The 113,405-nt window shown below is 45.1% G+C and overlaps 2 protein-coding genes and 1 long non-coding RNA gene across 3 annotated transcripts; 2 read left to right on the plus strand and 1 right to left on the minus strand.

Annotated features, from left to right (window-relative positions):
* Positions 1-6,577: 6,577 nt before the first annotated feature.
* LOC123465267 (basic proline-rich protein-like) lies at positions 6,578-7,210 on the minus strand. Its single transcript, XM_045164000.1, has one exon. The coding sequence runs from the start codon at positions 7,208-7,210 to the stop codon at positions 6,578-6,580; it is 633 nt and encodes a 210-aa protein (XP_045019935.1).
* On the plus strand, positions 7,095-73,496 carry GPD1L (glycerol-3-phosphate dehydrogenase 1 like). The gene is made up of 8 exons (XM_025273050.3): positions 7,095-7,255; positions 23,519-23,696; positions 43,733-43,873; positions 45,364-45,502; positions 53,382-53,494; positions 62,615-62,848; positions 63,228-63,334; positions 70,557-73,496. Exons 1-8 carry the CDS (start codon positions 7,209-7,211, stop codon positions 70,651-70,653), a joined length of 1,056 nt encoding a protein of 351 aa, XP_025128835.1. The 5' UTR covers positions 7,095-7,208; the 3' UTR covers positions 70,654-73,496.
* Positions 73,497-77,130: 3,634 nt separating this feature from the next.
* On the plus strand, positions 77,131-105,567 carry LOC123330973. The gene is made up of 3 exons (XR_006547341.2): positions 77,131-79,109; positions 83,410-83,534; positions 105,532-105,567. It is a non-coding gene; the product is annotated as an uncharacterized LOC123330973 (long non-coding RNA).
* The last annotated feature ends 7,838 nt before the right edge of the window (positions 105,568-113,405 follow it).

Consider the following 113,405-nt stretch of genomic DNA (forward strand, 5'->3'; position numbering starts at 1 on the left):
AACTATCAAAAAAAGAAAAAGAAAAGGGAGGGAGAGAGAATTTCACTCTACAGCCTTTCCATGGCTTCCCCTATAACTCAACGGTAAAGAATCTGCCTGCAGTGCAGGAGATGAGGGTTGGTTTCCTGAGTGGGGAAGATCCCCTGGAGAAGGAAATGGCGACCCATTCCAGTATTCTTGCCTGGAGAATCCCATGGACAGAGGATCCTGGCAGGCTGCAGTCCACGGGGTTGCAAAGAGTCAGACATGACTGAGCAGCTGAGCACACACGGCAAATGGTTTCTGTCCTTATTTGGAAAAAAAAATTGTTAATTCTACATCAGATTACCAGACAAGAAAAATGTGTTTAATCTATAAAATCCCAAGACCTAGGAACTATTTTGAAATATTTTTCTGACAAGCCTATATAAACTAAATGCCTTCTCACGCCAGTCAAAGAAGGCATGTGTGTCCCATCTCGGGTAATGTCTGTGGTGCCCAACAGATTAAGTTGGTGACAGCCAGTTTTCTCTACTGTGAGGTTACTCTTTTATCTCTTGAAAGAACTTTACGTGGAGATTCTGAGGCCAAGTATCCTGTCCCTCATCAAACTTCCCCCACTATTTTGGCAACCACTGTTGACTGTGGAACTTAATGTTTATTTGCTGGCATGCTATCGTAAGCAAGACTGTCCCTTCTGTTGCTTTGCTTACTTGTTTCTCTAAATCACCATGGACCCATGACTTTTCAGTTCATTTAAAGCCTGTTACTATCGTTATTTACTTTATTTTTTAGCTATTTATTATTTACTTACTTTTTTTTTTAGTTACAGTACACCGATTTACAACATTTTGTTAGTTTCAGTTATACAGCAAATGGATTCAGTTACACGTGTCTGCGTGCTCAGCCATGTTCAACTCTTTGCAACTCAATGGACTGTAGCCTGTCGGTCTCCTCTGCCCATGGGATTCTCCAGGCAAGAATATGGCAGTGGGTTGCCATTTCCTTCTCCAGGGGATCTTCCCGACCCAGGGATCGAACCCTCATCTCTTGTGTCTCCTGCACTGGCAGGCAGGTTCTTTACCAGTGGAGCCAACTGGAAAGCCCAGTTACACACATATATGTATATTCCTCTTCAGATTCTTTTCCCTTTTTAGGATATTATAAGATATTGAATGTAGTTCCCAGTGCTATAGAGTAAAATCCTCATTGTTTATCATTATTTACTTTAATGATTGTGTTGACCCAGATTTGGCTACTGGGAAATCCTTTTTTTTTTTTTTTTTTCCTTTTAAACCATAGAGCACAAGGCCCTACAATTTAGTCTGCCTAAATTCTGCCTCTCTGACCACAATTCTCCCCTCTCTCACATTTGTTCACCATTCTATAGCTCTTTCTGTTCCTTAAACACAGAGGCTATTTATTTTCTGCCGCAGGGCCTTTGCACTGGCTACTTCCTCTTCCTGGAGGGTTGGCTCCTTTGATTCTCTGAGGTGTCTCTCCTCAGAGTACTTCTCTGTCTCATCTAATTTAAGGCTAGCCTCTCTCTCCCTCTCCTCCTCTCCCTCTCATTCTCCTGTGTTTTCTCCCTCTCCCTCTCTACTGGTTCCTTCCTAGGAATAATCCAGCATGTTCTAGCCTTTTCCACATGATTTAAAGGAGGGGAAAAAACCCTTCAAATTCTTCCCTTTCCCCTTGGGTTTTGTCGTCCCTCCCCACATGGCCCCAGCCCTCATCTTCTGCTGACAGCCAAACTTTTGGAAAACAGTTTCTACACTCTCTTAAGTGCCATTTCTTTGTTTTCCATTTAAGCCTCCATCTACTTCAAGCTCTGCCCAGAACCAAAACTGAAATCTTGTGACCAGGCCCACCAACAACCAGGGAGGTGGCTACCTGTACCAGACCTTTCCAGTATGGACTGGAGAAAAGTATCCCTCCATCAGGGTACTTGCTTCCATCTGTCAGAAAAAGGTACTCTCAAACACACATATCTACAATGTACACAATAGGCATGGTGCCCACTGGCCTTGTGCAGTGTGTTACCTGCACAACCATACCTTGCCAGCAGCCTTCTGCTAGCCTGAAAGGCATACTCTGGTCTCATCCTATCTGACCACCCTCAAATTCCCCCGTGACCATCCCTCCTGCTGGAAAGGTGGTCTTCCTTGATGACCACAACACCACACTCTGTATTCCTTCTGCTCCTTCCTCGTTCTCCCGGGCTCTTAAATGTTAAATCCATTTCAGAGTCCTGTCCTGCTTTGTCTTCCTTTGTTACCTGACTCATCTGTGTGAGTGATCCCAATCCCTTTCACTCAACACTTACAGAGTGTCCACTCTATGATTGGCAGTGTTCTAAGCACTGAGCCCTGGAGTTCATACTGATGATCTACAAACATGCCCCCCTAACTGCCTTCCTGAAATCTATACGTGGAAACCAAATGGACTCCTTAGACTTAACTTCTCCAGATCTAAGCTCGTCATCCCTCTCTTTATATTGATTACTCTTCCTGTTTTAGCAAATGATGCTCATTCAATTGCCCAAGCCTGAAAGCTGGAGACATCCTAGACTCTTTCATTTCTCCGCCCCAAAAAGCAGTAAGTCTTATTTTTCTACTTCCTAGGCATGTCTCAGTTTCACCCACATCTCCACATCGCTATCACCACCACACTGACCTCCATCCTATGTATACAGTATCACTTCCCATGTAGAATAAACACGGTATCACAGATGTAGAAGAACTTATGGTTACCAAGGGACACTATGGGGGAAAGATAATTGGAAGATTGGGACTGACATATGCGTATATATGCATGACTATATAAAAAATAGATAACTAGGGTCTTCCCTGGCAGTCCAGAGGTTAGGACTGCCAACTTAAAAAGAAAAACACACAACATGAAAGTTGAGAGTTAAGTTTTATTTGGGGTAAAATGAGGAATACTATGGGAGCTTCCCAGGTGGCATCAGTGGTAAAGAACCTGCCTGTCAATGCAGGAAACACCAGAGATGCAGGTTCAATTCCTGGATCGGGATGATCCCCTGGAGGAGGGCCTGGCAACCCATTCCAGTATTCTTGCCTGGAGAATGCACAGACAGAGGAGCCTGTGGGGTACAGTACACAGGGTTGCAAAGAGTTGGACACGACTGACGCAACTTAGCACAGACGCATAAAGTATACTATAGCCTGGGAGACAGCTCTGAGAACCTGCTTCAAAGAGGTAGGACGCAAGGTCAGTATATATGTGATTTTGGTGAAGAGGGGTAGATGCAGCGAAGCATGTGTTTTTTGCAGGTTTCTACTAGTCACGAGGAGTAATGGTCATCATGAAGGATTTTAGTGCTTTTCTAGATAATGAGGAGATACAAGAATTGGGCTCATAAAATCAGCTCCTGAAAATATTTAACTATCTGAAGCCCTGTTCTGCCAGTTTTTCCCAGAGCACAGACTGCATTTCTGCTTTCCACCCTGAAATCCTTTAAGTGGATGTTGAAAGTCAGCAGCTGCAGCAGCAAGAGATTTAATCCTTGTAAAGGCAGATGGCAAGTGCCAATTGGTACTTCACAAGATTCTGTGCTTTCACAGTTTAGGGCCCAGGTTCAATCCCCAGTTGTGAAACTAAGATCGCCACATGCCACGTGATATGGTAAAAAAATAAAAAATAAAAAATAACTAATAAGAACCTACTGTATAGTACAGAGAACTCTACTCAATACTCTGTAATGATCTAAATGGGAATGGGATCTAAAAAAGAATGAAAATATTATAGTACAGAGAACTCTACTCAGTACTCTGTAATGATCTATATGGGAATGGAATCTAAAAAAGAATGAAAATATGCACATGTACAACTGAATCACTTTGCTATACACCTGAAACTAACACAACAATGTAAATCAACTATACTCCAATAAACATTAATTAAAAACAAACAGGCTCCCACCTGGCCTCTGCCTCCTGGCCCTGAGGATGTCAAGCTCCTTCCTGAAAGTCTACAATGGCTTCTTCTGCCCTTAGGATTTCAGTTCTAATTCTCTGATACGGTTTACAAGGCTAATCATGACCAGACACCTCCTCCACCTCCCAACTTTCATTTCTCTTCATTTCTCCTGCCCTTCATACTCTTCCCCTTATTTGTTCTCCCTTCCACCCTTACAGAGCTCCATTTAGTTCCTGAACATGTCATCTGTTTGTAATCTCTGAATCTTAGCCAATGCTAGTCCCCCTGCCTGGAAGAGCTCCTTTGGGTCCCCTCCCAGCCCATCACCTTGCTGACTGCACCTTTTTTCTTAAAAAAAAAAAAATTATATGGCTACACCTGGTTTTAGCAGCCAATGAAGCATCTTGGAAGTGAAGCCTCCAACTCTCTTTGATCATGTACCCCATATGGAGAGAGCTGTCCCCTCTGATTCTGCTGCTGCTAAGTCACTTCAGTCGTGTCCGACTCTGTGTGACCCCATAGACGGCAGCCCACCAGGCTCCCCCGTCCCTGGGATTCTCCAGGCAAGAACACTGGAGCGGGCTGCCATTTCCTTCTCCAATGCATGAAAGTGAAAAGTGAAAGTGAAGTCGTGTCTGACCCTCAGCCACCCCATGGACTACAGTCTTCCAGGCTCCTCTGTCCATGGGATTTTCCAGGCAAGAGTACTGGAGTGGGGTGCCATTGCCTCTGATTCTAGAGCTAAACGAATGTGGTTGCCTGGAGACCTAACCTAGGGATGCTCTGTTAAGCAACAAGAAATAACCAGGGGGTTGTTGAGCCTTGGAAGTGGAGTGTTGCTGCCTGACATGCACCATTGGCTTTGGGACCCGGCAGCAGGCAGGCGTCCAAAGCCCCAGGGAGCGTGTCAGAGACAGGGTAGAAGGCTGAAGATGGGGGCATAAGAGCGGAATGGAGTCTCCAGTTACAGAAAAGAGTTTGGCAATACTGTTGCCATTGTCTCCTGTACATAGAAAGTCAGAACTGTGCTTCGGGAACTCAGTGACCTGGTGAAGGAGACCACTGGGCTGTTTCTAAAGGGCTTCCTGGCTTCTCCTAGCTGCCTGATGAGTTTTCATCAAGATACATGCATAACCCAGTCATGCTGTCTCCATGCACCATGCACTGAGTCGTAAACACCCTGGGACTTCTCCAGGTCCCTCAAGACTCAGCTTGTCCATTGAGACTGGCTAGCGTGTTGTCGTCTGGGTTGTTCAACCCTCCTGGGGAAGGAGACCCACAGAAGGCCAACTGGCAGCACTGCCATCTTAGCAGACCAGGAGGGGACTGGCAGAGAACCAGAGATCTCAGCGCTAGACCTTCTCCTCTTCCCCATGCTCTTCGTTAGGTCGATATACAAAAGTGTTTCTAACATATACACACTAATATAAAGAATAGCCAACCCTCCTCTCCACTATAACCACAACCCTGCATTTTGTGTTTGTTTCCCTTCTTTTCCTTTACAGTTATGCTATGTATGTATATATCTACAGTGATACACGTACTTTTGCTTGTTTCTGAACTGACAGAACTAGAATTCTACCGTGTGCAATCTCTTGCAGTTTGCTTTATTCTCTCAACGTTCTACCCATGGGTTTCACCTCTGTGGTTTTGGTTTTGATCTTTGCAACCGGTCTATAAAATAAATGGCTACTCACTATGTCCATCCTGGCACAATGTGTATCTTGGGTGGCTGATAAACCCTCTATGATGATGCTCTGCAAGATGAGTTCACACAACAGCCAGATCACTCATTTTCAAGCAGATGCAGTTGCAACATCGGGGAAACCGAGTGTCCACATGAGGCATAAATCTTTTAGGCAAAAGTTAAACATGAACTGATCACTTGGCATAAATCTTGGCAATGTATGCTGCCTCAAGTACGAGTTCATCATTGAATTAGGCAAACCCAAATGCAAGGTGATAAAAATGAATAAAGTTTAGATAGTCCACCTTTGGAGTTATTCCTGCTTTGGTATCTTTTCTGGCAAAGAATTGAGAGCAAGCCACCAGTGAGGACTGGAAAGCATGCTTTGTCTCACCCACTCTCTCTCTAGGGAGTTTCTTCAGTTAGTACCATAAGTAATAGAAGTAAAATTTTCATATAATGTAGACGTAGCAAAAATACCAGTTAATCCTCTGGGCATCAAACTAACAGGCCTAATGTTTTTCTAGGTACTAGAGCATTTGTTTCCTCTGCCAGGCTCTGACATTTTAGTTCTCTGGTTCTCAATCTTGAGTCCTTTTGTAGTCACCCCCCTGAACATTAAAAAATTCGGATGTCTGTACTCCGGGAGATTCTGATGCAATCGGTCTGAGGTGATGCCTTTGCGTGGAGGTTTTGAAAAGTTCCAGAGACTCAAAGCTATAGTGGAGTTGAGAATCTCTGGTTCACACCACTTCATTTCCTCCTCAGGGTCCAGCGCTGCGCCTGGTGGAAAGAGATGCTCAGAATGGATACACAACGTTCAGTTTCTCAGGAAGGAGGGAAGCGAGGCCTCAGAACCTCAAACCCTTCCGGTGCCCTGGAGCGAAGACCACTGAGGAGCCAAGTCCTGCCAAGCCAGTGGGTGAGGGCGATGCCCCTGTACCCAGGTCTCTCCGCCCCGCCCCGACTCTAGAAAGTTCCCACCCTGGAAGGCAGGTACTCTCGGTCAATTCTCAAAGGCCTCAGAAGATACATGGCCACCGCCAAGTTCGGTGGTGCCAGGCGGTTTTTTGTTTCCACAGGTGAGGCAGAGTCTGAAGAAACTAAAGTGGCCTCTTGGGGCTCTGGCCCAAGCCGGGTCGACTTTAGAGTCCAGAGTCCTCTCTTGGCTTCAAATTGCAGCCTGGCAGCACCTCCCGAGACAGGTGGAGCGGGAGGCACCAGAGCATGCCTGCTCCGCGGGTAAGGCAGTGCGTCCCCTGCGCCCGGAGCGCGAGTCTCGGCGCAACCAGCTAGAGCTGCACGTGGCGCGGCGGGAGAGGCGGTCTGGGGAGGTGGACTACAAGTCCCGAGAGGCCTCGCGCTGGGCTGGGCGGGGCCTCGCGGGGCCGGGCGTGCGCAGTGGCTCTCGGGAGTGGCGGGGCGGGCCCTCCGGGCTGTCAGCTGTGGCCCCGGGCGCCCGGGCGGGGGTGGTCGTGGCCATTGGCCGAGAGGCGGCGGGGCGGGGCCGCCGTGCGCCGCAGCGGGTTCATGCCGAGCGGGTGGAGGCGGGCAGCCGAGCCGGGAGGCGCGCGCCGGTCTGCAGCGTTCGGCCTGAACCATGGCAGCGGCGCCCCTGAAAGTGTGCATCGTGGGCTCGGGGAACTGGTGAGCGGCAGCGGGCGGGCGGCGCGGACTCCGCCTCCAGGAAGCCCCTCTCCAGGGCGAGCGAGGGCGCGCGTCCCCGCCGCGGCGAGGACACCCGGCACCGCGCGTGGGGAGGCGGGGCAGGCAGCGTCGCGGCCCGGCTGGGCACCGCGCGCCCGGGGAGGCCGCGCCGAGGCACCAGCTTGGGAGGCCCAGAGCCCGCGTGCTCCTGGAGGCGGCGCGGAGAGAGGGGACGGCGTGCCCGCGGGCACCTGTCTTCGCTCGCGGCACCAGGCAGCGGACGCACGGGGGCCACCTGCTTGCCACGCCCGGGGGGTTTACGCAACATCCTCAGGATGTTCTTTCTCCTGGGCAGATAGCCTGGGTAGAGGAGTTGTAGGAGGCTCGAGCGTTCTTCCTGGGGGTTTCCGTGTCAAGGAAACCGAGGCAGAGAGGGATGAAGGGTGCCTGCCATGCAGGTCGAGGGCGGGGCCGGCTCTGCCCTTCCAACTGCAGGTCCGGCTCCAGGCTTCTGCTAAGTCTGGTATCTTAGTAACATATCGGGAAGAAAATCCAAGTTCCCTACAGCCTGGGCTCCTCCAGTAGCTCAAGGGCTTTGGGAATTCTTACCTGGGGGGGCGGGGCGGAAGGGTGAGTGTGTGCGAAGCTTTGCGTCTCCGCTGTGCTAGGAGTTCTCATAAGCACTTTAAACGTTGGCCCTTTTAGTTCCCTTTCTCAGACTTAATACAGTTGGATTATTTGGTGTGTTTGGGTGACTGTAGAGGAAAGTGGGCTGGGGGCGAGGAGGCAGAATATGGTATAGCATCTGGTATTTTCAATCTTTTTCCATGGCTGCCCGCTATTTTTCCCACATTCGAGGGACTGGTATAAGAATAGTTAAAAGAGTGATGTCCTTTAAGTCCTGTGGCCGCACACTCATAGTTCACGCTTGTAGCAGTCTTACAGAAATTGGTACTAGTTACTCGGTCTTCCTCTTTAAGACTTGGTCCAGAAAGTACTTTTTGGAGGAAACCTTTTCTGATTCGCCACTTTTCCATCCCAGCGAGGCCGGGAGCCCTGTGCCCTGTTGGAAACATCTGTCACAGGTGATGACTTATTTGATTATCTGTTTCCACTCCTCCCCTTCCAGCTCTTGAGAACAGCAAGAGCTAGGCATGTACTTGGTAAATACTAAATGAATAAACACAAACTAAGTTAAAAAAAAAATCTTTTGGCCATAATGAGCTGCATGTGGAATCTTAGTTCCACAGTTAGGGATCCAACCCTCCCCTCTCTCACCGCTGCGACCTGCCCCCCAACCCCTGCCGTCTATTGGCAACATGGAGACTTGACCACTGGACCACTGGGGAAGTCACCCCAAACTCATTTTTTAATGAAGAAATGTAATTATATATGATTTGGCAAAAATTCACATTGTTTGAAAGGTACCCCAGAACCCACCAAAAAAAAAAAAAAAAATTATCTTCCAAGTTCCAAGACAACCCACAGTTGTCTCCTAAGGTACCTCCTGGAGGAAAACCGGTGTTATCAGTTTATTCTGTTCTTTCCGGAAGAATTCCATCAGATGCTAGAGAATGTTTACAAGTAGTATTTTATCTCACATCCCTGCAAATATTAGGATATTTTGCACTTTTCTGTAAACTGTTTTCAACCACAACAAAATGTTCTGTCCTACATTTAATTGAGTCGGTAACTATCCACTGCACAGCTTCATCTGGACTTGCTGCTGGAGTTTACCAGTTCTTATCCCCAGGCACTTGAGTGAAATGTCGGCTGCCTCATGGACTGTGAGCCTGGAAACACGCCCATTCATCGCGTGTTCTTTAACCTAGTTTCCTCTTCCGAAAGAGGCCCCAGAACCACAGATAACAGCACCTTTTCCTTCTTTTGCAAGGTGCAAGAGAAATAGAATGACTGGGCCACGCGGCATTCGGACCTGGAGCTAGAGTCCTGAAATGACCCTCCTGCCCCCATCTCTGACTTGGGCTGCCTTCCCGCAGCTGCACTCTGATGTACTTGACTGTTTTTCTTGGCTTGCTCCGGATCAAGGAAACGGAGTGGAACTTGGCTAGTGACACTGGAGCAGAGCAATTGAGAAATGCGCCGATGTTTTGGCCTGGCTGCCGGGCTCTATTAATGAAGGGATCAGATGGGAACAGTCATAGGTTTCCCAGGCTCTGTCGCGGGTACAGAGCCACGCCACTCCTAGAGAGAGGTTCCACGACCTCAGCAGAGAGATTCAGGAACTTAGGAACAGAAAATGACACAGAGAGGCTCCCCAGGGGCACACTGAGTGTTCAACTCTGGTCATAGACATTTGCCTGTCTGCTCCATGCAGATATAGTAGTCTTTCCAGGGGTAGGAATGCAATGGACACCGTCTCCACCTTCAGGTCACAGATAGATAAGGACTTGGAAGATTACGTTCAAAAGAAATACAAAGTGGAATGAAATATCTGCCACAGATTAGACGTTTTAGGTTTATTTTCCTCCTGTGGCTTGTGGGTTCTTATTTCCCCGACCAGGGATGAAACCCACGCCCCTGCAGTAGAAGCATGGAATCTTAACCCCTGGACTGCCAGGGAAGTCCCAAGATTAGATGTTTTAAATAGTGTTTTTAATGTTATTATTCAGTTGCTAAGTCGTGTCTGACTCTGCAACCCCATGGACTGCAGCACGCCAGGCTTCCCTGTCCTTCACTCCCTCTCAAAATTTGTTCAAATCATATCCATTGAGTCAGTGATGCCATCCAACCATCTCATCCTCTGTCATCCCCTTCTTCTGCCTTCAGTCTTTCCCAGCGTCACAGTCTTTTCCAAAGAGTTGGTTCTTCACATCAGGTAGCCAAAGGATTGGAGCTTCAGCTTCACTATCAGCCCTTCCAATGAATATTCAGGGTTGATTCCCTTTAGGACTGACTGGTTTGATCTCCTTGCTGTCCAAGGGACTCTCAAGAGTCTTCTTCAGCACCACAATTTGAAAACATCAGTTCATTGGTGCTCAGCTTTCTTTTTGGTCCAACTCTCAAATCCATACATGACTATTGGGAAAACCATAGCTTTGACTATACAGACCTTTGACAGCAAAGTGGAATCCAGTGTTTTTAATAGTGTTTGTTAAAACATGGTCCAAAGACCACATGCACCAGAATTGTGTGTGTGTGTTGGTCGCTCAGTCATGTCTGACTCTTTGTGACCTCATGGACTATAGCCCTCCAGGCTCCTCTATCCATAGAATTCTCCAAGCAAGAATACTGGAGTGGGTTGCCATTTCCTTCTCCAGGGGGTCTTCCCAACCCAGGGATTGAAGCCAGATCTGCTGCATTGCAGGCAGATTCTTTACCATTTAAACCAGAATTAGTACCAAGGAATCTGAACTTGCTGAAACACATTCCCTGAGGGCAGGGCAGATTTTTTTCCCTTCAGGGACTTTGAAAGAAAGTGAAGTCGCTCAATCGTGTCTGACTCTTTGCAACCCCATGGACTGTAGCCTACCAGGCTCCTCCGACCAGGCTCCCGACCCAGGGATCGAACCCAGGTCTCCCACATTGTAGGCAGACGCTTTACCGTCTGAGCCACCAGGGAAGACTTTAGCCTTCTGCTAACTTTTTTTTTTTTTTTTTTTTTTGCCTTGCTACAAGGCATGTGGGGTCTTAGTTCCAGTTCCCAGTCCAGGGATCAAACCTATACCCCGTGCATTAGAAGCACAGAGTCTTAAACACTGAGCCACAATCTTTTCCACAAACACTGAACCCAATCTTCCGCTAATTTTAAAACAGATTACCAAAAGACAGACCCTTCCAGATTCTCAGGAATAGGAAGTTGCCTAAGCAGTGTTTACACTTGGGAACTTGAAGTTGCTCAGAATGCTTAGGTAAATGAAGGTGTTACATCTGTAGCTATAAGGTGGCTCGCATTAAGTTCGTCCCACAATGTAAATGATCATCTATAACTATGCAGATACCTGAAGAATGACAGGCCCTGTCCCGCCCTCCTGCACTTACAGCTGGTGAGAGTGGAGGCTGGGCCACCTCACTGAGCCCTACTGGGCTGCCCACTGCAGGGTTGCAGGGAGGTGCTTCCTAACCAGCACCGCATTTCATGGGCCTGGTCCCGATGACTCATAAAAGCAACTGAAAGGAAAAAACAAAAACCTCCTAAATTCCTGCAAAGATGAAACACAGTTCCTTCAGCAAAAAGATCTCCAGGAGATCTCTCCTTGGGACAGCCACCCAGAGACAGGGCTAAGATGCAGTTTGAGAACTAAAACCTCAGGGTTGTGTTAGTGAGAGCTCGGCCTCTCTGTGCACCGATGCGGAACCAAACCCTGCAGACCAGAGCTGTGGGAGAAGCAGAAAAGGACAGCTTTATTACCTGGCCAGGCAAAGGGGGACACACCAGGCTTCTGCCTGGAAAAGCTGTGTGTCTCTTCCAGAGAACTTGATGAGGGTTTTTATAACAGTGGGTCAAAGATGGGGTTGCTGACAAGATCAGGGAGCATGCTGGATCTCAGGTGGTTGGTCTTCTAACCTTGATGAGCTGCTCTAGTCCCTTTAATCTTGCCTTAGGTGGTTTCTTGGTTGATTAGCCAACTGTTCAAATCCACCCTTTGGAACTCAGGAAAGGTATAATGGCTGGAGTCTTGCCTACCAGAAACGGTACACAGAAAGGCCTTTGTGCCTGGGAGCCCCACAGGGCCCCACTTGGTTTCAGTTGTATCTGCAGCCCCACCTCTGTGCCTGGGAGCTAAATCCAGAAACACCCCAAACCTCCTTGGGAGGCCGGGTGAGGCAGGAAGCAGCACCCCGATCTCCTGGTTTCTTACCCTGGCAGTCTAGGTCCTTGAACAAACTGCTTCTCTCCAAGGGTCAGGTTCTGACATTGGTACCTGCTGTTTAGGATCATGGTTAGAATGAAATGAGGTGATCCAGGAGAGACCTAGGTTCAATCCCTGGGTTGGGAAGATCCCCTGGAGAAGGGAAAGGCTCCCCACTCCAGTATTCTGGGCTGGAGAATTCCATGGACTTCTTGTCCATGGGGTTGCAAAGAGTCGGACAGGACTGAGTGACTTTCACTTTTTCAGGAGAGTGCAGAGCGACTAGCACTCAGTAAATGTCAGCTAATGAAAAAATGTTACTCTTGTTAGTTGGGTCATCTTTGACCAGCACTGTTATTAAGTCACACAATGGACCTTTTCAAGGTCAGTGTTTAATAAGGTGGAGTGGGAACGCAGATCCTTCTAACTCCAATGTTCATGTCTCTATAAATTCTTATCATTTTCAGTGAGAAGCTTGCTTCTACCTGAGAGCCAGTGCTGATCACAAAATGCCAAGGAACAGAGGCAGAGGAGGGGAAGAGATCAGAGAGCAGGAGGTGTTCCTAGAAGTTATCTTTTGCCCTTGTTTACACTGTCACCTCACAGCTTGACTGACTCCTGGGACTGAAGGTCAGGGAGGCCTTTGGCCTACTTTGCACTGATGGCCGAAGCTGGACATGTGGGTGACTCTTTGTCCTGCTGGAAGCATCTGAATATAGCCTGGATGGCTCCTCATCCCCCGTGTCATCCTTTTTTGTCTGTGCTACTCAGTGTCACTGATGATTCTTGCTGTATCCTGACATGGAGAGCTTGAACCGATTTGAGCATCGGTGTGTGAGCTCCTCTGAGGTCAAAAATGACCTTTTCCCTGTCCACAGGCAGCGGAACTGACATGCCTCTGCTCTGGAAGTGGGGGTGGGTGGCGATGGGTAGGGGTGACCTGGGAGGAGACCCATTTCCCCGAGCAGCCAGGCTGAAAACACCTTCCAGGCTGATACACCTATTTCTGTTTCTGTGCAGTAAGAACATCACAGCTGTTCTGGGGGGTGAGTCCGGTTTTCCTATCTGAGTCCTCTTTCATCATTCTTCATTTCCTCCTCGTCTTTAAAGGGGATAATCACTATAGCAGTTACCACTTATGGGCATTTTCTGTGTCTGGGATATGTGCTATTTCAGGTATATCTCGGAGAAGGCAATGGCACCCCACTCCAGTACTCTTGTCTGGAGAATCCCATGGACGGAGGAGCCTGGTAGGCTCCAGTTCATGGGGTCGCTAAAAGTCGGACATGACTGAGCGACTTCACTTTCACTTTTCACTTTCATGCATTGGAGAAGGAAATGGCAACCCACTCCAGTATTCTTGCCTGGAGAATCCCAGGGACAGAGGAGCCTGGTGGGCTGCTGTCTATGGGGTTGCACAGAGTCGGACACGACTGAAGCGACTTAGCAGCAGCAGCAGGTATATCTAATAATAAGCCTATGTGGTACTATTATTATCCCTATTTTAGATGATGAGATTGAGATTGGAAAACTTTTCAAGGTCAGTGGTTAATACAATAGAATTGAAACGCAGATCCCTCTAACTTCAGTGTGCGTGTTTCTAGAAATTCTTATCATTTTTATTTAATTTTTTGGCTATGACCGAGCAGAATGTGGGATCTTTGTTCCCAGACTAGGGATCGAACCCACGTGCCCTGCCGTGGAAATGTGGAGTCTTAACCCCTGGACTGCCAGAGAAGTTCCTAATTCTTAACCATTTTTACTGAGACGCATACTTTTATCTGAACAAATCCCATCTGCACAAAAAAATTGAATATCTTACCCTCCCTAAAGAAGTCTAGTATAAACAATATTCCATTTAAGAAAAATCAAATTGAAGTGAGGTCTTAAAAATCGTCCTGAAGGGACTTCCTTGGTGGCAAAAGTCTTGGAAAAAAAAGATCCTGTTCAGCTTCCCTCCACAGCAGGCATCCCTCCTCCTGCGGTTTTGACACGATCACAGTTGACTGTTCATAAGGTACATGCGTGCTCAGTCGCTTCAGTCATGTCTGACGCTGCAACGCCATGGACTGTAGCCCGCCAGGCTCCTCTGTCCATGGGATTCTCCAGGCAAGAATACTGGAGTGGCTTGCCATGCCCTCCTCCAGGGGATCTTCCCCACCCAGGGATCCAGCCCGCATCTCCTGCGTCTCCTGCCTCACAGGTGGATTCTTTACCACTGAGCCACCAAGGAAGCCCCGTTAATAAGGTACCTGATCTTAAAATTAATCTAGAAAATTAGTCATTAGAAAAGTCTTGTATTTGAGAGGGAAATCCATCACCGCCCACTTCCACTCATTCGTCTCAGAGCAGTGGCCAGGTGAGCCCACTCTTTTTGAAGACATGTCCCATTGTTTAGAGAGTCATGTATCCACCAGCTCTTCTCTGTATAGTGTCTCCAGGTTTCTCTGTGGTTGCTGGTGGGAAGCTGTGTCAGGTGCCTCACCTCCAGATCTTTCTTCTTCCCCTCATCCCTGACTCCCAGGGCTTGATGACATCAGGAGCTAAGCCTGACGTTCCCCCAGCTCCTCTGGGGTTCTCCTAGTGGCGCTTGGCCATCCTTCTGCACTTTGGGGCTCAGCGCCTTCCACAGTTGGGTGCCAGGACTTCATCAGTTATCTGCTGCTGCCCAGCTATCTGCCCCTGAGACTTCCTGACTTCAAACAGCCATCACTGATTGGCTTCTGATTCTGGGGCTTGGCAGTTTGGGCTAAGCTGGGTGGGTCTGTGCTGGTCTCTCCTGGGCTCACTGGTAAGGCAGCAGTCGGGTGGGGAGTGGGCTGGGGCTCGTGGTCCTCCATACTCCCTTTCACAGCGGGTGGGCTTTGGCCAGGCTGATGGGGCAGACAAGCCACATGTTTCTGTCTGCAGCAGGCAAGCTTGGGCTCCTCCGTGTGGTGACTGGACTCCAACTTCCAGAAAGAGTTCATATGAATTCCTCACATATGTGGAATTATACAGTGATTTTTTTTTTATAACTGGCTTATTTCATTTAGTATAATGTCCTCATGTTTCCCTTGTAGCATGTACCAAAATTTCCTTCCTTTTTAAGGCTGAATGATTGAATATATACACCACCTTCTCTTTGTCCATCAGTGGACGCTTGGATTGCCTCTATCTTTTGGCTCTCGTATATAATTCTGCTATGAACATTGGTGTACAAATACCTCTCAAGATTCTGTTTTCAAGTCTTTTGGGTGTCTGCCCAGAAGGGGAATTGCTGGATCAGCTGGTAATTCTATTTTTAGTTTTTTGAGGAACCTCTGTATTGTTTTTCATGGCAGTTTTACCATTTTACATTCCCACCAGCAGAGCACAAGGGTTCCAATGTCTGCACATTCTCACTAACACTTGTTTTTTCGTTTTGTTTTAATATAGTAGCCACCCTGACAGGTGTGAGGTAGTATGTATTTTGTTAATTGCATATGATTATGTTAGGTACACTTTTGCATCCTGTTTTCTGTTAAATGTAGCATTCTATCTTAGACTTTTCCTGCAGTTTAGATTTTGATAGACAGGCTTTTTTTTCATCTGCTTCTCCCTCTCCTTTTTCTGTGTGAAGTTGTTCACACCTCTGTGGTTGCTAGCTTTGATTTTAAACTTAGGAAGCTTCCCTATCCAGAGGTCAAATAAGCATTCACCAAATTGAATCTATTTTTAAAATACTTTATTTTTCACATTTGCATCTAAATACTCTGGCATTTGATTGTACTCTAAAAGCCCTTAGCTGCAAAGAATTACGCACAATGTTAACAGTGGTTCTCTCTGGTAGTGAGTTATTTATATTTGTTTTTTTCATCTTTCATGAATAGCTTTTAGGAATAAGAAAGTAGATGTTATTTAAACCAAAATTGTGGAAAAGGAAATGACAACCCACTCCGGTATTCTTGCCTGGAGAATCCCATGGAAAGAGGAGCCTGGCGGATACATAGGCTGGATCAACTCTGGGCATGGGATGGGAAGGGTCTAGCTGAACCCTTGTTTGTTCTCCCTGGAGAGTTTCCTCCTTGGTTAAAGAGGGATGGTCTTGTGGGGTCCTTTCTGGACCAGAAAGCTTCTGCACTGTGCAGTTCTGGGAATTGTCAGCCTGCCTGGATAGGTATCTTGTCCCTTGGCTGATTAAAATATCACTTCTTTTGGAGAGGAAGAGAGGAGCCAGCACCAAGGGGTTGGGGATGTTGCCTAGTGGAGGTTAGGACCTTCAGGAGGTGAGTGTCTGTCCATCTGGGACCCAGGGAGAGAGAGCAGAGTGGTGAAGACATATGAAGTGAAAGTTGCTCAGTTGTGGCCACTCTTTGTGACCCCACGGGGTATATAGTCCATGGAATTCTCCAGGCCAGGATACTGGAGTGGGTAGCCTTCTCCAGGGGATCTTTCCAACCCAGGGATTGAACCCAGGTCTTCTGTATTGCAGACGGATTCTTTACCAGCTGAGCCACCAGGGAAGCCCAAGAATACTGGCGTGGGTGGCCTTTCCCTTCTCCAGGGGATCTTCTCAACCCAGGAATTGAACCCAGGTCTCCCTCATTGCAGGTGGATTCTTTACCAGCTGAGCCACCAGGGAAGCCCAAGAATACTGGCATGGGTGGCCTTTCCCTTCTCCAGGGGATCTTTCCAACCCAGGAATCGAACCCAGGTCTCCCTCATTGCAGGCAGATTCTTTACCAGCTGATCCACCAGGGAAACCCAAGAATACTGGCGTGGGTGGCCTTTCCCTTCTCCAAGGGATCTTCCCAACCCAGGAATCGAACCCAGGTCTCCCTCATTGCAGGCAGATTCTTTACCAGCTGAGCCACTAGGGAAGCCCGGTGAAGACATGGCTAGGTTGCAGATCTCTCCTCCTCCGCTGACCACCTGCCTGTTTGATCCTTGGGGTTCAGTGTCCTCACTGAAAAAACGGGGATCATGATAGTCCCTGCCTCAGAGGGTTGCTGAGGCTTGAAACAGATAACGTGGATGAGGTATTGAAAACAGTGCTCTGGCGGTAAACAGATTGCAGCATATAAATGTATCAGACCAACGTGATGTATGCCTTGAGTTTATGCAATGTTATTTGTCAATTACGTGTCAATCAAAAAACAAAGCAAATAAACAGCAGTGCCTGACACCTGGTAGTCAGCACATCCCTACCTGCCTCTCTCTCCTCTTCCCCTTTCCTCAGCTCCTTTCTCAACCTCCCCTGCCCTCCCCCACTTTACCACCTCCTCCCCCCCATTAACCTCCCCCCACCCTGCAACAGGTGTGCTGCTGCTGCTGCTGCTAAGTCGCTTCCGTCCTGTCTGACTCTGTGCGACCCCATAGACTCCCCTGTCCCTGAGATTCTCCAGGCAAGAACACTGGAGTGGGTTGCCATTTCCTTCTCTAATGCATGAATGTGATAAGGGAAAGTGAAGTCGCTCAGTCGCGTCCAACTCTTAGCGACCCCATGGACTGCAGCCTACCAGGCTCCTCTGCCCATGGGATTTTCCAGGCAAGAGTGCTGGCATGGGTTGCCATTGCCTTCTCTGCAATTCTACTCTATCCCTCAGCAAATTGAAATCAGTAGAAAGTGTGGGCTTTGGAAACCGTTCTGGTTTAGAACTGCTGGCTCCGGATGGACAGCACAACCGGGTAACTTACTCTTTCCGAGCCTCGACTTCCTTATCTGTAAAATGGGGATAATGTGGCTGCTGAAAAGATGTGATGAGCTCTGTGTCACATACTCAGTGTGCACCCAGTTGGCACTGGAGCATCTTTTCCTACCCACGTCCCTTTATTGTTGCTTTTTTTTTTTTGAAAATTTTTAAAGTGTTTATTGAATTTGTTACAGTATTGCTTCTGCTGCTTATGTTCTGTGTTTTGGGCCATGAGACGTGTGCGATCTTAGCTCCCCCACCGGGGGTCAAACCCCTATCATCCCCAGCATTGGAAGGCAAAGCCTTAACCACTGGACCACCAGGGAAGTACCTCCACCCAAGTCCCTTTTCAGTTTCGTTAGCATAACATTGCTGAGATTGGAAATTAGTCTGTATCTTGAAACCCAAGACTTAAGATGATTCATGATTCTGCTGCCACTACCTGGTCCAGGGACCCAAGGTCAGAGTGACTGAGCCTCCTGGGTCATGTCTTAATCTGCCATGTGGAGGTTGAGATGGAATTTAAACCTCTTTTAAACCGCCCAGTCACTTTTGCCCTGCTTATTCACTTGCACTGTCTTTAGAAGTTGACTGAAAAGTAAAATTTTGTAACAGCACTCCAAATGCTGCAAGTAGAAGATAGCAGCCCCATGTAGAATGGAAACAAAACTATCATCTAGGCAGCCTCCTCCTTTGCGGAGGGAAATTCGCAGACCCCGGGAGGTGGAAAACACGGTAGCCCTCACATGAGACAGCTGCAGCTCCTCGGGGGCCAGGAGAGCGGAGAAGGGCACACGTGCGTCGGTGCCACCTGGCACTCTGTGTGTGTGGGCGGCACTCAGCTGATGGGAGTACCGCCGGCCCCATTCCTCACGCTGTGAAGCACCGCCGTCCATCGCAGACCTGGCGCTTAGCAGGCAGGCGAGTGGGTGTGTGGAGTGATGGCTGCCCGTGACCTGACCGGGCGTGGGCAGTGACAGAACAGACCTGAAACACACAGGCTTCACCATCGTGGCTGTGGGACCCCAACTCCCACTGCGGCCAAGCCACGCACCGCCTGCAGTATTTTTCTGTTTTAATTTTAAGCTCAGTTCTAATGGATCCGTGCATGTTTTTGGACTGGTCCTCTGTAAGCTAGACACATTTTTAAGACAAGGTTGTCCCTTATACGTGGGTTCCAGTTCCTTTCAAAACACACAGGTTCCTGCAAAACACTCCCTTTGCTATTTGATCCCGTTCCTTACACAAATGTGACAAACGCATTTTCTTTTTTTAATTTATAAAAAATTTTAAATTAATTTTTAGTACGGTTTAGTGCTTCCCAGGTGGGCTAGTGGTAAAGAACCACCTGCCAATGCAACTCGTGTTCGATCCCTGGGTCAGGAAGATCTCCTGGAGGAGGGCATGGCCACCCACTCCGGTATTCTTGCCTGGAGAATCCCATGGACAGAGGAGCCTGGTGGGCTGTAGTCCATAGGGTTGCAAGGAGTGAGACACAACTGAAGCAACTTAGCATGTATGTATAGTTGCTTTACGACCTTGTGTTAGTTTCTGCTTTACGTCATCATGAATCAGCTACACGCATATATCCCCTCTTTTTTTGGATTTTCTTCCTTTTCAAGTCACCACAGAACACTGAGTAGACTTCCCTGTGCTAACAGTAGGTACTCATTAGTTATCTATTTCATATATAGTAATGTATGTACGTCAATCCCAATTTCCCAATTCATCTCCCCACTCCCAAACATATTTAGTACCGTTTCAGAGCCACAGAAGAGTTTTTGGGTATGGATTATACTTTAAAAGCCCCAGCTTTACTCAGGTATACTTGATAATTCTGGGTGAGACATAAATATTTGATGGGTTTGGAGAAAACTGGGTGAGACATAAATATTTGATGGGTTTGGAGACACACATATACCTGTGAAATGGTCACCACAATCAAGATAATAAACATCCATCACCTCCAAGAGTTTCCTCCAGACCCCTACCCCCCATTTTGGTGGTAAATATATATTCTTGTCATACAGAATTTATCATCTTTATTATGCTGAGGTGAATTATATACTTTTGAGGTTTTATAAACAACACAGAAATGGTGAACAGCAAAGAAAATACTTGGTTCAAATGGAGATTGTACTGAAAGAGATAAAGCGTTTTCATTTCTGATGTCTGCTTACCCCTCCCCCCAACCACCTAAAAAAGTTTGTTATTTAGACAGAACAAGACTAGGCCTTATGTATTACTGTTTTTGTCCATCTCCCTAGATTCTTCAGTGAATTGAATTTCTTGCTTCTTCCCCACCCGCATCCCCCACCCCGTCCAGGAGTGACAGAGCCAACAGCTTGGCCCAGAATCACCTGGAGTTACCTTTAGCTGCGTATCTGATACATCCCTTTGCTCCTGCTGCAAAATAGCCCACTCTCCCCCAACGCAGTGCTGAAAATAACACGCACATGTTGTTGCTTGTGCATCTCTGGATCAGCTGGTTAGTTCTTGGCTTGGCCCCACTCCTCACGTGCCTGCGGTTGGCTCAGTGTTGGCTGGAAGCTCCGCTTTGCCTGTTCTTCCCGTCCCTAGGGTGTGAAGCCCCTTTACTTCTCTGCAGACGTAGGGACTATTCTCATGTCTTCTCCCTGGACCACCCTCCCCGTGGCCCCCACCCCCGCCCCCAACGCCAGATCTGTCCATCGTTTCTCTCAGCTGAATGCTGGGTGTGCGAGACTTTTCGTGCATGAACTGGGTTGCATCTGAGTCCCTTGTGTTGAAAGTCCATCGCAGTTGACCCTTCTAATCATGTGTCCCTCATTCCCCTTCACCTCTTATCACACACAGGACTGTGAATTCCTTTTACTTTGTTCTCTCTTAAGTGGGTGTGATCTCAGGTGGCCTCCGCCTGCAAGGGCTTGGAGCAGGGCCTGGGTTCCCAGCTGGAGACTGAGTCCAGATCGAGGTCAACCAGATCCTAGCCACTAGACCAGTGGTCAGTGACAGGAGCCCTGGCCCTTCAGCTCTGCAGAAAAGAACTTCCACAAAGACAGGAAGTAGTGAAGCAAGTATTTATTAAGAGGAAAAGAGTACAGTGTATGGATACACACACGGGCAGACTCAGAGGGAGAGTCCCTGAGTCACAGTCTCCTGGCAGTTTGAATTACTTTTATGGGGCATTTCTTGATGGTTTTCCTCTGGCCGATCATTTTGGTTTGCATTCACAGCCCATATTTGATATATCTCAGGATCCTCAGATGTGTGCACGTACATCTTTAAGCCTAGATGGATTGTACCAAAAAGGCATATGGGTAGGGAACATCCCTTGGCATCACTCCCCTGTAGCCTCCAAGGAGCCTCTCTGCACATGTGTGGTCAGAGAGAGCTCCTGACTTCAAGAATGAGAAATATGTCATCTGGGCAGGGTCCAACTTCCTCCTTTGATTGTCCTGCTGTTCTCACCTTGGAGTTTTGGTCCAAAGGGAATGAATCTCCAATTGCTTTACTTTGGGAGGCCCTCTACCTCCTGCCTCATGTAGGGAGCTTTTTTTTTTCTTGAAATATTAATTTATATAATTTGGCTATATCAAGTCTTAGTTGTGGTATGTGGAATCTAGTTCCCTGACTAGGGATTGAACCTGGGCTCCCTGTGTTGGGAGTGTGGTGTCTTAGCCACTGGATCCCAGTGAAGTCCCAAAGTGGTTGGCAAGCTTCTGAGAGCACTGCTTTGTAATGCCAGCTTCCAGCCAAATGCGTTATACACAATAGGTATTCAAGACATTTTTTGCAACCGAGATCAGTGCATGAATGAAAGACTGAATGAAGGCGTTGATGAAACTAAGGAGCAGGTAGAACGAGGTCCTGACGAGCTTACAGGAGTGAACAGTATACCTGGAGTTCTCATTGTTTTCTGTCCTAAGCCCCTTTGAGCACCATAGGACAGGGTCTGTCTGGTGGGCTTAGTTTCTAATAGTTCCAATTGTTATTTAAGTTTTCTTAACTAACTTTTCAGCAGATACTACAGCAGGTTTGTCCCTAGTTGCAAATGCTTGACTTCTCCAGGAGGCGACTGTGAAGGGAGAAGCAGGTGTATTCCAGGAAGACTGGACCGTGGGGAGGGCGCTTGTGGTTCTAGTTTATTTTCTCACTGGCTCTACTAAACTTGGGTTCCTAGTGTCTTAGAGATCCCTACCCCTCTCGGTTTGCTGAGTTCATCAGAATCACACTTGGTCTCTTTGACCTTGTGTGAATTGTCAGGATAAACATTAGGATAAAGGTGGTAGTGATGGTGGGGAGATTCTTGGCCTTTTCTTCTATGAAGTGTCAGAGGAGAATTGGATTAACGGATATTTAGCTAATAAACTGTCCTGCTGGCATAGAATAAGGATTTCACAGAGAGCTACAGTTGCACATCGTCTATTGTGCAGCCAAAGATAAACACAAGGATAACCCTCTCCATCTCTTTATCCGTTTGGTCCTGCCCCCTTTCTGTCATTACCCCTTACTCATTTTCCAAACTGTCTTAAGAATAATCGTTAGAAAAAATAACGAATGCACTGACATATGAATTCTCCAGGTGCTCCGGGCCTTTCTTTCCTTTGCTCCTCTCACCAGGAAGGTTGTCTAAGAAACAAACTGTTTTTCCATTCAAAATCCTGAAAAGGAAACTGATTGGCTTAGCCGGGATTAGGTACCACCCCTGGCCCAAATTGCTGCACCCAGCACATCCCTGAAATAGGCACAGGTGCCGAGCTGACCAGCAACATCTCTGCCGTGGGAACCAGCTGCACACCCACAGTTCTTGTGCAGAGGACTGGCATCAACTAGCATGAACTGGCATCTTCTCTTCCCTCAGGGGAAAGCCTGTGGGTGACTGACTCATTCCCGGAATATGTTTGGTGAATAGAGATGCAGAAAAAAGGGAGCTTTTAGAGGCTGCTTGGGTGGCTTCTGGGGAGACCAGACCTGGAGCCCTTGCTCTGCTGTTTTTCTTGAATCCACTTGGATCTTGTCTTTCCTTTATGACTCCACTTGGGCCCTGGTGGAGTTCACCAGAACACAGCTTATTCTACAGTAATTGCATATGAATCTTCTTTTGATGTATTTGAAATATGGCCTAATGGCCTTGGAGACTCTGGGAACCCTTGAACTTTTTTTTTTTTCAAGATTTCTTTATTTTATTTTTGGCTACACTGGGTCTCTGTTGCTTTCCCTAGCTGAGGTGAGCAGGGGGCTACTCTCTAGTTGCGGTGTTCAGGCTTCTTATTGCAGAGGCTTCTCTTATTGCAAAGCCCAGCCTGTAAGACACATGGGCTTCAGTAGTTGCTCTAGAGCCTGTGAGTTGCACAAGCCTTGTTGCCTCACTACATGTGGGATCTTCCTGGAGCAGGGATTGAACCTGGGTCCCCTGCATTGCCAGCCGGATTCTTAACACTGAGCCACCAGGGAAGCCCCGAAGTGTTATTTTTATGCTATCTTTCAGGTGGATTTCTCTTCCACCTGTGATAGTCTCTTCCAAGAAAGGTTGATGCCTTCTGGTCTCAAAGGGAGGTACTTTTTGACCTTGTGCCAAATTCTGAGGCTTTCCTGACCACAGGGTGATATTTCCAAGTGAAAACAACCAAGTTTCAGCTGAGGCAATATCATATCTTGAGTTCTAAGCTCAGTGCTTGAATAAGAACTCAAGTCTTCTGAATTATAATCTGGTGCTTTTTCTCTTCTGCTTAAGGGAATTTATCATTCTCTTTCTTTTTAAAAAAATTTTTATTATTTTTTAATCATTTTCTTTTCCATCGTTTCTTTTGCAGGGGTTCAGCTGTTGCAAAAATAATTGGTAATAATGTCAAGAAACTTCAGAAGTTTGCCTCCACGGTCAAGATGTGGGTCTTTGAAGAAACAGTTAATGGGAGAAAACTGACAGACATCATAAATAACGACCATGAAAATGTGAAATATCTCCCTGGACACAAGCTGCCAGAAAATGTGGTAAGATTTGGGGGTAAAAAGTATTGGGTAAAAAGTTGACCAAAAAAATTCACTCAGATTTTCCAACTACATCTTATGGAAAAACCAGAATGAACCTTTTGGCCAACCCAATTCATTTGGTTCATTCTGAAAGTTAGGCTTGACTGAGTTAGCACCTAGGACTTGGTGGGGGTGGGGGTGGGAAAACTGCTTCCCCAGTCTCATGTTCCTTTCTACCACCAAGTTCATTGCTTGCTCTGTTTTGGTTTTCCTCCTTGGTGGCTAAGATGGTAAAGTGTCTGCCTATAATGTGGGAGACCTGGGTTTGATCCCTGGGTCGGGAAGATCCTCTGGAGAAGGAAACAGCAACCCATTCCAGTACTCTTGTTGCAGGAAGAGGGACCCCTTCCAAGGTCCAAAACTGGGCTCTTGTCTAACACTCAGAAATGAATTGTCTGAGGAGACACATGTGCTGACAAAGCAAGAGATTTTATTGGGAAAGGGCACCCGGGTGGAGAGCAGTAGGGTAAGGGAACCCAGGAGAACTGCTCTCCCACATGGCTTGCAGTCTCAGGTTTTATGGTGATGGGATTAGTTTCCGGGTGGTCTTTGGCCAATCATTCTAATTCATAGTCTTTCCTGGTGGAGCACGCATCGCTCAGCTGAGATGGATGCTAGCGAGAGGGATTCTGGGAAGTGGACGGACACGCGGTGTCTCCTTTTGACCTTTCCCGAACTCTTCCGGTTGGTGGTGGCGTATTAGTTTCCTATTCCTTATCAGGATCTCCTGTCATAAAACAACTTGTGCAAATGGTTACTATGGTGCCTGGCCAGGGTGGGCGGTCTCAATCAGTGTGCTTCCCCTAACACTCTTGCCTGGAAAATCCCATGGACGAAGGAGCCTGGTGAGCTAGTCTATGGGGTCGCAAAGAGTCAGACACAGCTGAGCAATTTCACTTTCTTTATTGTGAATATGGGCCTTGCTTTGGTCCTTGCTAGGGCTGCCATGGCAAAGTAAAATAGACTGGGTGTCTTAAACAACAGGAATGAATTTTCTCATAATTCAAGAGACTTCAGGTTTTCTGGAGGAAGTAATTTTTCTCTCCCCTTCTAGGTTCTACTGTCTGGCCTAAGCAATTAAGTTGACACAAGTCTGAATAACATGTAGTAAAGAATCTACCTCCAGTGCAGGAGAAATGGGTTTGATCCCACGGTCAGGAAGATTCCCCTGGAGAAGGGAATGGCAGTCCACTCCTGGATTCTTGCCTGGAGAATTCCTTGGACACAGGAGCCTGGTGGGCTCCACTCCATGGGGTCGCAAAGAGTTGGATACCTCTGAGCAATTAAAAAAAAAAAATGCATAGGGGAAACCCAGGAAAACTTTGTAACCCAAAAGATAGAAGTCCTTACCTTAGATAATCATCAGCTAAAGAAAAAAAGGGGATGGGGGGAACTTGCCCAGTGGTCCAGTGGTTAAGACTCTGAGGTTCCAATGGAGGGACGTGGCTTTGATCCCTCATCAGGGAACTAAGATCACCCCACATGCCTCAGGCCATGGCCAAAAAGCAAGAAAAAGGATGTTGAGGGTGGGGAGAGTCAATTATGGGAGGTGAGCAGGAAAGCACAAGAAACAAAGGAGAGGTTGTTATGCAAATTTAATCTTTACCTTCCCAGTTTTGAGAGTTCTAGAGATCTGGCCTTCCTCTTCTTCCCTTGGAGGGAGACCTCCCCTCCCCTTACAAATGGAGATTTCCCTTATAAATGTAAATGTTTTTACATAAGGGCAACTCCTATTTGGTTTTCATTGAGTCAGTGATGCCATTCAGTCATCTCATCCTCTGTCACCCTCTTCCCTAAATCTTTCCCAGCTCCTTAAAATAATTAATATGGTGAACTTCCTTGTTGGTCCAGTGGTAAAACTCCACACTTCCAATGCAGGGTCCTTGGTTGGGAAACTTAAGATCCCACAAGCTGTGGGCTGCAGCCAATAAATACATAAATAAAATAAACTTATAAATAATAATATGCCCACTGCAGGAAGGGGGACAACTTCCAGGGCCTGAAAGGGGGCTCTTGTCTAACACTCAGAAATGAATTGTCCCAGGAGACGCACAAACTGGCAAAGCAAGAGACTTTGCTGGGAAAGGATGCCTGGTCAGAGAACAGTAGGATAAAGGAACCCAGGAGAATTGCTCTGCCACGTGGCTCTGCAGTCTCAGGTTTTTGTTTGTTTGTTTGTTTTTGTTCTTCAATTTTATTTTATTTTTAAACTTTACATAATTGTATTAGTTTTGCCAAATATCAAAATGAATCCGCCACAGGTATACATGTGTTCCCCATCCTGAACCCTCCTCCCTCCTCCCTCCCCATTCCATCCCTCTGGGTTGTCCCAGTGCACCAGCCCCAAGCATCCAGTATCGTGCATCAAACCTGGACTGGCAACTCGTTTCATACATGATATTTTACATGTTTCAATGCCATTTTCCCAAATCATCCCACCCTCTCCCTCTCCCACAGAGTCCAAAAGACTGTTCTATACATCAGTGTCTCTTTTGCTGTCTCGTACACAGGGTTATTGTTACCATCTTTCTAAATTCCATATATATGCATTAGTATACTGTATTGGTGTTTTTCTTTCTGGCTTACTTCACTCTGTATAATAGGCTCCAGTTTCATCCACCTCATTAGAACTGATTCAAATGTATTCTTTTTAATGGCCGAGTAATACTCCATTGTGTATATGTACCACTGCTTTCTTATCCATTCATCTGCCGATGGACATCTAGGTTGCTTCCATGTCCTGGCTATTATAAACAGTGCTGCGATGAACATTGGGGTACACGTGTCTCTTTCCCTTCTGGTTTCCTCAGTGTGTATGCCCAGCAGTGGGATTGCTGGATCATAAGGCAGTTCTATTTCCAGTTTTTTAAGGAATCTCCACTGTTCTCCATAGTGGCTGTACTACTTTGCATTCCTACCAACAGTGTAAGAGGGTTCCCTTTTCTCCACACCCTCTCCAGCATTTATTACTTGTAGACTTTGGGATCGCAGCCATTCTGACTGGTGTGAAATGGTACCTCATAGTGGTTTTGATTTGCATTTCTCTGATAATGAGTGATGTTGAGCATCTTTTCATGTGTTTGTTAACCATCTGTATGTCTTCTTTGGAGAAATGTCTATTTAGTTCTTTGGCCCATTTTTTGATTGGGTCATTTATTTTTCTGGAGTTGAGCTGTAGGAGTTGCTTGTATATTCTCGAGATTAGTTGTTTGTCAGTTGCTTCATTTGCTATTATCTTCTCCCATTCTGAAGGCTGTCTTTTCACCTTGCTAATAGTTTCCTTTGATGTGCAGAAGCTTTTAAGGTTAATTAGGTCCCATTTGTTTATTTTTGCTTTTATTTCCAATATTCTGGGAGGTGGGTCATAGAGGATCCTGCTGTGATGTATGTCAGAGAGTGTTTTGCCTATGTTCTCCTCTAGGAGTTTTATAGTTTCTGGTCTTACATTTAGATCTTTAATCCATTTTGAGTTTATTTTTGTGTATGGTATTAGAAAGTGTTCTAGTTTCATTCTTTTACAAGTGGTTGACCAGATTTCCCAGCACCACTTGTTAAAGAGATTGTCTTTAATCCATTGTATATTCTTGCCTCCTTTGTCAAAGATAAGGTGTCCATATGTACGTGGATTTATCTCTGGGCTTTCTATTTTGTTCCATTGATCTATATTTCTGTCTTTGTGCCAGTACCATACTGTCTTGATAACTGTGGCTTTGTAGTAGAGCCTGAAGTCAGGTAGGTTGATTCCTCCAGTTCCATTCTTCTTTCTCAAGATCGCTTTGGCTATTCGAGGTTTTTTGTATTTCCATACAAATTGTGAAATTATTTGTTCTAGCTCTGTGAAGAATGCTGTTGGTAGCTTGATAGGGATTGCATTGAATCTATAGATTGCTTTGGGTAGTATACTCATTTTCACTACATTGATTCTTCCAATCCATGAACATGGTATATTTCTCCATCTGTTAGTGTCCTCTTTGATTTCTTTCACCAGTGTTTTATAGTTTTCTATATATAGGTCTTTAGTTTCTTTAGGTAGATATATTCCTAAGTATTTTATTCTTTCCGTTGCAATGGTGAATGGAATTGTTTCCTTAATTTCTCTTTCTGTTTTCTCATTATTAGTGTATAGGAATGCAAGGGATTTCTGTGTGTTGATTTTATATCCTGCAACTTTACTATAGTCATTGATTAGTTCTAGTAATTTTCTGGTGGAGTCTTTAGGGTTTTCTATGTAGAGGATCATGTCAGCTGCAAACAGTGAGAGCTTTACTTCTTCTTTTCCAATTTGGATTCCTTTTATTTCTTTTTCTGCTCTGATTGCTGTGGCCAAAACTTCCAAAACTATGTTGAATAGTAATGGTGAAAGTGGGCACCCTTGTCTTGTTCCTGACTTTAGAGGAAATGCTTTCAATTTTTCACCACTGAGGATAATGTTTGCTGTGGGTTTGTCATATATAGCTTTTATTATGTTGAGGTATGTTCCTTCTATTCCTGCTTTCTGGAGAGTTTTTATCATAAATGGATGTTGGATTTTGTCAAAGGCTTTCTCTGCATCTATTGAGATAATCGTATGGTTTTTATTTTTCAATTTGTTAATGTGGTGTATTACATTGATTGATTTGCGGATATTGAAGAATCCTTGCATCCCTGGGATAAAGCCCACTTGGTCATGGTGTATGATCTTTTTAATGTATTGTTGGATTCTGATTGCTAGAATTTTGTTAAGGATTTTTGCATCTATGTTCATCAGTGATATTGGCCTGTAGTTTTCTTTTTTTGTGGCATCTTTGTCAGGTTTTGGTATTAGGGTGATGGTGGCCTCATAGAATGAGTTTGGAAGTTTACCATCCTCTGCAATTTTCTGGAAGAGTTTGAGCAGGATAGGTGTTAGCTCTTCTCTAAATTTTTGGTAGAATTCAGCTGTGAAACCGTCTGGACCTGGGCTTTTGTTTGCTGGAAGATTTTTGATTACAGTTTCAATTTCCGTGCTTGTGATGGGTCTGTTAAGATTTTCTATTTCTTCCTGGTCGAGTTTTGGAAAGTTGTACTTTTCTAAGAATTTGTCCATTTCTTCCACGTTGTCCATTTTATTGGCATATAATTGTTGATAGTACTCTCTTATGATCCTTTGTATTTCTGTGTTGTCTGTTGTGATCTCTCCATTTTCATTTCTAATTTTATTGATTTGATTTTTCTCCCTTTGTTTCTTGATGAGTCTGGCTAATGGTTTGTCAATTTTATTTATCCTTTCAAAAAACCAGCTTTTGGTTTTGTTGATTTTTAATATGATCTCTTTTGTTTCTTTTGCATTTATTTCTGCTCTAAGTTTTAAGATTTCTTTCCTTCTACTAACCCTGGGGTTCTTCATTTCTTCCTTTTCTAGTTGCTTTAGGTGTAGAGTTAGGTTATTTATTTGACTTTTTTCTTGTTTCTTGAGGTGTGCCTGTATTGCTATGAACTTTCCCCTTAGGACTGCTTTTACCGTGTCCCACAGGTTTTGGGTTGTTGTGTTTTCATTTTCATTCGTTTCTATGCAAATTTTGATTTCTTTTTTGATTTCTTCTGTGATTTGTTGGTTATTCAGCAGCGTGTTGTTCAGCCTCCATTGCAGTCTCAGGTTTTATGGTGATGGGATTAGTTTCTGGGATGTCTTTGGCCAGTCAGTCTGACTCAAGAGTCCTTCCTGGTGGCACACGCATTAATCAGCCAAGATAGATGCCAACGAGAAGAATTCTGGGAGGTGGTTGGACACGTGGTGTCTCCTTTTGACCTTTCCTGAACTCTTCCAGTTGGTGGTGGCTTATTAGTCCCTGTTCCTTCCCAGGACCTCCTGTCAGAAACAACTCGTACAAATTATGGCCTGTGCCTGGCCAGGGTATGTCGTTTCACTCAGTTTGTTTCCCCTAGCATGCCAAAGAGGCATGTTTTAAGGTGGCAAAATCTGCTCTGCTAAAAAGTCCATGAGCAAGGTGTTGGCAGGTTTGGCTTCTTCTGAAGCCTCCCCTCCCCTCTCCTTCCTGTGTCTCCATGTGGTCCTTCTTCCTATTCTCCTCTGTATAGACACCAGTCACATTGGGTTCGGGCTCACCCCATGACCTCATTTTAACGTAATTCCCTTTATAAAGACCCTGCCCCCAAATACAATCACATTCTGGGGAACTAGAGTTAGAACTTCCACATGTGAATCTGGGGCGGGGGTGGACACATTGCAGCCCATCACAGTCTACCTTCTTGGCATTCAGGGTGCTGATCACATCAAAGCTGGAACTAAGAATTTTGCTTTTCATTTTGGTACCTGACACTTGGTCCTTGGAGGAAAGACCATGACAAACTTGGACAGCATTTTAAAAAGTAGAGACATCACTTTGCCAACAAAGGTCCATATAGTCAAAGCTGTGGTTTTTCTAGTAGTCATGTATGGATGTGAGAGCTGGACCATAAAGACGACTAGGTGCTGAAGAATTGATGCTTCCGAATTGTGGTGCTGGAGAAGACTCTTGAGAGTCCTTTGGATTGCAAGGAGATCAAACCAGTCCATCCTAAAGGAAATCAACTCTGAGTATTCACTGGAAGGACTGATGCTGAAGCTGAAGCTCCATTCCTGTGGCCACCTGATGGGAAGAGCTGACTCATTGGAAAAGACCCTGATGCTGGGAAAGATTGAAGGCAGGAGGAGAAGGGGATGACTGAGGGCGAGATGGTTGGATGGCATCACCGACTCAGTGGACACGGAGTTTGTGCAAACTCCAGGAGATAGTGAAGGACAGGGAAGCCTGACATGCTGCAGTCTATGTGGTCACAAAAGAGTCGGACAGAACTGAGCAACTGAACAACAACAAAAAGGAAGAAATGGAAATTTTATTTGGGCTAAGTGAAGGATTTTAAGCCGGGAACAGCATCTTAGCACCAGGAACTCCTCTGTTGGAAGTCAAGGCAGAGTTATATAAGGTTCGAGGGAGCTGTGTATTAAATGGTGTGATGATGACTGTTGTGCCAATCTGAACCTGTGGACACAAAGCAGAGGCGCTGGAAGCTTGGCTTCTCTGCATAGCGGTGAATCAAATCTCAGAGACAGAGTTTTGGGTGAAGTAGAAAAGAATAGCTTTACTGCTTTCTCAGGCAAAGAGGGACACAGTGGGTTCCTGTCCTGGAAAACTGTGATTCCCAATCTGGGTGAACTTGCTGAGGAGTTTCATAACAGTACTGCCAGAGTGGGGTTGCTGACCAGATGAGGGTGTGTGCCGGGTCTCAGGTCAGTACAATTGGTCAGTCTTGTCCACTGCAGCACACCAGGCTTCCCTGTCCATCACCAGCTCCTGGAGCTTGCTCAGAGTCGTGTCCATCAATTCGGTGATGCCATCCAACCATCTCATCCTCTGTCATCCCTTTCTCCTCCTGCCCTCAATCTTTCCCAGCATCAGGGTCTTTTTCAATGAGTCAGTTCTTCGCATCAGGTGGCCAAAGTATTGGAGTTTCAGCTTCAACATCAGTCCTTCCAATGAACACCCAGGACTGATCTCCTTTAGGATGGACTGGTTGGATCTCCTTGCAGTCCAAGGGACTCAAGAGTCTTCTCCAACACCACAGTTCAAAAGCGTCAGTTCTTCAGTGCTCAGCCTTCTTTATGGTCTAACTCTCACATCCATACATGACTACTGGAAAAGTCATAGCTTTGATTAGATGGACCTTTGTTAGTAAAGTAATGTTTCTGCTTTTTAATATGCTGTCTAGGTTGGTAGCTTTTCTCAGGTGGTCATCTCCTAATCTTGCTGAGCTGCTTTAGTCCCTTTCATCTTGCCTCAGGTGTTTTCTTGGCTGCTCCTCCCTTGATGAGCAATCTGCCCTTTGGAACTCAGAGAAGGTCATGGAGGCCGGAGACTTCCCTACAAGAAAGAGGGGACAAAAAAGAGATTTTGGTGCCCAGAAGCCCCACAGGGTCCTCTTTGGTTTCAGTGGTGGGTCACCATGATCCCCTCTAAGATCTAGAAGGAATGTTATCTTTAAGGAATTGCTTCCTTGATGCTGGGAGAGTGTTACTCTATAGTTGAGCAGGTATTCCCACCTTCGGGGAAGGTATGGTCTGTGTATAATGCAGATACTCAATGCCCAATAGAGGGGAGTTGTTTAGTCACTCAGTCGAATCTGACTCTTGGCAGCCGCATGACTGTAGCCCGCCAGGCTCCTCTGTCCATGGGATTTCCCAGGCAAGGGTGCTGGAGTGGGTTGCCATTTCCTTCGCCAGATCTTTCCAACCCAGGGATCAAACCCATGTCTCTGGCTTGGCAGACAGATTGTTTACCACTGAGCCACCTGGGAAGTCCCCAGTAGAGGGGGGAGAAAGACCAAAGGGCAGAGAAAAAAATATTTTTTTTTGTTTAAATTTTTCTTATCTTGCCATAAAACATGGGTTTTATTTCACATACCCTTTCTAAGTTGATGGACTTTGGTCCATCCCTAGGCCAGCTAATGGACTGGTCTTTAATTAAAATCAAGGTTAAGACCTAAATCACTGAAGAGAATTGGAGGAGTTATTGCCTGGCCTCATTCCAGTGACTTGTGGAGGAAGGAAGAAATGAGATGAGAATGAAAATGGTGACCTGGCTACTGGTATGAGTAGGGTTCGTGAACTTTTTTTTTTTTTTTTTTTGGCTGCTCTGGGTCTTCGTTGAGGTGTATGGGCTTCTTGTTGCAGTAGCTTTTCTTGTTGTGGAGCACAGGCTCTAGGTGCTCAAGTTTCAGTAGCTGTGGTGGACGGGCTTAACTGCCATGTGGCACGTGGGATCTTCCTGGGCCAAGGATCAAGCCAGTGTCCCCTGCATTGCAAGGGGAATTCTTAACTACTGGACCCCCAGAAGCCTAGAATTCATGAACTTCTGTTCCAGATTCACCGCTGGGTGGCTTTTTGGAAGAGTCCGTTAGAAAACCAGCCCAGGGACTTCCTTGGTGATCCAGTGGTTAGGACTCAGCACTTGCACTGCAGGGGGCACGGGTTCGATCCTGGGTCGGGGAGCTAGGATCCTGGATGCCATAAGCTGCAGACCCAAAAAAGAAAGAAAGAAAAAAAATGAAAACCAGCCCACATGGCTGGCTGACTCCTGGCAGGGGAGACAGATTTGTAGGCTGATGAATGCCGGCAAGTTTGGAGATGCAGTCCTTCTCACTGAGGACTGCCGATTGGCTTTGGCTATAGAGTTCCTTGGCATCAAGTGCTCTGGGAAGTAGTTCACATTTATCATATTGGTTGCCTGAAAACTGAGATCACTTCTTGGTAGGTGTCAAGGGAGAAGGAAGGATTTATTATTTGCATCAAGTAAGGAGAACCTCAGGGGTCTTTCCCAAAGCAGAGCCTCCCCAACAGCAAAACTGTGGACGTTATAATCTAAGAGAACATGCATATTCACAGAGGGGCTTGGGTGTTAGACAGAGTGAGTCCAAGCTTCAGTGGAATGAAATCATGAAGGTCAGAAAAGGTCAACTTCATCATTCCTTATGGTCTAGTTGATCTGGAGGTGGAGTGCCCAAGATGGGTTTAAATCCTTCAAAACACTTAAGACAGAGCTTTAGGCTATTCTAACAACTGATTTGGTATCTTTGCTATTGTTATTCTCTTCTCTGATAAGTTTGTCTTTTTGTTCCCTTAAGATCCTTTATTACTGTTCATAGGCAAGCCAGGCTTAGGTCCCAGAATGGCTTGGGCCAGAGATGGCGTCTCTTCTGTCAAGAAAGCCTTGCCTGGTTTTCCTTTGGGGGGGACCTCCTATGCCATCTCCTTACAGTCTCACTGAATATTCCCAGTGACCCTCTTAGGATGGTGCTATTAGTTTCCTTATTATGATGATGCTTCTGATTTTACAGGGAAAGAAACCGGACCTCAGAGAGGTTAATGAACTTGCCACAGGTCACAGAGCTGTCGGCTGGCAGCCCTGCGCCTGCTGAGTCATGGCTTGTAGACAATGATGACTTGATGATTTCTCTGTGTCCCTGCACGAGGAGCATTTCCCTGGGGTTACTCCTGGTGCTGTGGGTGGGGAGAGGGCAGTTCACAAGGGTTCCGAGCTGAGCTGTGAAGTTGCCCAACTATCTGATGGCAAGAGTAAAGGGGCCACTGTTCCCACAGCCCTGGAAGGCCTCTGAGGTCGTGTCTAACCTTGCTTGGGGCAGATTGGTCCTCCGAGCGTCCCTTCTCATCTGTGTTGGGATCCACCGCTCCTTCCCTTCTGTAGACCACATGCTTTCTTAGCAGGTTCTTCCACTGTGCTCTGAGCCAGCTCCTTCTGCACCCTCTGTACCCCACCTGCCCCAGGTGTGTGCACCTGACCTGCTGGGGTTTCGCTCTCCCATGATTTCCAGCGAGGTGCTCAGCAAACACAGAGGGAGATGAATCTGCTAGATGTTCATGTCTGCATGGAGAACAGGGGGGCAGCAGGTGGAGAGGGAGCCAAAAACCACATCCCCCAAAGCCTAGCCCGTGTGCCCAGGTGTGGACAAGGGAGGAACTCTCTGTTCCTAGAAGGTTGTAGCCTCATGACAGTGAGTGTATCCGGTCCACGGACTGGACGTTTGTATGGTCTCTGGTCATTTGCTTTGCTGTTGCAGACAGTGCTCCCGGGAACGGCCTTATTCACGTCTGAGGTGCATATCACAAGGTCACAGGGAATGCAGCCTGTAATCTTCCAGGTCACACCACTTTGGTTTCCAGCGTGGGTGTGAAACCATACAACTCAGATGAGGACTTGAACCCAGCCGAAACCCAGATTGGGATTGAGTCCTCTGTCCTTTCATTAAGATCATATACCTGCTCTCAGGACTTACTGAAGTTCAGATTCTTTATGTCTTGGTACAGAAAGAACTCAGTGAGAGATAAAGGGATAGGTAAGAAGGGGATGTATTTAGAGAGACACCCACTGCACATGCTGAGTGTGGGCCATCTGGGCCTTCTCAGAAGGCAAATGGCCCCGAAGTATGGGGGTGGTTAGTTTTTATGGGCTGGGTAGTTTCATAGGCTAATGAGTAGAAGGATTATTCTAGCACTTTGGGGGAGATGGGGCTGGAATTCCCAGGAATTGGGGCACTGCCCACGTTGGGGCCTTTTATGGGCAGCCTCAGGACTGTCAGGTGGTAAAAAATCTCCCTGCCAATGCAGGAGTCTCAGGAGATGCAGGTTCCATCCGTGTGTCAGGAAGACCCCCTGGCGGGGGAAACGGAAACCCACTCCAATATTCTTGCCTGGAGAATCCTGTGGACAGAGAAGTCTGGCAGCGTGCCGCAGTCTGTGCGGTCACTAAGGATCAGACACGCCTGCACAGCTGAGCACGTCAGGACTGTCATCCCATCGGGTGTCTGTGGGCGTGTTACTTAGCATATGCTAATGTGTTATAATGAGTGCATAATGAGGCTAAGGTCTACCAGAAGTGGAATCTGCTGTCATCTTGGACCTGGTCGGTGTTAGTCAGTCCTAACCAGTTTATGTTGTATCCTTAATAGCTTTGTCCTTCTTTTAAAGGTTGTGCCCTGCCCCCTTCCTCCCTGTGTCCATCTCCATGCCCCCAGCAGGGTCTGAGAACTCACATCCTTCCACACCCTTGCTGGCCCTTGGTGCAGGACACAGGGTATTGAAAAGTTTTATTTCTTAAGCTGGCCAAAGGTACACTGGCATTTGCTTCTTTGTCTCTTGTTTAGGCTTTCTAGATTCTAGCATTTTATGTATGAAATCTCTTATAATGTGGGATTCCCAGGGGGCACAGTGGTAAAGAATCCACCTGCCAATGCAGGTGATTGATGTGGGAGACTCGGGTTTGATCCCTGGGTGGGGAAGATTACCTGGAGGAAAGTATGGCAGCCCACTCTAGTATTCTTGCCTGGGGAATCCCATGGACAGAGGAGCCTGGTGGGCTACACAGTCTGTAGGGTCCCAAAGAGTTGGACACGACAGAGCATGCACGCACACACACAAAAAGTCTCATAATAAGTGATTTTAAAAGTTGAGCAGTGATGAAATTGAGGGCCGACTCTGAATGAGTCTGGGCAGCCCTGCTCCTCCTGGTAAGGAGTGAATGAGATGATCCACATAAATTGTTGAGTGTTGAGAATCTATTACAAAACTACGGCTTTGTTTCTATTGGGTTTTTTAAAACTTGGGTGTTTTTTTCAGAGTTTTTCAAATACCTCATTCTGCCATTTAAAACATAAACTAGTGTTAGACAAGACCAATGGTTGTTACTATTATTTCAGATAAAAAGTCAGACATAAGATTAATTGACTCGATGAATGTCCATCCAGAGCTACAAGCCGGCTTTACTCACTTCTATCTTGTGGATTCAAGCAGGAGAGACTTGCTGCATATCATCCAGATGGCAGTGTTATTTATGACGTCTGACACTTGCGCTGATTGAGACTGGGGGTCTTCCTTGCTGCGGGCCCCACACTGCTGCCCACCTGACCCTTCTCCAGGTCATCACATGCTCACCGCGTGACCCCTGCACTGGGGAGCCTTCTGTAGCAGTGACCTCACCAGGTCATCAACTTCTCGCTAAAAGCTGGGGCCGACTGGGTTTGTGATTTCCCGAGAGTTGCATGGAGGAGCGTTTCTTGCTTCCTGTCACTGCAGGACTAAGAGCGTTGGTCCTTTGTTCGAGCCGTCTTTCCAGGGCCTGTGTCTAGAGCGCTTCTGCCTCGCTCAGCTTTCACCAGCCTCGGTGTGGCGCCGGGATTGCTCATTGCCGCATCCTCTGTGAGCTCCAGTTGTCATGGCTCTTCTCTTTTGTCTTCTAAACCTCGCCCGTTCTTTTTCAAAAACAGCTTTACTGAGATGTAATTCTCAGGCACACACTTAGCCCCTAAAGTGTACAGTTTAAGAGGTTAAAGCTATCATATGACCCAGCGACTGTCCTGTAGGTTTTTACTCAGAAGAAGGGAAAACATGTTCACACAAAATGCTTTACATGAATGTTCCAATTCAGTGCTTTCTATGTATATTCACAGAATCGGGCAACCATCACTGCAATTGATTTTAGACTACTTCATCACCTTAAAGAGAAACCTCATATCCTTTAGCAGTCACCTCCTACTTCCTCCTCTCCCCAGCCCTAAACAACCACTAACCTACTTTCTGTCTCGCCATTTGCCGGTTCTGGACTTTTCATGTAAATGTCACCATAAATACCTCACCTTCTGTGCCTGCCTTCTTTCACATAGCATAATGTTTTCGGGGTTATCCATGTTGTGTCCCGAATCACTCTTTTTATGTTCACTCTTTTTATGGCTGACTAGCGTTCCGTCTTACGGATGTACCATGTTTTGCCTATTTGCTGACTGGTTGGTGGACATTTGGGTTGTCTCCACTTTTTGGCTGTTGTTTTTGTGAACATGTTTTTGGTTCTTTTGAACTTAACACCTAGGAGTATAGTTGCTGGGTCATATAGAAACTGTTTAACTTTTTTGAGGATCTCTGGCCAGACTTTTTCAAAGTGGTTGTACCAGTGCATTGTATGAGGGTTCCAATTTCTCCACATCCTCACCAACTCTTGTTGTTATCTAACATTTTTTTTAAGACTTGACTTATTTGGCTCTGCAGGGTCTTAGCTGAAGCATGTGGGATCTTTAGCTGTGGCATGTAGGATCTAGTTTCCTGACTAAAGACTGAACTCTGAGCCACCTGCATTGAGAGTGCAGAGTCTTAGTTACTAGACCACCAGGGGAGCCCCTTAGCTAACTAACTTTTGGGGTTAGGGTTAGGTTGAGGTGGCATCTCGTGGTTTTGATTTTCATTTGCCTGATGGCTTACGATATTAGTCATCTTTTCATGTGCTTATTGGACGTTTTTATATCTTCCTTGGGGAAGTGTTTTTTTAAAAAGCCCATTTTGAAAAGTTGAGTTATTTTTTTATTATTGAGTTGCAAGGAATATTTATTAGATACAAATCCATTTTCAAGTATATAGTATAGAAGTATATTCTCATCTTGTGAGTTTTCACTTTCTTGATGCTGTCCTTTGAAGCATAAACATTTTAAGCTTTGAAATCCAACTGAGATATTTTTCTTTGTTACTAACTTGCTGGGTTTGTTCCTTGCATAGGCCTGCATTCACTGATATGTCGTCAGCTCCTGGAATAGTGCCAGGTATGATCTGTGGTCTGATTGAGTGCCAGGGACAGTGCAAGTGGATCGGGAGAACCAACCAGACTGGGGAGTTTCGTTTCAGTGGTTTAGGTGTTGTCCCGTGGGATAGAAGGTTCAGCCAAGGTAATTTTTTAAAAAATGACCATTGACTTTTGAGTAATACGGTTGTGATTTTGCCTATTAATTTTAGCTTTAAGGCTTCTGAAGATTAGAATATCAGTTTAGTAGGAGCAACAGCATCAACTCTTTCCTCCCTGGGTTTAGCTTTTTTATTTTTCTTAGAGGATTCATCTTCATTGGTGTTTCTCAAACTGAAGTGTTCCTCAGAACTACTTGGAGAGTTTACCAGGGATCACTGGATCCACCTCTATAGTTTCTGAGTCACTGGGTCTCAGGGGAGGTCCAGGTATTTGCATTTTTAACAAGTTTCCGGGTGCTGGGTGGTGGGGATGCTGAAGGTTCAGGAACCACACCTTGGGCCCTGCTGATCTACATAATAAGCAGCTTTTTATTTTTTTCTTCTGGAGGCAACCTCACTTACTAAAGTGGTATGTTTATATAAGAACCTGCAGAGGGGCTTCCCTGGTGGTCCAGTGGATAAGACTCCACCTTCCATTGCAGAGGGTGCAAGTTTGACCCCTGGTTGGGGAGATAAGATCCCACATGACTCACAGCCAAAAATCCAAACTATAGAACAGAAACAATATTGTAACAAAAACAATAGTGGGAAAATGGTCCACATCAAAAATCTTTAAACAAACAACAACAACAAAAAAGAATCCTCAGATCGAGTTGCCTGTACTTGAGGATCATTTTTCTGATGCCAAGGATGGCGCGCCATCATTCTGGAGCCAAGGATGTGAACTTCACTTCATCTTGGCCTAGGCTGAGCTTAGGAGAACAGGAGTAAACCACAGTATTTTTGAGCCTCTGCTGTGTGGCAGCTCTACTTGGCTGTCTGTGTTACTCATGCTGTTGTGTTTAAATGCTCATCCCCTCCACAATGTAGGCCAGTGGCCTGGGGTGCCCAGTTACTTAACTGCTGGTGGAACTGGGTCAAGAAGCCCACGGGCTGCACAGTGATAGCTATCCCAGGGGGGAAGAGAAGAACCTTCAGGCTTGGCCCATAGACTTTACTGGCTCTGTTTTAAAGGTTTATTTATTTAATGTTTGGTTGTGCTGGGTCTTTGTTGCTGCACACGGACTTTCTCCAGTTGCGGAGAGCAGGGGCTTCTCTTGGAGAGCACAGGCTCTAGGCTCTAGGCATGTGGGCTTCAGTAATTGGGGCTCTTGGGCTCTACAGTTTGGACTCAGAAGTTGTGGTGCACAGGCTTAGTTGCTCTGTGACCTGTGCATCTTCCCAGACCCAGAATCAAACTCACATCCCTTGCATTGGCAGGCAAATTTTTAACCCCCAGACTAGGGAACCTGTTATTGGCTCTATTTTAAATGACTTTATTTTTTTTAGTATTAGTTTTTAAACATTTTTAATAACGTGAACCAAGAGCCCTGGATTCCTGAAAGACTGGGCATCAGATGGACCAGCCGTGATGCCTTCATTCTAATTGGGTTTCCTGTCCTCCTGGCCAATGCCAGACAAGCCCGTTTGCTCTGAATAGTCTTTCTCAAAGCATTTCGGGAACCTTTAGTGATGGACAGCCTCAGGAAGATTTTGGCAGGAGGCCCGTGAAATAGGTCAGCATTTCCAAAGCAGTGTCCTGATTTGGCTCAGAGTAAAAGATAGGATAGAGGCTTAGCTAAAGCTGTCATTCTGAAAGAGGATATTCAATTTATTGTGTTTGTTGAGGAGAGCTTATTTTGGTTCTCTGTAGCAGGAATGACGGCCGTGTGCACCGTACAAGCACAGCTTGGGTCACATGTTGCTTCTGTGGGTTAAACCCTTAGTGCTTGGACAAGGACAATGGAAGGACGTCTGTGCGTGCTGAGGGAGTCCCCAGGCATATTGTCCCAGGGACCCAACACACCCAGCCAGCTGCAGTCTTCTTTGATTTGTTGAAAAAGGAATCGGAAAAGATGGGAAGAAATCCCGGGCCAGCTGGCAGCTTCCATGGGAGTATTTCGTCACAGAGGACATAGCGTGGGCTGATGCCTTAGGTTAAGAATTGATAGGAGGCCAGTGGATTTTTCTGATGAGTAATGTCTCTCATTTATTTCATATCACTGCAGAGTGCTATTATCTATATTATTTTGAAAGTGCTCTGTGAAGTAGCTGGTAGGAAAGGTGATTTTTAAAAATATTTAATTGGAGGATAATTACAATATTGTGATGGTTTCTTTTTTTATAATTAACTTTATTTTTAATTGAAGATAATTGCTTTACAGTTTCTACCATACATCAACATGAATCAGCCATAGGTATACATATAAACCATCCCTCTTGTGCCTACCTCCCACCTCCCTCCCCATCTCACCCCAGGAAAGGTGATTTTTTTTTTTTTTTAAAGTATTTACTTGGCAGTGTTGGATCTTAGTGTAGACATGCAGGATCTTTAGTTGCTCTACAGCATGTGGGATCTCAGTTCCTTGACCAGGGATCAGACCCAGGTCCCTTGCACTGGAAGTGGATTCTTAACCATTGTATCACCGCGAAGTCCCAGAAAAGTGATTGTTATCCTGTTCTGTAGCCAGGGCGACTGTGCTCAGTGAACAGGAGTCGTCTGTGCAGGTCCCATAGCCGATCAGTTGCTGACACGGGACCCAAATGTTCATCTTTTCCATCTTTTCTCTGGTTCTGGTGTCTTTTACATCTTACTAGGTCAGGAAACGCCCTGAAGAGAGAAAGGGTGTGTGTTTTCCGGGGGCTGGCGGGGCAGGGAGGTGGATGGGGAAGTGGAGAAACAATAGGTCTAGAAAAGAAATGTTTTCATTAAAATTCAGGCTGCCAGGCTCTGTGTGAGAAGGGGGTCAAGAACAGAAGTCCCTGCTTAAGTGAGGCCAGTAACCCCGGGGGAGGGGAGTGGTCCGAGTTCTAATGAAGGCTGGGGGGCGGAGACTGGTGGGGACCACAGGCAAATGTGTAAGAGCATAATGAGCCTTGTCAAGGAGAGGCAGACAGCAATTGTGGTTCAGCATCAAGGCTGATGGCTTAGAATAAGAAACTGCTTTTTTTGGAGGAGGCGAAATATCCAGATGCCAAGGAAATCCTTACTGCCTAGCCTAGATTACCAAACCGGAGAAGCCCCTCTGAGGAGGAAGGCAGGTTTTCCTCCGCCTGGAGTGTGTGAATAAAGAGAGAGAAATGCTAAGCTTCGTGTTATGAGCTTAGTCATTCTATGGGGAGGACTCTCTGCGTTGCCATTCAAGTCAGCTTAAGCTGATGTTTTGGGTCATGTGACTAAAAATTCAGGTAGGGTCGGTTTCAGGTGCAGCCTAAAACAGTGGATTAAGTAATATCAACAAGGCCCTGTTTTTTTTCCTGTTTCTCTACTCTGCCTTCATTCACACTGGAGCCCCTTGGCAGGTCTAGGTTCTACCCCTCACATTTGTAAAATGGCTGCAACTGTTCCAGACCTTGCACCATCATTCCATACTGATCAAGGAAAGACACAGTAGCTGGTGCAGAAGAGTAAAGAAAGCAACTGTTTCTCAGAAACCCCAGCAAACATTGGTTCCCATCGTTTTATTTGTCCATTGACCTGAATAACTTAAAAGACCATTCATGGAGTGGGTGGGGTGGGCATTTCCACCCAAACTGCATAGTTAAAGTGGTGAAGCAGTAGCTTTTGAAATGAAATTTAGAGGCATTTTTGCCAGAAAGAAAGAGAATGGAGGCCAGGTGGTAAATTACAGGTCTTCCATACCAGCCAAAGGGAGGGGTGAGTGAAGTAATGCCAGGTAGATTTTCTTGGGGAATTCTTTGAGTGAGGTAGTAAGTCTTGCACATACATTAGTTAAGAGACTAGACTAAGCTGTAAAAAAACACAATAATGTAATTTAAAGAACAAAGATTTATTTCCCTCTCACATAACAGCAGTCCAGCAGCTTTGCTTCACACCATTATTCTTGGTCCCACTTGGGTTTTCAAATAGCACAAAAGCGGAGAAGGGAAAGTGTGGAGGGAGCAGCCCCTGTTTGAAGGACTCTGGATCTTGAGTGGTATGCACTGCTCCATCTCTCATTCCACTGACAGAAACTTGGTCCTTGACCTTGCATATCTGCAAGGCTGCTGGGAAATGCACTTCTGCATGCTCGGTGACCAGTGACCAGCTTGCAGCTCTGTAGTTATGGAGAAAGGGGAGTAGAAATGTTATCGAGGAGTTGGCACCTCCATCACAACTCCCACATTAGATTTCCTAGGAGGCTTATCCATTCTGAATGATGTTCCTGTGGCAGATAGCACTTCCTCAGAGAAGAACCCACATCCAGTTTCCTTCATTTGGGGAACCAGGAATGTTTAATCCAAACTATGTCAGTTACAGTTAGGTTCAAATGCATATGACAGAAAACCTAAGATAGCAGTAACCTAAGCAAAGTAAACACTTGCACTTTTTCTCTCTTATGTAAAGAACGTTCATCATAATTAACGATTCATCATGGTGGCAGGGACTCTGTTCCACTATCTCAGCATTGGTTTCCTCCTTAGTCCAAGATGGCTGCCCAAACTCCAGCCATCTCGTCAGCATTTTTCTGGCCAAAAGAGGAATTCAAAGACATCTCCCAGAAACCACAAGCACATTTACACCATTGGTCAGAGCTTTATCACACAAGGCACCTAGCTGCAAGGGAAGCTTGAAGTGTAGCTTTCTTTCCTGGCAGGTATGAGCCTTACCCCAAACTGGGGTTCTCTTGCTGAGGAAGAAGGGGAGAACGGACATTGGGCAACAAGGGGCAGTCTCTGCTAGAGATCATATGCCCCCATGTCCACGATCGGTGCCCTCACCTCTGCCTCTGTGTTTCTCTGCCCATGTTAATTTTCTTTTTCTGGTGGGGGTGGGCTGGGCTTTGCCACACTGCATATGGGATTTTCCCCACCAGAGATCGAACCCATGCCCTCGTCCCCTGCGTTGGGAGCACAGAGGCTTAACCATTGGACTGTCAGGGAAGTCCTGCCCATGTGAAATTTTAAAACCCATCTTCGTACTTCTCTGAAGGATAATCATCAGAATAGCTGACATTTATTCAGTGCCTGTCAAGTGACAGACTCTGTTCTGTGTCATTTATTCTTCACAACAGTGCTCTCAAAAGTACTCACGTAGAAATGCTTAGTGTGGGACTGTTGACAGGCGTAGGCAGAGTTGAGGGAACCAGAAGGGCTCAGGGAAGTGGCCAGAAATTAGCAGTGGTAGGAAGCCACGGCCATCCCTGAAAGGGCAAGGGGACAGACTAGTGCCGCCCCAGTGCGCCAGCCACGCTTAGAGGTGTGAAATGGGGGCTGACGCAGACCAGGTCAGGAAGCGGGGCTCTGGACGGGAGCCCAGGCCAGCACCCCTGCGAGCCAGGCAGGTGGCCCCAGGAGCAGGTCCACGCCCTGACCTGTCTCTCCTCCCACCTTGGAGCTCCTGGTAGCGCCGGCCTTGGGCTGAGGCCACCTGGAAAGCAGAGGGCGAGGGCGCTGGGAAAACAGCACCCAGAGCGCAGCCTCCCGGGAACAGAGAAGAGCCGAAATGGGTTGGGGGTTGGGGAGCAATAGAGAACCACTGTGCAGGATGGTTACAGCCCCATTTTAAGGAAAGGGGAACCAGGCTGGGGCAGAGGGGAGGGCACTGCCAGCTTGGGTTGCAGAGTGGGGAAGGTGGCACACCCCCACACTGACCCGACTGTTCCTGTGCGCAGTGGCAACAGCTGATGCCCGGGCAGCGCGTGTGTGGCTTGGACAGGTGTGTTTCAGGCCGGAAGTAACCGTGTCACCTTTGCCCTGGCAGGTTGCTGTCGCGAACCTCGGCGAGGCTGTGCAGGACGCAGACCTGCTGGTGTTTGTCATCCCCCACCAGTTCATCCACCGGATCTGTGACGAGATCACGGGGAGGGTGCCGAAGGATGCTCTGGGCATCACCCTCATCAAGGTGAGGTGGCCCCTCGCCACGTGTGGGCTCCTGGGAACTTCTGTACCTCTTTCATCTGCTGGGGAAAAGGAGCTGAGGGGAGGGGGTGGCTGCTTTGGGTTTGTTTTTTTAGGATGCCTGGAAGGAAATCAAAACCATGCGTCCCCTCCTGCGCCTTGCTTTACTCAGGTTTACCAGGGGCTGCTTCCTATCTGGAGAGGGTTCACAGTGCTGGGCTCCCGCAAGAAAAGAACTTCCTGTCTATCACACGGGGCTCCGCCCTTGCCTGGGAAATCTCATGTGGTTTACATTCGCTGGAAAGTTAATCATCTTTAATTTCCCACTCCTGGATTTATTCCCTGGAGAAGGCATTTTTTAACCAGAAGTCCACAAACCATCCCCAGAGGCCCACATTACAGAATTCAAGAGGTTTGGACCGAAATATAGGGATGGAATTGCATTTTTATTTATTTTAACCTCTAACTGAAATGAGCATCTCCTTCACTTATGAATGTAGGCCACAAGCCAGAGTTTCAGTGACAATATGTTAGCAGGACCTTGACCCTGTGGTAGATACAAATTATAGGTATTTTCATGTTACTTTACAATGGCTTCAGATATCTCAAGATACCACTTATTCCCAACTACTTGGGAATTATAGTAATTTGACCTGCTATGGCACCTTTTTATAATTGCAATAAGAAAATACATATATTACTTTGTCACAAATGTAGGGGTTTTTTTTTTTTAACATTTCATAACTGTATTTCAAAATAATTGCCTTGCTGGGTAATCTTGTATTTTGCTTTATGCATATGGAGTCTGAGAATGAATCCATAAACTTCACCAGACTGCCAGGGGCAGGTCTGTGTTGTAAAAAAGGTTAAGAACCCTCTTGAGAGACTGTGTTTGTAGGTGAATGTTTATAAAAGCAAGTACACTTCAAATGTCAGTCATCGATAGGATGGACAAATGAATGATGGGAAACTACACAGGAGTGAACTAAAATATTCATGCGGCCACATGGGTGAATCTCCCAAATAATAATATAGCACAAAGCAGCACATCACAGGTGAGGGCCACAGTTTCATTTATAGCCTTTCAAAAACAGGCATAATGCTATAACATACTGTTTAGGGATGGTTTCATATGACAGAAAGAACAAGAAAAACAAGAGAACAGGGCATAAATGGCATTGAGGATAGGGGTTCACCCTGGCAGGGACCAGGAAACACTAGTGAGGAGAAGCACAAACTTGGGAATAGACCCAGGGGACTTCAGTGGTGTCCCTCGTGTTCTTTTTCTTAACCTGGATGGTGACGTTGTTCATTTTCACTTTATTGTTACTCTTTAAATGGTACATGCACACTATGTCTGTTTACTCTTAGAAACGAGATTTTTCAGTTGCCTATGCCATTGGAGGTCTGAATCTAGATGACTTATAAAGCAGCAGTCTCCAGCCTCTTGTCCTTAGGGGTTTCTTTTCCTCTAACCCACTGACGTCCTTGCAGGGCATAGACGAGGGTCCTGAGGGGCTGAAGCTCATTTCTGACATCATCCGAGAGAAGATGGGCATTGACATCAGCGTGCTGATGGGAGCTAACATTGCCAACGAGGTGGCCGCCGGCAAGTTCTGCGAGACCACCATCGGTGAGGGCCACTGGGGAAAGGGATATGACATTGTGTGTCTTAACAGGCACATATTCCATTTCTGGAATTTTCCATAGTGAACTCTTCCCTGCTCCCTTAACATTCCTGGGGTGGACATTCAGTGGGGTGGAAATTTTATCTTAGGAGGCTGTTCTGTGGGCGTGAAGCGTTTTTACAGGCTCTGGACTGAAAGTAAAGCCAAGGAGACCATGTGGCTCCCCACGACCCGGCAGTGCATCGTCGAGGTTATTCACAGACGTGCAAGGTTATTCGCAGATGTGCAAGGTTATTCACAGAAGTGCACGGGTGCTTGCTCGTACCAGGAAGCAGATGGTTATGTTCATGGTGGAGCTCCCTAGGCCTGAGAAACCCAGCTTTTCTTTTTTTTTTTAATTTAAACAACTGGAATTTATTTCTTACAGTTCTGAAGGCTAGAAAGTCCAAGATCAGGGTTGAGCCAACACTTTTCTTTTATGGTGAGGGCTCTCTTCTTGGCTTGCAGACAGCTGCCTCCTTGCATGAAGGGTGTGGGGGTCAGGGATAGCAAGTCATGTCCAACTTTGCGACCCCTTGGACTGCAGCACACCAGGCTCCTTAGTCCTCCAGTATTTCCCAGCGTTTGCTCAAAGTCATGTCCGTTGAGTCAGTGATGCTATCTAACCATGTCATCCTATGCTTCCCCTTTCTCCTTTTGCCTTCAGTCTTCCCCAGCATCAGGAGCTTTTCCAGTGAATCGGCTCTTTGGATCAGGTAGCCAAAGTTTTGGAGCTTCAGCATCAGTCCTTCCAATGAATATTCAGGGTTGATTTCCTTTACGATTGACTGGTTTGGTGCAGTCCAAGAGAAACCTAGCTTTTCTTTACTCATAAGTGCCAGTATCTGGAGCCTCATTGGATGCCTCAGAGATCTAGAAATTGATGGCAGTGATCCCTGCTTTCCAAAGGAATAAGCCGAGGCTCAGAGAGTAAGCTCCCTGTCCCAAGATCATGCAGCTAATATAGAACCCAGACATGAACTTGGGTCTCCTGGTTCCTGAAACAGAAAGCCCTTTCTATTCTTAAACATCAGTGTTGTGAACATGTCTATTTCTTTTAAAAAGGGCTTCAGAATTCCTGAGTGCCCACATACCATGTTATAGGGCTCATAGAATGCTTTGCAGGGTGTATTTAAGTTTATCTACCACTCCAGGACTGACTTCCACTCTTATCAAATGCACCAGTGATGGGAATCATTTCTCCTTGGCAGCTTCGTGAAAGGAAACTCTGGGAGAGATCAGGCTCTCTTGAGTAAGATGGGATGGATGGGAAAATGTTTTTATGCATGCATGTAAGTTAGGACATTTAAAAAATTTTTTTCTCTTTTATTTGTAATTGTACAGACATTACCTGATTGCCATGGAACATAGAGATAATCAAAAGAAAGCCGTTTCTTAAAACTTGATTATTTTAGGGGTTTTCCAGGTGGCACTGGTAAAGAACCTACCTGCCAATGCAGGTGGTGTAAGAGACATGGGTTCAGTCCTTGGGTTGGGAAGATCCCCTGGAGGAGGGCATGGCAACCCACTCCAGAATTCTTGCCTGGAGAATTCCATGGACAGAGCAGCCTGGCAGGCTACGGTCCATAGGGTCACAAAGAATCGGACACGACTGAGGCAACTTAACTTAGCACAGCACGTTGATTATTAATTTTCATTTGAGTATAATTGATTTACAATGTTGTGTTAATTTCTACTGTTCAGCAGAGTAAATCACTTATTTATATCCATCTCTTCTTTAGATTCTTTTCCCATACAGGTCATTACAGAGTATTGAGTAGTGTTCCTTGTGCTATATAATAGGTTCTTGTCAGTTACCTACTATATGTGTAATGGTGTGTCTAGGCCCAACTCAGTCATCTAATTTATCCCCCCCTCCCCACACCATTGCTTTGTTTTCTATATCTGTGACTCTGTTTCTGTTTTGTAAATAAGTTTGTTTGTATTCTTTTTTTAGATTCCACATATAAGTGATATCATATGATATTTGTCTTTCTCTGATTTAGGAAAACCATTTCAAGTTTCATTCAATTTTCGTTATTTTTTTCTACTTGTGCTGAACTATGGTTGTAGCTGTTAATATACTCTTTTGATAATTACTTCATTTACTTCAATCAGCATGTATCTTTATAGCTGCATAACATTCCATTGACAATCCCATATGTCTGGGCACTTGGGGGGGTGTGTGTGTGAGAAATAATAATTCTGGAGAGCAGAGGTGTCACAAATGGTAAAAGGAAGGAAAGAAAATGACCTATAATAACACTACCCAGGTTGATCTTTATAAAAGCAATAAACACAGCTAATAAAATTCAGGGGCTTCCCAGGTGGCACTAGTGCTGAGTTACCCGCAGAGGCTCAGGAGACGTGGGTTCCAGCCCTGGGTCAGGCACGTCGCCTGCAGGAGGGCACGGCAACCCACTCCAGTATTCTTTTTGTTTTTAAAGGCTTAAAATGTATTTTAATAAGTTCATGTTGCATTATTTCATTTCTCAGAAAAACTTCAAAGGTATTAGGGACAAATCAAACATGGTACACCAATAAAAAATGCACAGCATACCTACCTAAGACAGGCAAAGCTAAGAGCTACCGTCTGACATTCAGCATACAGCAACCCTGTTCTCAAGACCGTACTAGGCCTATCAAGAAAGCTGTGAATGGCAACATCACAGACACAAAAGGGCCATTTCTGGGTTGTCCTTACCCAAGAAAAAGATGGAGGCAAGTTTAACACAAGATTTTTTAAAGATACACTAAATGAAAATCTCTAAGCGAAAATGTCTTCCTTGGGACATGAAAGGGTAATATATGGGACATAACAGAACCGTATGTATGTTGTCTGTGACCTCTGTGGACATGTGCCTGAATTCCCACCTGGGAGTGATTGGAACAGTGGGGCCAAGGTCACTGGGGGATGTTTGGTTTTTCTGGTATATGTGGCAGGATCTCTGGGGTGAGACTGCACTAAGTCGTGTCCGACTCTTGTGACCCCATGGACTGTAGCCTGCCAGGCTCCTCTGTCTATGGGATTCTCCAGGCAAGAATAGTAGAGTGGGTTGCCATTTCCTTCTCCACCTCTCCAGTATTCTTGCCTGGAGAATCCCATGGAAAGAGGTGCTTGGTGGGTTACAGTCTTCAGAGTCATGAAAGAGTTGGACACTACTGAAGCAACTAAGCACTAAAGAAAATTCAAACAGTACAAGAAGGTATGAAATTAAAATTAAGACCTACTCCGTTCCTAAGTATCCTTCCATTAAAAAAAAAAAAATTGCATATGTATGCTAGGCTGTGCTAGGTTTTATTCTTTTCTTTATTCTTTTAGTTCTTTTATTCATCTATGATTTTAATGTAGCCTGTGAAACTGTTATGTAGTCACTTTAATTTTTCGAAAATAATTATTAGCTACTTTTTCCAGCTTAGTCCTATTTGCTAGTAATCAATTTGCTAGTTATTTGGTTGGGATTGGCCAGTTAACCCCAGTCATTCTGTAGGGTTGAGACAGACTTCATCTCCAAATTTAAACTAATAGATTTTGGCTAGGATTTCTGCCTGCCTCTTAGCCTTATTATAGGAAAGCTCCCATGTGGGTGCATCAGGTTTATTTACTTTGTAAAGACAGACAAACGCACGGAAGTCACATCTGTTTCTCTGGCTTCTGTTTACACATTGCTTCTGCTGCCTTCTGTGGGTTGGACCATGACTGGCAAGAGTGATCTGAATTAAATTAGATAAAATACTCAGTGAGATAGAACAGGAAAGTGATATTTTCTAAATTTTCTTATATAACCTGAATTTAATCAACAGGAAATATTAGACAAGGCCAAAGGAAGGGACATGGTACAAAACAACTGGCCCACAGTTTTTTTGGGGGGGGCAGCACCTTGTCACATATGAGATCTTAGTTTCCCAACCAAGGATCAAACCCTCGCCCCCTGCATTTGGAAGCCCAGAGTCTTAACCACCTGACCGCCAGGGAAGTCCCACGACTGGCCCACACTCTTGAAAAATGTCAGTGTCGTAGGAGACATTGCAAGTCTAAAGGAGAAGTCTAGAGGGACCTGGCCACGAAGTGCAGTTCAGGATCCTGGCTGCCATGAAAGCAACCTGGGGACGTGGGTCAAACAGGCACTGTGAGCCATGGTGCCCCCTGGTGGTGAGAGCCCCCTTTGTGGGAATGACTTCACAGAGTTTGAGCTGTCTACTTAGCCTGCAAATACTGTTCAAAGTCTGTTCTATATCAGTTGTGGTGCTAAATGTCAAGGATACATAAACCCCTTCTTTGTGGAAGGAGCTTCTTAGTACACAAACAGTAGAGAATTATGGACTGAGATGTGGGATGTGAAGGAGTCTTATTAAATAGGTTGATTATCTCCAAAATTTGGTGTGGAAGAGAAGGGGGATTTTCCTGTCTTTTGGTTCATATTGAGTTTGACAAGCCCTTCCACATGGCTGATGGGCATTCCTTGTTCTGGATCACATGTCCTAGGTCCCTTCTTGCCTCATCACTGCCTAAGACATTGATCGTAATAATAATACGGTCAATGCTTTCCCATGACTTAGAAGATTTAAAAATTTAAAGGGTAAACATTTGATGCCATTTGCAGCAACATGATTGGACTGAGAGATGATCATACTAAGTGAAGTAAGTCGGACAGAGAAAGAGAAATATCATTTGATATCAGTTACATGTAGAGTCTAAAATATGACACAAGTGAACTTATTTATAAAATGGAAACAGACTCAGGGACATAGAAAACAGTGGTTACCAAAGGGAAAAGAGGTGTGGGGAAGGGATAAATTAGGAGGTTGGGTTCAGCATATACACACTGTTATATAAAATTGGTAAACAATAAGGTCCTACTGTATAGCATGGGGAACTAGAGTCAATATCCTGTAATAAACCATAATGGAAGAGGATAAAATAAATAAAAGCGCGTTTGAGAGAATGTGAGACTCCTGTAAATCAAACTCACGTCTCTAATGAACCCCGTGTGGAATTTGCAGCACAGAGGCACCAGCAGATGCCACCTTGTATCGGTGACAGATGGAGAATGCTCTGCTCCCCTCCGCGTGTCCAGTTACTCGGAGCTGCTGCTGGCTCAATCCAAGTAGCTTAGAGGGAGTGGGGGCCTGTCTGTGCTGCTCATGAGCCCCCTTCGAGTTGCAGGCACCTGGAAGTGGCCCATGGTGAGGGACAGAAGAGAAAGACCATGAATGCATCATGGTGTGGTTCTGGGGCTGCTTTACCCAGCCCAGGGGATGAGACAGTGCTGCTGGTCTGGAGGGCTGTTTATAAAAGGAAGAGGACAGTTTGCTCAAACAGAGGATATTTCTAATATTTGGACGAACGAGCATTCAGCTAAATGACATCATAGCAGTGGCCTGTAGAATAGAAAATGTTTCTGAGTATCCGGTGTAGCTATCTTAAACATTTTATGATGGAAAATGTCCTTAAACCAAACAAAAGTAGAGAGAGCTGTATTAGGACCCCACACTGCCCATCTTTAATAATGATTAACTGCTGGCTGGCCTTATTCATCTGTTTCCCACCCTCTCTCTACTCGTCTCTGAACTTTGTTCATTTTATTTTTTGGCATGCAGGATCTTAGTTCCCCGACTAGGGATCAAACCCACACCCCATCCATTGGAAAGGTGAAATTTTAACCACTGGACCACTGGGGAAGGCCTCCCCTGGATCATTTTGATATTATATTACTTCTGAGTGTAATTTTGTTGAATATCCCGTGTTTTTTTCCTGCAGTGGGAGACTGTGGCTCTAACTGTAATGTCTGTCTGTTGCTTCTGTCTTCCTGCCCCTGAGTGGAGCACAGCATGGAGAGAGGTCATGTAGGTCCTGGAGCCAGAGCATCCGGGTTAGAATTTGGGCTCTGCCTCTTACTAGCTGTGTGACCGAGGGCAACTCAGTAAACCTCTTTGGGGCCTCCTGTGTGTGAGTGGGGCAAGTCAGTCATAGGCATGTAAATATCACGATCCCATTGTGATTATATAGACCTTTGTGTGCTTGTTGTAACTAATAGGCAGTTTGCACACCTCATTCTTCTTTAACCTCATGACAGTGCTGAATGTACCATAGTGTTTTACTCATGAGGTTAGAGATCACATCAGAGGTTTTCAAACTTGTCTGCCCATGGAAGTCACTAGGAGAGTGTCAGAAATTAGTGATGCCTGCTTGACCCCAGAGCTTGTGATTTAATGGATGCTGGGGTGTGGCTGGCCTTTGGTGTTTTTAAAGATCTCCCGGTGATTGTAATGTGCAGACAAGCTTGGGAGACAGGCTCAGGAAACTCAAGGCTGGAAGAGCCCAAGTGCCGTGGTCCCCGGGGGAGCTTTCTGCCAGCTCTGTGTGGAGAACATGACGTGGGAGCCAGGACCGAGCTGGCGAATTTTATCGTCCTGATTTCCAGAGCTGAGCGCCACCTCACACCCCACCAACCAGAGCAGATCTCACATCAGGCTCTATGTGTAAAGTTTTAGTTTTGTTTTGAACTGAAAGTCTCTATAAATAGAAAAGTAACATGTGAAAAGGACTGATCCTCCACATCATTCCAGGCATGGTCCCAATGGGGAGCAGAAATAAGGAGCCCTTGAATGCATTTCCATCCTCCACCAATTGAGTCACCGAACATGTTTGTTGATGTTGTATCAGTTCTCTGTTGCCATAGTGATGCTAAGTAACAAATAATCCTGAATTCTTAGTGGCATCCAAAATAAGCAGAGCTGACACATCTGTGGGTCCACTGGGAGGCAGTGCTGTGCTCCTTCTTATCTTCTTGTGGGGTCCAGCAGGCCAGCTGGGTGTGTTCCCACAGTAAAGGCAGATGGATATGGGAACAGCCCTGCTGCTGCACACATGGGCTTCAAATTCTGCTGTGTCAGGTCTGGTCCCACTAGCCAAAGCCAGTCATGTAACTGGCTCTGGTGGTAAAGAATCCGTCCACAATGCCGAAGACTCAGGTTCGATCCCCGGGTCAGGCAGATTCCCTGGAGAAGGGAATAGCTACCCACTCCAGTATTCTTGCCTGGAGAACCCCATGGACAGAGGAGCCTGGCAGGCTAAGTCCACGACTAACACTTTCACTTTCACCAAAGCCAGTCATGTGACTGACCCCAAGGGTGGGGAAATTGCCTCATCCACTGAGTCCAGGCACATACTGAGGTTAGTCCTAGCATTGGTGGAAAGGGAGGTACTTCCTGTGGACGGAGCCTCTAAGTGTTTATGGTAGGAAATAGTTGCAACAACTTTAGATCTCAAACAATAGAAAGACACTTAGATAAAATATTATGCATATATGCAATAAAATACAAAGCAGCCATTTGTTAATAAAATAATGTAGAAAATATAGGATATCACTGAAAATTATTCCTGCCGTAAATGGGAGAAAGCTGATTGTGAAATCCACATTATGTTCTCAATTGAGAAAAACTATGTATATTTCAATTTTGGTAAGTTAAAGATATATGTCAAATTGTTGATTTTATCTGTGGTGGGATTGTGGAATATTTTAATTTTCTATTTCTAGTCCTATGACTTTATGAAATTTCCTATCAGGAACATATGTCACTTTTGTAATGAGAAAAAGGTCTTTTTAAAAAGATTTTTTATTGGCTTAAAAAAATTTTTTTTTAAATTTTGGGTCACACCCCAGGGCATGAGGGGATCTTAGTTGCCCAACCAGGAATGGACCTGTGCCCCCTGCATTGAGTGCACGGAGTCTTAACACAGGACCACCAGGGAAGTCCAAAACTCATTTTAAACTGTGTTAGATGCGAAAGTTAAGATGAGAGGCCACTATTAATTTCCTTTTTTTTCTAACCTTTCAATAGGCAGCAAGATAATGGAGAACGGCCTTCTCTTCAAAGAACTTCTACAGACTCCAAATTTTCGAATTACAGTGGTGGATGATGCAGACACGGTTGAACTGTGTGGGGCCCTGAAGGTAAAGCAGCCCTGTCGTTTCTGCTTACGGGAGGCGTCCTCACGCAGGGCCACTGCCAGCGCCATTGCACCCCATCCTAAGAATGAGCTCTGTGTTCTGCGCTCGGACTCCTGGGGAGAATAGTGAATTGGCAGCCTTGTCTGTCACTTCCCGCTCGGCCCCAGCCCTTCCTGGGTGGTTAGATTTCCTCTCGCAGTCATGGCGGGCTTCTGTTTGTAAATCTGGGAGCACTGTGCTAGTTTGTTCTCTGGGAAGTGGACGGCATGAACATTTGGAAAGCCAGGGGCATACTCTGATTGTAGAGTCTTACCTGGAAGCCAAGTACTCTATAATTCCTACATTTCTCCTACGTGTTATCTTGAGCAGGAAGAGGAACTTGGTCACTCTGGATGATCTATTGGTTTGATGGTATGGTTGGTTGTTATTTTTAAAGAAGAAAAAACAATCTGCTGCAGGCAGGTTTTTCTAAGAAGAGCTTGATCTTTGCCTGTAAAGGGAAAAGATCAGATTAAAGAGGCAGCTTCTGTCGTCTAGTGACTTGAGACAGTCAAGGGAAATTTCCATGTTTGGACTTGGGCTCCTGACTTGTAACCCTCTGCCTTTAAAAGTTGTGGTCAGGGAACTTGACCTGACCACAACGGACCACAAAATGTGTGACCACATTTCCTAGTGGTCCAGTGGTTGAGATTTCTCCTACTGCAGAGGGTACAGGTTCGTCCCCTGGTGGGAGAGCTAAGATCCCGCATGTTTTGCAGCCTAAAAACCAAAAATAAACAACAGGAGTAATATTGTAACAAATGCAATAAAAACGTTAAAAATGGTCCACATGAAAAAAAAAATCTCAGAAGGAAGTCATGATTGGGGTTCCTCTCTGTCCTGACAGTGGGCAGTAGCCAACAGGGCTATAACTTCTGTACATTCTCCCCTTGGAAGCAGAGCTGCCTGAGCTGCCATATCAAAAACAAGGGAAAATACAGAGCTTCCCTGTGAATGAATAACCCATTTGAGTCACTTTGGAGTCATTTCTTTTGTAGCAGAAGCTACTTTTCAAGAATTTGAGCACCGAGGGAAGGAAATTAATCTGACGTTCACCTTACTTTGTCAGGTGAAAATTGCAAAGATCAAAAGAATGCAGGGAGACCCATCCATAGGGCACCTTCTCAGGCTCTCTGCAAATTATACGTCTTTTCTTCTAGTGATAATTTAAAACCACTTAATGTCGCGTGTGTATGTGTAGTCACGTCTCCATACAATGAGAGTTTTAAAAATTGAAGTCAATGAAAGACTTGGGCCCCCAGGCAGCCCGCGTTCATCTTTCCAAATGCTGGCAGGGAACTCTCACTTTGCACGCAGCCTGTTATACATTGAAGATGCTGGCTTTGGCTGCATTCTTTATTATTATTGGGTGAGATTTTTATGCGTTTTTAATAGACCTTCATTAAACTAATGGGCGGTCTCACTGCTCAGCACGGCCCATGTGCTCCAAAACTGTCATGAAGTGACTGGGTTATTTTGGGTGGTGGATGGAGAAGCTCTGAAAACCCACCCAGAACAAAGGTGCAGGGGAAGAGGGTGGGAGAGAAGAAAGAGTCTAGATTGAGGGCCCTGGAGAAGCTTCTGCGGGTGGAACCACGTGCTGGCCCTGCTTCTGAACTGGGCACGGCTTTTCAGTTCTGTTGGCAAGAAGCCTCCTGCTACCATGACAGAATGGTTCGTTGGGGGCAGAGGTAGATGGGGATTGAGAACCATTTATCATCCTGCCCCTGGCTTTCCTTTCAACCAGGAGTGGTTACCATCATTCCCACCAGCCTGCATCAGAGCTGGGAGCTTTAAAAACTGAGAGGCAGGTTCTTGGGCAGTAACTGAGGCTAACCATCCCATCGGATCGATAAGGAGGCAGAGTGCCAAAGAGTGAATGACTCAAATGTAGCAAATACTAGCTCGGTCAGAACGTGAACGTGGGTTTGAAGAATCCGTCCGGGGTTCTGTGGTTACTCTGGATGACCTGACTTTTCTCATTTGTGTCCAGGCGGTTGAATGAAATGAAGTCCTCTCTTGCTAGAGCCTGCCCAGCAAGGGCACATGGGCCTATTTTTCCTTAATTACATAATTAATAGTTTTGTTTTCTTCCTGATTATACCTCTCTGTAGTATTCTTCCATACTACAGAGAGGTGTAGAGAAGAAAGTGAAAATGACTGAGGATCTCTGCATCCTGAGATAATTGCTGTTAATGATTGTTATCTACTCTTCCAGTCTTTTTAGCAAGCACAAGTATGGGCATGTCCCCCCTTTTAAAACAAGTGCATCTTACTTTTCAAGTAGTTTATGTTTTACCTTTTTAAAAAAATTTTTTGAACTTTAGTTGATTTGCAGTGTTGTGTTTATTTCTGCTAAACAGCAAAGTGAGTCAGTTATACACATATAATCATTCTTTTTTGGATGTTTTACTTTTTTCACATTAACAACCTTTAGTCATGTTCTCTATTCTAAAAAAATTTTTAAGTACACTTTTTTCATGCTCAAAAACGTGAAGGCGTTTGAGGTACCAAAAAAGAAAAAAAAAAAAAGGGTGAGGTGGGGCGGGGAGAGAAAGAAAGATAATATCTCCCTACAATGTTAAAAGAAAAAGAACATTCAAAGGAATTATACAAAATCATTTTGTATCAGTGCATCTTACACCCTTCAGAATGTCCTTCATCTCTTAACTACATTAATTTCTTAATTGGTAAGTGAGTATTTTTTTTTAAATATCACCTTTATTTAGGGAGGCCTGGCATGCTGCAGTCCATGGGGTCAGAAAGAGTCAGACACGACTGAGTGACTGAACCAAACTTATTTAAGCAAAATCCATGTACATTAAACGGTGTTGATTTAAATACATGATACAATAGATTTTAACAGTTGGGTATATACACCCTGAACTTAATCACTCAAATACATTTCCATCACCCTAGGCAACTCCATAAGTGTCTTTATACTTTACTCCTCCCTCGCAAACCAGCAGCCACCAATCTGCTTTTGTTCACTGTAGAATTTTTATAATACACATATACAGTATGTACTCCTCTGTGTCTGGCTTCTTTCCGTTGGGGTGTATTTTTTCATGTAACTTTTAAGATGTTCTTCATACAGAAAAGTATAAAAATCATAAGTATTTAGCTCAACCTGTTATTTTTAATAAATGGTTTATCAAGATTGTTTCATTAACAGAGACCCAAAATAATAGGGACTGAACAAGGTAGAACTTTCTTGTGCAGAAATCCTAATTCCATATGAATATTCCACTCCACAAAATTCTCAGGGACCCAGGCTCCCTCCAGCTCATGAGAAATGACCCTTGTCCTCATGTTCTAAGATGGTGACCAGGGCTCCAACCATCACATCTGCCTTCTAGGCAACAGGATGAAAAAAGAAACAAAGACAAAGGGCATGGGACAGCTGTCTTTTAAGGCATTCTGGGGAGTTGCAGTGTAACATTTGGCTTTATTTTTTATTTTTTTGGCCATACCCTGTGGCATGTAGAATCTTAGCTCCCTGACCAGGGATTGAACCCACACCCCCTGCAAGGGAAGACAGAGTCTTAATAACCACTGACTGCCAGGGAAGTCCCTGGCTTCATCTTAATAGGCAGTTAGTACTTAATTGTGGAGATGGCACCCCACTCCAGTACTCTTGCCTGGAAAATCCCACGGATGGAGGAGCCTGGTGGGCTGCAGTCCATGGGGTCGCTAAGAGTCGGACATGACTGAGCGACTTCCCTTTCACTTTTCACTTTCATGCACTGGAGAAGGAAATGGCAGCCCACTCCAGTGTTCTTGCCTGGAGAATCCCAGGGACGGGGGAGCCTGGTGGGCTGCCGTCTATGGGGTCGCACAGAGTCGGACGCGACTGAAGCGACTTAGCAGCAGCAGCAGCAGCAGTAGCAGCAGCAGCAGTACTTAATTGTACTCCCTGCTGCAAGGGAGGTTGAGAATTTTTCCACCCCCCTGGGAAAAACACACTTGCATGAAAATCAGGGACTCAGGCTCTAGAAGAGGAGAGTATTTTGGGAGAGACACCCATCACCTGTGCCGCAGATGCACAGTGTCCTCTGCAGGGCGGTCTGTGCTGAGGCTCACCACCCTAGTTGTAGGGTGTGTGGGTTTCCTCCAGGCCTTTGGCTGTGATGAATGTGCTGTGGGTCAGTCTGGTACAGTCTCTAGCCAGGGCTCCAGCTAGCACCCAGTAGCATATGTGGCTGTTTGCATTTACATGCAAATTAAAACTTTTTAAAAAAATTCAAAATTCTGTTTCAGAGTCACAGTAGCAGCATTTCAGACTCAGAAGTCACATGAGTCTCGTGAGTCTCAAGGTCTAGTGGCCACTCTGTTGGACGAGCAGGTATCAAACATGTACCTCTCGTCAGGGTGCCCAACCTGTGGGGCTGAGTGTGGACTTGACCTTGGACCTCCTGGACATTTCAGATGGGTGACCTTACTCAGGGCTTGACCTACAAACCACAGGTGATACCTTGCCTGCAGTTAGTTAGCCTCCACTCTGCAGGTTTCCTCTAGGTTGGATGCACTTGGAGGTGACCTTGGGAAGAGTCAGATGGACTCAGAAAATTCTGACTTGGGTTTCAGTGGGGCAGTTCTTCCAAGGTGGTGGGAGTGTTTGCATAATCTGCAGGTAGCATGGGCTGCTCCTCCAGTTTTACAGTTTGGGTGGGAACAAAAGACAGTGAGCCCCGTCGACCCGCTGTGATGCAGGATTGCAAAGACAGCAGGTCAGGAAGGGTGCCTCTGAGTGTTGCCACCCCCCGGGGCATGGGCAAGGGCTTCAGCACGTCTGTCTTCTGAAAATCACGGTATTTTTAGCTCTAGAATACTTTAAAGCAGATTTGAATGCACAGCGGATAATGATAAATTTCACAGCTGAGCGATCTCAGAGGACATCTGCTTGGCTGCTATTCACACACGATCTGACTGCCTCAGTGTGTTTATTTTTCTTTTGACAGTGATAAGTGGTAGGGGAGAGAGGGAAGATTTCAAGATCCATCTTAAGGTGATTAAACTGGCCCTGGGTCCCCTGAGGAGGGAGGGGTTGACTCTGCAGTGGCCCTCTGCTCCCCAAGGTGGGGAGGTCAGACGTCCAGGGGAAACTGGGAAGTGGTCCCTACCTGTGTGCCCCCAGACCACGGAGGAGGGGCACTCTCCTCTGCCTTTTCTCTGAGCAGAAGGTCAGAAGCACTGCTTGGCAGCTAAGGGCTCATCCATACAGCTCCTCCTTGGATGCCTCCAGTGACCAAGAGCTCACCCCTTTGCCTCAGTATTTCCTGTTGATTGAGGTCAGCTCTTCCTATTAGAAAGTTCAGATTTTGCTGTCCTAGCCCCTCTGTGTGTTCCACTTGCTGGTTGGAGCAGCCTTGTGTGATCTGCTCCCAGGAGAGATGACGGAGCCAGGCTGTCAGGGTTCGAAACCCAGCTCCTGACTGGTCCTGACTGTGGGACCTTGGGTGAGCTACTTTACCCCAGGTGCCCAAGGGTCCTCACCTCACATTATACATAGTAACAGAACCTGCCTTGTAGGAGTGTTGTGAAGATTAAATGAGTTAATAATATAGGAAGTACTTAGAAACAGTTCATTAAGGGAAGCTGTTGTTGTTTTTACTATTCTTTCCCATAAATCTTTTGTCCTCCCAGGCCTCCCCCTTTTACCTCCCAAGTCTCTCTGCAGGCCTGGGAGGCAGCCCTTTTTTTTTTTTTTTTAATACTTTTTTTTTTCCAATCCTGCCACACAGCATGCAAGATCTTGGTTCTCCAACCGGGAATTGAACCCAGGCCCCAGCAGTGACAGCACCAAGTCCTAACCACTGGACCATCAGGGAATTCCCAGGGGGCAGTTCTCTTTGATACCTGGTTGCAGGGGTGTCTCAGGAAGGTCTCTCGGACCCCAAGATTGGTGGGAATGGCCAGGCCACGGTGGCCACACCGTGGGAGGAGCAGAGTCAGGGGAACAGTGGGCTTGTGAAGCCAGGCCCTGGGGGCATGTCCCGACCATGTCAGTCACCAGAGGGATGTTCTTGGCAAGCTGTTGACCCTGGGAACCAGCTAAAGTGTAGTGTTAGTCTCTTAGTTGTGTCCGACTCTTTGCGACCCTGTGGACTGCAGCCCACCAGGCTCATCTGTCCATGGAGTTCTCCAGGCAAGACTACTGGAGTGGGTTGCCATTCCCTTCTCCAGGGGATCTTCCCAACCTAGGGGTCAGACCCATCTTTCCTGCATCTCAAATGGATCTTTTACCATTTGAACCAGCTAAGGGGACAGACACACACTTGCTGGGGTTGCCAGTGAGAATTCAGATGAGACCGCATGGGCGGTGGCCTGGTGGGCTCGCTGTAGGCACTTTGTAAATAGTCTTTCTCTCCTCTGAATACAGGGACCCTTGTTGAAAGGAGGTCCCTGCTCTCTCCCCTCCAGTCCATACACATTGGCTGGAGCTGGTTTGTCCAGTGACTACCATGGGTTGTGTCATGAGGAAAGGGGGGACACCAGGGGCACAGCCCAGGGGGCATCAGAGAGCCATCGTAGCAGTCTAACCATCTGGAACCTAGGCCTGGGCACATTGCCATGGTAACTTCCATAAAACCATTTGGTGGGCTCTTCCAACAGCTGGCCTCGTGGCCTCTGTGGTCATTCCCCGTGCACGTCCTTAGGTTTCTCTGCTGCCCCAGGGCCTTCCTGCTGTCTGCAGTCCCAGGGCAGGGCCACAGTTGAGCCAGCTTCCCTGGAGGAATGCCACCACCAGAAGGGCCTTGAGAGATCTTACCCAAGCCCTGAATTTAACAACCGAGGCCAAGAAGGCTCAGAGAGGCAGAGTGATTATCCCAGGGTCACCCAGCAGCCGAGCAGACTGAGGACTGGAGGCCCTCTGGAAATCGTGCCTGTGCGTCTCCCATCACACCGTGGCTTCCTCCATTGGGCTGCCGTGGCATGGGCAGTGCAGTCTGAGGATCACAACCGCTCCCTGGCAGCAACTTTCAGCCCCAAGCACCCGCTGCATGTGCAGCCATGGGAGGGGAGGCTGACCCCCGGCTGGGCGTGCTTGGTGTCTGGCAACATTGTGTGCAGAGGTGAGAGGAGAGGCAGAGTGAAGGAACTGGAGAGATGCTGGTAGCAAAGTGGGAGATGTTCCTCAGCGCCGCCAACTTAAGATGGAACAGCCGGACCTTTTAGAGGGGACACTGGGCAGAGATCAGAAGCCGGGGAACACCCTGGGCTGGCCCCAAACAGGTGAAGGGAGGAGGAATGGGCTTATTTTCTTTTAGCTTATTTCCCATTTGTTACTAACTGGATTCATATTTTAAGATCTCTTAAGGCACAAATCCCTATACAGGCATCAGGCATTATGGAAAAAAATGCTTGTGTGGTTAGATGGAGACAGAATACTTGCATTTTTCCTGCATTGAGTGTTTTTGAAGAGGAAGCTAGTAATGTAGAAAGGGCCAGAAACCTGAGGGCTTGACCGGTGTCCCAAAGGAGTGTCCCCCACTACCACACAGGCGTATGTGACTGTCTGGTTTTACATAGGATCTGAGACCCAGCTCGGATGCCACCTCCTCTGTGCAGGCTTCCCTGCTTTGTAATGAAGCTTCTCCACATACTCCAATCCTTCTGTCTCTTGATGTGCTTTTCTATGTCTTTTCCCAATGATACAGTCAACTCCTTGAGAGCAAGCTCTACGTCTCTTTCAGCTTCCCCACCCCATACCCACCCCAAGGCAGCCTCCGCCCCTCCAGGGCCCAGCGGGGCTTCCCACAGCCCCTGCTCAGTTCACGTGAGTTGAACTGACACCTGGCCTTCATTGCCTCTTACGGAATAACATCACTTGCTGCTGAGCATCACCATGACTTGTGCACAGTTTATTTCCCTGTTAAGTCGGGAGTGGTTAACTTTTTCCAGAAGAGCCTCATAGAAAATGTGGATCTTGCAGACCTTATGAGTCTCTGCATGACTACTCAAATCCATTGACAGCACAAAGGCAACCACAGACAATACGTCACTGAACAGAGGTGCCGAGTTTCCAGTACAGTGTGACTTACAAAAGCAGTCATTTGGCCCTAATTTGCTGATCCCGAACTAGGCGATCAGCTTCTGAAGAGGCAGGTCTGTGTCCGAGCTGCCTGGTGTCCAGCAGAGAGCAACACAATAAGCCAGCGCTTCACCATTGCTAATTTAGGGATTATCAAATGAAACAAAAGGCAGAAACTTGATCTACACGTATGCATCCATCGTTACCCAGTATTTCTACCCCAAGGATGCTCACAACAAAAATGCCTGCCTGGGGTCACCAGAGGCCACGTACCTAGTGTCATAGCAGGGCTATTTGCAGTGGCTCCAAACTGGAAACTACCCCAGTGCCAACCCCCTGAAGCAGTGAATTGCATTGATTTTGCACAGTGGAATACAGTGCTGCAATGGAAATAAATGTGTCCCGCGTTAAAATACAGCTGAATCTCACAAATGTGATGTGGGATTGAGACAGAGAAGATAGACACAAAGGGTTATATCCTGTATGATTCTACTCACATAGTGTTAGGACAGGGAAAGTAAATGGGTGCCATTAGAAGTCAGGAGAGCAGTGACCTTTGGTGCTGGGGTGACTCGGGGAGGGGGGCTGAAGGGGCTTTCTGGGGCACCTGTTACCTTCTGTTCCTTGATCAGGGTGCTGGTTACATGAGTGTGTCATTTGTGAAACTTCATCAAGCCCTGCACTTATGACTTGACTACTTTTCTTTCAATGTTACAGTTGGATAAAGCCTTTGATTTATTTAAAAAAAAAAAAAAAAAGATAGTCTGTACAAACAGTATTCAACTGGAGATGCCTTTGCGCCATTCCCTCTCTCTGGTGGATGCTTCCCTCTGAGTCCAGGTTCCAGAGTGCGCTGGGCTGTTTGCCCCATGAATGAGAGCGGCTCCCTCTTTCCTTCTTTCTGAGTACAAGAGTGGAACCCTGGGTCCTGTGGGACCCAGGGAAGCCGGCCAGCATCCCTGCCTCTGCTCGTCCCTGTCTCCCCTACACTCTCTCCCGCAGTGTGTGTGTGAATGACGGCATCTCCCCGCTTCTTGTCTCCTCCCCAGAACATCGTGGCCGTAGGTGCCGGGTTCTGTGACGGCCTTCTCTGTGGCGACAACACGAAAGCCGCCGTCATCCGCCTGGGGCTCATGGAGATGATCGCCTTCGCCCGGATCTTCTGCAAAGGCCAGGTGTCCACGGCCACGTTCCTGGAGAGCTGCGGCGTGGCCGATCTCATCACCACCTGCTACGGGGGCCGGAACCGCAAGGTGGCCGAGGCCTTCGCCAGGACCGGCAAGGTAACCCGGGGTTGGGGGGGTCCCGGGCTGGGGAAGAGCTGCTGTCCAGGGCACGGAGGCTGTGTGTGCGGGGCTTGTCCTGCCCACCCCCACCTGCCTTCACTCACAAGCGCTTCAGGGCTACGCCCTCTACCTTGTGTGTTATTCCCTTTCCTTGGCCTACTGCTCCCCTCCCCTTACCCTGCTTTTAAAATAAGTGATGCCTTAGGGACTTCCCTGACATTCCAGTGGTTAAGACTGGAGCTTCCACTGCAGCGGGCATGGGGAAGAACGGGTTGGGGAACTAAGATCCCACATGCCATGCAGCACTGCCAAAAATTTTTTTTTTAAGTGATGCTCTAGATGTTACAGGAGGTTATGTTCATTCATTGTTTTTAAGACCATCGAAGAACTGGAGAAGGAGATGCTGAATGGACAGAAGCTGCAAGGACCTCAGACTTCAGCCGAGGTGTACCGCATCCTCAAACAGAAGGGGCTGCTCGACAAGTAAGTGCCCCGTTTTCCGTGAGGCCAGAGGATCAATTGTCATTCTGCTCACTGATGAGCGCAGTCCGTGCTTGACTCAGGCATTTGCCAGACAGGGACAGGAAGTTAGCAGAGCAGTGCCGTCCTTCGTGCGTTGTGAGGGTCTATGGCAGGAAACGTCTGCCTGCCCTGAAAACAGGCATTTACCCAAAGTCCGGAATGAGGGAGGGGAAATGAGCGCTGTTAGGCACAGTATCAGGTTGGCCAAAAAGTTCACTCAGGTTTTTCTATCAGCGGAAAATCCCAAGCTAACATTTTGGCCAACCCAAGACAAAATAGGAGTTTGAGATTCTGGCTTGCCCTGTCAGATATTTGGTAAGAGTTACGTGGGTTTTCCTGGAGAAGGCAATGGCACCCGACTCCAGTACTCTTGCCTGGAAAATCCTATGGACGGAGGAGCCTGTAGGCTGCAGTCCATGGGGTCGCTAGAAGTTGGACACGACTGAGTGACTTCACTTTCACTTTTCACTTTCATGCATTGGAGAAGGAAATGGCAACCAACTCCAGTGTTCTTGCCTGGAGAATCCCAGGAACGGGGGAGCCTGGTGGGCTGCCGTCTATGGGTCGCACAGAGTCAGACATAACTGAAGCGACTTAGCAGCAGCAGCAGCAGCAGCAGCAGCACATGGGTTTTCCAGGTCATTCAGGGGTAAAGAATCTGGCTGCCAAGCAGGAGACCTGGTTCGATCCCTGGGTGGGAAAGATCCCCTGGAGTAGGAAATGGCAACCCACTCCATTATTCTTGCCAGGAAAGAATGGACAGAGAAGCCTGGCGAGCTACAGTCCATGGAGTCTCAAAAGAGTCGGCATGACTTAAAGCATGACTTAACATGACTTAAAACGTGTCATATATTTTTAATTAAAAATTTTAAATAAAGTTTACTTTGTCCTTTTAATAAAAAGATCACTCTTGTTAATGAAATGTCAGGCAATTCAGAAAAAAAGGAAGGACGAGTCCCCCTGGGACTCTAGTACCGGAGGCGCCCTGTGTTAAGGTGCGATGAGGAACCTTGCAGTCTCCTCGCCTTTCAGGTGTGCCCATCCATACTCTGCTTTAAAAGGAAAAAGTACCATCTGTGTGCAACCAAGATCGAAACCTAGGATCCCAGGACATCACACAGACAGGCTAGGGTCCAGTCCTTTGACAGGATTCCGAATTGACACGTTGGCCGGTGTGAGTCTGTGTACCCCTCTAACTGCAGGACGATACAGGCTGGAACAGGTGTTCTGGGATCAGTGCCTGCCTGTTTAAAAGCAGATGTAACCAAGCAGGAGAAACCTGCTTCTCTGTAGTCATGTCCCATTTCCTTCTGATGAGAAGTTGGTGATGGACAGGGAGACCTGGCGTGCTGCGGTTCATGGGGTCATGAAGAGCCGGACACGACTGAGCGACTGAACTGAACTGAAATGGACCATGTCCTGCCTGTGTTGAATGAGGTCGCAGCTGGGTTGGGGTCCCTGCCCTTCTCCCAGGCTGAATGTCGAGTCCCTCAGTAGTTCGGGCGGAGCTTAAGTCCTGCCATTCTCACTTGGCGCCACCTCTTACCCGGATTTCTTTCTCTGCCATTCCAGCCATCATCACCCTGGTCTTCCTTCATTTCCTACTCCCTTCCCTGCTGTAGAAAGAGTGCTGAGGGGGAGGCCAGTGGCCTTACGGCTTGCCAGCTGTGTGGTCTTGGGCAGGTCATGTTTTTAGCTGTTCTGTGCCTTTTATCTACAAACTCAAACTGGTAGACCAGATGACTGCCGTGGTTACCTCTAACTCAGAGACCTTCTGTTCTTTGAGAATGAGATTCACAGTCCTTAGATTGGCATTGCCGTCCAGTTACCAACTTGGCTTCTAACAGCACGTCCTGTGAGCCCTGTTCAGTGGAAGTGGACCTCCCTTGCCCCAAGCGCCTCTTTCTCAGACTGCCGTGTGTCTTTGCCTGGCAGTTTGGCCTGCCTGGACACCCCCTTCATGAGCATCTCAACCATCACGGCCCAGGAGCCAGCCTGGGTGTGTCCTTAGAGAACCTTTCCCATACCCTGTAGACTCAAATCGCTTCCCGTACTTTGAAATTACTTTTTAGAGCAGCTGTCGGCCAACTTTTTGTGCAGAGAATCACGTAACAAAATTGCACCTTTGTAGACCACACACAGGCCTCTGCCTATACAGTCTTTGTCTCCTTTAATAGCCCTTTAAAAATGTAAAAATCATTCTTAGCTTGCAGGTGGGGCAAAAACAGGTCACAGGCAGGACTTGTATTTCTGGCAGTGGTTGCCACATCCCTGGTTTAGACACTATTGCTGCTAATGTGTTGCTGCTAAACTTACCATTTTACTTTGATTTTTCAAGTCTGGGAGGGGGACCATGCTTCTGGGAGAAAAAAACGTTGCAATCATACAAAAAGGTGCACAAGGAAAAGTGGGCCCTGATCCCCACCACAGACAGAAGCCGCTTTCTCAGGGTTCATTGAACTTTCCACACGGTGCTTCCATTTGTGTGGCAGTGACAGACTCCACAGTCTGCTCTGTCCCTTTTCTTCACTTCAGGGTATGTTTGGAAGATTGTTCAACATCTGCACCCAGAGGTCTCATTTACTGTCTGCAGAACATTCCACAGTGTGGGAGAACCTCTGTTTATTAACCAGTCTCCCCTTGATAAATGTTAAAGCTGTCTGGGTTTCAATGCTGTCGTGAAATTTGCTTTCTTCAGTGTCTTTCCGCCTGTCTTTACGACCACATGGGAGTATCGGGCGTTTGTCTGCTCGGGCTCCAGAGGCAAAATGCCTCAGACAGAGTGGCTCACACAACAGAAATTTCTTCTCACAGTCCTGGAGGCCGGAGGTCAGATATCTGTCTGCAGGATTGACCTCTCCGAAGTGTCTCTCTTCGACCTGTAGATGGCGTCTTACCCCCGTCTTCTGGTGTCTGTCCCAGTCTCCTTATAAGGGCGCCAGCCATATTGGCTTAGGGCCCATCTTAATGAACCCTGTTCACTTAATTTCCTCTTTGAGTGCACCATCTCTAAATACAGTCATTCTGAGGTGCTGGGGCATTGGGTGAATTGAGGGGGCTGGGGTACAGTCAGCTGGTAACAGTGCTGTAAAGGGCTGGGGCCTCATTTATGTATAATACTACACATCTCTGTGCCTCAAGGATGTAACCTGCCTGCAATGCGGAAGATCCAGCTTCAATCCCTGGGTCTGGAAAATCCCCTGGAGAAGTAAATGGCAACCCGGTCCAGTGTTTTTGCCTGGAGAATTCCGTGGTCAGAGGAGCCTGACGGTCCATGGGGTCACAAAAAGTCAGACATGCCTTCCGACTAACACGCGTACATCTCTGCCTTGATGAGGCCTGAAGCATCTAAGCCCTCAGTCTCCATTAGTGGGATAGTTGATCGATAGGTTTATGTCCATTTTTTAATGAAACATTGTCTTTGGTCCTCCTTTCCCTTTTTGTTATTTTAAAATTTATTTTTTTGTTTAGCTATGCCAGATCTCAGTTGCAGCATGTGGGAGCTTTAGGGATCTTTAGTGGCAGCATGTGGGATCTAGTTACCTGACCAGGGTTTGAACCCAGGCCCCCTCCATTGGGAGTGTGGAGTCTTAACCACTGGACCACTAGGGAAGACCTTCACTTTTTTTTTAACTAGTTTATTTTTTGGAAGTATAGTTGCTGTGCAACATTGTATGTTCAGTTCAGTTCAGTCGCTCAGTCGTATCCAACTCTTTGCGACCCCATGAATCGCAGCACGCCAGGCCTCCCTGTCCATCACCAACTCCCGGAGTTCACCCAGACTCACGTCCATCAAGTCAGTGATGCTATCCAGCCATCTCATCCTCTGTCATCCCCTTCTCCTTCTGCCCCCAATCCTGTATACAATATAGTGATTAACAACTTTTAAAGTTTATATTCCATTTACAGTTATTATAAAATATTGGCTATATTTCTCATGTTGCAAAATATATCCATGTAACTTATTGAATTCTTAACAGTTTGTACACCCCATTCTTCTACCTCTATCTTGCCCCTCCCTGCTTCCCTCTCCCCACTGGTAACCACTAATTTCCTCTCTATATGTGAGTCTGCATCTTTTTGGTTATATTCATTAATATTCTTTTTAATGGCTGAGTAGTATTCCATTGTTTCTGTGTACCAAATCTTCTTTATCCATTCATCTGTTGATGGCTGTTTAGGTTGCTTCCATATTTTAGCAGTTGTAAATAATGCTGCTATGAATATTGGGGTGCACGTACCTTTTCAAATTAGTGCTTTTGTTTTTTTCAGACATATGCCCAGGAGTGGGATTGTGGGGACATAAGGCAGTTCTGTTTTTAGTGTTTTGAGAAACCTCCGCACTGTTTTCCATAGTGGCTACACCGATTTACATCCCCACTAACGGTGTAGTAAGGTTCCCTTTTCTCCACATTCTTGCCAACATTCGTTATTTGTGTTCTTTTTCATGATGGCCATTCTGACAACTATGAGCTTATGTCCCTTTTGACTTGCATTTCTCTGATGATTAGTGATGTTGAACATCTTTTCCTGTGCCTGTTGGCCATCTGGATTTCCTCTTTGGAAGAATATCTATTCTGTTCTTAGGCCCATTTTGTAATTGTGTTGTTTGTTTCCTGATGTTGAGTTGTATGAGCTAGTCATATCATTTGCAAATATGTTCTCCCATCCGGTAGGCTGTCTTCATTCTGTTAATAGTTTCCATGTCCTCCTTTCGCTTTTTACCTTCTTTAGAGAGTTCCTCAAACTGATCTAACTGACTTTATAGTCTTTTATTTTATTTTTGGATGTCATGTGGTCCTGAAATAAGTCCTTTTTTTAAAAAAGATTTTACTTTTGAGCTGCAGCGGGGCTTCACTGCTACATGCGGGCTTTTTCTAGTTGTTGCAAACAGGGGCTTCTCTTCATTGGGGTACTCGGGCTTGTCCTTGCGGTGGCGTCTCTTGTTGCAGAGCACAGGCGTTAGGTGCACGGGCATCAGTCATTGTAGCACTCGGGCTCAGTAGTCGTCACTCAAGGGCTCCATGGTTGTGGTGCACAGGCTTAGTTGCTCCACAGCATGTGGGATCCTTCCAGACCAGGGATTGAACTGGTGCCCCTCACGTTGCCAGTAGATTCCTAAACACTGGACCACCTGAAAAGCCCATAACATTTTAAATGATAGAAAATAGCATTTAGATGGACGTTATAGCCTAGTGGTTTAGTGTTAGCTAGAAAAATCAGAAACTGTGCCTCAGTTTCCTCATATATAGAATAGGGATAATGTTATCTACCTTATAATGTGGTTGTGAGGTTAAACAAGTTACTTGTCAACAGAAATGTAGCCCCCCCGCTCCGTATCACTTGTCATCATCTCATCTGCAGAACACATTTTGAAAATGCTAGTTGTGAACATTGGGAGTACTTTCGGCTTCACGAGCAACAGCCAGTTAAAACACCTTGAACAATACGGTTATTTTTCTCACATAACCGATTCCAGAGGTAGATGTTATTGGTGTTGTCTCAGTGTCTCTGGGTTAGAATCTTAGTCATCCTGTTGGCCGTTCCTTCAAGCCTCAAGGTGGCTGCAGCAGCTCCAGGCATCATATACTCACAACTGTACTCAGCAGCATGGAGCAAGGGTGGTCTAGCAGATATTTTTGTCCAGTGCCTCTCCAGGAGAGAAGGATCTTCCCCAGAAACCCTCCCAGATGTAGTCTGTCTTGCTGGCTAGAACTTGCTTACTCGGCCAATTCTGGTGTGAAAGAAAGGCTGAGATAGGGTATTTCCAACCTCAGTAAGGAGAGAAGGGGTTGGGAATGGCTTTGGGTGGCACTCATCACCTGCCACTCTGCTTGAGGAACATGCAAGTTGTTCTCATCATAGGAACAGGAAAGTTAAGTCATGGAAGGACAAAGGAAGGAGTTAAAATCTCCTGGCATTAACTCCCATTCACAAGAATTCATTCGACAAACACTCACTAAGCACCTGCCTCTTGCCTGCACTGGGCCAGGCCATTTTGATGCAGAGGTGAGCAAAACTAGGCTTGGGCCCTGTCCTCTCAGATAGCCTAGAACCCTTGGCTGTGATGTGGCTGCATTTACAAGCTGCTGTTTATTACACACATCGTGTATCAAGTGTCGTATTTTCCACCTCACACGTTAAGTCACTTAATACAACAATCCTGAGTGTCCAGTCCCATTCTGCAGATGAGCAAAGGGACAGAGGGGTTGTGAAACTTGCCCAAAGTTAATAGGCTGTGAAATCAAAGATTTTATAAAGTCTAGCTGACTGAAAAATGCCAGAACATTCTGCACCTTAAAAAACCCACAGTGACAGACTGTCATAAAGACATGTAACCTATCAGCACTGTTTCCTGTTCTTAAATCACATTATCACAGTAGAATGCTTAACTAGATAACTTTCAGAATGGTTTTTAAGATTCTTGTGATTCAGTGTGTATGGGTTTGAAAGCCTGTTGACATTACTTAGTTATTTCCTTAGTGATTTCTGCATTAAAAAAATAGATACTTACTGAGTGAGCTAGCAGTACCCTGGGATAATGTTACCTTTTCTTATAGTGGATTAGTAGCCCACTCATTTCCCTCATCCATTTCAAACTGTCATTTATACCTGTTCGCATCTTAGAAGAAACAGCAGGATAAATTCCGCTTCCCACATGAGATCAGCATTTTGCTAATCGTGAGTCCCCTCGTTGATTCTTATGGGAGTGTTCCAGGCCTCCATTATTTATGGTGCTGTGTGGGCTGCCTTGTCTTCATCCTTGGATGATTCGTTTCAGAGAAGCGAGAGCAGAACCTCCCTACAATTTAAAATTTATTCTCCAACCTTTTAAAATTAGTGACATAAACCTGAATCCATTCCAGATTTGGTCAAGAACCTGACCCACAACTCTTGATGTCGGTGACCACAGATCACCCTGTAAAGAGTACCCCGGGACGGGTCTGTAGACAGCACACTCCAAGCAACCAGAGGATGGTTTAGGTTGTACCAGGTTCTTAGAGCCACGGTGTAGAGGCTCCCTGCAGACCACATAAGGAAGGGATGTGAAGGAGGGCGCTTTGTTTTGCAATAGTAGCATGCTAGTCTGCAGTCTGTTAGGCAGGACAGAAAGACTGGTTGGTTCTGTGAGGTAGACCAGATGGCTTAACTTGTCTTTTCCCCTCCCCCCTGCCCCAACCAGGTTTCCGTTGTTTACGGCGGTGTACCAGATCTGCTATGAAGGCCGGCCCGTTCAAGAGATGTTGTCTTGTCTCCAGAGCCATCCAGAGCATATATAGAGTGAATCATGCAACCTATCAGGAAACGGCCTGCCTTTCGTATCAGACATTTAGAATGGTGGAAACCAGGACTTGGCAACAAAGATGTATGCTTGACTGTCATCCCATCGTGGATGTGTATGAATTTTTACCAGGTTCACTTGTGAATTGCAAGATGAAGTTCATTGGCTACGATGTTTCCGGGCAACATCTAGACGCACATATGTGACCATGTGAGTGTGTGTTCCTTTCTCATTCTATGGATGTTTCTATGAACCAAAATTAAAGGCCTTTTTAAAAAATCACTTTTGAAATTTTCCCACCGTGGTAGCATACAAGATTGGAACTATCGCAGCTAAAAGTTTTGAGTTTCACCAAAGGATTTTTTTTTTCTCATTCTCAAGGTTAAAATGTAACAAGCATTATTAACATGGCAGAGTAGATGAGTGAGGGGGTTCAAAGATCAACATACTGTAACTTAAACACTATCTCAGAGCCAGCATAATTAACTACTTCAATTGTGGGTTGATCTTTTTTTTAAAGTAATTACATATTTTGATTAGGTAATCCACTCTTCTGTATATTCCACTCATTGCGGTTTTCTGCACTTTTAGCCTCTTTTCTCTTTGTTAGCTACCAGAATGTACTTCGGTAAAGGCACAGCAGTGGCAGAAGGCCAAGAACTCACCTGGGATGTTCCTGCTGTTTTCTGATTAGCTCCCGTTGTGTGATGCTTTTTGTCAGGTTGTACTTTCGTTCACACATTTCCTGTAAGCCTCACAGATCCCCTGAAAGGGGGCAGCTGTTACTCTTCTTCTAAGGTACAGTCTCCGTGCCTGGTCATCTGACGAGAAGGGCCAGATCCAGAGGCTCAGCCGTCACTGGCCTGGTTTGAACTCCCGCTGATTGGTCGTAGCAGATGCTGTCCCCAGGCTTTCTTGAGGGCGTGGGCAGCTTTCTGCAGTTGAGGCTTGTATGGGTCCTTGTCTAGAAGGATGTCGCTCAGTGTGGACCTCACTCCATTCACTCCACTTGGAATCTCTTGGAAACATAGGTTCCCAGGTCCCTCCCCAACCCCAGCCTCTGAAGTGAGGTCTTGTATCTCTGCCTTGACATGCCTTCCGTGTGTTTCAATGCTGTCTACTGTCTGAGAACCACTACTGTAGAAAATTTATTATTTAGATTAGCATTTCTCAAACCATGTTCCACAGGAAACCAGTGTCCCAGGATCCAGTAGTGGTCCTGGTGTTCCCTGGCAAGATCCAGTGAGTTTGGGAAAAGCCATGTCTGTACACCCCTCCTGAAGGGATAGACTGTGTGTTCATAGAACATGCTTATTTAATCCGGCAAGTCCCAGACAGATTACGGAGATTTTTTTTTTTTTTTTTTTGGCAAGGAAACTTACCAAAGTTTCCAAGGAACACTATTCCAGACTGAGGCGACCACAGGACAGTGCAGGTATATTCACTCTCTGCAAGAAAGGAGAATGAAGGACTACCTGTGGTATTGTTCATTCGCACCTTTATATAAAGTTCAGGTCTGCCACAGTCTTTGCTGAAGCTTTAAGGCGACACTATCAGGTACAGCCAAGTGGATGTCAACTTCGCTGAAACGCACACTGTGTGGACTAAGTGCTTTTAATTCTAGAATTAGAACGGAAGTTACTGTATCTTTGTAATTGTGATTGGTTTCAAGATGGCACTGCGGTTACCTTACATAGTAGTGAATGAGTGTTAAGGAAATGTATGAATGTCTTTTACATTTCCATGGATTTTCAGTCACTTCGAGATCTTGACCTTTTTTATTTTCCAGCTTGGGATTTTTTTCCCCTTCTATATCTGGGATGATTGTAAACTAGATTTTTTTTTGGTGGGAATTTTAAAAACTCCTATACATAGAAGAATACGAAAGCACACAAAATGCTATGTTTCATCGATTTTAGTGCCACTGTTAATCAACTTTTGCTTGTCTCATAATTAATCTTTTTAAAAGTTTGTACATAAGTAACAAAGTTACTTTTTAAGATACATAAAGGGCTGTAAGCTAATCATGGTGTCTGTCAAGTAGCATCATCAGATGTGAGGATTCGGATTTTTGTTTTATGTATGTTCTTCATCTGCATTCAGCTTCTGACTCTGGGTTTTGTACTTGAGTGTTTTTCTTTAAAAATGCCTTCTCACCCTTCTCAAGTCTTCTGACTGTACCTTTTGAACATACTTATTATGATATTCTGCACATATAGAAAAAGGTAAATTTTATATACGTTTATGCTTTGCTAACTGTAGATATTTATTACTCTACGAGTTATATATTTTTATAACCACCTGTGGTCCATCATTTATTTTAGTTCACCTTTCTTACTACTAATTATGGTAATTTGGGAGGGAGACATCTAGAAAAGAAGCTTAATTTATACTGTATCAGCCAAATCTGTGAATGTAAAAACTACACTGTTGCCTTGCGATAATCCAGCCTACTATAATGTGGAACAATATCCATCCTAGCAGGTGGAATTAAGCTAAACTCCTTCTGGTTTTTATTTAAGTCTTAGCTATCATGTGGCCCCGTGGCATCGGCCCAGGGAGTGGTGAAATGCCTCTGTACCAAGGAATCTTCGGTTTTTTCCACTAGCTCTTATCTAAGAGCCTTTTACCTACACATGTACTACGTTTGTTTACAGACTGTAGGTGGATATGATTTAAAAGCTTGATTTAATAAAATTGAATCCCCCCAAACCTGTGCTACTGATCCTATTTTTTTTAAATCAGCTTATGTAATGGTTTTATTTGTTTAGGTAGTCTCTTTTATTTCTCTCCCCGAATTGTGTTACCTTGACAACAATAAAAAAACAAATTTTAAAAGAAGGGCTTCATCTCTAATGCGTTCCTCAAAAACACATCTGCTGCCATTTGTCGGTGGGTGTTCCTTTCCATTGCTTGCTGATATTTTTATGGAATTACAAGCATAGGATGGAGGCCTTCTCCTTCCACCCATTCGGTGGATTAAATGTGAGGGTGAAAGGTTGTTGCTGAACCATAGAAGATGCTGGGATTCTTGGCCTCCTGAGGAGAAGAATTCAATCCAGGGCCAGAAGTGAGGCTTGATTGCTTAGAGCTTTTGTGTAATAGAGTTTAGAGAAAGCTTCTGACATAGACATCAGAAGGGGCAGAAAGAATGCCCCCTTGCTAGTGTTAGCAGTGGAGTTATATACTTTTTAATTACTTATTACAGTGAATCAAAAGAATGTCTGGAGGTTGTAAAGACCTCATGAGACCCACTCCCTTAATTTCATTTTAAGATAACAGCATTAGCCGTAAGGTTTTTTCCAGAAACTGTACTCAAGCAGGATACATTATTGTTATATAATCCTAAGGAATGTAGAGGGAAAAAAAAAAAAGTTTGTCCTTTCCTCCTCCTTGAGAATTCCAGACCCCTCTCTCCTTGGGGACTCCCGGACTTCTTATCAACCTGCCTAGGAATTGACTTTCTCAAGGGAAATGCCCAGAATCCTGAAACAAATGGGGGCACTGATGGCCAGAGCAGCCAGGCTTTGAGGTGGCTGTGTGACTGCGGGAGAGGGCGTGGGAGTGCTCACCATATCCCTAGGGGTCCAGGCTGTAAAGCTTATGCTCCAGCCCTTCAAAGGCCACACAGTTCAGGAAAAAAATGGACTAAGAAAGCACATGTGTGGGCACAAGCAAGAAAGTTGAGCACCAGGTAGAGAAAAGGTCTCTGCTGAAAACTTGTAATCATGCCAGCACCACAAACAGGCTTTGGGTTTGAATTTTTACTTCCAGGAGTCCCAAGCAAAAAGTTAACATAAAAATCGGAACTTGGGCCAGTAATGCCAGTAACTGACAGAAACAAAAATCAGCAACATCTGCAGAAATCTCTCTGGATCCAGGCTGCAAGGCTTCCCATAAATATGCACTTCCCATAAGTATTCTCCATTGAGTATGTACTTTTAAAATTATAATCACAAAATAGTTCATTATGAGTGCAGGTCAGTAGATTTTTTTTTAAACAGAAGAATTACATGCCCAAGGTTCCAGATATTTATTTGAGCAAAATGAGAGATGCTTTTGAAAGGTATTTTTAGGAAGAAGTGTACATGTAGATCCACTGGCCTGGGCAATGGTTCCTGGATTAAGTCCCCAAATTTCCAGGGGCTCCACCACTCTCCTGGGGGCTCACTCAGTGACAGGTGTGAAGACAAATGAGCACAGAGACCTCACATTCACCAGCCCGGGGCCTCTTGACAAAATGAGCAGGAAATGACTCAAATGTCAAAAGAAAAAAAAAAAAGGTCATACAAGGAAGATTAAACCATCAAGAAGGAGTCTTGTAAACAAACCTATTTGAACATCTGGATATGAACATAAATTATGTCATTGGACAGATTAAAGAGTAGATTTGACAAGAGCTGCAGATGGAATTAACAAAGTGGAAAATATGAAGATATTAACAAAATAGCAAAGAAAATATCTGAGAATTTAAGAGGTAAATAGAGGACAGGATAAAATTCAATATATATCTGATTGGAGTTCCAGAAGAGGCGATTTTTGAAATAAATAATGTCTGAAATTTGTCCAGAGTTAATTGTATACAATCAATTTTGTTATTCTCCCAAATATATTTCCATTAAAATTTTTCTCCATTAAAATTTTATCATGTAGACCTTATAACTTTACGACTGCTGGTAAAATAAGTTGATGATGAATTTTTTTCTTTTTTGGAAATAAACTATGTAAGAGAGCTATAAGCATAAGCTACTAATTTACTGAAGGTCTGACGGATTTGAGTACTGGAGCAAGTTGTGTCTGCTTCGGTTTGGATGGGAGGGAAGACTTGGGTTTTGGATTCTGCTTCATTGCCTTAGTATCCATCTAGTCAGGTCAGCCAAGTCTTCTTTGAAGTCCATTTTCTTCATTGATTGGGAATAATATCCATGCAGCTCAAGGATTACTGTGAAGGTCAGTGAGAAACAGGAAATGATAACTTTAAAGGAGGAGAATATAATACTAGTAGGTGCTTATGCAGAGACAATGATATATATTCACTAAATTATTTAAAGATTTTTTCTGAGATGTACAGTTAAACTACATTTCCCAGCCTCCCCTGCATCTAGGTGATTGAATTCTGGCCAGTGACATAGGGAAGAAAAAAAGTACCTCTTTGGAGGAGGAAATGGCAACCCACTCCAGTATTCTTGCCTGGGAAATCCCATGGACAGAGGAGCCTGGTGGGCTACAGTCCTTGGGGTCGCAAAAAGTCAGACACGACTGAGTGACTAAACCTACTTACCTTTTGATGTTAAGACTACCTGCCCTTTGTCGAAAAACTTCTGTATAACCTGGCTCCTCCCCTCACCTCTTTGGAGCAGTTCTCTTAGGGTGACTTGAGATGCTGTCTCCCTGGCTTACAGTCCTTAAAATTTCCACCAAATAAAACATAACTCCCAACTTCTAAAAAAAAAAACCTTTCTGGGGTTACATTCGGTTTGAGTCCCCACTCATTTCCCGTGTGCTGATTGGATGTCAATTTCCAGAATGACCTGGAAGTCATACGTTGGCTCTTAAAGCCTGGATTCTGGGACTTTCCTGGTGGTCCAGTGGCTAAAGATTGCACTCCCAATGCAGGGGACCTGAGTTCAATTCCTGGTGGGGAACTAGATCCTGCAAGCCACAACAAAGATGGAAGATCCTGCTTGCCACAATTAAGATCCTGTGCAACCAAAGAAATAAAAAGTTTTAAAATAAGAGCTTGGATTCCTACATGACTATGTGGAGAAGTTTCCCCCAACCTTCAGTTCACGTTGAACTATGATAGTTAAAAAAAAATCTTCTTTATGCCACTGAGATGTAAGTGTTATTTATCATAGCATCTAGCATAATTTTCCTTAAGTTGCTAAAAAGACATTTATGGAGTTAAGATGAGATGGAACTTAGAGAAATATCAAGAATTGATATTGATATTCAATATCAAGAATTTTGGAGAATTTATTCACTGGTCCCTACAGCATCCTGCTATCTATTTGGGCATCCCCTGTTGAGATATAGAAGCTGTGTTGGAATGTGGGTGGTGGTTTTTCCAGTGGTCATGTATGGATGTGAGAGTTGGACTATAAAGAAAGCTGAGCGTTGAAGAATTGATGCTTTTGAACTGTAGTGTTGGAGAGGACTCTTGAGAGTCCCTTGGACTGCAAGGAGATCCAACCAGTCCATCCTAAAGGAGATCGGTCCTGGCTGTTCATTGGAAGGACTGATGTTGAAGCTGAAACTCCAATCCTTTGGCCACCCGATGTGAAGAGCTGACTCATTGGAAAAGACCTGGATGCTGGGAAAGATTGAGGGCAGGAGAAGAACGGGACGACAGAGGATGAGATGGTTGGATGGCATCACCAACTCAGTGGACATGTGTTTGGGTGGGCTCCGGGAGTTGGTGATGGACAGGGAGGCCTGGCGTACTGCAGTTCATTCAGTCGCAAAGAGTCGGACACGACTGAGTGGCTGAACTGAACTGAACTGTGGCTTGAAAGATCTTAGTTCCCCGACCAAGGAATGAACCTGGGCCTCTTGCAGTGAAAGCCTAAGTCCTAACCACTGGACAACCCAGGGAAGTCTTTAACATGTGCTTCTTATGCTAGAGTCTCCTTAAGTTATCTTCCTCAATTCAAAAGCTTCCAATTAGAAGTGTCATTCAGTTCAGTTCAGTTGCTCAGTCCTTAAGATTTTCACTAAGTCTACAAGCCAGCTGTCAACTCCAAAACCCTTGTGTAGCTGAAGCTGACAGAGTGACTTCAACTCCCTTCAAAAAGTAAGTAATGATTGATACCGTGTATAAAATAGAGAGCTAATGAGAACCTACTGTGTAGTTCAGGGAACTCTACTCATGCATCAGTAGTGACTTAAATGGGAAGGCAATCCAAAAAAGGGGATCGAACATAGAGCTGATTCACTTTGCTGTACAGCAGAAACTAACACAACATTGTAAAGCAACTACACTCCAGTAAAAATTAATAATAAAAAACTTCCTGAAACCAAAAACAAAAAACTAAGGGGAAAACAAATCGTTGAATGTTAACATGTTAAGTGCAAATGAGCCCATTGGAAGAATACTTCATCTTTGTACTTGTAATTTGTCAAGTTGGTGTTATTCAACTTGTTGCAAATAGAAATGCTTTTATGCTTTGATGGAAGTGTTATTTGTGATTCTTTATTGTTACTGCTCTTATTTTAAAATAATATTTGGCAAACAGTCACTTCGTTTCAAATTAAAGTCCATTTGCCCACTTCCTACTCCAGGGAATCTTCCCAACCCAGGAATTGAACCGGAGTCGCCTGCATCTCCTGCTTTGGCAGGCAGGTTCTTTACCACTAGCACCACCTGGGAAGCCCTTGTTCATGTATGTATGGGATTTTAAAACATAATACTGTTCTAAAGTTTCCTTTAAAAGTCTTAAAAGTAAAAAATATGGATTTCCCATAGCCTTTAAATATCTGCATATGTTTAATTATCTGACTATTCCATAATTTATTATAGATGAATAGTTAGATTGTTTTCTTTAATTATGATAATTGCCACAGTAAGTGTCCTCACATATGTATCTCTGTTCACTTATGTAAGTAAATCTAGAGAATAACGTCCTAGAAGTGGAATGATTGGCACAAAGATTTGTGTTTTGTATTTTAATAGACCCTGCCAAGTTAGCCTTCAAAAGGAAGGCTGCAATTTATGGTTCTGACCTCATTTTCATTTCCTGATTACTTTTATAACCACTATTTGTGATTCTTTTATAACAGAGAATTAAATAGAACCAATAAATCTGAGAAATGCACAATGTTGTATTTATCAAGAATTTAGGGAATTCCTGGCAGTCCAGTGGTTAGGACTCTGCATTTCCACTGCTGGGACCCCATTTCAATCCCTGGTGGGGGAACTGAGATCCCACAAGCCACGTGGTGTGGCCAAAAAAGAAAAAAAAAAGAATTTAGAAGTGTCTCCTACCAGTTTTGTTATTCCAAACTACAATTTTGTTAAAAGAACTGTTTACTAGCAGTTGTAATCGTAGTGCTGAAAGTTTATATAAGCATACAAAATATGTCTTGTCAGTGACCTGTTTATGAGGATTATTTAAACAAGAAACATTAATAAAAAACTTTAAAACATCACAAGTTGAAACAAAACCCCAGAAGACTCTTGTAAAACGCAAGTTGAAATGGGTTTACCACGCTTGTCAGGAAATTCCCGGTTCCAGTGAACGATGACCCTCCTGTCCACCAGAGGTCACTCTTTGGAAATGAGTTTGCCCCAGGCAGTTGGCCGCCTTTAAAAAAAAAAAAATAGCATTATTGTTCCAGTGGCTCTTTGGTCAAGTCTTGGGAAGGTCGCGCTGTTCTTACGAGCTGAGCTGAGTTTGTGCTGCACAATTGTCCCGTATCTAGGTTTCATCCTGATGTTGTAACTCAAAACAGACCGTAAGTTGGTGTGTTTTACTCTTGACTCTGTTCGGTATCCGCTTAAACACCTGACTGGATTTTGTTGCTTCTGGATTTCTTTCCCTTCCCTGACATTGGGCTCCCACTTAGTCCGTCTTCATTAAATGTCTGATTTCTTCTCCATCTCATTTTGACATTGACATTCCAGCAAAAGCAGAAATACCTCTGTTTTTGTTCTCGGAAAAACTCTAGGAATATCTTTGCAGAAATACTTCTGGAGGATGGACCTTCCGTGCTTTAGAGAAGTTTCAACAAGGAGGGTGGTACATAGCGAAGGGAAAAAAGAAAAATCTCTTTGCATTCTAATCTTCCCCTTGGTTTGCTGCTTCATTATCTTTGGAGATTGTGTGATTTCCATTTAGAAGCTGTTTTATCAAGAAGTGAATAAAATTTAAGCTTCAAGACCCTTACTTGTACAAGTGCCTTCTACCTAAGTTTGTTTTCTTAAATTTGTATTCTTTTTTTTTTTTTTGGCCTCACTGCAAGGTTTGTGGGATTTTTAGTTTCCCGACCAGGAATCGAACTTGGGTCCTTGGCAGCAAAAGTGTAGTGCCCTAACCACTGGACCACCAGGGAAGTCTATGTATTCTTTTTTTTTTTTTTTTTAATTAGTTACTTATTTATTTTTGGTTGTACGGGTCTTCAGTGCTACCTGGGCTTCCTCTAGTGCTGGTGAGCCGGGACTCCTCTTCGTTGTGGTTCAAGGGTTCTCATTTTAATGGCTTCTCTTGGTGCAGAGCACAGCCTCTAGGCACACAGCCATCAGTACTTGTGGCTGGAGGGCTCGGGAGTTGTGGCGCATGGGCTTAGATGCTCCGTGGCATGTGGAATCGTCCTGGACCAGGGATCAAACCCATGTCCCCTGAATTGCAGGCAGATTCTTAACCTGCTACACCACCTGGGAAGTCCCCTGTATTCTTTTTCTTAAACAGAAATCACCAAGTTCTAAAAGCTAGCCCCTGGGACTTCCCTTATGGTCCAGTGGTCAAGACTTCTCTTTCCAATGCAGGGGTACAAGTTCCATCCCTGGTCACGTAGCTAAGATCTCACATGCCTGGTGGCCAAAAAAAAACAAAGCAAAACACAAGTACTATTGTAACAGATTCAATAAAGAATTTTAAAATGGGCCACATCAAAAAAAAAAAAAAATCTTAAAAAAAAATTAGCTTCTGGGCCCTTAAGTGGAGTCCACACCTCGTTTCAAGACAACGTGTTTGGGTAGAGATTTAAGTTCTGGCTCTACGGGTCTCTGGCCAAGTTACTTAATCTCTCCGGCATCCATTTCTTTGTGTGCAGATAGTGTCAAGTTTCTTGAGAAATCAAATCACATGTATAATTTGCTTCTCACAGTTCCCTGAACACATTAGGGAACTTCAAGAAGGAAAGAAGCTGGGGAGAAAAAGAGAAATCGATACTTGGTTTCAATTGCTTGAGGCCTTCTGCCTGGAGTTGTCCAGGAGACAAGAAAACAAGAATGGTGCTGGGTGGAGCCCTTATGAGGTTGGAGTACCCAGAGGGTGGTCTGTGAGGTGTGGAGAAAAGGGATTCAGGGACAAATAACCCCAAAATAAAACTGAGGTGCCCAGGATAAGATCTGGACAGAATCCATGTTTCTTTCTTTTTTTTTTTTTTTTTGATGTTTTGGCTCTGTGCATGTGGGATCTTGGTTCCCTGGCCAGGGATTGAGGCCATGTCCCCGAGATTGGAAGCGCACAGTCTCCACCACTGGACTGCCCTGGAGTCCGCCATGTTTCACTTTGCTTTCTTACCATTGTGACCCCAATTCCTTGCCATGAGCCAATTTTCCAGCCCCTGCAGACGGGGCTTGGCCTGTGACTGGCTTGGCCAAGGTAACAGCAGTAGTGATGGAGTGCCAGGTCCAAGCCACGTACAAATTGCCAACTTAACCTTCCCCTGTACCTTTGCTCTCTTTCAACTATTTCTAGGAGACAACATGAATCATATTTTTTTTTTTGAAGGAACTTTTGATTTTTTTTTCTTAATTTATTTTTAATTGAAGGACAATCACAGTATTGTGTTGGTTTCTGCCATACATCAACATATTTATTTTTTAAATAATTTTATTTATTCATTTATTTTTGGCGGAGCTGGGTCTTCGTTGCTGCACAGGCTTTTCTCTAGTTGCAGTGAGTGGGGGCTACTCTCTAATGCAGTGCATGGGCTTCTCATTGCGGTGGTGAATCATATTTTAAATATTATATTACATATGGTATCTCAAATTCATTTATTTTTAAGTGCTAATTTTCCATGATATGAATAAACCCCAATACAGTTATCTGTTTCTCTATTGGTGGCATATAAGTTGTTGAAGTTTTTTACTAATATGGAAAGTAATGGAAGAATATAGCCTGATGGGCTACAGTTCATAGGGTCACAGAGTCGGACACGACTAAAGCGACTTAGCATGCACAAAGAGTGTCATGATACTAATTTTTGCAGTTCTTTTTCCAGCTCAGTGGGTCTGAATTGATATCTAGTTGATATATTAGTGTTTATTTCCTTGACTTCCAAAGTTGAACCTCCTTCCATGTGTATATTGACCTTCTGGTTCCCTGTTTTGTAAATTGTCTGTGCATATCCTCTGTTGTCCTGTTGTTGTTTGCCTTTTTAAAAAAAAAAAAAACAGACTTGCTCCTGTAAGTCTTTATATCATCTTGTATTTATATTCTATATAGAATATATCTATATGTTAGGTAGGTAGAATAGGGAAAAGGAGTCCAAAATGGCGGTGGCTAAAAGACAAGGAAGGTCAAAGGAAGGTCCGAGGACCAAAGTGAAAACTTCAGGCAGAACAAACAGCACTCCTGGCTAAGCCCAGTTTGCATAGGGCAGGCCCAGGTGGAGGAAAAAACATAAAAGGCGGAGCCAAAGCGCTTTCTCACGGACTCTCTCTCCCTCGTGCGTGCACTCTTTCTCTCTCTCTCTCTCACTCTCTCTCTCTCTCCCCCTCCCTCCCTCCCTCCCTCCCCACACACTCCTCCACTCTCTTCTCTTCGAGTCTTGGATTCTCCTGCTATCCTCTAAAGAAAATGGAGCTGTAACACTGATTTGCCTAAGAGCTGTAGCACAGTTTGTCCAAGACCGGAGAGCTGTGACGCGCCGAGGGCTTTAATGTCCGTTGCTCCAAATCTTTGTTGTAACGAGACAAAGAACCGAGGAACATACACTCGTGTGACATATATAATGAAGATTCTATGTGAAGAAAATAATATATGTCATATATAATAATGTATTATACTTTTTGTATATTTGGTTGCTTATATGCACTGCAGAGATCTTCTTTCAGTAATTTCTTGACAGCTTTATTGAGAGAGAGTTCACATATCATACAACTCACCCATTTAAAGTGTATAAATCAATGGTTTTTTAGTAGTCAATTGTAGAATATTTCACAAATATTTAGAAGAATATTTTCATGACCTCATAAAGAAACTCCATGCCCATCAGCTAGCTCTCCTTTCCCCCATCCCTCCAGCCCTAAGCCACCACTCATTTTGTTTTCTGTCTCTATAACTATGCCAATTTTGAGCATTTTATGTAAATAGAATATTTAATATGTGGTCTTTTGTGATTGACTTCTTTTGCTAGCATTTTTTTTTTTTTTTTTTTTTTTTGCTGCACTGTGTGGCTTGTGGGATCCTAGTTCCTGACCAGGGATGGAACCCGTGCCCTGGGCAGTGAAGGCATGAAGTCCTAACCACTGGACCACCAGGGAATTCCCAGCATATTTTCAAGGGTTATCCATGTAGTATGTATCAAGATTTTGTTCCTTTTTATAGCCAAATAACATTCCAGTGTAGAGATATACCACATTTTGTTTACTGATTCATCAGTTGAAGTCATGTTTACTGAAAAATGCAACTGATATGGAAAATTGTTCTGATTTCTGCCCAATCTGATCTGATTGCTTACCCCCGTCTTCTCCCACACATGGTAAGAAAAGTGGTTTTGCCCAGAATGTTGCAAAGGTTTATCCCTGGCTTTGAATTGTACTTTATTGATGAGAAAGTTTTAGTTCAATGCCCATAATTGATGAGGTAGCTCTAGAGACCCTTGGCATCCTGTGTGTAGCCCGGGGTTCATAGCGTCCCCATCTCTGAAGCTCATTAGACATGCAGGCTTTCATTCCTCCCAGACCTGCCAGAAGGAAACTCCAGTCTCAGGAGATCCGCAGTGAGGTGTATGCCAACTGAAGTTAGAAAATCACGGTTCTCCGCTATTTCTTTCTTTTTATTAACTATTTATTTGGCTGCGCCAGATTTTACTTGTGGTGCCTGGGATCTTCTATCTTCCTTGAAGCATGTGGCATCTAGTTCCCAGGCCAGGGATTGAGCCCAGGCCCCCTGCATTAGAAGCATGGAGTCTTAGCCACTGGACCAGGAGGTAAGTCCCTCTACACCACTGTCTCTCACCCTGCATCCATACTGAAACCACCTGGAAGGCTTTTCAAACATTGATTTTGTGTGTGTGTGTGTGTGTGTGTGTAATAAAGTTTTATTAAAGTATAGAGGAGATAGCGAAAGTTTCTGACATAGGCATCAGAAGGGGGCAGAAAGAGTACCCCCTTGCTAGTGTTAGCAATGAAGTTATATACTCTTCAATGAATCCAAAGAATGTCTGGAGGTTGTAAAGACCTCACCAGACCTACTCCCATAATTTACATTTTTTTTTAATTTTATTTTTAAACTTTACATAACTGTATTAGTTTTGCCAAATATCAAAATGAATCCGCCACATACATGTGTTCCCCATCCAAGATAACAGAATTAGCCAGAAGGTTTAATCCAGAGACTGTCCTCAGGCAGGACACATTATTGTTATATAATCCTTGCAAAGACCAGGTCTACTCCCATAATTTACATTTTAAGGTAACAGAATTAGGCAGAAGGTTTAATCTTGAGACTGTCCTCAGGCATGATACATTATTGTTATATTATTCTAAGGAATGTAGAGAAGGGAAAAAAAAGTTTGTCCTTTCTTCCTCCTTGAGAATTCCAGACCCCTCTCTCCTTGGGGACCCCTAGACTCCTTATCAAACTGCCTAGGAAATGACTCTCTCATTCCCCCCTTTTCTTTTAGAATTATGTTGCCTAGGGAAAAGGGGTGTCGTTCGCGTTCCATAATTGCTTCCGAGCTGACAAGGGGCGTTGTCCCTAAATTGGTGAGGCAACATATTCTCCTAATCCTCATATTGAGGATATCTGAGCCAGGGGTCAAACATTGATTTTGAGAGATTCAGAATCACTGGTCTCCAGCACGTCCCAGACTCCCGGGGTGATTCTGGTGACTGCCAGCCTGTGAAGCCCTGATACAGATGTCTTTTAAAAGCAATCTCAACTTTTTTCGATAAACTACTTTAATTGAGGAACATTTGTTCTACTTGTATTTTTTCTTTTTAAGGTTTATGGCTGTGCCGGATCTTCTTTGCTGTGCTCCGGCTTTCTCTCTTGCGGTGCGCAGGCTTCTTACTGCAGTGGCTTGTCTTGTTGGCGGAGCGTGAGCACACGTGGCTTCAGGAGTTGTGGCACACGGGCTTAGTTGCTCCTCGGCTTGTGGGATCTTCTGGGACCAGGGATGGAACCCGTGTTCTCTGCATTGGCAGGCGGATTCTTAACCGCTGACGCACCACGGAAGTCCCTATTCTACACACCATAAGGGTTTGCAGTTGTTTACCAAGACCACCTGGACGGCTCTCAGGGAGGGACTTGCGTGTCCATTTTCTAAGGGATTGGAGTGAGATGGCCAGTTTCACCTGCTCTCTGAGGTCTCATCTTAGTGGGTTTCAAAGCTCTGCTGACAAAGATGGTCTGTGTTTCTAAGCAAACAGCGGAAGGGACTTCGCTGGCGGTCCAGTGGTTAGGAATCCGCGCTTCCACTGCAGGGGGCGCAGTTTCCATCCCCGTTTGAAGAACGAAGTACCTGCCTGCAGCCCGTGCTGGGTGTGCTGCCAAGGATGTGCTGGTTTTTCTTGGTCCATTTTCAGCATCCAGTGTCCAAACTCTCTCTACAAGGAACGGCTACTGCTTGAAGCAGTATTTACCCCAGACTGATTTCTTTCCTGCTCCTGCCACCAGATTAAAGACAACAGGAACAAATATCTTGGGTAGATACCAGGATTTGTCTCTTTTAAAAATAAACCCAATCCTGATCTTTGCTAAGGAAGCTCCGGCAGCAACAAGCTGTCACATCTATTTCCCTGCCTTCTTCTCTCTGTGATTTCCTTCCATGCCCAGGCTTCCTGTGCGCCCTGCTTATGTGCCCCGTCATATTGTTATGATCTCATGGCTACGGTGACCGAGTAGCTCACGGATCCAGGCAGGCGGTACAGCTCTACTTTACATGTCCGTAAAAGGTTTCACCCCCTTCCAGGGTGTAGTCTGCATCTCCTTGTCACTTGCAATCCTGCCCTACATCTGTCTCGGATGGTGCCACAGCTGCACCCCAGTGCTGGTGCTGGGGCCACTTTTCTGAGTTAAAGGAAACAGGAGGGAAGGGGGAAGGAAGATAATTCTGTCCTGTGCATCCTGCCATTATCCAACTCACAGGTGTGTGTGTGAGGTCCTCTTTTTTTTTTTTATTGAAGTAGTTGATTTATAATGCGTTAATTCTGCTGTATGGCAAAGTCACTCAGTTTTATATTAATGTGTGTGTGTGTGTGTGTGTGCTTAGTCGCTCAGTCGTGTCCAACTCTTTGCAACCCCCATGGACTGTAGCCCCCCAGGCTCCTCTGTCCATGGGGATTCTCCCAGCAAGAATACTGGAGTGGGTTGCCATGCTCTCCTCCAGAGGATCTTCCAAAGCCAGGGATCAAACCTAGGTCTCCCACACTGCAGGCAGACTTTTTACTGTCTGAGCCACCAGGGAAGCCCATCACCACCACCACACACCTACACACACACACACACACACACACACACATATTCTTTTTTTTTTTCCTGTGTGTTTTTTTTTTTTTTTTGGCTATACCATGTGGCGTAGGGAATCTTAGTTCCCTGACCAAGTCCCCTGCATTGGAAGTGAGGAATCTTAAGCATTGGACCAGCAGGGAAGTCATATATATACATTCTTTTTGAAAATGTTCTTTTCTGAGAACTCCCTGGTGGACCAGTGGCTAAGCCTTTGCCTTTCCAGTGCCGGGGGCATGGGCTCGATCCCAGGTTGGGGAACTAAGATCCTGCATGGCTCAGGGTGCAGCCAGAAAACAAAAAGCAACACATATTCTTTCCCATTATGGTTTATCACAGGATACTGAATATAGTTCCCTGTGCTAAACAGTAGGGCCTTGTTGCTCGTCTTTTCTATATAGAAAAGCTTACATCTGCTAACACCAACCTCGCCACTCCATCCCTCCCTCAATCCCCTCCCCCTTGGCAACCGCCATTCTGTTCTCAGTCCATGAAACTGTTTCTGTTCCATAGATGAGCTCATTTGTGTCCTATTTTAGATTCTACATGTCCGTGTATCAAGAGGGCTTCCCTGGTGGCTCAGTGGTAAAGAATCCGTCTGTCAATGCAGAAGATGCGGGTTCGATCCCTGGGTTGGGAAGATTCCTTGGAGAAGGAAATGGCGATCCATGCCAGTATTCTTGTCTGGGAAATCCCATGGACAGAGGAGCCTGGTGGGCTACAGTTCATGGATCAAACACGACTTAGTGACTCAACAACAACTTAAGTGGTATCATGTGAAATTTGTCTTTCTCTTTCTGACTTGCTTCACTTAGTGGTATCATCTCTGTGTTTATGCATGTTGCTGCAGATGGTATTATTTTATTCTTTTTTTGGTTGAGTTCAATGTAGGTACCACAACTTATATATGTACCACCACTTGTGCAAGGTCCTCCCCCTTGAAAATATTTATTTGTTTGCCTGTGCCAGGTCTTAGTTGTGGCCTGAGGAATCCTCACTGTGACATGTGGGATCTTAGTTCCCTGACCAGGGATCAAACCCGGGTCCCCTGTGTTGGGAGCTCAGAGCCCTAACCACTGTTCCTCCAGGCAAGTCCTATGGGAGGTCCTTTTAACCTTCTGTTACATTATTTGCAGCTACCTGAGAGCTTGGGCTGCTTTGACTTATTGGAAGGCGTGGCCATGCAAGAATCAAAGGCCCCAGCTCCCTGAAATATACACCCAGCAGGGCACTCACGGGTGTCAGATTGCTTCTTGGGTTCTTTCCAGGGGTGACTGAGTTGCTAAGCTGCTAACTTGACCTGCTTCTCTCATACTGCACCAAGGAACCCTGCTTTGTTTTTCAGGCAGCCAGTGCTAAATCTCTTGTGTTGGTGACACTTTGCTAGTTACAGCTCTGAGATGCTCCCTATTACTTAAAACAGACTCCTTGGAGGGTCTTCATGCAGTCAGGAGTTCCCAAACCTGGGCAATTCAAAGTATGAGTCTGCTTTTGAGCGAGGACAGACCTTGCCTGACCCAGATTTCTTTTCTTTTTTTTTTCCTTTTGGCTGCATCGTGTGGCAGGTGGGATCCAGTTCCCCGCCCAGGGATTGAACTCATGTCCCCTGCAGTGGAAGCTTGGTGTCTTAACCACTGGACCACCAGGGAAGTCCCTGACCCAGCATTTCAAAGCTCTTTCAGCGGATCCAGTTCTGTATCAACAGAAGCCAGGATCGCTTGCTCAGCGGCTCACACTGGGGCCGGCTGTGGGCAATTACTCCTGTTTTTGATCTTTGCAGAAGACATTTGCTTAATTTGCTGGTACACTGCTTCTCTGATCACATGACAAGCATGCGCCTGTGGGTGTGTGTCCTTTGTAAATAACAACTTGTTCTTTTCTATCAGCCGGGGCTTGCTTACTCCCCTACCCAGCCCTTTTAATGTGTTTAAACTGGTTTTTTGTAAATTAGGGCTCTGATAAATAATTCAGTAAGCTGAGCCCGAGTCCCTGCCTCCCAGAGGAGGGGCCGTGTGCACAGCCCCCCACAACTTCTGAGCCACCTCTGAGGTCCTTTGCAAAGTCCTGGCCCTGCTCTTCTGACAGGGATTTGATGTGAACATCCTTTCACTTGCTCCTACCTGCAGGAGGGCCTATGTTCTTGGTGGTTCAGATAGCTGTTTTCTTCGTTGCTTTCTGGTAGAAAACCTTCTGAAACAACAGCCTGGAGTGTGTGTGTGTGAGAGAGAGAGAGAGAGACAGAGAGAGGATATGAAGCAGTGTCCATGAACTGATTTCATTTGATCGTTCTGCCTAAGTTTCTAGATCTATCTGCCTCTTGCCTCCCCCCACACCATGCCAGGTCTCTTTTTTCTTGATTATTTCCCTCATCCACCCACCTTAACTGACTTTAAAACACAACATTATATGTAATTCCACCTTAATTGAACTTAAGAACTTAATTGAAGTTCTAGTGTGTTCTGTTATTAAATGGCAGCAGATTAAAATGAATTCTTTTTTTCCTTAAAGAAAAGGGTGGTAATTTAAATGCATTCTTATCATATTTTAGTGTCAAATTTCCATCATCCAGTATGATTCCACTTTTGTTTGAAATGAATTTTTTTTGCGGTATAGCTGCTTTCCAGTGCTGTGTTAGTTTCTGCTGTACAGCAGAGAGAATCAGCTATACTTAGACCCCCTGTTTTCTGGATTTCCTTCCCATTTAGGTCACCACAGAGCACTGAGTAGAGTTCCCTGTGCTGTGCAATAGGTTCTCATTAGTTATCTATTTTATGCATATTATCAATAGTATATATATTAATATGTCAGTCTCAGTCACCCAATTCATCCCACCCTTATCCCACTTTTTTCATTTTACATTAAATCAAGAGCATTACCCCAGAGTATTATATATTCTTAGCAAAAGTATTTGACTGTTTGTAAGTTGATGATCTTTAAGTGCTTGTTTCTTTCTAATTTTAGGATGTACAGCTTAATGATAGCCATTGTTGAATTGCAGGTACTAGAATTACAGGATTTAAAGTGTATATTTTAGAAGTTAGCAGTCACGTAGGTGGGCCCAGCTTACTGCCCACCCAACTGGCATTGAACAATATCTCGGCAAAATACTTTGCCCAATTAATAGCTGAAAATAGTACCTTGATATTTTACTGTGCATCTCATTGATTCTGGGCGAATTGAAGACTCAGATAACAGCAGTAAGAAAAGAAGTTTACCTGCAAGAAATATGAGACACCCAAAAGGACCTGCTATTCAAACAAAAAGCACAACAGGTCATTAAAGCCAAGCACTGCAAAATTACCAAGGTGACTGAATTTATAGTTGGGATGTTCAGGACCCAAACCCAGCAATTTACAGGGTTATCATTTCTAGGAGCTTGTGGCCAGACTTCAGACAGCAGCACTGCAAAAGTCAGGGATAGAGTTGTTCATATTAAGTAGTCAGCACCTTATAGGCAATGCTCAGGAGTCCATTGATTTGAGGGGCTGAATTTGACAGGCCTGAAGGTGTGTTTTCCCTTAAGCCTGAGGCTTCATGGAAGCACGATGTCAGCTTTGCCTCCACAAGGCTTTTCATGTGTAGAAAGGATAGTGTATTTCTCTTCTGTAAGTGTATGTTGTGTCTTTTGCCCTGTTTGATATTATTGGGGTTTAGCTACTGTTTACTGTACTTCCTGGATTTTACTTGCTGTATATTTAAAACGCATTGTGGTGTATTGCCAAAAATTGTTTTCTGCGTCACTTGACTTTTGATATGTTTGTTTGTGGTGTTTTTAAATCATGGCAACACATATTTTTATGTAGACAAGTCCACTGACTATTTCCTTTATTATTTCTGCATTGGTATCATGCTTAGGAAGTACGCAGCTGTTTCCCAGCTCGCTCATGCTCTCTCTTTTTTCGGTCTGTTTTTTGGCCGGGTCATGTGGCCTTTGGGATATTGGTTCCCCAACCAAAGATTGATCCTGTGTCCACTGCAGCGAAAGCACAGAGTCCTAACCACTGGACCACAAAGGGAAGAGCCTCTTTTTTCCCTTTAATTGAAGTATGGTTGATTTACAATGTTGTGTTCATCCTAGCTCTTTTAATATTGCTTACAGGCAATCTATGAAATGGGAGAACATGTTTACAAATCATTTATATCACAAGGGGTCAAGGGAGTTGCCCAGCGGTGCGATGGTAAGGACTCAGCGCTTTCATTGCCAAGGCCAGGGTTCAATCCCTGATGGGTGAATTAAGATCCTACAAGCTAGTGAAAATGAAAGCTAGCAGTGTGGCCAAAAATCAATAAATAAAATTAAAATAATAATAATAATGATAAGGGGTAAACATACAGAATTTTTTAAAAACTCCTACATCTTGATAATGAAAGACCAAACATCACAGTTAAAAAGTGGGCAAAGGGCTTGAACAGACATTTCTCCAAAGAAGATAAACACATGAAAAGAACATGAATAGATGCTTAATGCCACTAGTCATTAGAAAAATACAAATCAAAATTCCCGTGAGATACAACTTCCTGTTCATTATCCCATGGATATCTGAAAAATAAGAAGAATTGGTGAGAATGTGCAGAAATTGGAACCCTTGTGCTCTGCTGCTGGGAATGAAAACGTGGTGCAATTGCTATGGAAAATAATAGCAGGGGTTCCTCTGAAAACTAAAACAAGAATTACCATATGATCCTTCAATTCCACTTCAGGGAGTTGAAAGCAGATACGTGTACACCCAGATTCATAGCAACATTATTTATAATAGCCAAAGGGTGAGAGCAACCCAAGTGGCTATCAATGGATGAATGACTAGAAGAACTTCTGTATATACATGCAATGGAATATTACTGAACTTAAAAAAGAAGGAAATTCTGCCATTTGCAACAACATGGATGAAACTTGAAGACATTATGCTAAGTAAAAGAATCCAGACACAAAAAGACAAATACTGTATAATTCCACTTATATGAGGTATACCTCAAGTAATCCAGTTCATAGACAGAAAGTAGAAGGGTGTTTTCCAGGGCTGAGGGGAGAAGGAAATGGGAAGTTGTTATTTAGTGGATGTGAGGTTCAGGTTTGCAAGATTAAAAAGTTCTGGAGATGTATGGTGGTAGAGATTGCACAACGATGGGAATATACTTAATGCCACTTAGAAATGGTTTAAATGGTTTTATGTATATTTTAGGGCTTCCCTGGTGGCTCAACTGGTGAAGAATCTGCCTGCAATGCAGGAGACCTGGGTTTGATCCCTGGGTTGGGAAGATCCCCTGGAGAAGGGAAAGGCTACCCACTCCAGTATTATGGCCTGGAGAATTCCATGGACTGTATAGTCCATGGGGTTGCAACAAGTCAGACATGACTTTCAAGTATATTTTACAACTTTAAAAAAATATGTTGCTTATATTTTCTTTTGCCGACTGCCAACTCCTTGGAAAAGATCCTGATGTTGGGAAAGATTGAAGGCAAGCAGAGAAGAGGGCAGCAGAGGATGAGATGGTTAGATAGCATCAGTGACTCAATGGATATGAACTTGAGCCAACTCCGGGAGATACTGGAGGACAGGGAAGCCTGGAGTCCTGCAGTCCACGGGGTTACAAAGAGCTGAACTTGGCAACGGAACAGCAACAACAACGATTTTCTTTTGGTACTTTATAATTGTGTTGTGTTCTTTTAGGAACCACTCTGATTTGTGAAAAGTATCAGCAATTCCTATCCACAGTGCAAGCCTCACCTGTTGGTGGTAGGAGGTGGGTGGTTGGAGGCCTGATGAAAACTAAACCAGAGGTGAGTTAGGAACGGTGACAGACCCTGGGAGGGGGTTGGTGTGCCCACCATGTTCTGAGAAAAGGATTACAGATTTTCTTGGACTACCTGTTTCAATTTTGTTGTGTAACAAACTACCCCAGATTTTGTGGCTTAAGAACAGCCTTTTTATTGCATCACATAAATGCTGTGGGTCAGGAACGTGGGCAGGGCTCAAACTGAGCAATTCTCATGATGTTGATTGAGACTGCCCTGTACTGCTAGCTGCTGGCTGGGCTTGTCTGGAGTATCCAGTGTGGCGCCTTAGTGTGGGGGTGCCTGGAAGGCTGGGCTCAGCTGGGACTGTCAGTTGGAGAGCCTACACATGACCTGTTCAGATGGTGGTCTTAGGGCAGTCAGATTTCTTAGCTGGTGGCTCAGGACTCCCTGTGAGAAGGTCCCTGGAGATGAGGATGGAACCTCCGTGACTTTTCTGACCTAGCCTTGGAAGTCGCATATATTGTGTTGCGTCTTGGTGGTTACAACATAAAGTCACCCGTAGATTCAAGGGGACAGAAATTACCTGCCACCTTTCCATGGGGAAGTGGTGAGATCACATTGTGGAGAGCATTGTGGGCTGGAGACACTGTTGTAGCCATCTTTAGAAAATACAATATCTCCTCCTACTAAGGAGAAGAGGATTTACTATAAAAGCCAGCAGAGGGACTTCCTTGGTGATCCAGTTGTTAAGACTGAGTATCCAGGGCAAGGGGCAAGGGTTCGATCCCTGGTCGGGGAACTAAGATCCCTCATGCTGTGTGATGTGGCCAAAAAAAATTTTTTTTAATAAATTTGGAAAAAAAAAACCCACAAAAAACAGAGTTAGGAAAACCCTGGAAAGGAAGCCGAGTGGATCCAGCAATCGCTACTCTGTGACCTCGTGCTTGGCTCCCTCTGTGCTTAGTTTTTCTTGATCCTCCTCAATTTCCTTTGACCTCTGCTCTCATCCCAGCCACCCCCACCCCACACCCTCTCACCTGTGATCTACTACAGCCTCTCCTGCCTTGCTCAAGCTTCCCCCAGAGTGTCTTAGTTCAGCTTCCTGAGAGAGCCTGACCGACTCATCTGTTATTTCCCGGCAGCCCTTGGCCCAGTCGTGGGAGGGCCTGCGGGGGAGGAGCAGAGCAGGTGTCAGATGGCACAGCCTCTGGCTTTCACACCTGGCTGCACACCTGAATCCCCTGGTCAGCTCTTTAAAAAGTCCTCTTGGCCTGGGTCCCACACGCAGATGTCCTGATTTCACACGTTTGGGATTAGAGACTAAGCAGGGGTCTTTTTTAGAAAACAGGGTACCCATGCTGCTTCTTCCACTCTCAGGGGGAGCTATGACACCCTGGGAATGACCAGCAGGTCTGGACAGCAAGCTGGCCCCAGGGCGTATCATTTACCAGACGGGGAAAGAAAAACAGGCTTTTCTGGTTTGAGGCTTTGATGTGTATTGTTGCTTGTTTGTTTGTTTCACAAATAAAATCTCAAAGAATTTGTGAGCTAGAAGGGACCTTAGTGACAACCTAACAACATTCGTTCACAGATACGGAATAGGGAAACCCCCATTTCAGGGTTTGCCTAGAAACGTCCAAGCTTAGCACTGAGAGACCTACCATGGAAATCCCTCAGTCGCAGACAAACCCTCTGTGGAGACCCACTAGCAACTCCTCCCCTTCCCCTGCTCCCAGCTCTGGCAACCACTTGTATCTACCTTCCATGTCTGTGTGTGCATGCTCAGCTGCTTCAGCTGTGTCCATCTCTTTGCAATCCCCTGAACCACCAGGCTCCTCTGTGCATGGGATTCTCTAGGCAGGAATAATGGAGTGGGTAACCATGCCCTCCTCCAGCAGATCTTCCCTCACCCAGGGATCGAACGTGTATCTCTTATGTCTCCTCCATTGGCAGACGGGTCCTTTACCACTAATGCCACCTGGGCAGCCCTCCAAGTCTGGCTTATTTCATTTAGCGTCATTGTTTTTAAGGTTTATTCATAGTGTAGCAGGTATCAGTGCTTTATTGCTTTCTATGGCTGGATAATATTCCCTTGTATGGATATACCACATTCATCAGCTGATGGACATTTGGATTGTTTCCACTCTTTGTCTATTCTGAGTAATGCTGCTGTGAACTCTTATGTACAGCTTCTTGTGTGGACATAGGTTTTTTAATCTTCTTGGCTATACACCTTGGAGTGAAATTGCTGGGCTGTATGGAACTTTTATGTTTAACATTTTGAGGAACTGCCATACTGTTTTTCACAGTAACTGTATCATTTTACGTGCCCACCAGTAGAATACAAAGGTTCCAAGTCCCGCACCTCCTTGCCAACAATTGTTATTTTCTGCTTTTTTGATTACAGACATCCTAGTGGATAAGAGGTAGTATCTCATTGTGGTTTTGATTTGCATTTCCCTGATGACTAATGATGTTGAGCGTTTTTTCATGTGCTTATTGGCCATTTGCATATCTCCTAGAGAAACTGGTATTCAGATCCTTTGCTCATTTTAATTTTATTTATTTTTATTTTTTAAAATATGTGTTTATTTGGCTGCACCAGGTCTTAACTGTGGCACATAGGGTCTTCAGTTGTGGCAGGCAGGATCTAGTTCCCTGACCGGGATCAAACCCAGGCTGCATGCGGGAGCATGGAGTCTTAGCCACTGGACCCCCAGGGACGCCCCTCTTTCTGACTTACTTCACTCTGTATGACAGTCTCTAGGTCCATCCATGTGTCTGCAAATGGTACTGTTTCGTTCCTTTTCCATCATGGTTTGCTATAGGATGTTTATTATGGTTACCTGTGCTTTACAGTGGGGCTTCTCGGGTAGGCGCTAGTGGTAAAGAACCCGTCTGCTAACACAGGAGACATAAGACACTCGAGTTTGATCCCTGGGGTGGGAAGACTCCATGGAGGAGGGCATGGTAACCCACCCCAGTATTCTTGCCTGCAGAATCCCACGGACAGAGGAGCCTGGTGGGCTACAGTCCATAGGGTTGCAAAGAGTCAGACACGACTAGAGCAACTTAGCACACATGCTGTACAGGAGGGCCTTTTTGTTTATCTATTCGTATTTAATAGTTTGTATCTGCTAATCCCAAACTTCTAAGTTATCCCTCCCCACCCTCTTGCCCCTTTGGTAACCGTAAGTTTGTTTTCTAAGTCTGCTTCTGTTTTATAAATTAGTTCATGTGTATCAATTTTTAGATTCTACCTAAAAGTGATATCATATATTTGTCTTTCTCTGTCTGACTTATTTCACTTAGTATGATTATCTGTAGATATATATATATATATATATATATATATATATATATACACACACACACACACACAGAGATACACAGACATAAACATAAACATACACAGACACACACAGGCATACACAGACACACACACAGGCATACACAGACACACACTCAGAGTTACACAAACATACACATAGATATACCAGACACACAGAGAGACATACATGCAGACAGACATGTATACTTACACATACACACACAGAGGCACATACACTCCAGACCAAGGGCATGGCCTGGGTCAGCAGAAGCAGAAACCCTCTCTTTCCCTGTCTCCCCTCACTGACCCTTTACCCTCACAAATCAGAGGCTGATGGGTTCCCAGGCCCCTTGATGTGCCTCTGACCTCTGCTCTGTGAGGCTCCTCTCAAGCGCCGGGGCAGCGCGTCAGTAGGGGGAGGGGAGACCCTAGCTCTCAGGCTCACCCAGAAGCTCTGCAGAGGTGGCTGCCCGCTCCATTGTCTGCGATGGCGTGATGTCACTCCACAGGGCGCGCTTTCCTGTTGATACCTGCAGCCCTCAACAATGAGCACGAAAATAGACTCTTCCTGAGTCGCCCAGGCCTTCAAAGGGACCAGCAAAATGGTTTAGCAGATGCCTTGGTCGACATTAGACATGTTTTAAAGTTGCTCTTTTTGGCACGTGGGAATGAAGGTGAATTGGACATAGCAGCATCAGGGGGTGCTGCAGTGGCAGAGGGCTTGATGGCGGGCAGCATTCCTGACCAGAGGGCGGGTGGCACTCCCACCCATTGTTCTGAGTCTGCTTAACTTGGCAACAGAGCTGAGGCTGAAGTGTGGGATGACCTGGATAAGGATCTTCAGATACCTGGAGGGCAGTGCTGGGGAGGTGGGGGAGGATTGTGCATCTTATTCCAGAGCCTGGTCCTGCACTCCCGGGCAGGGGAGAGGCAGGCTGGGGGTTGCTGTGATCACCTTCTCACATGGATGACTGGCTGGCAATGGAAGAAGCTCAGCCTTGCCGGGACTCTGCAGTCCCCCATGGCACAGCTCCAGCCTCACCTGGCAGCTTTGAGAGGACCCCTCTACCCAGGGAAGAATTTTGTTTCCCCTAAAGTGATGTTTCTTAGGTTTCCTCAAATACGGAAAAAGATGAAGAAGAAAACAAAAAAGGTCCCTAATCCACTACCTAGGAAACTGGCACAGGTGAAAAATTATTGGAAAGTGTTTAAAGTTATTTTTGAATGAATGAATGAATTTATTTAATTTTGGTTGCAGTGGGTCTTCATTGCTGTGCATGGGCTGTCTCTAGTTGCAGCGAGCGGAGGCTACTCTCCAGCTGCACTGTGCGGGCTTCTCTTGCTGCAGAGCATGGGCTCTTGGCTCACGGGTTCAGCAGTTGCGGCTCTCAGGCTCCAGAGCGCAGGCTTAGTTACCCTGAAGCCTGTGGAATCTTCCCGGATCAGGGATCAAACCTGTGATCCCTGCACTGGCAAGCCAATTCCTATCCACTGCGCCACCAGGGAAGTCCTAAATTTATTTCTGTTTATTTATTTTTTGGCTGTACCATGGGGCATGTGGGATCTTAGTTCCCTGGCCAGGGACCAAACCTGTGCGCCTTGCGGTGGAAGGGCAGATTCTTAACCACTAGACGGCCTGGGAAGTCCCTTGAAAAGCATTTAAAAATGGGGGTGCTTTTGTTTTATTCTGGCCGTACTGCACCTCTTATGGGATCTTAGTTCCCCGACCAGGGATGGAACCCAGGCCCTCACCAGTGTAGAGTCCTAACCACTGGACAACCAGGGAATTCTCAAAACTGTTATTTTATTTTATTTAGATATTAAGCAGGCCCGACCCTGCTTAGCTTCCGAGATCAGACGAGATCGGGCGCCTTCAGGCCGATACGGCCGGAGACCAAAACTATTATTTTAAATTCTACTTGTTCTAGTTTATGTTGGAAGTGGAAATGGAGGCTTGTGATTTTTAGCTGGGGCCAGGTGGTGGAAGGTCTTGATAATCCCTGAATCTCAATTTTACTCAGATGAGCTCAAGTGGTTTTTTGTACTTTGAGGGGCAGAGTTGGCATCCAAAAGCTGAGGTGTTCAACCAAAGAAGCTGTTTTGAGAAACATTTGTGAGTTGCTCTCAGCCCTCAGGATCAGATTGCTTGAAACATTGCACCTCTTCAGGGCAGAAACTTCCAGAAGGAAATGAATCCCATTTATTGCCAAGCCTGTTGGGTTTGTGTAAATCTCCACAACTTCCACCCAAACCTGTTGTATTATCCGAATTGGACCTATAAAGTAATACAAATCCTCTCTTGGGGTTGTAACCAGAAAGCCCGTTCATTAGGGCCCTGGTTGCATTCCTTGTCATCCCACGGGGGAGGGGGAGAGCCTTTAGGAGCAAGCCCTGTAGCGGACAGTTATGGACCTGTCTGCTCAGGAAAGCATTCCTCCCCTTTGCTGGTTCTGTGGCTTGTCCCATCCTGCCTCTGGTCCCATGCTTGAAAAGTGAAAGTGTTAGTCCCTTAGTCGTGTCTGACTCTTTGTGACCCCATGGACTGCAGCCCGCCAGGATCCTCTGTCCATGGGATTCTCCAGGTAAGAATACTGGACTGGGTAACCATTCCCTTCTCCAGGGGGATCTTCCCAACCCAGGGATTGAACCTGGGTCTCCTGCATTGTAGGGAGATTTCTTACCATCTGAGCTACCAGGGAAGCGAGCCCATGTTGTTTCAGATCTCATCCTGTAGGCCACAGTCATTGGCAGGTCTCTGACCCCAAATAAGCCAATCACATTATTCAATCTCTTCCTGCTATAATTGGTACCAAAATCCACCCCAAACTGGGCCAGAGGCAAGAGTGTACCCCTCTCAGATGATGGAGCTGAAGATGAGAGCCTGAGCATCGCAGATGGCCACGCCCTCCATGCCTGGGAGAAATTCACTGCAGAGTGAAGACAGTGCCAGGTGTCTTCCAAACACCAAATGGTGTTTCCAGAAGGTGGCCGTGGTCATATGTGTCATGCGACACGCTTTTCCAGAGCCTGGCCACTCCCCATCAAGAGGAGGAGTTTATGGACTTCCCCATGGTCCTGTGGTTCAGGATCCATCTGCCAATGCAGGGGACACGAGTTCCATCCCTGGTCAGGGAACTGAGATCCCACAAGCTTCAAAGTGCCCCCAAAAAAGAAAAAAAAGGAGACGTTTATAGCTATCTCCAACCCTTGAAACAGGGTGAGCCTTTGTCGCTGCCCTCCCTGATGGAGGAGGGTGGAGGGGTGCCCTCTGACCCTGAGGCCAGCTCATAGGAGGCAACACACAACACAGTTCCCCCCAGCACCCCCTCTTGGACTTGCCCTCAGAATCCAGCTCTCAGGCTGTGAGGAGCCACACGGAGAGACCTGTCCCTGGGGCCCTTGGCCCGGCTGACGGAACCAGCTTGCAGCGTGTTGCCGTGCCTTAGAAGCAGAGCTCCAGCCCTTTGCTGAGGCCACCAGTTGGACATCACATGGAGCAGAAAGGAGCCTTCTTTTCTCTGCCAGACTCTATCTCATGCAGATTCACGAGTATAATAAGGGACTATTGTTGTTTTATTTTTAATCTTTTTTTTTTTTCTGTTTTTTTGACAGCACCCTACGACATTCGGGATCTTAGTTCCCCCACGTAGGGTAGAACCCCTGCCCCCTGCAGTGGGATGCAGTGTCTTAACCACTGGACCGCCAGGGAAGTCCTGCTGTTATTGTTTCAATCTACTCATTTTTGAGGTGGTTTGCTTTGTAACCATACACAGTAGTCATGTATGGATGTGAGAGTTGGACTGTGAAGAAAGCTGAGCACTGAAGAATTGATGCTTTGGAACTGTGGTGTTGGAGAAGACTCTTGAGAGTCCCTTGGACTGCAAGGAGATCCAACCAGTCCATTCTGAAGGAGATCAGCCCTGGGATTTCTTTGGAAGGAATGATGCTGAAGCTGAAACTCCAGTACTTTGGCCACCTCATGTGAAGAGTTGACTCATTGGAAAAGACTCTGATGCTGGGAGGGATTGGGGGCAGGAGGAGAAGGGGACGACAGAGGATGAGTTGGCTGGATGGCATCACCGGCTCAATGGATGTGAGTTTGAGTTAACTCCGGGAATTGGTGATGGACAGGGAGGCCTGGCGTGCTGCGATTCATGGGGTCGCAAAGAGTTAGACACGACTGAGCGACTGAACTGAACAGCTGTTATACTCGGGAACATGGAGAGTCACAGCAGATTTTTCTTTGTATTGAAGTGTAGTTAATGTACAGTACTGTTTAGTTTCAAGTGCACAGCAAATGGATTCAGTTATCCATATGTATGTGTGTATGTATATTTTCTGTCACAGGTTACTACAAGATGTTGAGTAGCATTCCCTGTGCTATACAATAGGACCTTGCTGTTTACCTGTTTTGTATTTAGTATAGTATGTGTATCCGTTAATCCCGAACTCCTAGTCACAGTGGTTTTTCAGTGCTTAGTTCCAACATCTCTGAAGTCTACCAGCACCTTCTTGAAATAATGAAAGCCTTGCAAAATCCCCTTTTATCTGAGATCATTGGGTTTCTGTCAGTTGCTATCAACAGAATCCTGGTTATCACTGGTGGTCATGATTAAGAAAGGGTTCTGCTGAAATAAGAAAATTTCCTGACACCTGCGGGTCCTGGTACATTCCCCACGATACTAACCTCTAGACAACTGGATTTCAAGATGAATAAAACTGCCCCCTAACCCACCCACCATCACCTTAAAAAAAATCTATAGTTACAGAGTTGCAAACTTTAATCTTGCTACATTAGACCACTTTTAAAAAAATCAACATCTATCTATTTTTACTATTATCTTGTACAAAAGAAGATATTTGAACATTAAAAATGTCAGAAGAGAATTCCCTGGCAATCCAATGGTTAGGATTCCGTGCTCTCACTGCCAAGGGCCTGGGTTCAATCCCTGGTTGGGGAACTAAGATCTCACAGGTCCAGCGGCTCCTCCCCACCTCCTACACCCTAGAATGAAGGAAAGACGTCACCCCAGAGTAGAGTCTTTTAAATTGAATATATCTGGGGACTTCCCTGGTGGTTCAGTGGTTAAGACACTGTGCTTCCACTTCAGGGGGCAGGGGTTTCATCCCTGGTCAAGGAACTAAGATACTACATGCTTCAGATCAGATCAGATCAGTCGCTCAGTCGTGTCTGACTCTTTGCGACCCCATGAATCGCAGCTTCAAGGTATGGCCAAAAATTGGAAAAAAAAAAAAAAGTTTTTTTAAATGAATATATTTGGTATCGAGCAAAATTTACCACATTGACTTTTTTTTGTTTTTTTTTTTGCTTTTTAGATGCATTTATTTATAATTGAAGGATAATTGCTTTACAATGTCATGTTGGTTTCTGACACATTGACTTTTTTTTCTCCTTTCATTATGGCACAGTGAAAAGTTATCATCGCCAGGATTTGGACATCGGTAACTGGATATTGGAAAATTTTCTGGGTTTTGCAGGCGGAGGAGAGCAGAGTTGAGGACAGATAGCACAGTCTATTCAACTAACTTAAACAAACTAACTTTAAAGAACTAAGTTTAACATACCCTGGGATGGTGGATAAAGAGGTGACTGGCTGGGCATGGCTGACTCCTTCCTAGGAGCGTTTTGTCCAGAACTGGCCTTCTCCGCAGAGATCTAGATGTCAGTGAGGACCTGGATTCACGAAGCCACACTGGATACAATGGTTGGTATGTGGATTTGAGAACCAGAAGAGAGCCAGGTTTCAATCTCAGTGTTATCACTTTTTTTTTTTTTAATTAATAGCTCAGACAACTTACTTCTTAGTTTCCCTGACTGTAAAGTAGGAATGTTTTAGGTTGGATTTCTCATAAATAGACCCGAAGAGTAGGATTCATGTGAAAGTTATGTATTCGTAAGTGTTTCCAGAAGAAACCCACAGGGGAAGTAGATCCTGGGACCTGGTCCTGTGGCCTCAGGGCCTCAGGGATTAAGGGCTCCTGGGGAAGGTCTGTAAACTGCCAGGCAGAGGACAGGCCACCAAGAGAATTAGCCTAGGGAGCTTGTGTGCCGGGAAGTGGTCAGGAAATCCAGGGGATGTAAAAGGGGGGCAGCACCAACTAGGGGATAATATTCGTACTTAGCACCTCATTTAGTTGTTGTGCTTGGCTCTTAGTCACTCAGTAATTTAAAAATAAGAAAGACAAGGCAGAGAAGAGGAAGAAGAAGAGGAGGGGAAGGGGAGACGGAAGTAGGGAGGAGGGGAGGAGGAGGAAGAGGAGGAGGGGAGAACGAAGGGGGAGGAAGGGGGAGGACGGGGAGCAGGCAGTCTAGGGAGTGCTGACGTCCTGGGTAGCTGTCATTCTTAAAAGGAAGAAGCAGAACTGGCCAGGCTCAGACTTTATCTTTTTTTTTTTTTAACCTTTTGGCCACATCTCATGGCATTCAGGATCATAGGTCCCTGAGCAGAGGTTGAACCTTTGCCCCCTGCAGTGGAAGTACAGAGTCTTAACCACTGGACCATCAAGAAAGTCCCTCAAACTCATGTCTTAACTCTTCATGACCAAAGTACAAAGCCAAGGGTAACCCATGCGGGCTAAATCAGGCCTCCTCTCCTTGAGTCTTTTTTTTCTTCCATGTTTAAAGGTCACACTCCATTAGTTATTACAAATATTGGCTATATTCCCCGTGTTGTACAATACATCCTTGAGCCTAACTTAAACCCAAGGTTTGTATGTCCTGCTCCCCAACTCCTATATTACCCCTCCGCCGGCTGGTAACCATATTTGTTCTCTGTATCTGTGACTGCTTCTTTTTTGTTACATCCACTAGGTTGTTGTATTTTTTAGATTCCACATGTAAGTGATATCACACAGTATTTGTCTTTCTGCATCTGACTTATGTCACTTAGTATGATCATCTCTAGTTTCATCCATGTTGCTGCAAATGGCAGAATCTTGTTCTTTTTTATGGCTGAGTAGTATTCCATTGCTGGAGAAGGGCATGGTAACCCACGCCAGTATTCTTGCTTGGAGAATTCCATGGACAGAGGAGCCTGGCAGGCTGCAGTCCATGGGGTCGCAGAGTTGGACACAACTGAGCAACTAACACACACACAGTATTCCATCGTACCACTGTATATTCTTTTGAATCTTAAAGAGAATGTTCCTCCCACCGGTAGGTGGAGGCTGTGTAGCCCTATCCAAATTCCCTTTCCTGGCTGGCACCCCCGTTCTCTAGCTGCAGTTGAGTTTTGGCTCAGAGATGCCTGCCCCCTGCATGAGAAGGTGGGTGCCCCCCCACAAGCCATGAACAGGCTGATGTAGTTTAAATAAACAAGCTCAGCTCCCCTGCCCCAAGGTGGATGCTGCTGCTCCAGGGTTCCTGTGAGCAGGCTGAGGCTGGACTTTGGCTGAACTCTCATCTTCATGGGCCTTCAGTCCCTGGCCCTATCCTGCCTCCCTTCATCTCTTACAGGTTTTTCCTGAGATAACAACCTCAATAAATCACATGCACAGGACATCCTCAGCTCCAGCTCTGCTTTTAGGGAAGTCAGTCAAAGATAAATGGTTTAGGAGGAAGAGGTGTCAGAAGAACCAAGTCTTAGAGCCCTTTGCTCATTGGATGATCTTAGGTTAAGATACTTAATTTTTCTGGGTCCTGGTTTCTTTTTTAAAAACGTTGTCAAAGTATAGTTGATTTGTAATGTTGTGTTTAGTTTTTTTCTGTGCAGCAGAATGACTGTACAGAAAATATATATTTTCATATTCTTTTTCATTATGGCTTGTCACGGGGTATTGAGTATAGTTCCTGCTGTACAGTAGGACCTTGTTGATTACCCATCCTGTATACAAGAGTTTGCCTCTGATAAGATCAGACTCTCAAGCCTGCCCTGCCCTACCCCCATCCACCTTGGCAACCACGTCTGTTCTCTATATCTGTGTGTCTGTTTTTGTTTTGTAGATATGTCATTTTGTATTATATTTTACATTCCACATATAAGTGACATTATGTAATATTTGTCTTTATCTGACTTACTTCCCGTAAAATGATCATCTTTAGGTTCATCCATGTTGCTGCAAATGGCATTATTTTATTCATGGCCGAGTAATATTCTACTGTGTATATGTACCACACCTCTATCTATTCATCTGTCGATGGACACTTAGGTTGCTTTTGTGTCTTGGCTATTGTAAATAGTACTGCTAAGAACACAGGTGTGCATGTATCTCTTTGAATTATAGTTTTGTCTGAATATATGCCCAGGAGTGGTATTGCTGAATAATATGGTAGTTATAGTTGAAGTTTTTTGAGGAACCTTCATACTGTTCTCCATAGTGGCTGCTCCAACTTACATTCTAACCAACAGTATAGGGAGGGTTCCCTTTTCTCCGCACCCTCTCCAGCATTTCTTGTTTGTAGACTTTTTAATGATGTGGGCCCTAGCTACTTTCTGTGTTCATTCATTTTTTCATTCATTCATTAATGTACATTGGGCTAATCATGTGACCTACTTGCAAGACGGTTAAGAAATTACAATGAATTATAATTCATTGCAACTATAATATGAATGCCCAATACAAACTGTAAGGCTCGAAAAGGTCAGGCTTACTTTAGGGGTGTACTTACTTTAGGGATGTACTCCTACCACCCACCACCATTATAGCACTTAACACCATACACTCTAAGATTCACATCCCACAGGGGAGAGAGGAGTATATTTTCCTCCACCCTAGAAACGACTATATTTCTTCAAATCTGAAATTCTGTGACATGTAAGATATATTATTATTGTATATACAATTGAGAAAGAAAATAAAAGTCCTGTCAATGAAACTAGGAGACACTGACTCCTTACCACTTGGTATTTTTTATTTTGTATTGATTGAAAGAGCCGTTTTCAGTTCAGTTCAGTTCAGTTGCTCACTCATGTCCAACTCTTTGAGACCTCATGGACTGCGGCATGCCAGGCCTCCCTGTCCATCACCAACTCCCGGAGTTTACTCAAACTCATGTCCATTGAGTCGGTGATGCCATCCAACCATCTCATCCTCTGTCGTCCCTTTCTCCTCCTGCCTTCAATCTTTCCCAGCATCAGGGTCTTTTTAAATGCCTCAGTTTTTCACATCAGGTGGCCAAAGGATTGGAGCTTCAGCTTCAGCATCAGTCCTTCCAATGAATATTCAGGATTGATTTCCTTTAGGATTCACTGGTTGGATCTCCTTGCAGTCCAAGGGACTCTCAAGAGTCTTCTCCAACACCACAGTTCAAAAGCATCAATTCTTCAGTGCTCAGCTTTCTTTATAGTCCAGCTCTCACGCGCATACATGACTACTGGAAAAACCATAGCCTTGACTAGATGGACCTTTGTTGGCAAAGTAATGTCTCTGCTTTCTAATATGCTGTCTAGGTTGGTCATAACTTTTCTTCCAAGAGCTGTTTTAGACATATTTTATTTCCATCATTTATTTTGAAAATTTTCAACCATACAATTAGTTTTTGTATGTGGTATGAAGTAGGGAATGGGATTCATTTTTGTTTTCTTATAGATATCCATTGTTTCAACACCATTTGTTGAAAAAGATGTTCTTTTCTTTCTGGATTTCTTTGGCCTTTTTAATAAACTTGTTTAGACATAGATTTTTATCATATATCCCTCTTGCATTTATGTAGGAGAATATATTTATTGATTCATGCATATATCATGTGTATATATGATACATATTACACATATCTACATACCATGTATGTAGATAAAACATATATATGAGTAATAAAATTTACCTTTGTAGTCTTATTCTTCAGAGAAGGCAATGGCACCCCACTCCAGTACTCTTGCCTGGAAAATTTCATGGGCGGAGGAGCCTGGTAGGCTGCAGTCCATGGGGTCTCTAAGAGTCGGACACGACTGAGTGACTTCACTTTCACTTTTTACTTTCAGGCATTGGAGAAGGAAATGGCAACCCACTCCAGTGTTCTTGCCTGGAGAATCCCAGGGACAGGGGAGCCTGGTGGGTTGCCATCTATGGGGTCGCACAGAGTTGGACACGACTGAAGCGACTTAGCAGCAGCAGCAGTTTTATTCTTCTGAACCACTTTTCAGTCCATCCACAATCTTTGTGTGAATGTTTTGCCACATATTATTCTCTAAGACATGAAGAATATCATATATTCAGGATCTCTTTAGAAAGCACTCCACTTTTATCTCTAGAATTTTTTTTCCAGTGACCTCACACCCATTTTGCAAGTTTTGATTTTGGTGCTTTCTAGATCCCTGGGTTGGGAAGAAGCCCTGGAGAAGTGTTCTTGCCTGGCGAATTCCATAGACAGAGGAGCCTGGTGGGCTACAGCTGGTGTGGTCACAAAGAGTCAGACACAACTGAGCAACTAACACTCACTTTTTTCAGATCCTACCAGAAGAGTCAATGGAAAAGTTTGTGAATTAAAAAAAAAAAGGTTAATCCAGCATCGTGTATCCAGTGCCCAGGCCTGTGCCTGCCTACCAGATGATCATCAGTATTTCTTGAACAAATAAATTGATTTTTTTTATCTTAAAAACTCCTTTGACCTGCTGTGTTCTCCCATTCAGTAGTTCTGGAATATAAAAATATACTGTCATTATGTTTTCCAAGCCCCAAACCATCTGCTTACTAACTATAAAACTGTACTTGGGAATACCCACCTTACCTTATTATTTGTGTTCTTGCATTTTCCTAAAGGCACCCTCAAGAATGAAGGAAAAGATGCAACAGATGTAGGTGTTTCCAAAGTAAATTTAAACAGTGCTTTTGAGGAATAATGCTCAATGTGGCCTGGGAGGCAGGCCTTTCTGTTAATAGCTACAATGTTGGTGCAGTAAGTTCTATGATTGTGCATGCCGTTTACTTCCATTTGAAGCAGTTCCAAAGTGTACTTGATGCACGTAAATAGTACTTTAAAGAAAAATACATTTCCAGTCTCATAACCACTAAGGATAAAATGTATTTGTTCCATCAGTATCCTTTGTTACTTTAAATTCAACTTATTTTTTTTAATTTTGGCCACACCTTGAGGCATGTAGGACCTTAGTTCCCTGACCAGGGGTTGAATCCTCACCCCCTGCATTGGAAGGTGGAGTCTTAACCACTGGACTGCAGGGGAAGTCCTCAGCTTATTTAAATATGATATTTAAACCAATACATTGTCCATCAAAGCCCTTGAAATATTCTGTGTTGACATCTATCTAGGACAGTGACTTGATGTCGGGTTACATAAAATAGTGACGGTAGCTACTAGGTCCTTCTACTGTATAGATACCTTGTAGAATAATGTTATTTGAATATAAAAAATCCAATAGGCCTCATCATATTTATGGCAGGATTTCCCCCAGAATACGTGGTGTTTCAAAAAGAAATGATCTAGTCAATTTCCTGGTGTGGATAGTACACCATAGTTATGTTAGATATACCTTTGAGGGGCAGCTTGGTGAAAGGTACCTGGTACTTCTGTACTGCTTTTTAAACTATTTATTTACTTTTGGCTATGCAGGGTCTTCACTGCCGTGCAGGCTGTCTCTAGCTGCCGTGAACGCGGGCTGCTCTCTACTTGCGGTGCGTGGACTTCTCACTGCAGTGGCTTCTCTTGTGGAGCGTGGGCTCTAGAGCACAGGCTCATCGGTTTAATCACTCTGAGGCATGTGCGATCTTTCCAAACCAGGGATTGAACTCGTGTCCATGCTGGCAGGCATATTCTTAACCACTGGACCACCAAGGGAGTTCCTCTCGCTCCTATTTTTGCAACTTCTTTTCAGACTTTTCTTAGTTTAGGTGGCTTGTATATAGCAGAAATTTTTTACAGCTCAGGAGGCTGGAACTCTGAAATCAGAGGGCTGGCATGATCTGGGTCTGTGAGAGGCCTCCCTTGGGTTGTATCCTTACAGAGCAGATAGGCCGCAAGCCAGCTGTCTGGCCTGTTAGGCCACTAATCCCATCTATGAAGGTTCCAGTCTCATGACCTAACTTACCTTCTAAAGCTATCACATTGGGGATTATGGCTTCAATATATGAATTTTGGTGAGGCAAATATTTAGTCCATAACAAGAGTATAATCATTTCAAAATAAAAATTTTAAAAAAGAAGTGATTTTTTTTGGATCACTATATCTTAGCTTTCTGATTGGAAATTGATTTTTATGCCATCAAGAAGAAAAAGAGAAATTGCCCCTTGGGAAAAGTATCTCTGCATTGCTGTTACTAATTTTTTTCACTTTTGTGCACAAAGCATAATGCTTTAACCTTTAAAGATTTGTTTTTTAAAAATCCCACTTAAAAAAAATCCCACTTAACTTGAAAGTGAAAATGATGGCTACTTATGGAGAGCGGAATAAGGAAGAACTAATTTTCATTTCTGTCATTTCTTTAATTGATAGAATATTATATAATAAATTTTTATTGCTTTAATAACTGGGGGAGGGAAACTTGGACTTTTCATGAACAGCTCTAAGACCCAAATCACCCAGTGAAAATGTTCCTGAGCATTCTTCATTATCAGAGGGAAACCTTATTCCATTTTTAGTGGCCCTGAAATTTATGTTTTGGGAATAACTTCAGCATGGGAATAAATTTATACATCAAAACCATTTATACTACTCTGATAAATAAAAGCAAACTACTGAATTAAAACTGAATCTTCTCATGCTTTTCCTCAAGCAGTCTACATTTTTTTCATAAAGGATTAGATAGTTATTAAAATTTCATAAAGCATCATTTTTAGTTTTTCAAGATCAAAATATATCGTTCTCCAGTCACAGCTCTCATACACTATAAATAATTTTATGTTTTCAGCTGTGATATTACTGAAAATATTGAAAGAGCTTAATAATTTTTGACTGAAGGGTAGATTGCATTTCTTCCAAACTTTGGTGGTTGGATTTTTTTAACATCCAGATATGCTTGTGTGTGAGTGTGTTAGTCAGTCAGTTGTGTCCAAGTGTTTGTGACCCCATGAGCTGTAATTCACCAGGCTCCTCTGTCCATGGAATTCTCCAAGCAAGAATACTAGAGTGGGTAGCTATTCCCTTCTCCAGGGAGTTTTTCTGACCCAGGGATGGAACCCAGGTCTCCTGCATCGCAGGCAGATTCTTTGCTGTCTGAGCCACCAGGTATTCTTAACTTATTTATTTATTTGGCAGCACCACTTGGCGTGGGATCTTAGTTCCCCAGTCAGTGATCAAACCCACACCCCCTGAAGCAGAATCACACAGTGTTAACCACTGGACTGCCAGGGAAGTCCCAGTAGCAGATGTTGTTAAATAAAGAGATTCTGAGATGACAAGGTAGCACTGTATAGCACAGGAAACTATATTCAGTATTCTGTAATAAACCGTGATGGAAAAGAATATATATGTATCTTATACATACATTCCTTTTATATGTACAGATGTACAAATATGTATGTATATCTGAAACTGAATTTGCTCAGTCGTGTCCGACTCCTAGCGACCCCATGGACTGTAGCCCACCAGGCTCCTCCATCCATGGGATTTTCTAGGCAAGAGTACTGGAGTGGGTTGCCATTTCCTTCTCCAGGGGATCTTCCCGACCTGGGGATCGAACCCTGGTCTCCCGCATTGCAGGCAGACGCTTTACCATCTGGGCCACCACGGAATCCCATGTATATCTGAATCACTTTGCTATACACCAGAAATTAACACCACATTGTAAATCAACTATACTTCAATTAAAAAAAAAACAAGGACTTGCCTCGTGGTCCAGTGGTTAAGAGTCCACCTTCCAGCACAGGGGACGTGGGTTTGATCCCCAGTCAGGACCACTAAGCCTGGGTGCTGCAACTAGAGAAGCCCAAGGGGGCAATGACGAGCCAGTGCAGCCAACGTTAAAGATAAAAACAGATTCTGGGATCACGCCTGTGCTTGAAACACTCCCTGGCTTTTGGGCACGGTCATGTCCTTTGTTTTCCTCTGCTTGGGATACGGTTGTAACTCTCACTAATTTCTTCCCCAGCATACTAATGGCCAGTTGCTGATTAGCTAATGGGCTCCAGCATGATTCAGTAAATAGAATGAAATTCTTGGCAATGGGCTTAGTCAATCTAACTCAATAGGAAATATTGGTCCATTGGTGACTGGTAGTTAATCCTTCAGTAAACACTTGTCTCTATAGGGAGACAGCTAGACCCAGCGTGACCTGCGGTAGAGTTAGGGTGACCAGGTCGATTAACAATGGTTTGTTAGTTTCAGGTGTATAGCAGAATGATTCTGTTAAACATATACATGCATCTATTCTTTTCCCATTTAGGTTATTACAGAGTGTTAAGCAGAATCCCTGTGTCATAGAATAGATCCTCATTGGTTATCTATTTTAAATATAGCAATGTGTGCATGTCAGTCCCAAGCTTGCAATCTATCCTTACCCCCAACACTTGAAAGGCACTTTTAAAAGCAAGATTGCCCAGCACAATTTTTGAAAGTTGTGTGGGCATTTGGATACATGGAGAAGGTTAAATATAATTAATTCCTGGAACAAGTATGCTATCTATAGAGTAGTTTAATATCAGAGTTAATAAACCAAAGCCAATGGAGTCATTTGAAAGCTCCCATCCAAATCTTTCCTTTTTCACCCATTGCTATTCCCAGAAGTTTTTAAAACTGTAGTCCTAACAACAGCAGGTAATTATATATGCTGTCTGGCTTAAAGAGTAAATTAATTTTGCATGTAATTCCCCCCAAAGGTCTATATGACAGGGAATTCTGTTTTATACTTTTTTTTTTTCATAATGGCAATAAATAGCACAAGATAACTGATATGAAACCAACTATTTAAAATCTGCCTGCTTAGGTGACTTCCCTGGTGGTCCAGTGGTTAAGACTTTGCCTTCTACTGCAGGAAGTGCGGGTTGGATCCTGGTCGGGGAGCTAAGATCCTACATGCCTCAGGGCCAAAAAGCCAAAATATAAAACAGAAGCAGTATTGCAAAATCAATGAAGACTTTAAAAATGGCCCACATCCTGGGGGCAGCCCTGCTTACAGTGGCTCTTATGGTGCCTTGAAGAGAAAAGAACCAGATAAACATGAAGGGTCTCGAAGTTCAGCAACAGAAACAAACAAGACTCTTAGGGACATTTCTGCCTGCTGTAACCATTGTGGAAGTTTGGAGGCCTGTCCCCCTCCTATCCTACGAGACTAAAGGTATTTGTCCTCCTCTTCTCCTGACTCATATACAGAATGTTTATGTACCTCATCCAATCAGCAAATGACTCGCAAAACCCTGTCCCATTGCTTTGTCCCCCAGCTATTAAAGCAGACCAAAGACCGCCATCCGGAGTTCCTCTCCCCCATTATCAGGAAGCCGGCTTGCTGTACTCTCAGTGATTCCCCACCCCCACCCTGCTCTAATAAATTTTATTCTTCTTTCAAAAAAAAAAAAAAATGGTCCACATTTAAAATAAAATCTACTTGCTTAGATATTCCCAGTTGAAAAAGCAAACATTTTTTGAGAGGGACTTAGAACCTATAAAGTAAATTTTCTGTGTGGGTCTCTAATGGCTGTGCCTATTGACAAATACGTGTTTTCCCAAATCAGCTGTGGGGGTGGGGGTGAGGTGGGCAGCGCATGCTCTGTGTACAGAGGCATTTAGACAGAGCAAAGTCTTGTTTGCCGTCCAAACAGGCCCCTCCATGGGGGCAGGTTAGAAATTATATTTGCATGTGTATTGCAGATACCTGAGTAGTAGGTACATTGTGAGAGAAAAAAAAAAACCCTGAATACTTGTTACATGATATTTTGGCAAATATGTGTTGTCTCTGGCTTGGATGCTGGATCCAGGCCACTGTAGTGAAGAATATTAGGTTCAGGTCCTAGTCTTTGTTCATATTTATTTATTTTTGGCTGCACAGGTCTCAGTTGCGGCCTGCAGGATATTCAACCTTTGCTGGGGAGTGGGGGATCTTTCCTTGTGGCTTGAGAACTCTAAGTTGGGCTGTGTGGGAGATCTAGTTCCCTAACCAGGAATCGAATCTGGGCGCCCTGCATTGGGAGCACAGAATCTTAACCACTGGACCACCAGGAAAGTCCCAGGCTTTTGCAGTTTTGAGGGTCCTCTTGAAGAAAGAAAACACACAATTATGAATACAAAATTAGGCAAAAAATGTAAAGGCATTGGTAGGGACCCTCACTGAGCTTCTGGAAGGGCCTGTGCAATAGAGGGGAGAAGGCAATGGCACCCCACTCCAGTACTCTTGCCTGGAAAATCCCATGGATGGAGGAGCCTGGTGGGCTGCAGTCCATGGGGTCGCTAAGAGTCAGACACGACTGAGTGACTTCACTTTCACTTTTCACTTTCATGCATTGGAGAAGGAAATGGCAACCCACTCCAGTGTTCTTGCCTGGAGAATCCCAGGGACGGGGGAGCCCGATGGGCTGCCGTCTATGGGGTTGCACAGAGTCGGACACGACTGAAGCGACTGAGCAGCAGCAGCAGCAGCAGCAATGCAATAGAGGCGCTTGTGACCGTGACCTTCATGGTAAGTCTACCTCTGAGTCTACAACCTAGAGCATTAGAATGTCAGCTCCAGAGGTCAGGGATTTCTTTTTTCTTTATTATAGTCGATTTACAGTATTTCAAAGTAATAGTAAAGTGATTCAATTATACAAGCATGCATGCTAAATCACTTCAGTCACGTCCGACTCTTTGCGACCCCATGGACTATAGTCTGCCAGGCTCCTCTATCCATGGGATTCTCCAGGCAAGAACACTGGAGTGGGTTGATGTGCCTTTCTTCTGGGATCTTCCCAACCCAGGGATCGAACCTGTGTTTCTTACGTCTCCCTGCATCGGCAGGTGGGTTCTTTACCACTAGCATTACCTGGGAAGCCCTCAGTTATACATACGTGTGTGTGTGTGTGTGTGTGTATGAGGAATCCAGGGCACAGAGAGTTTAAGTTAGTTGCCAAAAGTCACACAGCTAGAAATGGCAGATCTGGGATGCAAAGCCAGGTGTTCTGGCTTCAGAATCTGTGCTTCTGACACAGAGGCACTCCTACCTCTCAGATAAGGCTCCAGGAGATCAAGGGGCCAGCAATAGTTAAAATGGGCCGGCTTTTATTCATGTCTGAAGTAGGTCCAAACCTCTGGCATTTGCTTGCAGTATGCAGTCCTTAGATACTGCAAATATTGACTACTCACTAGCAAGAGAAACAAACATGTCTGTTTAGTCTCTATTAAAACCCAGACTTAGTTGAAACATATGAAGAAAGGAAGAACTGAGTTGAAATCATTCTGTCAACCTACTTGAAAAAATGGCAAAAAGGTTGAATGTCTTTCCTTTCAAAACCAGTGACTTCCAGGGTTCAAAGGTGTCAGTGAAAGGTGTGCGGGGTCCAGCTGCTTGCTGCTCAAAAGCCAATAAACAGGCCAGGTTGGTGGAAAGGAAAGAAAAGAAGTGAAAGTTGCTCAGTCGTGTCCGACTCTTTGCGACCCCATAGACTATACAGTCCATGGAATTCTCCAGGCCAGGATACTGGAGTGGGTAGCCTTTCCCTTCTCCAGGGGATCTTCCCAACCCAGGGATTGAACCCAGGTCTCCCGCATTGCAGGCGGATTCTTTACCAGCTGAGCCACTGGGGAAGTCCATGAATACTGGAGTGGGTAGCCTTTCCCTTCTCCAGGGGATCTTCCCAACCCAGGGATTGAACCCAGGTCTCCCGCATTGCAGGCGGATTCTTTACCAGCTGAGCCACTGGGGAAGTCCATGAATACTGGAGTGGGTAGCCTTTCCCTTCTCCAGGGGATCTTCCCAACCCAGGGATTGAACCCAGGTCTCCCACATTGCGGGCGGATTCTTTATCAGCTGAGCCACCAAGTTTGCTTTATTTCAGATGCTGGCAACTGGGGAAGCAGGGAGGGTGGACATCTGTCCAAAGGCCGACTCGCTCCTTCATCCCTCGATCCCCAGGCACCCTGTGGGGCAAGGGTTTTTACACCTAGAGTGCAGGAGTGGCGGCCCCATGCAGAAACAGCACAGTCATCTCTGACAGGCATCTTGAAACTGGTCATCGATGGTCTGACCAGCGTCATCTTGTTTTAGGTACAGTTAATCTTCAGTTCCAGGGCCATTTGTTCCCATTTCTTTGAGGCCAGTTCTCAGAATTGTGGCAGCTCATGTCCTGGGTACAGTCTGGTCATCATATAGTTAGCTTCTCCAGCTGGTGTTTTGGTATCTATAAGACAGCTCACAGGATATGGCTCAGAGTATTATCTATAGCCCTGGAGAAAGAACTAAAGG

The sequence above is a fragment of the Bubalus bubalis genome, chromosome 21 (assembly GCF_019923935.1).
Source record: "Bubalus bubalis isolate 160015118507 breed Murrah chromosome 21, NDDB_SH_1, whole genome shotgun sequence".
NCBI lineage: Eukaryota > Metazoa > Chordata > Mammalia > Artiodactyla > Bovidae > Bubalus > Bubalus bubalis.

What these genes read in the sequence shown, in the direction of transcription:
- GPD1L (XM_025273050.3), top strand. Translation starts at nt 7,209, where the DNA reads ATGGCAGCGGCGCCCCTGAAAGTGTGCATCGTGGGCTCGGGGAACTG. An exon ending in ATCGTGGGCTCGGGGAACTG is followed by an intron (nt 7,256 to 23,518) that starts GTGAGCGGCAGC and finishes TTTCTTTTGCAG; the next exon opens with GGGTTCAGCTGTTGCAAAAA. An exon ending in ACAAGCTGCCAGAAAATGTG is followed by an intron (nt 23,697 to 43,732) that starts GTAAGATTTGGG and finishes TTGCCCTGGCAG; the next exon opens with GTTGCTGTCGCGAACCTCGG.
- LOC123465267 (XM_045164000.1), bottom strand. Translation starts at nt 7,210, where the DNA reads ATGGTTCAGGCCGAACGCTGCAGACCGGCGCGCGCCTCCCGGCTCGGC.